The sequence below is a fragment of the Megalobrama amblycephala genome, linkage group LG10 (assembly GCF_018812025.1).
Source record: "Megalobrama amblycephala isolate DHTTF-2021 linkage group LG10, ASM1881202v1, whole genome shotgun sequence".
Classification (NCBI taxonomy): domain Eukaryota; kingdom Metazoa; phylum Chordata; class Actinopteri; order Cypriniformes; family Xenocyprididae; genus Megalobrama; species Megalobrama amblycephala.
Genome location: NC_063053.1, coordinates 35,697,958 through 35,819,672, shown reverse-complemented (window position 1 = coordinate 35,819,672; position 121,715 = coordinate 35,697,958). Strand labels below are relative to the sequence as shown.

Below are 121,715 nucleotides of genomic sequence, written 5' to 3'. Positions count from 1 at the left end.
AGCAATGAAGAGATGAGCAGAAGTTAGTCAGGGTTGTCCAGCCACAGTAAGATCATGGGCAGTTGATCTTAGTAGTTTTTGTTATTTTGTTAAAATGGGAGATTTACTTTACTTTGCTTGTTTAATTTTTGTTTTTTATTTTATTGTTCTTCGTATATACTTTGGAAATGATTTTCAACTTCCCTGTTAAGTTTATTCTTTTTGTTGGAACAAATAAACCCTGCTCGTTTTGCCTACTACCTGTCCAGCTTGTTCTTGGCCACACCACCACACTTGTTTTCATTCATTCCCTCAAGTTGTCTGTTTTAGTGAAGTAATGTAGGAAATGGTGAATTTCAGGCTGCGTCCGAAAACCTAGGTAGCTGTCTTGCTGCCTCGCTGTCTTATAAGAGAATGACTTGTACGGCAGCGTTTGTGCATGAAGGTACCTCACGAAACTGATTTCGGACAGACTTCTGAGGCAGCGTAACAGTTTAATGATCTACAAGCGATATAGTGCGAGCTTTGGTGAGAACTAAACAAATATTTAATTATTACAGTAGTAATTTCTCGATAGAAATGATATCAAAATTGAAATATGTTGGTCAAAATCGTACATTTACACACAAACTGAGCAGCAAACGCAATTTTCAAATGGAATGGAAAGCACAGGATTGTGGGACATCAAAGGCAGCGAAGGATACATCTATGCTTCCTTCAAAAATCGATCTGAGCAAGGTATCTCATGAGACAGGAAGTGAAGCTAACATTGGATTCGGACGTGCCTTGATGCCTTACTACCTTGAAATGTGACCTCAGAAGGCAGCATTTTCCAGTTTTCGGACGCAGCCTCAGAGTGTTGAATTTCTTCTGCTGTGTCCTATTCTTCTGCAGTTCAGAATGGCCCTCTAAGTGCACCCTCTAAGTGCGCCCTCTACTGCACAGGCATGAATTTGCATTTCCTTCAGCATGAGGCTTATTAATTTCACTTTTAGTATGAAACGGCCTTTAGGCTCATCACCTGCGAGAACAGGGTGCTGGTGGAATACCGGTGGTGGAGGCTACAGTAACATGATTCTCCGTGGAACATCAGCAGGGCCAAGAAGGAGCCCAAGCCAGAACAAGCTGCCTGAGTCTTCCCCAAGCCGTCTAGATGCTCCAGTTCCATATGAAAATCTTCCTCCTACAATGTCCGCGCCTGACTTCCTGGTCCCATCTTCTCTGCTGGTGTCATCCTGCTCCTCGGCTCTGCCCCCGCCATTTGCTCCATGTGGCTCTTCTGCTCCTGCCTCAGGCCTCCCGTCTACCAGCTCGACTTGAGGTTGACTACCTGGCTTCACATCAGGCCTCCAGGCCCATGTCTCCACCTCGGCCTGTCAGCCTTTTAGCTCTGCCCTGGCTCTGCGCTCCCTCGACTCCACCATGGTCCGCCTCGACCCTCCACCCCATCGGCTCCACCAGGCTTCTCCTTCCCTCCAGCTTCCCCATCGTCCTCACTCCCTCCATCGTCATCCCAGCCTGCCGAGCCCCCGTCTCCACCTCAGTCCCATGAGCCAGCAGCTCCACCTCAGACTTCCGGGCTGGGTATGTCGCCCTGTTCTGACGATCTCTGTGCCTCGCCAGATACCGCATGCACCCTGGTTCCGCCCCCGTCAGCCAGTCCCCAGGTTCAGCCTAGCCCTTCAGTCAAGGCTTCAGCGTGGTTCCTCCCGCCGTTGGCTCCACCATAGTGCTCGTGTCTTCTGACTCCATCTCGTCCATGTCCGTCACCTGTTCCACACCCACCTCCAAAGCCTCCTCCCTCCTCAGTTGGACACTACACGATGTGAGGACGTGCCTTTTCATCACCTGCCATCACCTGTCAGTGATTATATTCGCCTTGTATTTATACTCCCTGTTTCGTTCAGTTCCTTGTCAGTTCTTATTTCAGTTTATATGGTTTGCATTTTCATACCTGTTCTAATATATCTTCTGAATGTTTTTTAAAGACTTTTGTACTCTTGAACTATCATCATGCATGCTGCAGACTGTCGTTACACAGCCCAGATGAGAAAAAATAACATACAAGTAATGTAACGCATTACATTCCATGCAATTAGTTACTTTTTTTAAAGAGAAACTCATTGCATAGTAATGCATTACTTTTAAAAGTAACTTTCCCCATCACTGGTGACAAGCCTAGAGCCTAATTAGTTTGGCGATGTGCATCACTACTACTGGTAAATAACACATATAAATGGTAGTGTTTAAGATTTTGGTAGTATCATCCACCCCTTAATCAGTTTAACTAAAATGTTAACTCAAAGTCTTGTCATAATATGTAACACAGTTCAAAGAACATAATATTTTTGTCCCCTGTTGTGCAAGCCAAAGGCAACTGTGGGAAGGGGAAAACCATGCAGGCAAAAAAAAAAATATATATATATAATGTTAGTGATTATGTGGATAGATATTACTGCATTTATTGAATTGTAAGGTTGTAAGTGTCTTTGAGGTCCAATTTAGGACTGAACGGTAAAGGCATCAAGGTAGATGACTTCATCCTGAAACAGCAAGCAGCAGTTCATCCTCTGTGCAGTCTGTTATGGAACGCTGAAGAAATGCAGATGTTGATCCATTGAAATGCCACTTTTGTAGGAAGTGTAGGACGTATGGCGGTGACCAGCTATGAGGTCACCAAGGTTCGGACCTCTGTATTTTTCTGAGGTGTTTATTTCCTGCACACTGAGTTCACGCAGGGCATCGGTGTTAATGCTTCTCATATATTTCAATTGTGGTTGTGGGTCTCTCGCAACTGCAAAGGGCACTTTCGCTTTCGCAATCAAAGGAGCAGAAGCAGGGGCAGGGGGCAGGGGGCAGGGGCAGGGGCAGGGGCCACTGCTTCTTTGGGTCTCCTCCATACACCTTCTGCTCGTCTAACCACCATGGGCCATAGGGCCTTTAGCCATGCTTCTCCACGCCTTTGGAATTCTTTCCCAGTCAACATCTGTGATATTCGTTATCTCAATTTAAAGTTAAACTTAAGACTCATTTATTCAGAACAGTTTATCCTACATGATCACTTTTCTGTTATTCTTATAGGTCATGTTTATTGTTGCTTTTCTTATTTATGGTTTATTGGCTGTTATTTACTGTTATTTATTATTTTAATATTGTTCTTGTTGCTGGTGCCTAAAATAAAATGTATTATTATTATTATGAAAGTGATGTGATATGTAAGTAGCTAAATAAAACATTTCATATTTGACAGCTGTTTTAGGATATAAATGTTAAAACTAATAAACTTTTGCCTAATTTCACCATTTTGAATAAAAAATAGGCCTATATAATTCCCATGAATCATGTAGTAAATATCAATGTGAGGGGACAAGAAACAAAGTAATTGCAATTTTTATCATATTAGGCATAAGATTAATAATGAACGTGCACATATTGTGGATGAATTTAATAAACATATTTACTTTGCTTTCCCAAGGGCTGTTTCATAAAACAAGATTAGAAAACAAGCCAGGCTTATTTTACTTAGTCAGACTTGTTGTCAGCGAATTCTGTTTCATAAAACTTAAATTAGTTCAAACTCAGTTACTCTGCCAACTTATGCTGGGAAACTAGCCTGGTCCGGGGCAGGCTAACTGTCAGGCTAAGCTGATATGGAGTTTCTTTTGTGTCTTTTTTACTCAAACAAACATATTGTGTTTGAGAGTAAAACTAATTATTTTGTAATTAAAAAATATATATATTGCAAAAAAAGTCTTCTTAAGGCTCAAAAAGAAAGAAGTTGATAACAGAATTATTTGCAGTGCGTGTAAATCTTTGAAAACCTTTATTTTTCCTTGTGCACTTCGAGAACTTTTCATCCCAAACCCACACATTTTGCTCTCTTTTCTGCTGTCTTTTTTGCGGGTCAAAATATTTTGCTTGCGAGGTGAATAGGTTTGCAAGCTGAAAAGTTTTGCAAGTTGAAAAGTTTTGCGAATTGAAAAGTTTTGTTTGCACGTGAAGCTGTAGCTCAGTGGGCGGTCTCTACCAACCAGGATGAAAGGCATTTTTCTATTGGTCACCCTCGATTGAAGTGACAAGTTGGCCACGCCCACTACGGTTTCCAGCCTCTGCTGCTGCCACCGAGAAGCGAGAATGGCGAGCAACAGGTCGTTTACTGGGTAAGATAACTAATATCATAAACGCAGTGACAAGTGAACTGAATGATTCTCTCTTCTTATGCTGCCGTTGACTAGATTTTATTAACATTAGCCAACACTAGCAGCCAGAGCCACCATTAGTAACGTTTGCCGTGTGGTCGATGTCCAGTGTTGCTAGCTGAGCTGACATTCATAATCACATTTGGATTTTCTCAGCGTAAAGGTTGAGAGGCACTATTTTCGATGTTCGTAGAGTTGGGCCTAGGTTCTGGGGTAAAAATATCCGCTTGTTAACTCGTGACGTAAGGAACGCCGTTTCTGGGTCCAAGCCCCGGCTAGTTTGACTTGAGAATGCCATCTCCGCGGCCGTTTATGAGCGCTATTTATTCATAATAAACATTTATCATTTTAAAGTTACACGTTTAAAATACTTACAGTCTATACAACAGTCTCCATGGTCACACCGTCACAGACATTAATATTTTAACGATTTATAAAAGATGAATCACTGTCTGGCCATCTAGGATTTTGGTATGGAGATAAAGGTTATGATTATAATTTTTTTTTTGTAGTATTACACCACATTATGTCAACCTTTACGCTGAGAAAATCCAAATGTGATTATGAATGTCAGCTCAGCTAGCAACACTGGACATCGACCACACGGCAAACGTTACTAATGGTGGCTCTGGCTGCTAGTGTTGGCTAACGTTAATAAAATCTAGTCAACGGCAGCATAAGAAGAGAGAATCATTCAGTTCACTTGTCACTGCGTTTATGATATTAGTTATCTTACCCAGTAAACGACCTGTTGCTCGCCATTCTCGCTTCTCGGTGGCAGCAGCAGAGGCTGGAAACCGTAGTGGGCGTGGCCAACTTGTCACTTCAATCGAGGGTGACCAATAGAAAAAATGCCTTTCATCCTGGTTGGTAGAGACCGCCCACTGAGCTACAGCTTCACGTGCAAACAAAACTTTTCAATTCGCAAAACTTTTCAACTTGCAAAACTTTTCAGCTTGCAAACCTATTCACCTCGCAAGCAAAATATTTTGACCCGCAAAAAAGACAGCAGAAAAGAGAGCAAATGTGTGGGTTTGGGATGAAAAGTTCTCGAAGTGCACAAGGAAAAATAAAGGTTTTCAAAGATTTACACGCACTGCAAATAATTCTGTTATCAACTTCTTTATTTTTGAGCCTTAAGAAGACTTTTTTTGCAATATATATATTTTTTAATTACAAAATAATTAGTTTTACTCTCAAACACAATATGTTTGTTTGAATAAAAAAGACACAAAAGAAACTCCATAAGCTGAGCTCCTCTAACACTGACCAATAGGAACGCAATGATATTGCAGGTGACTCTCTCACATTCAATTATTTGACTTTAGAAACATATATACATTTATTAACACACACATTTACTAAATAGTGCTAAATAATAATAAAAAAATGGTGTAAGTTTAAGGCATTTTTTTTATTATTATTAAAAAGTAAGTATGATGAACCAAAGCATTTAAAGAGAAGTAATTTCTTAAAAATTAAGTGCTATATAACCCACTGAATCATTCTCAGACTTAATGCTGACAACAATGGAAGCACTTGGGAGAGAACTGTCAGTAAACCTTATTTCTCAGCACAAAAGAGGACAGTGGAACAAGAGGATTACCAAATCATTGTTTTAAGAGTGAAAATATAGCAAAAGTAACACAGAAATTCAAAATCAATAGACCTGTGACAAGGCCCCTGAAACAATCAGGCCTTCATTTTTCAATCTTTCATTAAGTGATGAGTGATGAGTGATTTTTTTTTTTTTTTTTTTTTTTTTGCAAGACAAAAAGCAGGAGAAATACCAAGTGAGTGTCTCAGAGCCAGCAAAAGCTATGAAAAGAGTGACCGAGTAAGATGCAGCCTGCAGAAGTGACATGATGTATGGTTGTTGTCCACACTGGAACTACCCACTGTAGTCAAAGCACAATAAAGTCAGCTAGCCTTTTCCAAGCCTAATCTATACTCTGGTCTTTATTTAAATATATATATATATATATATATATATATATATATATATATATATATATATATATATATATATATATATATATATATATATATATATATATATATATATATATATCACAAAATTAAAAATTAAAATAAATATGCAAAGACTAAATTTTAAGTGGTAAGATGAATCTTAACTCAGTAATTGGCCCAAAGTATATTGATTTACCCTATTACAATAGTCCATTTACAGTTACTATCATGAAAATACACTTACTTGTAGGTTTAAAATTGTACATAAGGCACATTTAATGTCCAACATCAAATATTTTAGCTAAATGTACATTTTAGAATTATTGCGCTTCTATTGTGTCCCGTCTGTTTAGCGCGCATGCGCACAGCGGCGCTCGATCACTGTGAAGTTTAGCAGCAAAATGGAAATATTGCATACTTTCTAAAATTTGAGTGGAGAATAAACTTGTGAAAAGTAAGTTATCATGAGGAAAAACCATGTCTCAAACGCATAAAACTGGGCGTCGGAAGCAAAAAAAATGCGGGTGGGTCCTCCCTCCAATTATATATATATATATATATATATATATATATATATATATATATATATATATATATAGATAGATGTAGATAGTAGATAGATAAAATTGATAAAATGCCAACATCGGTAGTTAGATTTTTTTGAACAGAACAACGAGACACACCTTTACATTAATCGCGTTTTTGCTCCCACTTATTTTCACACCCACTTATTTTCAACATTGATCACAAGTGCATACAAATTTAGTCCCAAAGTGCGCACAACTGGAGAGATAAACCTTTGATTACGTTAGATAGAAAAGAAGCAGGGCCGTACGCATACCGAGGCCATAAAAGTATTATGCTAGGGGGGTTCGGGGGCATTCCCCCGCGAAAATTTTGATTTCCTTGGTTCTATTGCATTTTTAAGACGTCCCAAATTGGTCTGTTTAGTCAACAAATACATACGCGCATGAGGCAGCTTTAATCGCATGTTTGGTAACAGACTTAATTTACCTCGAATAATGCGCTCGAGTTTCTTTAGCGCTTTAGTTGCTATAATGTAATATGCAGCGCGCGCCGGCGTTTGCGCGAGCAATTCTTGAGCACGCTTCGAAATGCTATAGAACGGCTGGTTGGAGTTTTATGGCATAGCCTGACAACATCTCATGACCGCAGACTTTCTAAGCTCCCTTTTCAGCGCTCGTTTGACTTGCGCCTGGCGCTGAGGCGAAGGTGATGCGCGGAGTGTCCCGTTTGTTGTGGTGTAAAGAGATTTCTTTATAAGCTTTTTACTTGTGTTTTAAAAAAATTTTTATTTTTGGTATTTTTTATATCTGTTGGTGGTTTGTGGAGTAGCATATGGGGGGATTATACACTGAATTGAGGAAAAGGTCCACATTGGTCTTAAAAAGTGGGTGGGTCTTGTCCCACCCACTCAATGGTTCCGACGCATAAAATAGCACAAAATGTATGCCATTTCCTATGGTGGATCGATTTGATCCATGATCGACCTCTAGGGCTGCTTAAAAAAGCGTGCACGCGCAATTATCTTGACTAGGTAAACCTGGATCGAATTAGTGGGACTGCGTGAACTTCAATTACCTTTTATGCAGTGGCGTGCAGGTGTTCTGAAATGAGGAGACACTTTTTATTTTTATTTTTTATGAATCAATGTAAATTCATGTGCATTACTCTTAAAGTTGACACATCATCCTTGTTAAATGAACATTACTTTACATTACATCAAAAAAGAAAAAAGAAACCAAAGACAATTCTATTTTGTAATTTTACATTAACAATGTAATGTTCTATTTATCAAAACCAAGTCAATCTCATCAAGTTAGTGTTTTAAGCATTTCTATATTCATTCCAAAATAATAACTAAAGGTAATAATAAGTTAAACAATATATTTTATTTGTGTATTGCGGTTTTTCTTTTTAATTGTCAACCTAGGATATTTTGGATCATCAGTCATGCTCCGTAAACACCGTCTGTCACAGACACGAATTGTATTTTTAATTTCACCAAGCTGATTGCACTAAAAACCCCGCAGTCATCATGTTTTCAGTCCATTTCAAGTTTGATTTTGACATGACACAAAGCGGTGATATCTAACTGGGTGATCTGTTTACTTACTTTTCAATTAGTCTTCCGATTGACGCCATCATTTGCTCATTCAAACTGACGCGCGGAACGCGCACGTCAACAAGAGGCGGGATTTATCGCACAAACCAATCATATCCAATCACAACCAATTACATCCAATCATAGCGCGATGCATGGGCGTCGGAACCATTGTATGTGGGTGGGACAAGACCCACCCACTTTTTAAGACCAATCAGACCCACTCACTTTTACCGTCTCTAATTCAGTCTAATCCCCCCAGGTGATGCTACTCCACAAACCACCAACTGAGCATAAAAAATACCAAAAATAAAAATATTTTTTAAAACATCGCCAAGTAAAACGCTGCGTTTACAAAGAAATGTCTCTTTACGACCACAACAAACGGGACACTTTTCAGACGCGCATTCCACCTTCGCCTCAGCGCCAGGCACAAGTCAAACGAGCGCGGAAAAGGTAGATTCAGTTGAACAACAGTGAACTGCGGTCAGATGAGATGTTGTCAGGCTATATCAGTAAAGCTCCAATCAGCCGTTAGGCTATAGCCTACTGTGCTCGAAGCGTGAACATAAGAATTGCTCACGCAAATGCGCCGGCGCGCGCTGCATATTACTTTATTATAGCTTAACTAAAGCGCAAAAGAAACTACGGGCATGCGCCATCATTATTCTGAGGTAAATTAAGTCATGGAATTACCAAACATGCGATTAAAGCTGCCTCAAAACTGCATGCATGTATGTATTTGTTGACATGGTTTTAAAGCTATTGTTATCCAATTTGTTGGCCTTAAAACGTCTTAAAATGCATATATGTACACCAAGGAAATCAAAATTTTCTCGGTGGAGCATGCCCCCGAACCCCCCTAGCATAATACATTTTGTGACCTCGGTAAATATAAACCCCTGCGTACGGCCCTGCTTCTTTTCTATCGAACGAAATCAAAGGTAATTGTGTATTTCTCCGGTTGTGCGCACTTTGGGACTAAACTTTGTATGCACTAATGTGTGAAAATAAATGGGAGCAAAAACGCGATTGAATGTAAAGGTTTGTGTCTCGTTGTTCTATTAAAAAATAAAATAAATAACTACCGATTGATTGGCATTTTATCTATCTATCTATCTATCTATCTATCTATCTATCTATCTATCTATCTATCTATCTATATATATAAAATTGCATAAAAAAAATTTGGAGGGAGGACCCACCCACATTTTTTTTGCTTCCGACGCCCATGGCGAGATGGATACATTACCTCCTCTCACGTGACTTTCCCACATTCATTCTCAATTACCCCCCACAAAACCCACCGCACGCCGGGGGTCTGATGATTTTATATGGTTTCCTATGAGCAGAAAGGGAGGCATGACTCCATCTTTTACTGTCTATGGACTCCATAGACTGTAAAGCATGACTCCTGCTGTAACTTTACCTGCGGGTGTCGCTGTTGGGCACTGTTCCTGTGACCTGCGCTCTTTTTAATGTCATAATTTGTAATATTTTATATGTAATATGGATTATTTTCTCATCCTATTTTTTTTTTTTTTTTTTTTTTTTTTGAGGAGGCACTGCCTCCCTTGCCTACTCGGAGGAAACGCCCCTGCTTTTATGGAACCGCCCTCTGGTAGCACTCAGTAAATTGACTTAAAAATAATTCACCATATTGATATATATATATATATATATATATATATATATATATATAAAATATATAAACTATAATAGTATCTCAATGATATTAAAAGAACACTGCTAACCATCCCAGCTTATCATCTCAGCTGAGTTTGTGAAATGAAAATATTTGCATTCAATAAGAAAATTATGCTCATAATAATGATCATTTACTTTGCACATCCTTTACTTTACAAAATAATAATGCTCCAGGTGGGAACCAAGAGGCAGGCGTTCTGCACAAATCTGCTGACCTTTCTGTGAGCTAGATGATGTGCATCCAGTACCAGAGAGAGACACAGATAAAAAAAATATATATATATTTCTGCTGGTGTTAAGGGATAATGCATGGTACATATGAATACCAACCTCCAGGATAAATTTATCTGTTCTTGAAAATGAAAAATATTTCTGTGTATTCTAATCTTTAGTGTATCTACATTATTTGAGGGTAGATTTCTCTGTGAACTGGGATTCTTGCACATTTCTATTTGACAACCACTTCTAACTATAAAAATGTATTCATATGTAAATGCATTGAAAGAACAGAATATTAATTTGTGCTTTTAAAGACACTCTCATATGTGATTTCTTTTACATGATGATCCTAATGACTATATCATTTCTATACCAGCATCAATCTAGAAACATAAATGCTTGCAAGATTTGACCTTGGAGTGTCACAGAAGTCATAAATGCATTGACTGATTATCCACCCCCACCCACATGGGAGTGCAGCCTCTGCTTGTTTTAGTTGTATTATCTGGATACCTTTAGTGTGTTTTGGATTGCAGCTTTGTGCACTGGTAGACCCCACAGTATTCCTTCAATGCCATATAACCAAAGCCGCTATATATATATATATATATATATATATATATATATATGTATGACATGCTGTTCCAGGCACAAGTGAGATTCTACTTCTGTCGACTCTTGTTTTAATAGAGCTACAGGTAGTAAAAGTAAAGCATTTTTGCAGTGTAAAATCCAATTTGTAGTCACAGCATACAATTCATAGTGGTGGTGGGCCAATTAAGGACCTGGTACCAATTAGGTAAATATCCATACATTTTAAGTCAAGACAGTTTGAAGTAATTTTATAACTCCATTTTACAACATCTTTTCATTGAATTTCAACACAGCTTTGCAGAAGATAGTGTGAGGCACAAAAATAGATGTATACATGTTCCATATTAAATATTTATGGCATTTGTGTAGTTGGGTACAATGCACAGGGTTAAATAGGTACTTTACTGCTGGCAAAATAGGCTTTTATAAAACATGCGTCACAGCAGCCAGCGCCAGGCCAGCAGTCTCAGATCAGTGTTGGGGTGGAGCCTATAACATTATTATTAGTTGGGTGGGTTTGGGCATTTGCTCGACATGTGATCGTCAGCACAACCCTAACCCTTCCGTTCTGACATGCTGGCCTGGCGCTGCTGTCCGAAGTTTGAAGTTATCTGAGAATTTGATGAATATGAATTTGAAAAAGTTTTCATGTCTGTTGATGGGTGATTTGCAGACAGTTATTCATTGACATTTAGTTTGAGTGAAAAGTTAAAGTGAGACCCTTGGGGTATAATGAGCCCCTTATAATTGAGCCAGAAAACCCACAGGAGCATGCTGTTTGTATAATTTAATTTAATAAATATTATACTAATTTAGTATTTAATAATTCCATTAACTAGATGTGCATTTCAAACATATTCATTAATCGTTGTAACATTCGTAGCCAAATTGCGTGGAATCATTCAATCTGAATTCATATCTTGCATCCCATGAAGAACCTTTAACATCCACGAAACCTTCCATTTCACAAAGGGTTCTTTATATTATATAAAATATTCTTCACAATAAGAAAACAAGTTCTTTTAAGAACTATTAAAATAGAAACACTAAATATGGTGTTTCTGTGGCATCGCAGCAAAAACAACATTTGTTTTTAAGAGTGTATGATTCATAGAATTATAGAGTGCAATTCAGAAGTATTGATTATTCAGTTATTCAACTAATTTGTCAAACTGATTCCACATATAGCATAATTAAGATGCATCTCTTCTAAATTAGAATTTACCTTAACAATATATTGCATGATGCATCTAAAAATCATCTTAGCGGTAAATACACACTTACTTAGACATACTGAATACATAATTACATTAAGTCTAAGATTAATGAAGTATTAAAAAGTGATCATAATATATGTAAAGATATTGATTAATTTGTTGGTAATCTACCAAACGTAACAGTTACAATTGCATTGAAACAGAACTCTATTTGGGCTTCATTTAGTAGGCCTATGTGATATAAACCACCATGCATCATTAAAAGTGATATCCAAATCCAAGAAGCATTGCAATTAAACATGATGAACCTGTCGCAAAGTATGGAATTTCTACAAATCTTTTCTAGTATAGCATAATAAGGATAAGACTGTTTGACTGTGAATGGGTCTAAGACACATATATTATGCGACATACGCCTGACAGCTACACTTGAATAAACATGAGTATCCTCATGAGACATAAAGAAGCATGCTGCAGGTTCTGACTTCAAAACGCTTCTCTGTCTTGGTAACTAATTGGTTATAGGCTGAGAGATCCTCGTTGCGTCACGACGCCATCCAACTCTCGGTTTTACCCCCTTCTCCCTCTCTCTCCCCCTCACTCAGGCGGTGTCAGTCATCCGCGATGCTGGAGAGAGAGCCAGGGTCCGCGCGAAACATGTCCGGGATCACCGTTAGTGAGGCTTGCGATGACTGTTATAACATCAGCGCAGCATCTGAACTCCACGGAAATTTACTCGCATTCTCATGTTGATGAAGACGACGAACTTCTCAAGTACATTTGGAGGGAATATTTGCACCCTAAACAATATGAATGGGTGCTCATAGCTGGATACATCATAGTTTTCCTCGTATCTCTGGTCGGAAACACCTTGGGTAAGTAAGTTTGCAGCGCGCGAGTAACTCAGAAATGTATTTCAGAAGTGCTTTTCAAATGTTTTAGGCTATACTCTCCGACGAGTACCGCTCTACAGGTCTGTCCATCGTGTTGGCTACACTGTTTTGCGCATGGGGTAGGCTACATTGTACGCATTTATCCAAAGAAGGTACACATTTATCAGTTGTTGCTTTCTCTGGGAATCGAACCCATAATCTCGGCGCTGCTAGCGCGTGCTTTACTCTTTACGCTACGGGGTGGCATCTCACAAAATGATCATGAAATATTATAATTTCACTTCTCTGCTTAACAGAGAAGCGGGAAAGCCAGTAAAATTCAGGGCTTTCAAATCATTAATGCATCTAATGAATTTTAAAAATGTAATTAGGCTGCACCTGCTTATTTATTTATGCATTATTTGCTGTTTGTGTCAATTTAAGAATATACATCTACCTTAACAAAATGTTATGGCTTTAGCTTTTTTCTTACTTGACATTTAAAGGTGCCCTAGAATTAAAAATTGAATTTACCTTGGCATAGTTGAATAAGTTCAGTACATGGAAATGACATACAGTGAGTCTCAAACTCCATTGTTTCCTCCTTATATAAATCTCATTTGTTGAAAAGACCTCCGAAGAACAGGCGAACCTCAACATAACACCTGTTACGTAACAGTCGTGATCAATAATATGTACGCCCCCAATATTTGCATATGCCAGCCCATGTTCAAGGCATTAGACAAGGCAGCAGTATTAACGTCTGGATCTGTGCACAGCTGAATCATCAGACTAGGTAAGCAAGCAAGAACAATAGCGAAAAATGGCAGATGGAGCAATAATAACTGACATGATAACATGATATTTTTAGTGATATTTGTAAATTGTCTTTCTAAATGTTTCGTTAGCATGTTGCTAATGTACTGTTAAATGTGGTTAAAGTTACCATCGTTTCTTACTGTATTCACGGAGACAATTTTGAGGGTTATATTAGCTGTGTAAACTTTGTTTATGCTGTTTAAGGCAGTCACGAGCTCAGGGGAGCGGGGAGCACGAGAATTTAAAGGGGCCGCAGCCTGAATCGGTGCATATTTAATGATGCCCCAAAATAGGCAGTTAAAAAAATGAATTAAAAAAAAATAAAATCTATGGGGTATTTTGAGCTGAAACTTCACAGACACATTCAGGGGACACCTTAGACTTATATTACATCTTTTGAAAACACATTCTATGGCACCTTTAATGTTTTTTTGTTGTTGTTGTTTTTATTCATAGACCTCTGGCAAATCAAACCAAGTGCTAATTGCTATTTTACAACAAACTGTGATGGATTTGAATTCTGAATGAAAGACATTATGAATTTAATACTGTGCTTTTAAATGTTTTGTGTCCCACTGAGGACTATTTGAAGTTTTCAAGGAATATGATTATCCCCCAATGATCTGGAATCTGAGATAATTGGTTAACTAATTTTGTCATATTAATCGGAGGTCCTTTGAAATGTTATGTGTCTTAGAATGCTTTAGTCACGTCTTTCATGTGCTATTCTCTTTAAAGGTGCAGTGAGCATTTTTTTCATTGCATCAAACAGAATGAGATTTGGGCAGAGCTATATGTATAAGGCAGGATTTAAAATGACACACTTTACAGGAATATTTTTCACAAAAATGGAAACCATGTCATTATTTACTCACCATCATGTTGCTCGAAACCTTTATGCTGTTATTTTCTTCTGTGGAATATTTCTGAAGAATCTTTATGCTGCTCTTTTGGTTAATTCGTGACCATGTCGTTCAAGTCTCAAAGAAAGACAAGGACAACAAAAGGCACCATCAACATAATCCAAGACTTAATTATAAGTCTTCTGAAACTGCATGATTTCTATGTGTGAGACTAAAAGTCATTGTTTCCCTTTATCAGAGCTCTCAAACAAAATACTGTACATTTATAAAGTCTAATTCCGATACAAAATCTCTTCCAGGAAGTCCTGTTCAAGATGGTAGCAGCAGAAGAACAATTTCACATATTAACACATATACAAAACATACAAGTAAAACAGAAGAAATAGCAAAAGATGAAAGACTTACAGGCCATACCAGCGATATCCATAATACATTTCACCTTAAGTCAAGGATTTTGGAAAACAGCAACATGTTTCCTCTAGGACAGGGTATTCAAAGAGGAAAGGGTTTCTGAGGTAGTGTGTTCTGATGGAGCATAAAAAGAGTTTTACCAAGCTCTAAATGCACCCAGGAGACATTTCAATGAATTGATGTGCTAGATTTAGTACTATAAATGCTGGGATAAAAGGCTGGAGTAATTAGTTTATCTAACAATGCCTTGTTGGCAGTAAATAGTAATGTGAGTTTTCTCCTTTGGTAAAGAGGACCACCCTAGAGAGTCATAAAGAATACAATGTTGAGTGTGTGAGCCGGCACAAAGTGTAATCAGCATGATATGCAGAATCCAATTCACCAGTAGGAATGCAGTTGTAAATGCGTGTAAATCACGTAGCCTAGCACAGATAGTAATGCGCTTTGCAATTTCTGGCCCCAAATGTGTCACTGCCTTCAAATGTGTTGGTTCTCCTGTGTCTTGTGTTCAAATGTCACTGACGTCAAGCTTAATGCAACATCTCTAATGCAGCCAAACTTGATTTGAGAGCTGCAATGGAAGGCAAGCTTTTCAGTAATTACATTTTGTCTGTTTCTCACACAGAGCAATTGTATGACTTTTTTTTTCTCTTTCTTTTCTATTTTTGGAGCTTGACAGATGTGTTCACTATAACTAACTGATGCTGTATTCATATAGCTACATAAAGAAATCAGTCCAAATCTGATAAGGGGTAATTAAATATAACAAATCAAGTAAAATGTATCATCATTTATTGAAAAATTAAACATTTTATCAAAGTTTGATAATTGCTTTAATATTTTAAACAACTGAGAAGAGAAGAGTCAAATTGGATGACTACAGGGACTGTATTGCCAAAAGTATAAAAAAAGATCAGTCAAGAATAGAAAATTATTGAACATATTTAAATCAGGAATGTCAGAATCAGAATGTATAGTTTGTGCATAAAAAAAAATGTTAGTCAAAACCAACACATGTTGAAGTTTTACATTTGATTTGGCATTTATTCTCTTTAGTATGTAATAAGAAGTATTTCACTCCATTCCCTGATCATTTTGATTCAAACGAGTGAAGAACAATTTATACTCACGCGCGTTATGTATTATGTGTGTTATCATCTCTGACAGACAGCATGTTGAAGCTGCTCACGCCACCATTTTCTACCTCTTCTTGGAAAGCGATGACGTAGTCAAAACATCTGGTAGTTTTGTTTTCCAGGAAATGCATGACTTGCTGGATCTCTGCTTCTCATAAATACTGTCGCGTATTGTGCATGTTATTTTTTGACAGTCAATCTTTATTTAAATAGCGCCTTTTACAAGGCAGATTGTGTCACATGATAACATTTGTGAGGGGTGAACTGTTTGATTTTTGGGTAACCATAAAATGCTTAATGTGTAGTTCATTTTACTTATTTTACAGAATGAGGTTTATTTTGTGGCTTAAATTAATTACGTTACTCAGAGACTGGCATGTTTGGCTTGCAAATCCATTGACTCTTGGAAATCGTTTTATTTATTTATTTTTTTACCAGGAAAGGAGTGGTTTTGATGCACAAAGTTTTTTTTTTTTTTTTTTTTTTTTTTTTTTTTAAACCTATGAAAATGCAGACCCTAAATAAATGGTGGTGGTTGAGGAGATTCCCGGAATCCTTTGAGTACCCAGAAAAGCACTATATAAATGTAAGGAATTATTATTAATTATTATTATTAATAGTAAACAAAGTAATTAGTATATAATAGTGAAAAATCACATTTCAAAACTGGTGTTCCATTATTACCTCTTAGCAGATTTTGAATCATATACAGTACTGTGGGAAAAACAGTGTATGGGTTTGGAATGATGTGTGTGTGTGTGTGTGTTCATTAATGAAGGAATTTTCATTGTTTTATTAATAGCTGTTCTTTTACATTACTCTATCCCCATGCCATGTCAATTACATGTGTTATCAATATGGGCACTGTTGGATACACAATATTACAATATCTTTGATACAGCCATTTACACAGGCTATTACTTTGATAAATGCATGTGGAAGGAAGATAATGTCATTTCAGACATATTCAGAGTTATTAAATGAAATTGAAAGTACTACATTATTCAAATGCAATCACAATGAATGGCTTTGTAAGAGAAGATGACTTTAAAAGATATGTACTTGACAGTGCAAAGGGGATTTTCTTTTGAAACTATTTACCTTTACATTCTAAAGTGCTCTACGGTATATAAAAAAAGTTTTCTTAAGGTCAAAAAGGTTTTAATTTAATATGACTGAATCAAAATGAATATGTCAGGCTACACCAATGACAATGACGCATTTATTTATAAATGTGATGCTGGTCCAATCAGAATTTCTTATGCAATAACAGTTTGATTAGATGTGTGAAACAAATTAGAAAGCTGAAGCAGTATTCAGATTTGTGATATCTAGATGTAGTAGCCATCATGTCTTCTGCGCTGGCATAGAAAGCCGACTGTCTTGGTGAGATCCAAATGAATTGATTTTATTCACGTTAAAAATATTATTTACTATACTGAAACAACCTAAATATATTAATTTATACAGACAAATCAAATGTTATGGGTTAAAGGATTGCATTTTTTTCTTCTTCTTTTTTTTTTTTTTTTTACAGTGCATGTAAAATTGGAGTGTCAGCATTTCTTTCGAGTTCTGTGATTGATTCTACTGATAATTCCATTCTAACAAGTATAATAAGCTCTTAGTATAATGACTCTACAGGGGATTGGATTATTGAGTTTTAAACAGTAGTTCATCTCATTCTCTGCCCTCTCTTCGAGGGTTAATTTTATCATCTTATAGCAATTGTGCAATTATGCAATACACTTGCAGGTGGGAGTTCTGTCGCAGAGCTACTGCATAGCTTTGATAAGTGTCAGTGACTTTTTCCTGGAAGTGCAGGGATGTGCTGTGGGGGGTTTTCAAACAACCAGAGCAATGGTGATCATGTGATGAGCAGATGAAACAAGCGTAAAGACAGAAATAGAGCCAGTCCTACTACCACTGTGAGGATGCTCTGAAAATGCCCTATACGTGCGATGACGGTTCCTCTACTCTGCCGCTAAATCAAAGCGTGTTCATGCGCTAACTGAAAATCCCTAAACCTCAAGGGAAAGTCCAGATTTTCCTGGCAAGAGGCTGCACAAAAGCAAGGCCATAACTGTGTCTTGAATATTGGTGGGAGGAGAGAGGAAGTGTTGCACTGGAGTTTTTATTTAAAGGTATCAAAGGGGTCATGAAATGCAGTTTCAGATTTTTATATTATGTTTCTCGAGGTTGGCTAATTAAGTTTTCAAAGTTTTTAGCACCAAAAAAAGTCCAATATTTGTTTAATATATATCACGGCACCTGTTAGTGGGTGGATATATTAGGCAGCAAGTGAACATTTTGTCCTCAAAGTTGATGTTAGAAGCAGGAAAAATGGGTAAGTGTAAGGATTTGAGTGAGTTTGAAAAGGACCAAAATGTGATGCTAGACAACTGGGTCAGAGCATCTCCAAAACTGCAGCTCTTGTGGGGTGTTCCCGGTCTGCAGTGGTCAGTATCTATTAAAAGTGCTCCAAGGAAGGAACAGTGGTGAACCGGTGACAGGGTCATGGGGGGCTGAGACTCATTGATGCACGTGGGGAGCGAAGGCTGGCCCGTGTGGTCCGATCCAACAGACGAGCTACTGTAGCTCAACTGCTCAAGAAGTTAATGCTGGTTCTGATAGAAAGGTGTCAGAATACACAGTACATCAGTTTGTTGTGTATGGAGCTGCATAGCTGCAGACCAGTCAGGGTGCCCATGCTGACCCCTGTCCACCGCTGAAAGAGCCAACAGTGGACACGTGAGCATCAGAACTGGACCACGGAGCAATGGAAGAAGGTGGCCTGGTCTGATGAATCACGTTTTCTTTTACATCACGTGGATGGCCGGGTGCGTATGCGTCTCTTACCTGGGGAACACATGTCACCAGGATGCACTATGGGAAGAAGGCAAGCCGGAGGAGGCAGTGTGATGCTTTGGGCAATGTTCTGCTGGGAAACCTTGGGTCCTGCCATCCATGTGGATGTTACTTTGACACGTACCACCTACCTAAGCATTGTTGCAGACCATGTACACCCTTTTATGGAAACGGAATTCCCTGGTGGCTGTGGCCTCTTTCAGCAGGATAATGTGCCCTGACACAAAGCAAAAACGGTTCAGGAAGGGTTTAAGGAGCACAACAATGAGTTTGAGGTGTTGACTTGTCCCTCTCAAGGGACTTTACCTCAGCAGAGGATGTAATTGGATTCCTGGACTAACCAGTGGACGAATTGCAGCATCTCAAATGTTTGTTTGGAGGTTCTGAAATTTGGAGGTTCTGAAATGCGAGACATTTTTCGACTCATTTATGATAGATGAAAAAAGAGCCACAATTTCTTCCCTGATTGCAGCAACATCCAATTTTATTGCAGATATTTTGTGCCAATTTCCCAGGAAGTGCCGATTTTGTTCTCTTGAACACATGGGATGGAAACGGTGCTTTATTCGCAAATGTTTTATGCGATATTCCAATTTTATGCACAAGTTAAATTTGCAACTTTGTATGGAAGCACAGCTTTGTATGTCTACATCAGACGCAAGCGGCACAATGCGGAAGATGACTGTAGGGACGCAGATGGAATTTAGAAGTCTGATGCGTGCTTTGCCTTGAATAAATCAAGTCATTGTCCATACCATTGGAATAAAGTCGGATATGCCAATCCATTTATTGTCCATTTGGCATTGCAAATAACAAAAATAAAGTAAAGGAAAAATAAAACTTTAAACATAACTTCGATTCATCATTAATAAACAAATATTCTATTTAAACAAACTGTTAAGAGGCACGAGCACAATCCTGCACAATTTGCTGCATGCTCAACACGGCACGGTCAAAAAGTTTGTTTGACCTTCCATTGCGCACCTGTAAAGGCCCCCATATACTTCAAACGAAATCGAAGAACGAACTGATGTGACGTCATTTCGAACAAAATCAGGCCAAAACAAAGTTGATTTTGTGTTCTTTTTGGAAGTTCAAAACGGCTTGCCAAAGCGAACTTTCAGAAAAAGTAAAACACCTTCATGCCACCATTGGTCCGTGATGATAATGTAATAGGAGGTGTGCGCTGAGGCTCCGCCTTCACTCGCGTGGAACGAGTCTCTGACTCATTTGATCTGTTGAGTTAGTTGAGGTATGATCTCCGCGGGTGAAAACATGAACACACTGGATAGCCGTACAAAATGAAGTTGTGCTTCTGATGAAATGAGGCACTTTTACTGTTTTTCGTGTTTTGATACTGTAAAGCAGCTGTAATCAATTGAATAAACATCTATTCTTTATGCTATATAAATAAACAAACGTGACGTGACTGGAGTGCTAATTTACAGAGCTCGTGCTAACATACACACACTGTAAAAAATGACCGTGATTTTAACAGTAAAAGTCTGTAAAAATGCTGCGGTGAAAAACTGTTAATTGGTTTACAGAAGGTTTCCGTACTATATACGGTGAATAACTGTAATAGATCTAACGGTACATTTAATGTAATTTTACGGTAAAATACAGTTAAATTCACAGTTTTTGGAAGTGAAAAATAACAATTCATTTTAAAATTTACAGTGAAAAAACGTAAATTGACATTCCCACAATTCCCTGCGTGACACTTCACATTTGATATATTTTCGTTGAAATAACTCTTTCTTCTTAGTTTTTCTCATTTTTTTCTAATCAGTTATGTACATTAGGGTTTTATGTTAAATCTAATGTTGTTAAATTAATGTTTATTGCATTTTTAAAATTTCATGCATGTTACCATGATGGTGTTTAGTGTGTGTGTGAATGACACTGTGTGCACCTTCTATATGTTAGTATTGTCCTTCTCAGCTTGTGGAAAATCTGCTTGTGATGAACTTTGATTCATCATGTGACTCTTATCACCACTGTGTTTGGTGACTGTCAGTGTATTATAAAGGTGCAAAACAGATATTAGTACTTCATTAGGTTGGTAAATTAACATTATATCGGTTAATGAAATACGTTATTTTACTGTAAATTTAACAGATTTTTTTTTACGTTGCTACTGTATTTTTTACGGTAAAGTTCTGGCAACCACAGCTGCCAGTTTTTTACCGTAAATTTTACTGGGATTTTTTTTACAGTGCATGTTATGATCAGACGCTTTTCTTATGCTTTCTATAAAAAAAAAAAAATGCTTGCTGTTTTCTCATTTTTGTTGTGTTTGTTTTGTTACTGAGAAGAAAGTGTACAGCACATATTTACATATTCATCTAACCGTCGCTCTCAGCAGTGTGGGTGGTGTCAGATGTTCGATTACAGTATATCGCTGGTCACGCATTTCGAACTTCGTTTTACTCCTAAACGAAGAACGAAAAAGACTTCGTTTGAAGTATATCGGGGCCTTAACTCATCAGTGGTTGGCTTAAATGTACTCAAAATACTCACATGCCCTCTAGTGTCACAAACACAAATTACAATGAAATGGCTCCAACAATGACAATAGAACCCATTAAAATCAGTGATGCTGTCTACACTGCAGTGTGATGCTACACGACAAATCCCCGACCGTAAACTGATGCCTCATTCTATTTCTGATGTACTGCATTTGCTTGCGCTACTTCTAAAAAGAAATAGGACAAAATGGTTTTGGAACATTCACTTTGTCACGTCCAGTGTAGACACGGTGAGAATAAAATTAAATTACCTGCATTGCCTCCGAGGATAAAATGCTTGGCACTGCCGTATGTTTCAATAAAAATCATTTAGAAAAACTGGCAGCACGCTGAGAATAATTTACAAAAAAAAGTCAGTTGTGAAATATGAAGAATAACCAAAACTTTATCTTTCAGTCGAACACATTATAATTTGTGACATAATCTACCAATTTTAAATCTGGCCATTTTAGAAGGTAGAAAAGAGTAATTCATATTTTAAAACTGTGGAGTTAGTTTTGAATTTGAAACACACAGTATGTTTTTTATTGTAGAGTAACCTCTTAAATGTGTAAATATCAAGAACATTTTGATTCTCCATTTCAAGACCCCTTTAAATAATTAAATGATTTAAATTAATTTAGGGGAATAAATAATAATAATAATAAACAGTAAAAGAACAAAACATTTTTATAATCAGACTATTTGCAAATAATGTTTATTTTTTTATATCAAAATATGCATGCAAATAAAATGTTGAACAAAATTATTCGGTTATCACGCATTTTCAATTCACAAGGAGACAATATGGCCATTTCTCAGTGTCTATGGTGGTGACAGCCCTGCACTATAGTGCTGTCCATAACACCTGTAAGCTGGGATTCACTGACCGTTGGGAATGTCCCTCGAGGATGCTGGCAGCCAAACCAGGCAATGTGCCAACACTGATATAGCCTGGGGCTTCAGGTCATTATATCACCTCATCATCTACTCTGCCCCCTAGGCTCATTCAACAGCTGTGACTTCATTCATTCTCAGGTTGCTTCACGTGTCCCAATTTTGGAGACAAAACAGTCCATTTTCAAACTGCACAAACCTCTCTGTAGTTTTATGGGTTTCACAAAAGAGACAGTGATAAGAAAAGACCAAATTGTTCTGATAAACAAGAAAAAAGACAACATTTGCCACATATCATAGAGAAGAATGGCTTATTGGGACAGGCTTATTGGCTTATTGGTATTGGGCAATTATTCAGAACTGAGACACAATACAAGCCATTTATAATGAAAGCAGGCAAACAAAAATGTATTTGTCAGTCTGCGCTTTATTGGAAGAAATCTTCAGTTCCGTTATTGTCGAGAACAACCCAGCCATCAGATATGTAAATAGTCTTCTCATATTTCACCCATTACATGTGCTATATAGAGAAGCCGGGGCTAGTTGTCACACGTTTTACTCCAGTGAATATTTCTAAAAGGAAGGTCAATTTCTGTACAATACGTTTAGGTTACAAAAAAGCTTTTGAACATTTATTACACAGAATTACATAATACAAAACAATTTATGAAATAGGGTTAGTATGTAAAAGGTAGCATGAAAAAATGCCAAATAATTATTTTGCCTAAGTAAAATTTGTAGTTAGTTAAAATGTGACAACTTGCCCCAACCGAACATGAAAGATACCATTTTCCTGAAAATACATTCAAACCTTAAAATTAGCTGTGACAAAATGATTAAAATTTTACAGAATTCTCAGAAATTATTCTAAGTGAAGAGACTTTTGAACTGGGTTTGTACACACATTTCTGTAACCTTACTGAGATATAGGCCTTGCAAACATTTCCCAGTTTGACAACCAACACTAGCTTTTCTATTACCTTGTATTATCAATCTTGCATTGTCATTCATAATCATTGCTGTTTTTTTTAATATTTCTGATTCAGTACACATTGTGTTTGTATCTGATATATGCCGTTGACACAGCTAGTATTAAACATGTGACAAAATAGCAGGAGTCTGCATCAAAACATAATAAATGTTATGTTCTGTAATACATAAATGTTTATTTTTGCAGTCCTGATGTCTATTCTGCCCAGTATTTCAGCACTATTTATTGCATCCCTTTTCTGTACTACCTGACAAAAACAATGACCTCTGAATTGTTAATTTAATTAAGTTCCACACTAAATATGCTAAACAAACAATCAACATTAATCAACTGATGTTACATGGCTGCTTATCTGTGTCAAGGCAGTTGGTAATCCGCAGCTATTTCATGTCTTATTCATGAGACACTCAGACCTATATTTTCATGAATTTACTGCACAAATGCTTTCTAAACAAAACAATTTGTGTCATAGCAATCACTCATCATCTGGTAGAATAAAATACAAATCAAGATAGCAGAGATAGTCTTTAGGATATGGGGCCATTTTCAATCAAATCACATTCAGGCATGTGATCATCTAAAGATATATATCAAATTAATAAAGAAATATTTCACTATTGCAATAATACATACTATTGTTCTGTAAAGTTAAAAATGAGTATTTATTAATCATGATAATATATTATAATACAATATATGTTACAATAAACATATTAATATAATTCTTATCATTATTATTAACAACAACAATAATAAATATTTTCATTATTTTTATTTTTTTAATGTTTACTTTACAGAACAACAGTAAAATTACAATACCAACATTTACGGTTGTCTTAATTTGCTTTGCTTTCAAACACTAAACCATTGAGCTTTCATTTTGGCAGAAAACTGCAGGGAAACCTTTTAATTTATCTTTGTGTAACGTGTGGCTTCTAGCATGCAGGACAATGAAGATACAAAGAGTATTCCAAGAATATAAAGTATTTACTAAACTAAACAAAACACACAGGAGATCACAAGAGCAAACATTTGTTACAAAAAAAACACAACAACAACAAAAAAATGTTGGAATGGCTGCCCACTGCTCTGGGTGTGTGTGTCCATGGTTTGCAGTGTGTGTGTTCCCTACTCACTGCTCCTAATGTGTGTGCACTAACTTGGATGGGTTAAATGCAGAGAGTATGGGTTACGATACTTGGCCTTCACATCATGTCACTTAATGTAAGCCCCAATTCCAGAAAAGTTGGGACCTTTTGTAAAATGCAATAAAATCAAGAATCTTTGAATTTGAATTTATTGAAAGAACAGCCCCTTGAGATGAAACATCTCATTTTCAAGGGTGTCCCAAAAAATACCAAACACAATACAAAAAAAAAAAAAAAACACATCTGAAACCAACAACAACAGCAAAAAAAAAAAAAAAAAAAGTCACTTAAACAGATAAGCAGCTCATTCCCCTAATCTTACACATACAGTCTACAGCTGTATTAAACAAACAGGAGCATGTACACAAAACATACATTTTACTGCAAAGATGAAAAACAAAAACATACTTGCACCCTGAAAAACAACAACAAAAATAAATAAGTGAATAAGTAAAGAGAAGAAGGAAGATTGTTTCAGTCAGATGGAGCCTTTTATTGAAATGACCTGCGGCCAATTTCAGTGAAAGTTCTAGGGACAAAGAAAAATGAATACTGTGTATGACACAGAGAATAGGTGGATGTAAATGGAACTAATCTGTGATTTGTTAATTGTCTTGAACCTTTTAACTGACAAAAGTACAAAGAATAAACAATCCCAATGTTTTTGCTGGCCAAATTAATTGTATTTTGTAAATATAATAACATTTTCATGGCTGCAACACACTCCAAGAAAGTTTGGGATAGAGGCTAAATAAAAGTGAAAAGATTGCAGAATATCCAAGTTAAACTGTTTTGAAACAGTCCACAATTAGCAGGTGAATTGGTAATTGGTGGGGACATCGTGTTTAAAATAAGGAGTCATGGCTCACCACTTTGTGCCAAATTCCATAAGAATTGTCAAACAATTCAACAATCACATTTCTCTATGCAAGGCAAGAAACCTCTGTTGAATGTGCATGACCTTCAAGCCCTCAGATGACATTGCATGAGAAACCATCATGCTTCTGTGTTAAAAATAGCCACATGGGCTCGGGAGGACTACGGAAAGTCATTGTAACTTAACACATTCTGCTGCTGCATCAAGAAATGCAACTTGAATCTCTGTTATGCAAGGAATAAACTATACATCTGTTCTATAAAGAGATACTGCAGAGTTCTCTGAGCCTGAGCTCATCTCACATGGTCTAAAAGACAGTGGAAATGTGCTGTGGTTGGATAATTCCAAGTTTTGGCTTGTTTTGGGGAAAAACGAACATTGAGTTCTCAGTCCCAAAGACAAAAGGGACCATCCAGACTTTCATTAATGACAGGTGCAAAATCAAACATCTGTCATGGTATGGGGGTGCATCAATGAAAACGGTATAGGAGACTTGCATATGTGTGAAGGTACCATTGATGTGGAGGTGTATATTGAAATTGTACAGAGGCATACACTGCCATCAAGATGACATCTTGTCTCGGATGCAGAACGATGCCAGGCCTCTTTCTGCACGTGCTACATCAGAGTGGTTTCTAGATACTCTACACCATGCAACGTCAACTGGCGGCCCGCGGGCCAAATCCGGCCGCCAGAGATTTCCATCCGGCCCCCAGAATAATACTGAATTCAGGAATAGCCTTGTAAGAGGAAAAAGTTTAGGGCTGGTCCGAATACCATTTTTTGAGCTTCGAAGCTTCGGTAGAAATGAACATCGACTATTCGAAGCTTCGGAGAGAGGGGCTGAACATATTTTTCTCTCTAATAAAGGCAGGAATCTGTGTCTGTATGTCCGTTTGCATTTTTATTATTTCGAGAACCGTTCATCCAATCGACTTCACAAGGCAGTGCAGTGTCGCATTTGGTGCAATATAGATGGACACGCGAGACGCGACACATTCAGAATTAATAAACTTTTAGTAAACTACAGTCAGAACAGCGCGAGCGGGAAGCGGCGCACCTCATGCAGGCAGGGCTTATGCTCCGAGAACGGACACTGCACTAGTGATATAAAACGCACACACACAGGTCTGTTAAATTAAGCAATACTTTTAAGGTAGTCTAATATTTTTCTGACTAACAAATTGGCACAGTAAGGGTAGATTTAAATAAAGAAAAACGAAATTTAAATAAAGAAAAAACAAAATTTAAATAAAGAAAAAACAAAATTTAAATAAAGAAAAAACAAAATTTAAATAAAGAAAAACGAAATTTAAATAAACAAAAACGAAATTAAGTTAAATTAAAAACAAGATTAATTTAGACTGATAATAACGGGTAAAAAATGCTAATACATTTTGTTTCTATTATTCTATTTTCCACAATGTCAAAGCAACAAAACACAAGCTCAGACATGCACTTCGGTCCATACAAACTCTGCTGTTCTGCGTTCTAGCCAGAGAACACTCCCGTTGCTGGAACACGAGTCGGTTCTATTTCTAGCATGCACACGTTTTCCGCGTGGCTCCACGCAGCTGAGACACTCACGCAGCCAGTGTGTCGCCGGCCTTATTCAAGGGGGAATGAGAACCGTTTCGCGGGGGATCCCAGGTGTGCAAAAAATAAAACAAAAACGAATATTCGAATGTCAAATTTTCAAATCGACCAAATATACCCACCGAACGAATATTCGAATATTCGGGTCCGTTCCATATTTATTTATTTTTAAATCTAACGAAAAAAAAAGCCTTCTGAAAAGTAGCTTGTGCCATAGCCTGCCTTCAGTCAAGAATGACGATAAACGCATTGCTCTCATTGAACATCTTTTATTGTTTCACGTGCTCATTTTTTCACAAATGTCAAAATTTTCCTTGCCTGGGATTTGCGCACAATTGCGTGACAGTGATGGACAGCTTGACACCCTCACAAATATGAAGCCTAAAATATCGCTATCGCCCCCTGGTGGCTTGCTGCAGTACAGGTAATATGTAAAAAATAACATAAATTTGGAATTAGAATTAGTATATCAAATAATAACATATTAGGATACAATTCGAATTTTATTTTATATTACGAGTATCTGGCCCTTACAGTGTCTGCAGAGAAAAATTCTGGCCCTTGGACAAATATAGTTGATGACCCCTGCTCTACACCGTAGAAGGGATGTGCTTCACTGGCTTGCCTGCAGACCAGATCTGTCTCCTATTGAAAATGTATGGCCCATCATGGAAAGGACAATCAGACAACGACGACCACAGACTTATGTGCAGCTGTCTTTTTTCAGGAGAGATTGGGCAAATATTCCACTTGCAAAACTGCAAAAAATAGTATCCTCAATTCTCAAATGATTAAAAAGTGTAATTAAATGGAAAGGTGACAGTGGTAAACATGCCTCTTTGGAATGTGTTGTATCAATCAAAATCTAAATTTGTTTATATTTACAATTAAGTTGGTCAATGAAAATTTTGAAAATCTTTTCTTTGCAGTTTTGTCAGTTAAATAAAGGTTCAAGAGAATGAACAAATCACAGATTCCTGATTTTATTGCATTAACAAAATAGTCCTGATGCAGTTTGCTGAGGCTCCAGTTGATCTTTCATGAAGTTGTCTTGATGAGAGAGTACCAGTTTGAGTCAGAGGAAATTTGATGAATGGAAAGACAAGGCTGCAGCCTGGCACAAACTTAGGGGTCCTTAGAAGACTTCTAGATCATCTTCAGGTTCTCAGAATCAGCAATGGGGAAGTAGGTGAATGGCCTGATTTGTGATCAGTGATCTTTTAAAGGATGAAGATGTCTCTAAGGAGTAGTTCCTTTGGAGGGAAAATTTATGATCCTTTGTCTTCTAGCTGGGTGTTTTGAATATGAAATAGGGTTGGGTATTAAGAGAAGAGACTTATAAGATTCTTAAAATACTAATATGTAACAGAGTTAGCAAAATGTAATGTCAATGAACATAAAGGAAATTAAAATCTCAGTTCATAGATACCACACATGCTATATATGTGGCCTTGGTTAACTACAGTGTGCACTTCTGAGTTTCAATAGAGTTTGAATTAATGCATGCGCAAAACAATGTAAAAGAACATACACCGATTAGGCATAACATTATGACCTCCTTCCTAATATTGTGTTGGTCCCCCTTTTGCTGCCAAAACATCCCTGACCCATCGAGGTGAAGGTGTGCTGTGGTATCTGGCACCAAGATTTTATAAGGAGATCCTTTAAGTCCTGTAAGTTGCGAGGTGGAGCCTCCATGGATCAGACTTGTTTGTTCAGCATATCCCACAGATGCTCGATTGGATTTAGACCTGGGGAAATTTGAACTCAAACTCATTGTTGTGCTCCTTAAACCATTCCTGAACCATTTTTGCTTTGTGGCAGGGTGCATTATCCTGCTGAAAGAGGCCACAAACCACCAGGTAATACCGTTTCCATGAAAGGGTGTACATGGTCTACTACAACGCTTAGGAAGATGGTACTGTACGTGTCAAAGTAACATCCACATGGATGGCGAGACCCAAGGATTCCCAGCAGAACATTGCCTAAAGCATCAAACTGCCTCCGCCGGCTTGCCTTATTCCCATAGTGCATCCTGGTGACATGTGTTCCCAAGGTAAGAGACGCACATGCACCCGGCCATCCACGTGATGTAAAAGAAAACGTGATTCATCAGACCAGGCCACCTTCTTCCATTGCTCCGTGGTCCAGTTCTGATGGTCACGTGTCCACTGTTGGCTCTTTCGGCGGTGGACAGGGGTCAGCATGGGCACCTGACTGGTCTGCAGCTATGCAGCTCCATACGCAACAAACTGTGATGCACTGTGTATTCTGACACCTTTCTATCAGAACCAGCATTAACTTCTTGAGCAGTTTGAGCTACAGTAGCTCGTCTGTTGGATCGGACCACATGAACCAGCCTTCGCTCCCCACGTGCATCAATGAGTTTTGGCCGCCGATGACACTGTCGCCGGTTCACCACTGTTCCTTCCTTGGAGCACTTTTGATAGATACTGACCACTGCAGACCGGGAACACCCCACAAGAGCTGCAGTTTTGGAGATGCTCTGAACCAGTCGTCTAGCATGACAATTTGGCCCTTGTCAAACTCGCTCAAATCCTTATGCTTGTCCATTTTTCCTGCTTCTAACACATCAACTTTGAGGACAAATTATTCACTTGCTGCCTAATATATCCCACCCACTAACAGGTGCCGTGATGAAGAGATAATCAGTGTTGTTCACTTGACCTGTCAGTGCTCATAATGTTATGCCTGATCAGTGTATGATTACATAGGAAAATTGGATACATGATTGTGCAAGTGATTACATCTATTATATGATTTTATATGGAGGGTATAGGATTAGGATGGACTGTTTATAAATGTTACAATTGTTTGTTTAAAAGTGATTTTAGTGTGCAACTCTAAGACTTATCTTTGTTACTATGTTAAACAGAGTCCTGGTGTTAGCTGCATTTGGGATGTTAGTTGCTCTTCATGGGCAGTGCCTTAATCTCAGTCGATACAATTATCTTTCTCTTTGTATTTTTATATCAATATTGTATTGTATAAGATTATCAGATTCAAAACAATGTGATAAACGAGTTCAGTCAAAACTAATCTAAAAGTAATAAAAAAGTAGTGAGAATATATTACTTTAAATGTGTAACGTAATGGATTATGATACTACCTTCAAATTTTACCATGAAATTTGGAATCAGTAATCGACTACAATTTGTCAGTAATCTACGCAGCACTGCTTGTTGGTTGGGATTTTGCATTTCATGCATCAATTTTTAAAGCCACAATTTTTGGAAAACACTGTATTACTCATGGCATCTTTCTTTTCAGTTTGTTTTGCAGTTTGGAAAAACCATCATATGCGCACAGTGACCAACTACTTTATCGTGAACCTGTCCTTCGCAGACATCCTGGTCACAATCACATGTCTTCCTGCAAGTCTAGTGGTGGACATTACAGAAACCTGGTTCTTTGGACAGACCCTGTGCAAGATATTACCTTACTTACAGGTAAGGAAACGGATAACATATTGACTTTAATTAAGTAATTTGGCACTATATATGTTTCTTTTTTCTTTTCATAGGAAGCCCTATGTATCAGAATGAAGTTTCAAAATGTTTTGAAACTTTTGTGAATTATGACACGTTTGATTTTGCAAATCTACAACTTCTGACGCATCAGATTCTACTGCTAGAGGCTGTTTGTGCTTTTTAAGTGATTGCTTTGCTTTGCCGTCAATAAATCATGTAAACAGCTTAAGGTCTTTGAAAAATGTATTTATTTTTTGCTATTTTTTTTAATTGAGATGCACTGCACTAAATGGCATGCTTGTCAACAACATTAGATGGAACTGATGGAGTTCCTGGGGATGAATACATGCTCTTCTGGTCATTTTTAAAGGTATATTGGGAACACATTTTCTTCAACTTCTGTCTTTGAAGGACATAATGGATCGACTATAGTATTTCAGCTGACATACCCTTTACAGTTTGAAAGCTACAAGTACTGTTGTTTCTTCTGTATCCCTGATAGGCATGGTTATCTTCGCTAGTTGGATGACTGAATATTAATGAGAGTTTTGAAGTTATCAAGAATGAAGAAGCAGCTGTGAGCCATGGCTGCGGCTGCTTCAAGTGTTGACAAATGCCTGAATAAAATCAGTTGTTTCCAATCACATTCATGCCTTTTGACCCTCAAAGAGAGACATGTTTGATTGATGCCAGTATAATGTAGGATGTTTGCATCTTTCAAATGCATCCCAGACACTTAAGCTCAAACTTCTTTGAACTGACATTTAGAGTAAAGCCAGGACATCAAAAATAGCTCCACTTGAGCAGGACTAAAGTATGAAGTCTTTATTCTATAGATGTTATGCAGAAACATTCAGACATATGTTGAAGCACTTCAAAGCATATCTGTTGGAATTTGCACAGAAGACACGCATTGAAAATCAAGTGATAATCATGCCATCTGATGTCCTATTGTTTTTAAATAGGGTACTCTTCTTTTAGGAATAAAATTTCTACAATACAATCCACATTTACATTAACTGAAAATATATATAATTGAGTATCAAACCAATCCAGTCTGGGATGCTTCAGCTACATCAGTGCAATTCATGCATGCATTAATTTAGACCTCCTCATTGGTGGTGGTTGTCGCTTCAAAATTTTTCAGCCCAGATACTGCCATGATTATCGCTGATCTTACACGTTTTAGACCAGGGTTTCCCAAAAGGGGGTTCATGAGTCAATGAAAAGTTCATAGTTAGCTGCGTGTTCAGTTTCGGGTTTCCCCCGTGTTCTTTGGTTTCCTGAGTTTCTCTTGTTTGCAATGTTTCTTTGTTTAATTATTATTTTGTCATTAAACATACACCTTGCAATTAGATCCTGCTCTCCCTGCTGAGCTCACTTCACTTTACAGTAACATGTTTACTTTATTTACACATTTGCAGAATTTCCAACATTTTTGTGGACAGAAGTTCATAGCATTTCAGGAGTATTGTGCCAAAATAAAATCTTGAGGATTTAAAATGTTTAAAACTTGAGGGATTGAACGTTTGGAAGTGAAGAATTTAAGACACAAATATTAGTATTGTAACTGTAGTGTAAATAAAATTATCATAAATATAACATATATATATTTTTTATTTTATACTACATATGTAATTTACAACAGTGATATATTTTTGTCTTCAGTATTATAAGAGTTATAACAATAATAATAATAACAACAATTATTAATTAATTAATTAATTATAATTATTCACATTGATTGGGTTCATAACCTTTATCTCAACTAAAAAAGTCCAGCTACAAAAACAAAATAAAACACTTACTAATATTAGTAAAACTGTAATATTAGTGAAGATTATATTTTATCTAATGTATTTACTTACATGTGTGTGTCAGGTGTCTTGTTTATTATCTCATTAGTTCCCTCATTAGTTCCTGTATAAGTGCTTGTTGGTTTGTTCACTCTTTGTCCTGTTACTGTTATGTTTTGGATGTGTTAACCTACCTGTTGAGTTCTTATTAAACCTTTTAAGTTTTTTGGAAACCTGCTTCTCCTGCTTTCTTCTGCCTGTGGTCACATACCGTTACAGATGACAGGACCTAAAACAATGGAATGGGCTGAGCGGCAAAGATCTGATGAAGATCATCTCCTCTTCTTCCTCCAACAGAATGGAAGGCCTCTGGAAGAGTATGTTGAGGAGTTCTTGCTATATTACACCCTGGTAGGCTGGAACACTCATATGCTCAAAGCCTGTTTTTGGGAGGGACTGGATGACGAGCTGTATCAGTTCCTTTCTCTTGGTAAAAGCAGCTCTTCTTTGGTTAAATATATTAATTATGTCCTCTGGCTGAATGGTTCTGATTTTCTTATTGAGGAAATTAATGAGGACATTCCCAAACCTCAAGCCTGAGTTCAAGCCTTCCATGGACCATACCATCAGGGTTTCCACTCCAAAGTCTGTTCCCAAGTCCATCCCAGAGCCTCGTCGCAAGATGGCTGCCATCCCTAAGCCTCGTTGCAAGATGGCCACCACTCCAGAGCTTTGTCTCAAGATGGTCGCCACCACGCCTGAGCCCTCGGTAAAGATGGCCGCCACCAAAGATGAGCCCTCAGCCAAAATGGCCACCATGCCTAATTCCTCTCTAGAGCTAATGGATGACTTATGGCTGATCGACTTCTGGTCAGAACCTTTACCGGTCCCTAACCAGAGTCCAGTGATGGCTCCAGCCCCTGAGTCCACTCCAGTGTCTTCTCCAGCCCCTGAGTCCATAACCAGTGTCTTCTCCAGCCCCTGAGTTTGCTCCAGTGTCTTCACCAGCCCCTGAATCCGCTCCAGTGTCTTCTCCTGCCCCTGAGTTCACTTCTGTGTCTTCCCCAGCCCCTGAATCTGCTCCAGTGTCTTCTCCAGCCCCTGAATCCACTCCAGTATCTTCTCTAGCCCATGAGTTTGCTCCAGTGTCTTCACCAGCTCCTGAATCCGCTCCAGTGTCTTCTCCTGCCCCTGAGTTCTCTTCTGTGTCTTCTCCAGCCCCTGAATCTGCCCCAGTGTGTGCTTCAGCTTGTGACTAGAGTCCAATGATGGCTTCAGCCTGTGACCAGAGTCCAGTGATGGCTTCAGCCCCTGACCAGAGTCTAGTGACCACTCCAGTCCCCGAGTCACCTCCAGACTCCGCTCCAGTCCATGAGTCAGCTCCAGACTCTGCTCCAGTCCCTGAGTCAGCTCCAATCTCTGCTCCAGTCCCTAAGTCAGCTCCAGACTCTGCTCCAGTCCCTGAGTCCACTCCAGCTCATGAGCCCGCTCCAGTCCTTGAACTCAGCCCAGTACATGCTCCTATACCAGAGAGCATTGCAGTGTCCCTAATGGAACTAGCAATTGTGTGTGTTTGGGCCACACATACAACCGCTCCAGCCCCTGATACCTGATACTCCGGCATATACCCGTAGCCAGAGTGCCCGAGCCTGGGGTCCAGGCCGAGGCCACGGAGGCCACACCGTCATGGTGCCCCGAATGTCCTGATGCACCATGGCACCCCGAACTGCCCGATCCGCCATGGGCCCCTGAACTGTCCAATCCGCCATGGGCCCCTGAACTGTCCGATCCACCATGGGCCCCCTGAACTGCCCGATCCACCATGGCCCCCTGAACTGTTCGATCTGCCATGCCCCCCTGAATGGTCGGTACCACCCTGGAGGCATCCTACCTGTATGCACCTGCCCACGACCTCCAGGGGGAAGTAATTTTCACTGTTATTTTGTCTCCCTTTGTTCAGTTTCCCACCTTTAGTTAGTTGCCTTGGTTACTCATTTGATTAGTGTCTTCGTTTCAGGTGTGTCTTGTTATTATCTCATTAATTCCCTCATTAATTCCTGTATAAGTACTCCTTGGTTTGTTCACTCTTTGTCCTGTCACTGTTATGTTTTGGATGTGTTACCTACCTGTTGAGTTCTTATTAAACCTTTTGAGTTTGTTGGAAACCTGCTTCTCCTGCTTTCTTCTGCCTGTGGTCACATACCGTTACACATGTCAGGCAACCACTAACTGATATCAGAGTACTGTGAACATGCAAATGTGTCATTAAATTATTGAAATATTAACTTAAATTCTCTATCAACTAATTATTTCAGGGCTAAATTTTGAGGAAAAAACAATCTTTGGGTCATGCCTGTTCCGCACAACCTTTTTATAAAGCCCCGATATTGTCGCCACAAATTAATAAATTGTTCATGCTTTTTATTAATTTGCTCTGTTTTAGGAAAACCAGAGTCACCATACCTTATTTAAAAAATCCATTGCTAATATTTGCCGATATTAGCCGATATTAGTTCTGTTTAATTTCTATCAAAGATGATGTCATCAAGAAAATGTATGGATAATACATGAGACTAAAAGGATGGAAAGTATGGAAGCCCGTTTCCGCCACTAAAAAAAAAAAAAAAAAAAAAAAAAAAAAACTCCACTAAAAAAAAAAAGCCACTAAAAAAAAAAAAGATGAATTGCGACATTTTATCTCAGAATTCTGACTTTTTAACTCACAATTGCGAGTTTATATCTCACATTTGCGAGTTATAAAGTCAGAATTCTGAGATATAAAGTCGCAATTGCGTGATATAAAGTCAGAATTGCGAGATATAAAGTTGCAATTGCGAGTTATTAAGTCAGAATTCTGAGATATAAAGTCGCAATTGCGTGATAAAAAGTCAGAATTCTGAGATATAAAGTCGCAATTGCGTGATATAAAGTCAGAATTCTGAGATATAAAGTCGCAATTGCGTGATAAAAAGTCAGAATTCTGAGATATAAAGTCGCAATTGCGAGTTATAAAGTCAGAATTCTGAGATATAAAGTCGCAATTGCGTGATAAAAAGTCAGAATTCTGAGATATAAAGTCGCAATTGCGTGATAAAAAGTCAGAATTCTGAGATATAAAGTCGCAATTGCGTGATAAAAAGTCAGAATTCTGAGATATAAAGTCGCAATTGCGTGATAAAAAGTCAGAATTCTGACTTTTTCTCACTACTGTGAAACGTTATTTCTCACAGTTCTTACTTTGCTTGCGTTTCCTTTCATTGCGACTGACCATCAGGATTACTGCTTTGTTATTATTATACATTAAATAAACCATCAGGATTGCTGCTTTGTTATTATTATACATAAAATAGAGGACATCATAAAGGATTATTTTTAGCGCCGATTTACCAATAAAGAAATATTGATTTTACTGGAGGAGACACATAAAGATTAGTCTCCGGACATATGCATTATGCAGGAATATGCATATAGAATGTTTCCACGGTAAACCTTGTACACAGCGTTTCAAGGAGAAAAAACAGCTTTTACTGCCATCTAGTGGGCTTAATACTAAAACAACCAATACCTATCATGTTTCATTAACTTTGCAACTCAAGGGTAGAATCATGCAATTCTGCAAATTACAGTCGAGGTATTTGGGCAATAAAAGTTGTTTTTAACAGAATGGATACACTAATGAATTTTACACAATAATAACAATATAATAATAACGGAGGCGCAATAAATCAGACAAAGCTGAAGTGGCACATTTTATACACCAACAGCTTCAGACTTCACGGCAGCACGGCTATCGTTTGATGCACTGTTACAAACAGAGATACTGACCATCAGTTAATTGCGAGAAAAAAAGTCAGAATTCTGACTTTTTATCACGCAATTGCGACTTTATATCTCAGAATTCTGACTTTTTATCACGCAATTGCGACTTTTTATCTCAGAATTCTGACTTTATATCACGCAATTGCGACTTTACATCTCAGAATTCTGACTTTTTATCACGCAATTGCGACTTTATATCTCAGAATTCTGACTTTATCACGCAATTGCGACTTTATATCTCAGAATTCTGACTTTATAACTCGCAATTGCGACTTTATATCTCGCAATTCTGACTTTATAACTCGCAATTGCGACTTTATATCTCGCAATTCTGACTTTATAACTCGCAATTGCGACTTTATATCTCAGAATTCTGACTTTATATCACGCAATTGCGACTTTACATCTCAGAATTCTGACTTTTTATCACGCAATTGCGACTTTATATCTCAGAATTCTGACTTTATCACGCAATTGCGACTTTATATCTCAGAATTCTGACTTTATAACTCGCAATTGCGACTTTATATCTCGCAATTCTGACTTTATAACTCGCAATTGCGACTTTATATCTCGCAATTCTGACTTTATAACTCGCAATTGCGACTTTATATCTCAGAATTCTGACTTTATCACGCAATTGCGACTTTATATCTCAGAATTCTGACTTTATAACTCGCAATTGCGACTTTATATCTCGCAATTCTGACTTTATAACTCGCAATTGCGACTTTATATCTCGCAATTCTGACTTTATAACTCGCAATTGCGACTTTATATCTCAGAATTCTGACTTTATATCACGCAATTGCGACTTTATATCTCAGAATTCTGACTTTATAACTCGCAATTCTGAGATAAAAAGTAGCAATTAATCTTTTTTTTTTTTTTTTAGTGGCTTTTTTTTTTTTTTTTTTTTTAAGTGGCGTTTTTTTGTTTGTTTTTTTAGTGGCGGAAACGGGCTTCCATAGGAAAGTGATATTGAGGACATAGGAAAAAACTATCCATTAATTACCTAATTAACTAAAATTTCAATTAGTGAAAGGGACATGAAGAAACGATTGCAATATTTCTGGGAAGTTTTGAAGAAAATTCATCCCCATAAGTTCCCGTAATCATGGTATTTTTATAAAATAATATTTTATCTAGTATAACATTATCATATGAACTAGAAAATGACAGTGTACAGCATAGCAGGAATTACTTTTTACATGTTAATATTACTCAGTACTTAAATGTATAATTACACTGTAACAAGGAAACCTTAAAATAATGTGTAACTGGTCTTTGTCTGGTCATAATTCTTGTTTCACACTGTGGTTGTGGGTCTCCATCTCCTGTCTATTGCCTTCTAGACGATCTCTGTGTCAGTATCGGTTCTGACTCTGAGCTGCATTGCCCAGGATCGCTGGTATGCTATCTGCCACCCACTGAAGTTCAAGAGTACTGCCAAAAGGGCCCGCAAGAGTATCATTCTGATCTGGCTGGTTTCCTGTGTGATCATGATTCCACAAGCCATAGTCATGGAATGCAGCAGTCTGCTGCCAGAACTTACCAACAAAACCAGCCTGTTCACCGTGTGTGATGAACAGTGGGCAGGTAAGAGATCTTTTTGCTACTTCAGTTTCCTATCAAGGCACAGTAGGACTATATACCATTTTAGACAGGCCATTTATTTTTGCTGTGGGAGCACAGAGAGATAGTAAGGTTCAATCGAGTATTGACAACAACCTAAAGAACATAGTTTATGGCTGTTTTTTGGCTAAATTGTGTTCTCTTAACAGTGTTCAATTAACCCTCTGGAATTTGAAGCATTTTTAAAGTGCCCCTATCAGGGTTCGAATAGATACCGTAAAATGAAATTGAAGGACTTTCAACGACTTTTCCAGCACTACTTTTTTGGTTTTCAAGGGTTTCTGCATTAACATATTCCTGCTAATATCCACATTTTTAAACAGGAGGTTTAATAATAAAGTTATGAATAGGATTTTTTTTATTATTATATTACATATAAATTTATTAGTAAAAAGGAAACAACTGCACACTCACTGATTTAATATACCAACGTCTCTGTTCGTAGCCTTTGTCAAGGTATAGTTTAACAAGAAAGGAGAATAGTTTACATTGTTTACCAAATTCTGGTAAACTGAGGTGAAATTATATTTATATTATGAGAAAACGAAAGTGTTTTTTGACCTTGCATGCATGTAAACCTGTTGTAAGAGACTCCCAAAACAATATTAGGAACCTTAAAAAAGGTATAATAGGGGCACTTTAACATGCCCTGACATTTGTGCTTATTTCAGTCAACACATTGCTTGGAAGCTGCAGAACCCCTGCTGAATGTTCTGAAACAAACAAACAGCTCAGATTTACACCACTGACCTGAGCGGTGTACATAAATGCTGAGCGCCCGAACGGGGCATAAAATATTAAGCCTCTCCAGTTCCACAGATTGAAAAGTCAGAGAACAGAAAGCCTGAACCACAGAGCATGGTACTGAGGAAGGCACCTTTGAGACATAATCTGACCTAGGATGAAGAATAGCTTTGACTCCAGCAGGATCAAATTCCAAGCATGAGGAAGGACAGGGCCTGCAAATCCCCTACTCTTTTTTAGCAAAGTGTTAGCCAAGAGAAAAATCACCTTTAGAAAAAGAACTTTCTCAGAGGCTGACTCCAGTGGCTCAGAAGGCACCATAGAGAAACTTTCTAGGTCCCAAGATGGAAACCTCAAACGAAGATGTCTCACTCCCAGCAGGATGCGAGATACCAAAGGATGCCTCCCCAGAGATGCACTGTCATTGGGTATGTGGCTAACAGAAATGGCTGTCACATACACTTTAATCGTAGATGGGGTTAACCCAGCAGAACCAGCTGTCTTGCAAGTACTCCATCAGGAGGGCAGTTAACCGGTTCTAAGTGGCACTCTCTGCACCACAAGGAAAAATTGTGGCCACTGCCTGAGACAGAAGATCCTTCTGAATGGGAATCTCCCAAGGAGGGTCGTCCAGTAGAGATATAAGGTCTGAAAACGTCTTGGGTTACGTCTGTAACCCTGGTTCCCTGAATAGGGAACGAGACACTGTGTCGCTTAGCCATACTCCCTGCACGCCTGTGAGTGTCTTGCTTTAGCCAAATTAGAAGCTGCCGTTCTTTGTTCTCAGGAGTGTTTTATAGTTTCCTGGTCCGTGACGTCACCCACTCTGACGTCCCATCACCCTATTGGTTTGATTTCACAAGTTCTTCATGACGCAAACACGCAGAGGCGTTCACAATGCGTTCGACGCAGTGTCTCGTTCCCTATTCAGGGAACCAGGGTTACAGACGTAACCCGAGACGTTCCCTTTCATGGGAACATCGACGCTGCATCGAACACATTGGGAACCCTATCCCAACTATGCCATAGCACCAAGTGCCTGTCTGTTATCTTCGAGACGAGAGCACCGAGGACCCCGGAGTGGAGCCCAAATCAAGGTTATAAAACCTAATGAAGGTATGCTGAGAGGACCACCCAGCCGCATCACATATCTCATTGAGGGAAATCAAAGCCTTTGAGGAAGCCATACCCCTAGTTGAGTGTGCCCGGACAGCCAAAGGTGAAGGCTTTATGAAAGGTGATGACTCATAAGCAAAAGAGATGGCCTCGACCACCCACTTGCTCATTATTCCTGATCCAGATTAGTAAAAGGAGGAGGACAAAAGGCCTGCAGTACACTCGGTCCTGGGATGTTGGTGGGGACCTTGGGTATATAACCAGGTCTAGGATGAAGGAAAGCCCTGAACATACCAGGTGCAAATTCCAAACATGAGGGTGCAACTGAAAGTGCTTGAAGATCTCCAATTCTTTTGAGAGATGAAATTGCCAACAGGAGGACAGTTTTAAGAGAGAGGAATCTCCCAGACACCTCCTCTAATGGTTCAAAGGGAGCCTCAGCTAACCCTTCCAACACAATAGCCAAGTTCCAGGCCAGAGTTTTGTACGCACAGAAGGTCTCAGCCTCTGGGTACCACAGAGAAAGCGTATAAATAGGGGGTCTCTTCCCCCAGAAGAGTCCCCCACCGCAGCATGATAAGTGTAAATAGCCGCTATATAAACCTTCAAGGTAGAAGTGGTAGAAGTTTATACTTGGAGGAATTGCAGCACAAGACTGATAGAAGAGTGGAACAGGTCCAGCTGACGTTGTCTACAGCAAGTAGAAAATAACTTCCATTTATATGCGTATAGCTTTCTTGTGGAAGGAGCTCTGGAGTGGAGTATGGTCTCGACAACCTCAGTTGGGAGACCGGATTCTATGAGCCTTGCCCCCTCGGAGCCCAGGCCCAAAGTTTCCACAACTCCAGGCGGTGGTGAATTATCATGCCACCCGCTTGAGACAGAAGGTCCTGTCTGATGGGGATCTCCATGGGGGAGCCATCTAGAAGAGACACTATGTCTGCAAATCAAACTGGGGTCCGCCAGAACTGCCCCCACATTTTGATGCCCTGGGATAAGAGCTGCTCTCAGGGAGAGGGGCTTCCCCTGGGCCCACAGTAGGATCCGATGGGCTAATCATCTGCACAACTGGCGAGACCTCAGACCCCCCTGATGGTTGATATAAGAGACCACCGACATGTTGTCTGTGCGAACCAACACATGGTGGCCCCTAGGTCTGGGAGGAAGTATTTGAGTGCTCGATATATCGCCATCATTTCCAGCCGATTATGTGCCAGGAAAGTAGATGGTCCTCCCAAAGACCCTGAGCCGAGCAACCACTCATGATCGCCCCCCAGCCTGTGAGGGAAACATCCGTTGTTAGCATTACACGACAACAAGGAGCCCCCAACACAGGTCCCTGGGACAGGAACCAAGGCTTCTTCCACATGAATAAGGCACAAAGGCATTGCCGCGTGACCTTCATCATGAGAAAATGATTTCCCCTCAGAGAAAACCCCTTGGTCCTGAGCCACCACTGTAAGGGTCTCATGTGCAGCAGGCCAAAAGGTATCACGTTGCCATCAAACCCAACAGTCTCTGAAACTGTTTTACAGTGCGTGACCGGCCTAATTTCACCCCATTCATGGCTGAGAGAATGAAATTCACCAGAGCAGGAGACAGACGTGCCTGCATCGTGATGGAATCCCAGACTACCCCTAGATAGTTGGTAGTTTGAGCTGGAAGAAGCACACTTCTTGGCATTAAATCTCAGCCCTAACCTTTTCATGTGAGACAGAACAACATCTCGATGTTGGACTGCCATGTGCTCAAATTGAGCTAAAAATCAACCAATCATTGATATAATTCAACACGAGAATGCCCTGGAGTCTCAGAGGAGCCAGAGCTGCATCCACGCATTTTGTGAAGGTGCGGGGTGAAAGGCAGAAAGGAAGAAACCCTGTATTGATAAGCTTCGCCCCCGAAAGCAAATCTGAGGAAACTTCTGTGCTGAGGATGGATGGATACATGAAAGTACCCTCCAACCCTCTTTGGAACAAAGTACAGGCTGTAAAACCCTGACAGCTTGCTGGGAGGAGAAAACCTTCTATAGCTCCTTTTTGCAAGAGCGCCAGAACTACCTGTTCCAATACCAGAGACTGCAAGGGGTCCACCACCATAGGGAAGTCCCCGTTGAACTGGGGCGGGTGAGACCCGAATTCTGTAACCCTTTTCTATTGTGAGCAGTACCCAGCGCCCTGAAGCAGTGAACCGGCAGGGAACAATCGAATCAAATGTCGACCGGCCCTCCTCAGAGGGTTGGTGGAGACCGCTGCACCCTGAAGCAGAGCGGATACCATGTAGTGTGGTAACGGACCCTCTTCGCAGGGGGCTACCCTCGAATGTCCCACGCCACTGGCGTCAGGACCTCTTCGAAGCCTTCTTGGTGATAATAACTGTCCGCAGATCTGTCTTACCCCACAAAGACTTCAGCTGTGTCACCTGTCCCTGTCCCCATGCTTTCTGCGGGGGAGCACGGGTGGCGACACTTTTTTTTCTTTTTTTTTTGTGGATGAATGGTCAGACCAGTGCCCTGAAACGGCGAACCGGCAGGGAACAACTGAACTGACCGCTCTACGACCCTCCTCTTCTTGGAGGATCACTGGAAACCACTGCACCCTGAAGCACACAAGGTGGCAGGGTTGGCAGACCGGCCTCCTTTCTTTTCTTTTAAATATATAGATATCTATATATTAAATATATATATATATATATATATATATATATATATATATGCGAATATATATCTTACTGAATATTTCAATAAACAAAATAATCATGGCTTTCAAACACAACTGGTTTGTTTTTGATGTTAGAATAATAAATGTGTGATTTTGAAACACGGTATGTGTGTGAGGTGGCGAGTCCTCAGATCGATATCACAATATCCACCTCCTCAGAGCTGGACATGTGAAGTACTGGTGCCTCAACCTGGGGGAAGAAACCGCAGAGCGTGCTTCCACCTGGGAAAATGGCACTGAACCTGGCAGGTAAGGGCAGAGAAAGGGCAGCGCCCGTCTCTAACCCCTCTGCCAGATTCATCTGCGAACCCCATGATCTGAGCTGCCGCTCTGCCTCGGCAGAAGTGGGACCCGACCACGAGGAACACGAGCCGCGGCGCCCTCCTCAAAGAGTGTCCAGCGGGAGTGGAGAGGTTTTATATTAAACTTATCACAATGCTCGCAAACAACCCCCTCGAGGGCTGCTTAGGCATGCTCTGCTCCCATTACAAACAACACAGAGCTTGTGTGTATCCCCACCCGTGAAGTAATGAGGATAGGGAGAAGCACACGGTCTGATGCTGTTTGCTCGCCATCACAGTGTCTTTTATATACATATATATGTGGTGTGACACTGATACTCTTGTTCTCAAACAAAAGAGATCGTTTCTGTATATGTAATTGACAGACAGCACCAAATAAGACACACGATAACACAGAGCGCTTGCTGAAGACACAGAAGCTGGCGTTCTTTGTTCTCAGGAGTGCTTTATAGTTTGCTGGTCCGTCCCGTCACCCTATTGGTTCGATTTCACAAGTGCTTCATGACGCAATCACGCAGAGGCGTTCCCAATGCGTTCGTCACAGCGTCGATGTACCCATGAAATTTTTACAAACAACAATAAATAAGACAAATAACACAAATAGCGCTTCCTGAAGACAAAGAAGCTGATGACATCTAATGCAGGCATCATTTTATAGTCATAATGGCACATCATTTCATGTCATGTGACTGCCGTTGACCAAACGAATTGCCATGATTATACACATGCTTCAGAGACTGGTCACGCGGAAGCGTTAAAGTAGTAGTATTATTAGAATAAAGTCTTGAATATAAAAAGTATGTGGTGTGCAACACAGTGTGACTTGTTCAGTGATTCCAGGTAACAGTCCAATCTAAATCCCCCTTTGAGTCTAATTATTAGTTATACTTTGTATTCATATAGTTTGTGATGAGTTTTGAACATGCTGCGAAACCATCACATCCTCTTTTATGTTTTAGATTTAGTCACATCAGCTCAACATACTGTTATGAATAATGAACGCCTCATACTGGCAGTTGTTTGTGAATTTTTCAGTAACTTTTCAGTAAATTCTCCTTTCAGTTTTATAAACTGAAATCTGTCAAAAGCATAAGCCCAAAGGCACATTTTTTCCTCCCTTTTTCTCCTAGTTTCTGTACCATCTTTAACTGTGTGTTGCTACAGTCAAAATGAATCAGACTGTATGGATTCAAACATTTATAGTGCTGTGCCGCATATTCCCTTAAAAAGATTAAATCTGTCTTCATTGATCGTTGCCTTGCTGAGCAAAAAGACACCATGTCAGATGAAAAGACATCAAAGGCAGAGTGCGGCCCCCTGATGAGAGACGTGGGCCGTCCCCCTGATGAGTTCTCACAATGGCCCCCAATGAGTCAGTTATCCAGCAATGACAGCAGCCTGTATGAGGAGGTGAGGGCCCGTGAGATGAGTATTGGGTCAAACAGTAATCTCCTTTGTGGCAGACAATTTGTTGGATGAGAAAATAACATTAAATCACCCTTTTCCAATATCGAACAAACAGAATCTCACAGCACCAAGTCAGGATGTCATTGCAAGGATCGCTGTTACACAACAAAGGAAATGAGGTATAAATTCAGCTTACTAAATAGATACATTTTAAATGGGAATAGAATTAATAAAGGACAGTTCACTCAAAAATGAAAATTGTGTCATAATTTACTCATCAGATTTTGGTTAATCTTCAAAAGACAAATTAAGATATTTTAAAAGCAGCAGCTTGCTGCTTTGTGATACAATGTAAATATCAACAAAAAGTATTTTAGCGTTAAATGCTGTTTACACTAAGTGAAAATAGTAGGGCTGTCAATCGATTAAAAATTTTAATCTAATTAATTACATACTCTGTGATTAATTAATCTAAATTAATCACATACATAATTTTTGCTGTGAAAGTATTAAATATTTCAATTCAAATGAATCAATGCAAGTTTTTTCCTGGGTCAAAAATGGTCTTCGATGGTGACAGACATGGTCATCCACACAAACAGTAAAAAGTGCCCTACCCACATGATCTGCGAGCCCGATACTGACAATAAAGTACCCGTCACTCTCACTGTAATTCTTTTTTGCCCTCTTTGAAAAAAAAAAAAGTGATTTTATAGCTTTGTAAGAGAAGATTCTTTTTTGCTAAACCTGAAAAGTGTTAAAAAGTAGCATTTAGAAGTTATATTAACTAATAATATAATTTTCTACCATATACAATTGAATGCACCTAGCTATCAACAACTTGCTTTGTTCTGGTTTCACCTCACTCCAGACTAAATGAACTGATTTTATAGGTAGGCCTAATTTACTACACATTGTCATTTAAATAACCTGAAAATATTGTGGATTATTAAGGCTAATTTTACTAACCACTCTTGCTAAATGGGGTAAGCACACTTATGTTCTCATTTCAGAGTTGTTCGAGTAAATGATTCATTATAGACTGTGTGGACAGATCAGTTGTTGTCATGATTCATTAAACTGAATCTGTTCAAATGAGTCATTAGGTCGCGAATTGAACATTAGCGGACGTTGACGCGTTGCGTGCGAATCACGACTGTTATTAGGACATTGTGTATTGTAGTAAACAGTATTCAATAATAACAACATATTCAGTGTATATGATTATATTTATTAAAATCATAAATGGATGTTGCCTTATCCCTAAAGCTCATCCATACACCTACCCATAATCTTACCCAATAAACACTTTATTTTCACTATTAAACACCAGTTTATTTCCACTTTTCAATATTTTCTTAATCTTTATTTAAAACAAATGCCTCTCTGAGCTGATATGTAATGGGAAAAGGGAGAAGAATGAGTTCAGTAAAGCTCTGGTCGGTTGCGTCAAAAGCAAATGCCAACTTTTTACAAGCACACTCATGTGGGGTTTAACTTTTAAGTTAAAGGGATAGTTCACCCAAAAATGAAAATTTGACGTTTATCTGCTTACCCCCAGTGCATCCAAGATGTAGGTGACTTTGTTTCCTCAGTAGAACACAAATTATGATTTTTAACTCCAACCGTCGCCGTCTGTCAGTCAAATAATGCTAGTGGATGGGAACTTCTGCTATAAGAGTAAATAAAACTTGCATAGACAAGTCCAAATTAAACCCTGCGGCTCGTGATGACACATTGATGTCCTAAGACACGAAACGATCGGTTTGTGCGATAAACCGAACAGTATTTATATCATTTTTTAACTCTAATACACCACTATGTCCAACCGCGTGCAGCACTCGTTAGTAAGGTCTGATCGCGCTCTGACAATGGCAGTGATGTCTCGCTCTCATTGAAGTATATGCGCGAGACATCACTGCCGCTGTCAGAGTGCGATCAGACCAAACGAATCGAGTGCTGAACGCAGTTGGACATAGTGGTGTATTGGAGGTAAAAAATGATAAAAATACTGTTCGGTTTCTCGCACAAACCGATCGTTTCATGTCTTAGGACATCAATGTGTCGTCACGAGCCGCAGGGTTTAATTTGGACTTGTCTATGCAAGTTTTATTTACTCTTATAGTAGAAGTTCCCATCCACTAGCATTATTTGACTGACAAACATCAACGGTTGGAGTTAAAAATCATCATTTGTGTTCTACTGAAGAAACAAAGTCACCTACACCTTGGATGCGCTGGGGGTAAGCAGATAAACATCAAATTTTCATTTTTGGATGAACTATCCCTTTAAGTTTAGTGAAAGTCAGAGTGCAGGGAAGTTTTTTTTTTTTTTTTTTTTTAATTAAATAATGTGCGGCTTCTTGCTGTGCTTAATTCATAACATTGAACAATATATATTTTCATATTAATTAAATCACTAGTTAAAACCATTGCATAAACCATTTTGAAATAAACATTTGCCTGATCAAAGATGCCAAATTTGATTTCAGTTCATTGTATATTCCTTAGGACTATAAATATGAGATTAAAGTGAAATCAAAAGTAGATCTCAGATGTCAACATCTGTGCTCTTCTGGGAACTACCAACATTAAAAGTCTCTTAAAAGAGTCTTCTCAATAATTCTCTGACTCTCCAAAGATTTTGATGCTCTGCAACTCTTTTTGGAACTGCTCTCCATAGGCCGTAATGAATCAGATCTGTCAATATGACAACCAAAGCAATTTTGGGCCTCTGTCATGTCATGCTGCTACTGCAGGTCATGGGCTTGGATTTAGCCACAGGTGTTTGAACGAATCGCTGCGCTCAGAGAAGATGTCAATCACAACAAATTCAATCAGATTTGCTAAAGGGACTTCTTGTCATTTCCTGCTAGAATACCACTTTATAACATTCTCCCTAGGGCTGCCAAACATTACTGTGATAAAACCCAACTCTGTTAAATATTATATACCTGAGCTGTCAATCTAAACAGCATGAGGTGCTTTTGAAGAAATTTGTCATTCTCCATAGGATGTTTGATGAAGTGGGAACAGTAATTTGGTGAGAATCACATTGATAAGACTGCCAAGTACACTTAACAGTTACTGCTTTCACAGCACACACAGGAAATGATTGTTTATTTTTAAATTCAGAAAAAACCCATTCTCAGAGATAATCACAGTGTCTCAAGTGTCTAACAGGCTGCTCTGTGACAATAGAGAGATGATTCAATTTTTTGTCCCCATTAAATTACTGTTTGTAATCATATGCTCTCATTTGCTGCTTTTCCTGGAAATGAGAAATGTATTTCTATGAATAATACACTTCTTCTAGCTGTCATTGGTCAAAATTGCTGAAAAAATCCCATATGTTTCATCACTTATTTTTGTGTGCGATTTTGCTGCGGTTTATATATACATTTCAAATTAATAGTGCAAAAGCATGAGCTGGAACCGAGCTTAGTTAGATCTTATGGCTTTGTTTCTTTCTGTAAAAATGATTTGTTGGTTTAACTTAAAGTAGCCTAACCTGGTTGCCTTCAACAAAAAAACTTGAGTTGATAGAAAGGAAGAGATTAATTTATTCAACAGAAACTCAACATATTATGTTATCTGAACAACGTTTGTGAACCTAAGCTGATTTGACAAAAGTTGTGATAAATCATGAAAGTATTTTTTACAGTGCAGTGGCAGACAGCACTCAGTCAACGCACTGATTTAAACTGCGTATCGTAGTGATTGACAGAGGCAGAGAAACAACATGTAGTTGTTTCGTTCTACTAAATAATGAGCCAGCAACCGATTGTGACATTTATAGCCTTGGGGTACAGGGATTTGTAGTTTTTGATGTCACTTTGAATTATAGAAGTGGCAAATTGGTGCTGGCTCTTTCGGCGGTGGACAGGGGTCAGCATGGGCACCCTGACTGGTCTGCAGCAACAAACTGAAGCACTGTGTATTCTGACACCTTTCTATCAGAACCAGAGAAGTGGCAAATTGAAATGGTTTTAATATAGGGTATAGGGCAGAAAAAAATATTGGCAATATAGCAAAATTACACTAATATAAGGTTTGTCTATAGTCTGAATTGACTTCAGCAGTTCAGAATTGATTGTTTCTTTTGGGAGACAATAACTCCATTTATCTGCACTTTTGAAAGCCTCAGGTCCCATTAATGAAATGTCCCTTTATATCAAAGGAATATGATCAAATCTCTTCTGTTCTGACTTGCATTAATGTAATTCATATATTCATATACATGAAACCCAATATGAAGGCCTTTGTAAAGTGAAATGAGTGTGTCTTTTCACATTTTCAAGCAATGAATGAAATAGTTTTAATATAGTATTAAGGAACATTATACTGAAATGAGTAAAAAAAAAAATGAAATCCATTTGAAAAGGATTAAAGGGTTAGTTCACCCAAAAATGAAAATAATGTCATTTATTACTCACCCTCATGTCGTTCCACACCCGTAAGGCCTTTGTTCATCCTCAGAACACAAATTAAGATATTTTTGATTAAATCCGATGGCTCAGTGAGGCCTGCATTCAAAGCAATGGCATTTCCTCTCTCAACATCCATAAAGGTACTAAAAACATATTTAAAACAGTTCATGTGAATTCAGTGTTTCTACCTTAATATTATAAAGTGACGAGAATATTTTTGAATATTCGATTCGTAAGGCTCCGAAGCAGTGTTTTGAAATCGGCCCATCACTATATTTTCGAAAAGTTGGTATTTTGTCAAAAATATTCTTGTCGCTTTATAATATTAACTACTGTACTCACATGAACTGTTTTAAATATGTTTTTAGTACATTAATGGATCTTGAGAGAGAAAATGTCATTGCTGTTAATGCAGGCCTCACTGAGCCATCGGATTTAATCAAAAATATCATAATTTGTGTTCTGAAAATGAATGAAGGTCTTATGGGTGTAGAACGACATGCGAGTGAATAATAAATGACAGAATTTTTATTTTTGGGTGAACAAACCCTTTAATAAGATCCAAGCCTGCTACATTCAATTTGTAGAATGTTCAAGAAAGGGGAATCAATTAAGTTCAAGTTAAGATCATGGATGCTGATTGGTCAATACAGAATTCCTGCTGAGCTAAAAATGCCCATCATGCCTAAAGACTCCCTTCTGCTTTTATTTACTGAATGTCATGTGCAACTGACTGATTCTCTTTTCTGCAGATGAAATCTACCCTAAAGTGTACCACACCTGCTTCTTTATTGTCACCTATTTTGCTCCATTATGTTTGATGGTCCTGGCATACATTCAGATCTGTCATAAACTCTGGTGTCAACAGGTACGTAAGCATTCTTGACTTGTTAACACACCATAGTTAAGCCTAACTGCATTTCAACAGTTTATAAATGACAGTATTTTCCTGTAAATTCTGGCTCTTTTCCAAAGTGTAGTGAGCTGCTTAATGTCCCTGCCTACATGGGCAGCTGCATTCTAAGGTAGCATTGTAACTGAGATGGATCTTTTCTTACTAGGTTTTGGATTTGGTAACAGTATTAACAGTTTGACAAAATGTTAGCACAAAAACATTACCCACACATTGTTCATGAAACTTTTTTTTTCTTTCTGAAACTGAGCCTTTGTCTAATGTTTTTCAAATGTTGCTACTCATTTCAGATGTTCAGAGAACTTTCAAAAGTAACATTTCTATAATGTTTGCAAAATTAAACGTTCCCTTAAAGGTACAATATGTAATAATTTTGTCCGCTAGAAGCCTATTCAAAACAAAGGCGAGGCATGGTAAAGCATGGTACTTGCAAAAAATCAAGAAAATTAGATTTAAACAATGAGACAAAACGTGTTGAGTTATATAACAACAATTCATTTTCTGTCTATAAATATATCAAAACAGTTGTTCGCTTGTCTATTAAAATGTTTAATATATTAAAGCATCTTTGGTGTTTCCATGGTTTCTACAAAATCAAACCGGAAACCGAGGGTAACGCGGGTATGACGCCATTGACAGGCGACTCCTCACACGTCCCGGAGCCTTGGTTAAAATTGCAATTTTCTCACGATTTACAAATAGTTGGAAACATTTGGGATATTGTAAGTAATCAAGTGAACAAAATATATAACACTGGCCTAGTGGTTTTTGGATATTTTACTGCAAAAATATTACATATTGCACCTTTACCACTTGCATAACCAAGAAAAAAAAAAAACTGGTCATTTTGAGTTCAGAAATAACATTATCATAACTTAATTTCAATGCTAGCAAAATATTCTTAGAATGTACACCAGTCAGGCGTAACGTTATGACCACCTTCCTAATATTGTGTTGGTCCCCTTTTGCTGCCAAAACAGCCCTGACCCGTCGAGGCATGGACTCCTCTAGACCCCTGAAGGTGTGCTGTGATATCTGACACCAAGATGTTAGCAGCAGATCCTTTAAGTCCTGTAAGTTGTGAGGTGGAGCCTCCATGGATCGGACTTGTTTGTTCAGCACATCCCGCAAACGCTCGATTGGATTGAGATCTGGGGAATTTGGAGGCCAAGTCAACACCTCAAACTCGTTGTTGTTCTCTTCAAACCATTCCTGAACCATTTTTGCTTTGTGGCAGGAGCATTATCCTGCTGAAAGAGGCCACAGCCACCAGGGAATACCGTTTCCATGAAAGGGTGTATATGGTCTCAACAATGCTTAGGTAGGTGGTACGTGTCAAAGTAACATCCACATGGATGGCAGGACCCAAGGTTTCCCAGCAGAACATTGCCCAAAGCATCACACTGCCTCCACCGGCTTGCCTTCTTCCCATAGTGCATCCTGGTGCCATGTGTTCCCCAGGTAAGCGACGCACACGCACCCGACCATCCATGTGATGTAGAAGAAAACGTGATTCATCAGACCAGGCCACCTTCTTCCATTGCTCCGTGATCCAGTTCTGATGCTCACGTGTCCACTGTTGGCTCTTTCGGCGGTGGACAGGGGTCAGCATGGGCACCCTGACTGGTCTGCAGCTATGCAGCTCCATACGCAACAAACTGTGATGAACTGTGTATTCTGACACCTTTCTATCAAAACCAGCATTAACTTCTTGAGCAGTTTGAGCTACAGTAGCTCGTCTGTTGGATCGGACCACACGGGCCAGCCTTCGCTCCCCACGTGCATCAATGAGTCTCGGCCGTCCATGACCCTGTCACCGGTTCACCACTGTTCCTTCCTTGGACACTTTTGATAGATACTGACCACTGCAGACCGGGAACACCCCCACAAGAGCTGCAGTTTTGGAGATGCTCTGAACCAGTCGTCTAGCCATCACAATCTGGTCCTTGTTAAACTCGCTCAAATCCTTAAACTTGCCCATTTTTCCTGCTTCTAACACATCAACTTTGAGGACAAAATGTTCACTTGCTGCCTAATATATCCACCCACTAACAGGTGCTGTGATGAAGAGATAATCAGTGTTATTCACTTCACCTGTCGGTGATTATAATGTCATGCCTGATCGGTGTATATTTGTTAGCTGGGTTTTTTACTGTAGCATTTTTACAGTTAAATTGACAATTTTTCACAATGTTCACAAATCTTAAGTCTTTTGTATTCAATTTTGTAAACGTGGCAATGCAGACAGAATTGCTGTGCCATGACCCATAACGTACTCTGCTTTATCCCTGAACAGATTCCTGGGACATCATCGGTGCTTCAGAGGAAGTGGAAGTCGCTGCAGTGTTCAGCCCATGCCGTGGGCTCGGGAGAATCGGTGAAGGTGAGAACCAGCACGGTCTCAGCGGAGATCAAGCAGGTGAAAGCCCGGCGGAAGACGGCACGCATGCTGATGGTGGTGCTGTTTGTGTTTGCGCTCTGTTACCTGCCTATCAGTGTTCTCAACATCATGAAGAGGTAAGAAACATGACATGTGCTCAGTGTATGTCTGTCTCTGTGTGGACTCACAACGGCTGTCAAGAACATGTCTGGGTAACAAAGTTAAAAAACAGGAGATTATATTTCGCATTTTTAGGACCATTAAGGTTTTCTTTTGCATTGTGATGTTATTCTAATGCCAATTCATGACTTTTTGAGAGGGTTTATTGTGATTCTCATTATTCTCAACTGTGATCCACATTAGATTTTATTTTTTTTAAAAATGATTTTTATATCAGCATAAATGAAAGGCACACTAACATGAGTTATAAATATCTAAGTTAAAATACTATATAAAATATTTATGGTTTGGGTCACACTTTATATTAGGTGTCTTCACTATGTACTGTACTTACATCAACAAAATAATAATAATGTTATGTACAATGGACTTATTGTTTTGAATTGGAAAACAGTTGTGTTACTATTGAGCTGGATACAGGTAAAGTTAGAACAGATTTGGTGTATGGGTAGATTTAAGGATGGGTTAAGGTGTAAGGGATGGTCAACAGTGTAATTATAGGTGTAATTACAGCTGTAATTACATTTTTTTTTTTTTTTCAAATATTAAGTACAATGAAAAACATCAGTATGTACACAATAAGTGCACTGCATCTAATGATTCATTTAAATGTTCATACATTGTAGTTAAAGACACTTAATATAAAGTGGAGCCATTGTTGGTCATGAAAAGAAAGAAAGAAAGAAAGAAAGAAAGAAAGAAAGAAAGAAAGAAAGAAAGATCCTAAAACTTCATTTTCATTATGCAAATAATTTTTCTTTTTCCTTTTAATTTTGAGGTAAAAGTTGTCCTAGGCATGTTTTTTGAGAATCACTCCTCTATACTAAATGCTGGGTTAAAAACAACCCAAGTTGGGTTGAAAATTGACAAACTCAGCGATTGGGGTGTTTTAACCAGGGGTTGGGTTAAATGTTTGCCCAAACTGCAGGGTAGTTTTATTTAACCCAACTATTGTTTAAAAATTACTATATTGCTTGATTGAAATGAACCCAAAATATGTTGGAAATTAGCATATATTGATGTGTTTAATAAATTAACATTTATTAATATTTTAATGGATAATAATTAAACAATAAACATTTATTAAATTGCTTATTAATAAATGTTCACCTTTTGATTATTATTGTTGCCTCTACTAATTATGTCTGATTTTTAATTTTAACTGCCCAGCACTTTGGGCAAACATTCAGAAAACATTCGGCCATTAAAAAAAAAAAAAAAAAAAAAAAAGCAATATTAATACAAAAATGGGTCTTATGGTAATATAATACATTGTTATGAGTAATGTGAGGCGTTCTTTAAAGGCATGAGACCGACTGCTGAGATTATATCTGTTAATTTTTTGGCCCTTTGTAGTCTGAGTTCTGTTCAAACAAAGAATCTGTAATGAATTCTCATCTCAGAAAATGAATATAGCAGTTTGAGTCTCACTGTCTTTATTTCACCCACTATAAGTATTTGTAACTATATTTTTACATGGAAGAAAGCATAAATTGTGCTTGACTATCACAACCCAAGTGTTTTCTGGGTGTTTACCAGGGCTTTGCTACTGTATGTGGTTGTCAGATGTATGGTGCGATCCAACACGAGTGAGTCAGATAATCAATATAAATAATCTGTTAATTCAAAAATAGAAATTCTCAGGAGAAAACAAATGCAAAACATACCTTAAAGCTGCAGTCTGTAACTTTTTTTTTTTTGGTTAAAAATTATCTCCAAAATAATTTTTTGAGCAAGTACATAAACAGCCACTGTTCAAAACTATCTCCACTGTTCACAACGGTAAGATTGTAATAATGTTTTCTAACAAGATCTCCGGAAAAATTTACCTTATTTTTGCCCGACGTCTGTAAACAGAAAGCAAGGAGTCCCGGCTAGTAGACTATGTATATAGGATGCTGCTGGTACCGGATCATTTATAGCCTTTTCTAAGCTGAAATAATTTGTAATATGGCGGATGTCCAGAAAGATTTCTAACAAGAGTCAAAAGCAAAAGGTACTGGTACAGGGCTTATATACACTAAATTTCTGATGTTGTTAACATTAAAAGTGCGGTAATATAAGTCTAAGTGTCCCCTGAATTCGAGCTCAAAATACCCCATGCCGTTCATTTTTGCCCCTTTAAATCCCGTGCCCACAGCTCGCGCTTGCCTTACGTCACGTCTGTAAACAGAAAGCAAGGAGTCCCGGCTAGTAGACTATGTATATAGGATGCTGCTGGTAGCGGATCATTTATAGCCTTTTCTCACAGCAGCTGAAATAATTAAATGTACTGGCTGCCCTTGTCTAATTTTGATGGCGGATTGATTCACCTTTTCTTCGGATCTTTAAACAAATGAGATTTATATAAGAAGGAGAAAAAGAGTTTGAGACTTACTGTATGTCATTTCCATGACTGAACTCTTGTTATTTAACATCAGATAAATTCAATTTTTCATTGACTTGAACAATTTGAGAACAAAGTATAACAATAATAATAATTTGCATGGTTTGATGTGATATGACCCGTAATCACCATTGGCCATTTATTGTAGCTAATTATTTTTTCTCAGTTGAGTCAGACAAAAGTTCAGACTTACTGTTCAGATGATATTTTCCAGTGAAAATTCTTAGTGGCTACAGAAATTGAAATCTACAGGTAACAACCCACGTAAATATAATAATTACACATATAACTGCAATTGCAGGTTTCAAACAGAGATGGCGACAAAGAGGCAAAACTTACAGACAGCAGCTTTAAACTAAGGCGATAACCAATAGAGTCCAAAACCAAACAGGATGTATACTGTATGTACACAGGGAACCAAGCTAGACACAGGTGGGACTAATCAGTAACCAAGGTAACAAATGAGGAAGCAATAATTAAGGAGACGGAATCTATACTGAAAGAAAACACAATGAAACTAAATGTAAAAACTGACAGTGGTCAAAATAAGACATAGGTCCTTCAAGTGATTGTTCGCTCTTTTTCTCATCTACCAGGTGTCTGACTGCTTAGAAAAGTAATAACACCTCCCCTTAACCAACAAGCCACATGATGTGAGGTATCACTGATCATTCAGTAGCACAAATGGAGCACAATGGCTTATCCAGGGGTTAATGTTAGCAATCACTACTAATTACAGCAGAGGATATTTCCCAGGTGAAAAAAAGGTACACTTCCATAATGTACTTAAAGTGCTCTGTTTCTGCGCATGAATTTTGTACTTAATATACTACAAATTATTCGGTCCCACTTTTATATTAAGTGTCCTTAACTACTATGTACTTGCATCAAAAAAATAAGTACAATGTACTTATTGGGTTCATATTGAATTGCAAAACACTTTTGCTGCTATTGAGGTGGATACAGGTAAAGTTAGGACAGGTTTGGTGGTATGGGTAGGTTTAAGGGTGGGTTAAGGTGTAAGGGAAGGTCAACAGTGTAATTATAAATGTAATTACAGAAATTACAGATGTAATTACATGCATTTTTTTAAATATACTGTAAGTACAATGTAAAAAACATGTAAGTACACAATAAGTGCATTGTATCAAATGACTACTTTAAATGTAAGTACACAGTAGTTAAGGACACATATAAAGTGGGACCAATTGTTCTTTAGTTATTCTTAAGGTAATCTTAAGAACTAAGTGATCTAAGTGTGCTCAGCTTCTTCAGGGGAAAAAAAAAAACAGTATAGAATAATGTACAGTCAGATGGTCATTATAACAAATTATACTACAGGGCTGTTGAATGCTTGAATCTGATTGGTTGACGAACGTTCTAAGGTTTCAAAGTAGTTCCAGGCAGGTCTTGACCGCACTACAGATCTGTATCACTTCAGTTATTTCCAATGGCTTTAGAGATACAACAGCAAAAGAACCAAAACCCACAATGACACAGACCAAGCAAATAAATATAGTAAATAATGGGATAAAAACGTCAAATTATGTCCATGTTTTTGCCACAAAGTTGATGTGTTATTAACTTATTACATATTATTACATGCTCTCTTTCTCCCTCTCTCCCATTTAAATGCACACACACACACACAGTGCGGACAATCACTCGCTCAGAAACATGTTGTCTCTGACACTGCGTTGCGTCGTGGCTGCATTACCACCTCAGGCGTGCAGTATTTTTCTAATAAGTCAGCAGCCGTCGTCAGTTATTTCTTACATAAACCTGGCATGAAGTAGAAGGGTCTTTTCAGGGTAATTTTATTTTGCGATAATGATGATACTGACTGTATGTTGACTGTCCACTATCCCTGCTTAAAAAAAGAAGAAGAAATGAAATATTGAGTCCGCTTGAAATGATTTTAACATGAGAAGAAAGAAGGTGTGAAGTGTGACACATAACCCAATCTCTGCTTTGCATTCTGATCCACCAATACGTGTTTATTTGCAATAATGACATAATGCATCTTGTTTATTTCACAACTACTTTGAGTCAAATTAATTAGTTGAGTTAAATTATATTTTTTTGTGGATACGTTTAAGATGCTTTGCATGTATTAAGCTGAAATGAAGGTTGCAAATAAAATATTATTATTGAAATATTATTTTTTTTAAATCTGCTCCTTGTAAGGTTTGTTAGAGGAGAGTCCCACTGTATTTGAAATAAAGGCTTTATTTATTCAAAATGTTCTGTTTTTGACGGTTACATTGTTATGTGTTTGTCCATCTGTGATCTGCAGAGTATTTGGTGCTTTTAAGAACACCAACAACAGAGAGACTGTCTATGCCTGGTTCACCTTCTCGCACTGGCTTATATACGCCAACAGTGCCGCCAATCCAATTATCTACAATTTCCTCAGTGGTGAGTATTTGCAAAAGAGGCTTTGATATTTGACACCTTTCACTTCTGGTTCTGGAGACTCACCGCATTGCATATTTTGAGTTTCTTCCTTCTCTATACACCAGATTCAAATCATCATCTTGTTTGAAGAGAGCTGCGTGAATTGATCTGTTTGTATCATATAAAAGATATATAGATGACCAGAGTTCAGAACCAATGCACTGCATGTTTTTTCCTCCATCTGCTGGTCACATTAAGGCATTGCATTTCATTCCCTACACTGCCTGCAAACACACACAAGACTTCAAAGCTTTGAAATGCCGTTTGCCCTCCGGAAACATCCTGCACCTTTTCATTCCAAACGAGCAAACTAATTATTTCTTCATTAGCATTGCAATATTCTCTTTGTGCACCGTGGTACAGGTTTGATAACATTGAGTACATCATTACCTGGTCATTTCAAGGACGCTTTTGATATCATTTAGAGCAGTTTGGAGGATTCATTGCACCTACTGAAAATGAATGAATCCATTTTATCCCACCAGTTACATGGGGACCAACATTTTCATTTTGGGGGCAGAATATAAAATTCACTGCCTGAAATAAAGTGCAAAAAAAATTATCTTTATGGTACAACAGCTTATCAGGCAGAACCCTTAGAAGGACATCTTTGTATCTTATCTAGCCCTAAAAGGTGCTTTTTTTGGTACCTTGAAGTAGTAATATGTACCCAGAGGTGTAAAGTACTTGAGTAATTTTACTTGATTACTGTACTTAAGTATTATTTTTGGGTATTTTTACTTTACTTGAGTACATTTAAAAATCAATACTTTTACTTTTACTTGATTACATTTTTTGAGAAAAAAAGAGTACTTTTTACTCCTTACAATTTTATTTACAGTCAAAAAGTACTTATTTTTTGGAGATCACTTCATTCTATTTTCCTTTGCTATTACCAAACCAATTGAATTGCGCTGATGACCAGTTTAATTTAATGGTTATTTATTCAATGAGATTCATTTTCACATTCCATAATGTGAACCACAATGCACAGCACCTTGACCTCAAAGAATATCCACTAACAAGAAGTGACACTCAACAGAACGTTCCATTGCAACACCTGCGCCAGCAGCGGCCTTGCATTTCCGCCATTTTGGGGTGAAGGCGACTTGGCAGTCCACTAGTTTCTATGGCAATATCAGCTGCTTTGTTAAAAAAAAAAAAAACTTTTTCACAAAACCTTTTTGCTCTCAGTCAGTTTGGGTTAAAACTCTTTAAAAGATCTAGTATTAGTATTAGACTTATAAACACTGAATTAATACCGACATATGAAATTAAATTATGACATGCATCAGAAAAATTGGGAATGTTGGACAATAAATATATGAATATAACAGCTTGATTTTGCAGTGTTGTCTAATGTCCATTGAAGTAAAAGTGGGAATAATGCGATAACGGACACAGCAATGCATCATGTATTATAAGATCATTATGTTTGTAGCGTGATCCATTAAAATGTACAATATAGCTTATTTTAATTCAGACCTAGATATTATTACTATTACTCCACTAGGTCTGAAATATATTGTTCGCTGTAAATATGATGATCTTAAATGTATTAATTATTAATTTACTATTAATAAATGTGTAAAGTTGCATAAAATGGAAATACTCAATAAAGTAGGCTAACTACGTTACCTCAGATGGATGAATGGTTGGATTCCACAACTAGTAAAATAAAACATATATAAGACAATACAACATTTACTGTAGGATCATACAATTTACTGGTGACTTAATTTAAAAAACTGTTCTACTGTGCTTCTGATTTGGCAGTGAAATTCGCCGATTTTGGGTGCGTAAGATGTGAAGGATTCAATGCTCCAGTTAGTATTTTCACCCCATAATGGCGGCCGCGCTACCGGAGCGCCATCTAGTGGCTGTTACCTAAAAAGTATCAGAGTGTCACCTCTTGGGTTCTATACTCTTTGTTGACCTGGAAATTATAACAGTCAGTGGAAGAAAATGGAGGAAGTCAAAAATCAGCCACAGAATCAAGAGCACCCATGGCCAACAGTTCATCTGCTTCTTTGAAACAGACAACACATGAAGCCAGCAAATAGTTGGACGGATATCTGGCCTGTGTTTCAGACATCAGTGTTTCAGGCACTGCAGGAGTGATTTTTAGCCCCAAAAGAGCTAGGTTTGACACTCACAATTTTGAAAATCAGCTTCTGCTTAAGTTAAATCCGAGGTTTTGCAACTTTGAGTAGCATGTTGCATACTGGCATTAGGTAGTAGTCTTATAGTTTGATAATTAAATACAATTAAACACAAACAGTTCTAAAGGAGGATAAAACCTTGTATGTGGTTCATTCACTTCATGTTTTTAGAGATTAAAAGCTTAAACAAGAATCTCTAGTTTTCATTCTTGCTGTTACTTTTACTTTTTTAATACTCAAGTACAATTTTAATGTAGTACTTTTTTACTTTTACTCAAGTATGATTCTGGCCAGATACTTTTACTTTTAATTGAGTAAAATTTTCACTCAGTACTTGTACTTTCACTTGAGTAACATTTTTGAGTACTTTTTACACCTCTGTATGTACCCTTAAGGTACTACGATGAACCTTTTAGGAGTATATAAGCTTCAAAGATGAGTACTCCTCCAGTGACAAGCTGTTGTACCCCTAAAGGTACAATTTTTGCACATTTCTTCTAAGAGTACATAAAGTACTCCCATTTTTACATGGGTGATGTAAATACAAGACTAGAGGTATTTCAGTTTGCCTTTCTGAAAGATGATGTATGCGGTAAAGCATAAAAGGAAACCACTAAAATCAAAATCTACACACAAGTAATAAGAGTCATATAAGCATGCACACAGGAACACCTGTCACTTTTTTAATGATAATTTCCAGGTTTCATTTAAAACTACACATACACCCATATCTCCTCCATGGACAAACAAGAGAAAGGAAATTGAGAAAATGGTGGATGACAAAAGCTAAAATTGGATTAGGAGATTATGCTTTATGGCAGGGATTAACAAAATGTCAGCTCAAACTTCAATATTTTTTTGAAAAGGCATTTAGTTTCATTGAGCTGTCCACAAAGTAAAATGCATGCGCTCAATTATCTGTGAAAAAAGAAAAGAAAAGTGAGCTTTAATGGATTATTGAAATGCTTAAGTTTATTTTGGTAAGGTTCCTATTAGTTAATGCATTAACTAACATTAACAATGAGCAATACATTTGTTAATAGTATTTATCAATCTTTGTTAAAGGGTTAGTTTCACTAAAAAATTAAAATTACCCCATGATTTACTCAGCCTCAAGCCAGGTGTATATGACTATCTTCTTTCAGACTAACACAACTGGAGATACATTTAAAAACATCCTTAGTCCTCCAAGGTTTATAATGGTTGTGAATGGCTGCCCAAATTTTGAAGACAAAAAAATGCATCCATACATAAAAAATAAAAAAAAAAAAAATGAATCCATACGACTTCAGGGGCGTCGTACGTTGAATGCATATGGATGTTGTGCCAAGAGGCTTGTTATTTTACTTTATAAAGTTTTAAATAAGGACATCTGTCTTACACAAACGCATCGATTCACTTCAGAAGGCCTTTATTAACCCCCTGGAGTCGTATGGATTCATTTTTTTTATTTTTATGGATGGATGCATTTTTTTTCATCTTCAAAATTCAACTCAACTTCATTCACAACCATTATAAACCTTGGAGGATATAAGGATATTTTTAAATATATCTCCGATTGTGTTCATCTAAAAGAAGTCGTAGTCACCTAGGATGGCTTGAGGGTGAGTAAATCATGGAATAATTTTCATTTTTGGATGAACTAAGGGGCTATATGTAGAATTCAGGAATCCCTTGTTATTAGCAACACCGGTGGCTGTTAAGTGAACTACAGTGAACTTGTTAGTTCAAGGCATAGACTGTAACAAAAGGGAACTATGTTAATAAATTGAACCATATTTGAATTTATCCTCGCAGGTAAATTTCGAGAGGAGTTCAAAGCAGCTTTCATCTGTCATTGCTCCGGTGGAGATGACATACACAAGGAGAGAGTCAGAGCGAGAACCAGCACAGATAGCCGCAAATCCCTGTCTACCCAAGTAACCAATTTTGACAACATCTCCAGGATATCTGACCAGGCTGTGTAGCTCCGTTGTGGGAAGGGTTTGCTGGGTAAATCCTACGCGTGCCACTTCACCAGTCATGAACGCTGACTAGAAGAACACAGACGTGCCGTATGTATCGACCTGCCAGACTTATAGATGGAAGGATTGAATGGATCTATTAGCCACAGTGAATTACCCACACTTCTTGAAAATGACATTGTGTCTAGTGTAAGAGCACATGAACCTTCAGTGGAATTGAAATTTTTACCCTGCAAGGCAAGAGGTTATTTCTCTGCTATTTCACAGCTCGGCTGGGTACGCAGCAACAGGTGATGTACCCCATAATCCCCGGAGATGATGTGCATGAAAATAATGTCATGTCTTTGAAACACAATGCTACTGTGAGACTGCATTCAACTCAAGATTGAAAGGAAATGATGATAGAAGGGAAGGTTTTTTTTGTTTGTTTGTTTGTTTGTTTTTTAAAGGTGATATGTGTCATTTTTTTCAGTGTTAAAATATTTTTCCAATCTTATGTAGAGACAATGGTAAGCAAGCAATTTGTGGGTTACATTCTCTGAAAACACTCTAGCTTCCCAGAAACATTGCTCTGTTTGTTTGAGCATCTAACCAGCTGACAGTCATGTGAATTTTGGATGGTGCTATTTGTTTGAGATGCGTTCAGGTAGCCTGTTTGAAAACAAACATTATCTTTGCATGCATAAACTGCTTCAAGTACTTTTGAACAAAATTGATATTGTATATTTATTTATTTATTTATTGTTTCATGTTTAAACAATGTACAATTTGACATTTTGTATTGTTTCTCTAAGAATACCGTTTTGTCATCTTTTCAGGAAAAGCTTGCTTGGTAACACTTTACAATAAGGTTTCATTTGTTAACATTAGTTAACTATATTGGTTAACATGAACTAACAATGAACAGTACATCTATAGCATGATGTAATATCAGTCTCTGGTGTGTCCAGAATGTGTCTGTGAAGATTCAGCTCAAAATCCCCCACAGATCATTTATTATAGCTTGTCAAATTTGCCCTCTATTTGGGTGTGAGCAAAAACACGCCGTTTTTGTGTGTGTCCCTTTAAATGCAAATGAGCTGCTGCTCCCGCCCCCCTTCCAGAAGAGGGCGGAGCTTTAACAGCTCAACAACAACAAAGCTGGAGAATCTCACGCAGCCAAAATGAGGATTGTCAGTAACGGTGTTCAGCCTTACATTGTTCAAACCGGAGTCGACACTGATGGAGAGACTCAGGAAGAAGTTACAACTTTTAGAATGAAACTGGACGTTTCTGAATGGTTAGTGGATAAATTTATGTAGTTGCTGTGGAGTTGATTCAACTCATCCACTAGCATGTGCCGTCATGTTCATCTTTTGTGCAAATCCAGCGTTGAATTGACCCTCGTTTGTGAAGCAGTCCGGTGTAAAATGACATTTCTGTTAAACACAACTTCTGTGCTAGCATAAAGTAATAGAGAGCATGGAGCCTAAGGTAAAGCACATGGAAAGTGGAGCTGCTTGAACCGAAGAATACTTGTATTTTCTTCGTCTGCAGCTTTGCCTCAGTCAGTTGGTATCGCTCCCTCGTTCAGGAACATTTTTGAAGCAAATCCTGCTTTGTACTACTGTCCAAGGTTGAGAAAGCACTCCGGCTTGAAGTGATTAGCGCACACATGCAGGTTTTTTGCTTACTGTTTCTGGGGAATTTCCACTAAAAATAAAATAAATCCACTGCTCTCTTGTCTCCTCTGAGGCTGGGACTCTAAATGGTGTTCTGTACTCGGCTTAGAACTGGTTAGATCTGGTATTGTCATCGTCGCTTGCGAAAACAAAATGGCGGTGCCATTTTATAATATTATAATAATGCTGCGTTCCAGACGAGGTAACTTGGACGTGGGAATATCCTCAAATTAAATGTCCCACTTCAGACCTCAGTGAGTTACAGTCATCACGTCACGTTCACATGTTGACCACATGATGTCGCCATAACACAATGAGAGCATATTGTGTTTTTGAGGCAATTATGGCAAAAACAGAATAAAAATAGCATATGAAAAGCAAAAACGTATCATTACATAAACTTAATGTCTAATGTTAAAGTTTGTTTTTACGTTTATGCTCATTGGAAGCGGACTTGCCGACATCTTGGTAGTGACGTCAAATGATGCGTCTCGCTAAGGTCAGGGTTGATCGATGTACGCACTCCGAATGTTCGACTTTGAGTGGCGTTCCAGACATTATTTCCTAGAAGGAGGTGGGAAAAATCTATCTATATATATATATATATATATATATATATATATATATATATATATATATATATATATATATATAGCTAATTGATAGTTAATTTTAGCTAATGCATTAACTAATGAGACCTTATTGTAAAGTGTTAATGTTTACCCAGTCGGGTACTCAAAAAAAAAAAAAAAAAAAAAAAAAAGTTTACTTTAGTGTGAATTTCACAAGTTAAGTGTTTACAGATAAGTCTGTTTTATTTCCAAACATAGGCATCTCTGTTGTGTGTTGTTTTAGAACATTTATTTCTAATGGGGTTGTTTTGACGTTTTGCACAATCCAGCAGTAATTATTTGCTCTGAGTGTTTGCTTGTTGGGTCAGGAAGCCTGGAGCGCTGACTGCTTATTTGACTATTATTAGTGTGATGATTGCAGAGTAATAAAGGAGAACAATGGCACAATAACGCATCTTTGTTCAAGTGTGATAGACGCCAGGAGCACGAACAGGTGAACAGCATGGCAGAGAACTACTTATGATGTTGCTATCTCTCAGGTGCTTGCTTTGAGATCTTGTGTTATTTATTAAAAGTGTGTACCTGCTGCTACATATGCACCATTTGTTATAAGTAATTTAAGTAAATATATTGAGTGTGTTAATGTGTTTGAAATTATGTTTGTAGAGATGGATTCCAGTTTTACTTAAAAGATACACAAAGCCATTCATCATTATCTTTTTTTTTAGCATATATGTGAATGATCTCACACATGCCGACTTTTAAACGGTCACAGAAAAATGTACTTTTGTCTATGTGGGTGCAATCCAAAAATAAAGAAATAAACACTAGCAACACCAGTAATTGTGCATGATTTGCCAGCAACCAGCACTAACTAGCATGGAAATATTTGATGGTTTGAGTTGGTCTTTTCAAGGTTTTCTTGTGGAAGTTTTGTGGAACTTTTTTCAAAATTAATGCTAATTATGCTAGTTAGCATTGCTTAAATGGGAAATGAGCATGTTCTGATGTTCTTACAGACATTTATTAGGCTAACTCAAGCGTATACTTTGAAAATAACAGTGGTACAAAAAAAAAAAAAAAAAAGGCGATTACATGTGTTTTAAAGTTGACCTACCAATTTCACGTAGTTTTTCATGTTTTCGTTAGGCTTTCGCGTTCACAACGAGTCTTTCCGCCTGTCTCACGATGGTCCAGCCGGTCTGCCAGAGCCGCTGCGGGAGGAAAGTGCTAGTTAGTGCGGCTTAGGGGAAATGAGCACCCGCTCCGGTGTTCTTACACTTATTTATTAACTAAAACGTATGCAAATAACATTATTTTTTAAAACAAGTAAGGCGACTACATGTGTTTTAAAGTATACTGACCAATTTAAGGCTAGCCTACTCTTAGGACTCACGACTTGCGAGAGGAAAAGGGGAGAAAATGACCACTCAGATATTTTTACTGAAACATATTAATTAAAACATAACTTTATAGCTTGCAAATAACATCAGAATAAACATATATATATATATATATATATATATATATATATATATATATATATATATAATATATATATATATAAAAAGAAAAGTTAACATACCATACTCTTAGATTTTTTTGTGATTTTAGTTTGTGTTATTTAAGATAGCATTGCCGTATCAATTCAAGCCCGAGTCTGACGATGAAACGTCTGAAGTATTCAATCAACCAGAAACTGATTCACAATCACGACTGGAGTAGGATATTTTTCTATGGTAAGTTTGTGTTATTTATAAGATGTGATATACTTTATAAGGAAACTGTATCAGAATGCCAAGCGAAGCTGAAAACCTCTAACATACGATAAACATTTAGGCCAGATGTGTACAGACTTTTTCATCATAACTATTAGTAAAAAATGGCTAACGTTATATCATTGTTTGGCATTACAATGAGTGTTTACTGTTTACAGAGAGAATACTTCAACTAGTTAGTGCGGACTAGCATCCTAACATCCTATTACAACACAGATAGAGCTCCACTCTACTGTAATAATAAAAACGCAGTTATGTAATGTAAGCCAATCGAGCCTACAGCTATGTTGTAAACTCACACGTTAGCCGAGCACAAATGTGAATAGCTGATAATGCATTACACTTTGTAAACAATCCTCGATCATTACTCCAAGTAATAAGACAGACAAGCTGCGTTAATCGACACATTTTTAGACGATATTGGACCCACAACTGAATATCAGAACTACAGAAACGTGAGTTAGCCGGTTAGCAGGAGACATACAAAACTGAATTTTGAACAATCACTAGAAAATATAAACACCAGTTAACGAGTTTGTTTGCCCATATAATCTTTAGGGTATTAGGATAGCTAATTTGGCTTGCTGTCCACTGAGGAGGGGCTCGATGAAGCAGCTTCAACTCGAGCTCTGCTACACCCCCCCAGTGAATAAATATAGGATATGATTACATAGGGCAAGGTACCTGAGATGAAGGTGGAGTTTGGGGAGGTGGAGGGATGCTGAAACAGCTGAGACTGAAGAGAGGTAAGCAGCTGCTTATATACTCTGGCTGTTGATTGGAAGATTAGATGGGCTCGCTCCTCCCTAAATTACGTTTAGGAACTTCAATTATTAATCATTCTTACAGTTTGAGATTCAGAGGAGCAAGCTGGTCCAAATGAACTGGGCATTGATCCATATTTTAAGACCAAGCGTTTTGTGAATCCTGCGTTAAACTCACTGAGGTTTGAGTAGCAGTCGTCAGTAAAATGACGGGAACACAACAGAAGATTGAACTGCTGTATTGCTGAAATAATGAATTTTCCCTGGCGTCTGCATGCGCAATAAGTGGGCGGGCAATATGCTAATGTTTCACTGTGACGTCACAACGAAACGGCTTTGGATTCGTTTTACAAATGACTTGTTTAATTGACTCAGAGTCGACTCTTACTTTTGAGAGACAATAACTTTATATACGGTGCACTTTCAGATTTAAAACTTTGCAGGATGATTTCATTCACTTAGAGCTGTGTTACACACTACATGAAAGGTCATTTTCAAGAATCCATAATAGAAGCACTTTAAAACAAATGTCTGTTCCTCAGACAAAAGAGTATTTTTTGCTTTTTTGCTTTTTTACTATATTTTTGTCAGTAGCACTCATTTTTAACTTTCTAATAACTGCCTAAAATCAAACAGAGAACCAATGGCATTTATACAAATAAAATGGGTACAGAATAGCTCATGATTTTTCTTGTTTTTAAGTCATTTTGGATTTAAGTGTATGCTAAATCAATACATATAAATGTAGTGAAAGTAGCCAGTAGAAAGAAGCTTTAGGGTCAGTTTACATGACACAGTTTACTAAAAAATTGAAAACTTTTTATGCATTTTGGCCCTTTATTTACACTACAACGACATTTCGGAGGCCTGAAAATGCAGTCTTTTTAAAATGGGTTTCAAAGTGCAAGTTTTTGAAAACAATATAATTATTGTTTTTGTGTAAACCAGAAAAATGTGAATTTGTGAAAAAGGTGACGTCATGTGCATGCATATTACGTGTTCAGTTTATAGGTTCGTAGCATTTCTTTACAAAGTGACATCGCCAACTACTGGCCTGGCAGCAGAATAGTTTTTTTTGTTTTGTTTTTTTGCAGATCTGTGTGAACTGGGATCATTTTGACAATGTTCTCATCTGTATGTGTAAAACAAAGGAAAAACTTTCAGTTTTTAGTACATTGTTGTCGTGTAAACGTACCCTTACAGAAAGCAGCAAGATAAAGTAGTTGGCTTAATTCTGATTCTAAACCGCTGGCAGAAAAAGCTGAACAGTGAACTCTGTTGCAAGTTTCAACATTACCCTGCTGCTTAAGCGCTCCTGGGTAACAGCTTTACTATTTACACTATTGCCCAACACTACAACAGCAAAAATTCAGGACTTTTGACCTTTTGGGCTTGACTGATGCTGAAACTAAGATTAGTGGTGTTTGTTTAGTTTTAGATATATATAACCCTAACAATTCAATATGTCTTTAATATGAGCCACTGACTGAAGAACCGACCCTCATTACCTCATTACAGCGGCAGTGCAGGTGAGTGACATTCAACACAGAGCGTCGCACCTGAGGGATTATTCATTATCACCATGACGTCATGCCGGGGTGAATAGAGCGCGCTGAAGCGGAGCTGTTCACTCGCGCAGGTGCTTAACACTGATACTCCAACACCATCATACACATGAAGGCCATGAAAGCTGCTTTCCTCATTGGTGAGTAGAGGATCTATTTTAAGGATTAGTAAGCTTTTGACAGTTCAGGGCTTCATTGATCTTGTAAGTTCTTCTGATGGAGTTATTGAAATTGATTTCTCATGTGCTTGTGCCTGAACATTTGCCAAGTGTTTCTTTATCTTGCACTTGGAGTGAAACAGGGGCTAAAATCTGTTCTCGCATGAGGTGTAAGTGCATTACAATTTATTTTTAAAAAGAAAGTTGAGGATATGATGAAAAATTGTGACACCTAAAAAAAAGTCAGATTCCCTTTCTTCTACATTCTAAAAAATATATACAAATATCAAACCAAAAATTGTTCAGACATTTTTGATATTTTTGATATATTTTTACTAGTGGGTGCAGGACACTATAGTTCATTTATGTAAGTGAGGATAGCTCTTTATTGGAGTACATTTTTACATGAAAATACTATTTCAGTCTTTCTACTTCAAAATTTCATGTTTAATTCAGTGTGTTACTTGTGGTTTGTTTGTAATTATGTATGAAATTTACAAGCAAGTTTTGAAGTGAAAATTGTTTCCCAAGTCCTGTACCATTTTGTTTTTTTCAGTGCACCAAAGATAAAGAACATTTTTAAATTGTAATGGATGATAAGGATCATGAGGTTTTGTATTGCTGTCATTTAAGCAAATGGGATGCATCAAATACTGCAAAATCATGTCACATTTTCACTCAGTTTGTATACCTTACAATAGAACAAATATTTTCAAGGAAGCATTTTTACAAGAGTTTTGGTGCCTCCATGTAGAACAGGTAGATTGTCATTTCTCATTGCATTAAGAAAGAGCCAGTTATGAAAGTTATTTTCTGTTCCAGCGTCTCATCTGCTGTACCAGCTAGTTTGCATTGACACATCAAGAACTCCAGACTGCACTTCACACATGGATGCTTGTGTTTCTCCACGCATCTGCAGAAGTGAACAGGCTGTCCTCAGAGATATCTGTAATTATAAAGGTACAGGATTCTTATTAAAGCAAACAGAATGTCATCCATAATGCAACCAATGACTTTGTTTAATGTGACAGGAGCGGGGTTGGCTGGTGGCATGGGGTTAATAACTGGGTGCTGTCACAAAAACCGACAAAACCTGAATGTTTGCTCTCTTGATTCATGCTCGTTGATTTTGTCAAGGCATTAAAAATTAAAGCTTTTGAGGTGAGTGGGGGAGGCTGGCTCACTGGTAGAGTATAAGAATAATTCAATTATATATAGCACATTTGAACATCACTTCTGCATACGCAACTAAAATTAAAAGTAAAACCATTCTTGAAATAAAATAAATGTTAAAAAAATGAAAATAAAATATTAAACACTTTTTTTGTTCACACAATTTTTTATTAGTTCAACTACTTGCCAAAGCAACATTTTCTCATTTTAATATAGTTTAACTGGATGTACTTAAAGACTAAAAACTGAAATAAAAATCAATAAAAAATACATAGACATATTTTAAAAAACTCCTAAAAATTATAAAAACACAAACTAAAATTAAAACGGAAAACAAACATTTATAAAACCTATAATAGTATCTCAATGATACTAAAATTACACTGACACACAGACATACTGTACATGCTATACAGGATTATTAACCACTATAAATCTATTATGTTGTCATTTCAACTGAGTTTGGTTATTCTGAGATATTCAAAAAGAGAAATTAATAAGACTTTATGATAAGGTCCTATTTATTAACATTAGTTAATGCATTTGTTAACATGTCATGAACTAACTATGAGAAATGTTTTTACACCATTTATTAACCTTTGTTAATGTCAAACCCTGTCTCCTCTGTCTTGTGAAACATCCCATCACTGCGATGGCAGAAACTGGATTAAAGCGCAATAGCCTTGAGCAAACCGCATGACTCAAACTGTGGCCGTATGTGCAGCGAGGGAAGAAAAGAGCGCTAGCTTGAGGGGACGCTGAAGTTGTTTGTTGACTGTGCTTGAGTGTGTGGCCTCAGGGAAGCAAAGGGGATAACAATATATGAGATCATCAGTCCATATTCACATATGATATTGACTGTCATGTTGATACATTTGACCATAATAATAGTTTCGAAAAACCATTGACCACTTTAGAAATCATAGACTTTATAAACAATCAATATTTCAGCAAATACAATAGCTATTAAAAATTCATGAACGCATTGAATGATGCAGATGAATGGAGTTCACCCGTTAAGAGTTCGCTCATGTCAAAGCTGTCATGTTGAAAGTTCTTCTAGTAAAGGCTGCTTTGCTCTCCTTTGTCTCATTTCTTCTCTGTGGAAAGATGGAAGCTGCCACCCGACTGACGCAAAGGTCTGTAATGCCACACTTCAGATGATGCTAAGCCGCTCACCTGCGTTGGGAAAGTGTGTGTGTTCTGAGCCGGATCCATGCGGCAATCTACAACAGCTGTTCTCTCAGTGCCAGCGTCGCTTGGGTATACCGTAACACATACTTTAAATATTGCAATATAAATAATGAAAACATGAAACATCTGTGGCATGCTGTTGATTACCACAGCCAACAATTTTCACTCAATTCCCTCAGTAAAAACAATTAAAATTGTCATGTACAGTAATGCACTTGTCTAAAACAATGTATATTTAACATGCAATGCCAAGTCAGTTTTATGTAGTGACTTTTACATTGTTTCAAAGCAGCTGTTATGTGTACATGTGTATATGAAGGCACAAGGACGAAGGAGAATACGTGGAGTAGAATTTAATCAAAGGAACAGACAGGAACTCAATATACACAAACATCAACGCATAAACGAGAACAGACAAGGAATGAAAGAGAACACAAGGTATATACAGACACGTGACAAACAAAGGGAACTTAACAAGGCACAGGTGAATGAAATGACTAGTTAAACAGAATGTGGTAAACTAGGTCAAACTAAGGAAAACAGTGGACATGTAACAGATCGTCCAACTGGGGAGGGTGGGTTCTGGAGGAGGGTGAGGAGAAGGGGGCGACAAAACAAAATAAAGTCCAAAGAATTAGTCCATGGGGGAGTGGAGGGTGGGAGGAGCCAAGGGAAAGCCAGGAGCAGGAGGAGCCAGATGTTACCCCAGAAGCCAGCCAGGATGAGGCCCCAGGGTGGAGTCGCAGGTGGGAGGAGCCATGGTGGAGTCAACTTGGTGGCAGACGACACCCTGGGGACGACCAACGGAGATGCAGCTGGAGATGGAGACCCAGATGGAACTGAAGAGCCGAGGAGCCCATGCGCAGCCGATGGTCCTGGAGACCAAGGAGGAGCCATGGTGACGACTGTCAGAGGATGAGGCGGACATCCAGAGGACAGAGGCTGGAGGTGGAGCTGGAGGGAAGGCGGAGCCAGACGGAGCCTTGGTCAACGACTGACCAAGGCGGAGCCGGAGAGATGAGGGAGCCCGGAAAAGCCGTATGGCTGATGGTGTCCGGTGGAACCGAGGGAGGGAGGAGCCAGGGTGGAACCAAAGCGTTGACGGGCCGTGGTGGAGCAGGGGGCACAGAGGCTGGAAGTGGAGACAGGGGATCCTCTGAGTGAGATGGAGCTGGTGGCCTGAAGACGCTAGACATCTCTACCTGGCATGTTGTAAGATGTAGAGCGGCTGAAGGTCAGTAGCGATGGTGGGGCTGAGGAACTGGCTGAAGAAATGGGTGAAAGAGGAGGCGAGAGAGGGAGGCTGGGTGGGCATACAGGGAATTCAGGAGACGTAGGAGATACAGAGAATGCTGGAGAGTCAGGAGAAACTGGAGAAAAATAGCCCTCAGGAGACTCAGGGAACACCTTAGAATCAAGGGAATGGGAAATCACCTCTCCAAAAAAGTCAATTAAGTCAGCCTCAAAAATATCTTTCAGTTCCTCAGAATATTTGCCAGGGGTCATCTCAACTACAGCGGTGGTGTTGTGGGCGGAGCTTTCCTCCCAGCCCTCGAGCTCCACAAGCACTCCCTAAGCGTCGCACAATGTTACCGGCTCGCACACCTGGTCAGAACCTTGCTGTGAGGCGGGCTCCGGGGGCAATGGTACCCTCTGACCTTGTCCTCGGTCTGGCTCATCCATCGCAGCAGGCTGGCCTCCTCGGTCTGCGGTGGGCACGTGAAGCATCTCCGTTGCGACGTTCATTGGTGGTGGCTGACTGGCCTCTGGCAGAAGACTGGGGCTGGTGGCGAAGTCATCCTCCGCGGGGCTGACGGTGAAAGGTGAGTTGTTAACCACCAGCACCCACTCCATGAATGCGGCAAAATCCTTCTGAGGACCGCTCCCTGGGAGGTGTGGCCGGGACCACTCGCTTAGGCTGGAGAAGTAAAACAAGTAGAGCGAGCAGTCGGGAAAGTGTGTAAGGCACGCCAACTCCAAAAAATCCCTGGTGTGTAATTCCAGGGAACAGTCCCTCTGCTCCAGGCATAGAAGGGCTACTGCAGGGTCCATAGTGACGGAGGAGGGGAAAAAAACAACACCGCAAAACCTGTTTTGGTCCGTTCTACTGTTACGTGTACGTGTGTATATGAAGGCACAAGGACGAAGGAGAATACGTGGAGTAGAATTTGATCAAAGGAACAGACAGGAACTCAATATACACATCAAACATCAACACATAAACGAGAACGGAGAAGGAATGAAGGAGAACACAAGGTATATATACACGTGACAAACAAAGGGAACTTAACAAGGTAATTAACGGGGCACAGGTGAATGAAATGACTAATTAAACAGAATGGGGAAAACTAGGTCAAACTAAGGAAAACAACAGTGGACATGTAACAGCAGCTTTGCAGAAAATAAAAAAAAAACACCTTAATATCTTATTGTCCACTTTGAGCAGTTATGCATGTGCATCCATTGTAAGTGCATTACTGTAAACATGATTTTTGCTTGTTTTTACTAATTGAGGGTTGAGTTGTTGTCTGTGGTAATTGACAGCATACCAGGAGTTTTGGGTAGGACTGTTTGTTCATTCTGTGAATCACACATACGCATGTTTGAGAAATTAATGTAAGATCAAATGTAGGACAATTTCTATGCAACATTTTATAAACCCCGTTGAAAATCCACTTGACCTTTAAGGGATTTTGAAGAATCTGCTTTCAGCTCTTCTCCATACAAATTAGAGTGACTATGGCTGTCAAGCCCCCAAAAGGACACAAAATAAATTAAAAAAAAAAAAAAAAAAAAAAAAGAAGGAATCATGAAAGTGTCATAAAAGTAGTCACTATGACTTGTGCACTATTCCAGATAACAAAAAAAAAAAAACTTATAAGAACATTCCCATTAAGTTTTCAAAAAGTTATTTCTGTTCAAATGTTTTTAAATATTCAAAATGTCCAGTTTTTTTTTTAATGTGTTAAAGGGATGTTTTCCCCAAAAATGAAAATTCTGTCATCAGTTACTCACCCTCAAGTTGTTCCAGACCTGTATGAATTTCTTTCTTCAGCTGAACACAAAACAAGATATTTTGAAGAATGTTGTAACCAAACAGGCCCCAATGACTTCCATAGTATGAAAAAAAAAAAAAATAATAATAAAAAACTATTGAGGTCAATGGGTCCCATCAATTAAGAATATTTCTTCTTGGTTACGAGAACGTTAGAAGAACATTCCATTCTATCATTTTGAAAACATTCCGAGAATGTTCCCTGTTAAGCCGGGGACACACCTAACGATCTGCTGAAACATTCTAAGACTGAACTAAACACACATACCGATTGTTTCCTTCGACTGGAGCCGATTTATATACTCACACATGGAATTTGAACACCGACTGTAATCGCAGACTGAACGCAACTGGCTCTGACTGGACACGTTTGAGCGCGATCAGTCATAAGTATCAATTTACATTCATAATTGGCCTTACAATCGTTAAGTGTGTGCGCGGCTTAAGCTGATTAATCTAATGATTAAATGACCTTCTGAGAATAAAAGTTTTCTCCTCAGATTTAGTTAAACCGTTATACATAATATTCCAAACATTTGGTTTTAAGAACATTTTCTATTCTATTTCTATTCATTTTCTATAACATCAGGTCACACTTTAATTTAGGGTCAAATTCTCAGTTTTATCTAACCATTAATTACAACTTTTGCTTATTAATAGTTAGTAAGGTAGTTGTTAATTTCAGGTGAACTCAGTATTATTTCAAATAGGGCCTACACTGTTTAGAAGTTAGTTGGGCCGATAACAACAACAAACGTGTAACCAATCAGCATTAGGGGGCGTATGACGGTCGAGGAGAGAGAACGAGCAAGAGGGAGATTTGAAAATAAGAAAAAAAAAAACTGAACGAGAGATGGAACACAATACAAAAGAGCTCAAAAGAATATCACTGGAATGAAGGTTTATGACTGGGCAAGCGCTTTAGGACTCGCGTTTATATTAGAAAAGCTTTCCAGCGCTGGAGAGAGCTAAGAGGGAAGGACTGAAAACAGACGTGGAGGCTGCTTTGATCCCGCTACTCAAGTAAGTAACACTGGGTTTGATTGTCTGGAGCTGCTGTGCTGTTTGCGACTAACAACAAACTCTTGTTTGTATTTACTCTTGTGTACTGTACATTCATTTTTTGTGCTTCCTCGTCGTTCGTTCATCATCTGCGCTTTATTTTTCGTGAAGCATTTTGTTGTGCGTCAGCTGTGATAAACTGACATCCACTAGCATTGCATCTGTAACAGCGGCCAGATAGTGAGAGTTCTGCTGTTAAGCGTTTGTGTTTAGCATCATTGGTAGTGCGTTCGCCTCGCATGTCAGCAGCGATTGGGAGGTTAGGATTGGAGAGTGAGTTTTGGAGTTGGAGCAATGAAGAGAGGGGTGGGTTTGTTTGGGTTGATTTCAAATATCAACAGTGTTCAACAACGAATTTGAGAAATCGCATACAGCACCTTTAAGTTTAGATATTAGCTAATAAGCAACTAGTAATAGTGAGAATAAGGCAGTAATATGTGCTAATATGAGCCAATTTCATAGTAATATGCATGCTAATAAGCAACTAGTTATAGTAAGAACTGGATCCTAAACTAAAGTGTGTTTAGTGAACTAAACATTCATCAAAGAGGACTAATATCATATGGATTTTCCATGAACATTATTGTTACACTGTTTTCTGCTAACATTACAAGAACATTCAGCAAATATTAATAACATCATAAGGACATTCCTAGAACATTGTTCTAAAATGTTTCATCTGAAAATTATGAGAACATACATCAAGTACAAATAATATCATAAGGATGTTCCAAGAACATCATTCTAAGTACATTTCCTCTAAAATTATAAGAACATATATCATATGTTATAACACTGTTCCAGAAACATTATTTTAAGAATGTTTTGTCCTAAAAAACTATGGGAATGTTAGCTGGGATATTCCAAGTTTCTATTCCAAGGAACTCAAAATTGACCTGGTGTTGATGCGTCGCTGGATCATTCTGAATTCAAAAGAATTCTGAGCTTTGGCAAAAGGAAAGATTATCAGTGAATAGGGACTTACATACAGGCTTGGGATGGCATGAGAGCGAGTAAATGCTGACAAAATTCTCTTTTTTTTGTGTCTATTTTAACTATTCCTTTAATGTTTTCCAGCTAAAAAAAACAAGCAACTTGAGGCAGAATGGAAAGTCAGTGGTAAGATCTTAGTCTGTACATAGAGCACCAAAGCCTTTTATAAAATGATAACTGCATGCATGCTGTGATCCCCTCATTGGACACTTTCATTCCCTCAATACAGTACACCACACAAGCAAATCCTGTCTTGAAGAGACAGTGGCTTGTCTTGGGGAAGAAGCTTGTAACAGACGGATGGTGCCATTTGTCCAGGAGTGCAATGCATACCAATGCAACCCCAGCCAGTGCAGTCAGGCAATGAGGCAGTTCTACTCAGCTCTTCCTCACAACGTGGCTGAGAGACTGGTGTTCTGTGACTGTGACGGAGAAGACCACGAATGCCAGGAGATGAAGGCTTCCTTACACTCTGGATCCTGTGTGAGCGACCAGTCGCAGACACCCTGGACTGCCTGGAGGCGCTGGACAGCTGCTCTGAGGATTCATTGTGCAGGTTAGCCCTGAACATTGATGCCAAAGCATTAACAACATGATTTACTCTAGGAATGTTAGTAAAACAACATTTCTATCAACCAATTATAGCGCTTCTCCCCAAACTAATTTTTATTAGTTGACAAGTCACATTTTGGGATGCCCGGTTATTTCGATAGTCCACTTTAAACATTCTACTAACTATAAGTAACTTTGCAACTACATGTCAACTAGCAGCCATTAGAGTATTAGTAGACTGTCTGTTTAATATCTGCTAACACTTTATTTTGATGCTCCCGACAGACATTCTGACTATAAGTAACTTTGCAAGTACATGTCATCTTATTCCATTAACCCAAACCTAACAGTGTACTAATACTCTTACGAGAGTTAGTTGACATGTAGTTTCAAAGTTACTTATAGTTAGTAGAATGTCTAAAAAAGAAAGAAAGAAAGAAAGAAAGAAAGAAAGAAAGAAAGAAAGAAAGAAAGAAAGAAAGAAAGAAAGAAAGAAATTTCTCACCAATCCAAGTTCACATAAGAGGTGAGTATTTTGCGGTATTCCAATAGTTGTAGAGTAGAAATTCAACATGAAGTGTTCCAAACCATAACAAGGCACCAGTTCAGGCAAGAAGGAAATCATCAACAACAGTGTATAACACAAATTCAAATCATAGACCAGATGAAGTGTCCTTAATGATTGATGAATGAGGCCAAAAGAGAACCCTTATGAGTACCCAAATATGCAAAACACATAACAAAATATACAATTCATAATCATAACAAATATAGGATTACAAAATATATACAGTTGCTTGAATAAGTATGGGAAGCACTTGCAGAATCTGTGAAAATGTGAATTATTTTAACAAAATAAGAGAGATCATACAAAATACATGTCTGTTTGTTTTGTTGTTGTTTTACAGTACAGTACTGTATTAACTGTATTTTTGTATTTAGTACCCAGGGTAAGATATTTTACATAAAATATGTTTACATAAAGTCCACAAGACAAAACAATAGCTGAATTTATTAAAATAACCCCGTTCAAAAGTTTGTGAACCCTTGATTCTTAATACTGTGTGTGGTTACTTGGATGTACCACGACTGTGTTTTTTTTTTTTTTTTTTTTTTTTTTTTTGTGATGGTTTTTCATGAGTCCCTTGTTTGTCCTGAGCAGTTAAACTGCCCAATATTCCTCCAGGTCATCGCTTCACCTCCATTCATAAATCCTCTCCCTTGGCCTCATGGGATAGTAAAGTGTCCATCGTATGCATAGTTCAGAATCTCAACACAAGTAGTAGGTCATCCAGGGGCTTTTCGCCCACTCTTTTACAAGTACTGTGAATTCTTGCTCTTCCTCATCTACTTAAGCATCTTAGGAAGTTTCCTTTAGCACTATCAGCTTTGGATTTCATTGCTGCATTGGAACAATATCTATTGTGAAAAAGATTAAATTGAATTGAGTAAGTCACTCAGAAAAGTATTGTAAAGTAAAATGATTCTCCACACACAGTAGAGTCCAATGTGGCCACTGGCCAGTAAGTGTGAGATGAAAAGAGTGCAGAAATCAAAAGACACTTATCTCTATTGCCAGATTCATGCTGCTTGCAATGTCTTAAATTGTTGCAAAAATGCCCTGTTCCATTCATCTTTGATTGATTCATGTCATATTAGTATAAATCATGTTTCCTTGCTGAAAAGACCAACATGAATTTACATTCTGGCCTAGGATTGAAACATACAAAATGTAGGCAAAACGTGACCATGAAGGTTGAATCCTAAACAAAACCCTTACGGGTGGGTGAGCAAATCATGCAAAAACCTACAAAGGAGATGGTACAAGTTCATACAGACCTGCCTCAAATTTCCCAAATTGTGAAATACTCACAGATTAAGAGTGTGTTGGTGTAGATGTGCTGTATAGCCAGATGATAAAGCTGGTTGACAAGCATGGTGTTTCCGGTTGACTGGAGAACTTTTAGGTAAGTTACACTCATGGTTGATGCCGCTGATTAAAACCAACTCTTTTTTCATTCACAGGCAGTTATTTAACAGGTACCTATCCAAATGTTACGTGGCAGAGGACTCTGCATATGATTTGATGAGTGACTGGCTAAATCTTCTAAACCCTGACAACTTTCTTGGGGAAGACCTCCAATGCAGGGTGGCTTTTGTGGAAACTATGGGTTCAGTACTTCATCACCCCTGTACCTGTGATGGATTACATCATCATGACCAATATAAGTGCAATGAGCTGAAACAGATTTTCCAAGACAAGTCCCTCTTCAGTAAGTACTTTCAGAGGTCATTGACTTGTTTAACTGTATTCTATTGCTGGCATAGTCTCATTGTGATTGATGTATTCTGATTTGACCACTCAAATCATAGAGCTCTCAAGAACCAAAGGAAATTTCCGACATGGAGAATTCCATGAATCAAACATTGGGCGACAACCAACCAATACACCAAGTGCTGATCTGAAGCGGTTAGGTGGTGAAACTGTCCGACATGGCCAATCCGATGATTCAAGCAATGGGCAACAACAAACCAATGAATCAAGGGTTAAGCAGCAGTGGCTGAGTGGTGAGTTGAGTGGGGTTTGCCTTAAACGTGCACTTTTCCTTTTACATTACATTATTGTTGATGTAAATAAACATATTGTTTTTGTTTACCAGATCAACTGTTGTACCTACTGATCTATATCTCTGCATTAATGGTGGTGGTGTTGTTCATTGTCAGCCTTGTTTTGCTCAGACTGAGGTAAGTTGTCATTGGTTTAATGCATTATAATGCACACCAACTAATGTAGAGAAGAATTCTTTACCCAATCTTCACTTAATTATATAAGAATTACGGTCACACTTTAGATTAGGTCCAATTCTCACTCTTAAAGGATTAGTTCACTTTCAAATGAAAATTAGCCCAAGCTTTAGTCACCCTCAAGCCATCCTAGGTGTGTATGACTTTCTAATTTCTGATGAACACAATCGAAGAAATATTAATAAATATCCATCCAAGCTTTATAATGGCCGTAATGTGCTACCAAACGAGTATGAGCTGAAGGAAGTGTCTCCATCCACATCTATCCGTCATAAACAGCAGCTCCGGAGGGTTAATAAGGGCTTCTGAAGCGAAAAAAAAAAAAAAAAAAAAAAAATCCATATTTAACAGGTTATGAAGTAAAATATGTAGCTTCCGCCAGACCACCTTATTCAAATTATGGAAAAAACGGAACTGGCGTTGCGTCAGTTGTGGATGTGGATGGAGACACTTTCTTCAGCTCATACTCTTTGGTAGCACATCACTGCCATTATAAAGCTCGGATGTGTCGGGATATTTGTTAATATTTCTCTGTTTGTCAACGTCAGAAACTACGTCAGAAACAATCTAATAGAAAGTCATATACACCTAGGATGGCTTGAGGGTGAGTAAAGCTTGCCGTAATTTTCATTTGAAAGTGAACTGATCCTTTAACAAACTATTAACTACAACTTTTGCTTCAATAAACTCCTAATTACTGCTTATTAATAGTTAGTTAGGTAGTTGTTAAGTTTAGGTATTGGGATAAAGGGATATAGAATAAGGTCATGCAGAATAAGGCATTAATATGTGCTTTATAAGTACTAATAAACAGCCAATATCCTAGTAATATGCATGCTAATAAGCAACTAGTTAGCGAGAATTGGACCCTAAACTAAAGTGTTACCACAATTACTAATGATTGTTTTTGCCTTTCGTTTAAGGAGAATACACCGAGCTGCTGATAAACCAACTTTTGAGGCCCATCAGTCAAAATCTCTAATGTTGTCTTCTGTTATTATTTGAGTAGTTTGATAAAATTCTGGTTATATTCCTGATACTTTGCACATTGTAGTTATATATTTATATTTCACTGTGAATTGTAATGAAAAAAGAGGGGCAGAACATGATTTTACCTACAGGGAATTGATAGGATTGTGAAAAGTGGAAGATTCCCTTTTTGGGAACTGTGATTGTGATGGAGACTGATGGTCGAGTTAACCAGAGAGAGCATCCCAAAGGTGACATTTCTTTTTCAACATTTGCAATTATAGCCGTAACCTTTATTACATTAAAGGGGTTAAAACATGAAAACAATTATTTTCTTGACATATAATTTATTTGACATATAAGAGATCATTGCACACACACACACACGCAAATATATTGTAATTTTCATACCTGAAACAATTCTCCTCACTGCAAAAGAAACCATGCCAATAAACCAATAAATGTGTTGGGCTTTGTGTAGTTCAGTATTGCACAATATTGTTCAATATAGCTATTTTTTTGTAGTGTGCTACTCTGGTTCTGTTTCAGGGCATAAACTATAAATAAAGTGTTAATGAGCAACATTCAGAGTCTCTGATCTCAGTTCACTCATTTAACTTTATTGAGTTATGGAAGATGAATAGCCAGCATGAAGAAAGCCTCTGATAAGAGGTCATGTATGTTCTTGTCTTCTTCGGCCCATCTGATATTCATCAGGGAACATCAGTCTGTCCTGTCTCCATTCCTGCCGACACTCGACACCTCCATCCAGATGTTTTTAAGTCTAATGATGTGTTTCCTGAACCCCAGTGTCAGGACCACACTAAATCACCATTAGGAACTTCACCACAGACATTAATGAGACGTTTCACCAAAGTCTGTGTCTTACCCCTCATGGTTAAACTTTTATCACAGAGGCTTTAACAATGTTGAAGATGAACATGCTTTTTCATAAACTCACTTATATTGATGTATATTTAACAATATGTCGATTGCATATTATTATACATTAGTATTTTATTACAAAAAATTTAATTAACATTTTACGTCAAGCTTGTATGCGTTATAAAAATTCTCGATAATACTATCTTTAGGGTGTTTTATGTAGTAGCTAATTAGCATGCATATTACTAGAATATTGGCTATTTATTAGTACTAATGCCTTATTCTGCATGATCTTATTCTGCATTCTTAATCCTACCCAATACCTAAACTTAACAACTACATTACTAACTATTAATAAGCAGTAAATTGGGAGTTTATTGAGGCAAAAGTCATAATTAATAGTTTATATGTGTTCCCTATACTAAAGTGTTACCAAATTTTCTTATAATATACTGTAATGAATCATATTTTTCATAATAGAGTATTAATCTTAATGGTTAATCTTAGAGTATCTATTCATGGTTGCACCTTATGCAATATAACATATAACATAAGGTATAGCCAAAAATAACAATGGTATTCATGAGAACAAAAATACATTGTGATGCATATCTTTTGAAAAGCAGTATGCAGGCAGCAAGTAAACTCGTACCTTTCTACATTATATCGTTGTAACTCCGTGTGCCTAAAACTAAATTGCACCAAAGTATTGTAAACGCTTGAAAAAAATCAGCCACACTTGGGCAGAAAATTAAGAAGAGGACAGGTGTGAAACAAAAAAGACAGCGAGAACAGCAAGAACGCAGAACGCAGAAGAAAATAAATGAAATGTACACATCATTTTGCTATGTCAATCTAATAGTGCATTTTCTATAATAGGGTTGGCCCTGCTTTCACTTGTTAAATCACCTGGGATTGAGTTGGTACAGTGTGCTGTAATAAACAGCTGCGTCCATCTGTTTGCTTTCACTCATATACACTTGAGATTGAAAAGGGCTGAATATCTATTACCTTCTCAAATATAGGCAATATACATGCAAACAGAGTGCTGGTTTAACACTCGCCCAAAACAATTAGAGCACTCGATAAACATGGCATGGAGAGAAGGGTAAATTATAGACCACGACACATCAAGTCAAACATGTTTACATCCCACCTGTATTTAAACTAGATCTAAAGAAATACAGAGATGGAAGCTGTCAGTCAAAAGTAGGTTGTTTTATTCATCAAATTATCTAACATAATACACATGCAACCTTTGCAAATAGCTTCCAAACATGTCCAATTTAGACAACTATAATAAGGCAGGTTAAAAAAGATATTGGTAAAGATATGTGATGTTAGTACAAAGACAGCAAAAAAAAAGGACATTGTCATAGATATTGAATCAGACATTGTTAATGCTCAAATGATTTGCCTTACATTTATAAAATGGCTTTTATAGTTCCAGCTCGCAGTATTCGAAGTGCAGATATACACACACCTATGGCTGCACATACTACATTAATGCGATTTAAAGCAGCATATGCAATCAAGCTACTTGATGGAAGAATTTATTATTTTGGTTAAACCTACAGATTGAATACTAGTGTCTTTTATCATATTTCTGTAGATGTTTTTCTAATACTGTGAACATGACAGTTTATGATGCACACTCTTACTGCTTTCGACCTGCAGTGACCTCTCTCTCTCTGCAGTATAATTGTATTGAGCAGGATATGAATCAGTGAAGGAAAAAATTAATTACTCTCACATGTAGGGGGTAATAAATGGAGGACATTTTCTTGGCTATCTACTTGTAGTATTTTCTTTTTGACAGAAAAGGCATAGGCTAGATGTTATAGATGGTATAGATGGTATTAAGTCTGAAACCACTTGTGAAATGTATTAATTTTTATTACAATTTAGTTTGAGTGAAATATGGAACTGAAAAATTCACATAAATGGCAGTATCCCTGCTAACAAAAATGTATTTGTATGAATATATTTGTATAAATGTTTTGCTAATGTTTCCATTAAGTTATGAAATGTTATTTTCTGAATATATCCTGAATGTTCAAAATGTCCAGTTTTTGTAAATGTTTAAAAAACATTTTTTTTTTCTTGGTTTTGTGAACATTAAGGGAACATTCCATTTTATAATAAAAAATAATAATAAAAAACTTTATGGGAAAGTTACTTTTGAATGTTCACTGAAGGATCTAAATGAAGTAGTAATAACATTAATGTTATAGATGAAAGTCTAACTAAAATGTTTAAAAAAAAAAAAAAAAAAAAATCCATGAGCCATGTATAAATAACAATTTGTACAAACATGATTGAAGACCAGATAACTTTGGACGAACATTCTATTAACGTTGCTGGAAGAACGTTTGTTTATAACTCTGAGAGAACCTATACAGAATGTCAGTTCTGAGAACATTCTCTCATCTTTAATAACATAAATAGAGCAGAATCTTAAATATTTGTTCTGCATTTCATATTGTGTTAATGTTTTTTAAAATGTTTGTTGTTGTTTATTAGAATGAAAAGGCTAGAGGTTTTTGGCAGCTTGGCTGACCTTCGAGTTAGTTGTTCGATTTAAGGCTCGGCAGATGAATTCTCCTGCTTCCATCACTTTCAACAGGTCCACCCCCTGCATCAGAAACACAAACAACTCAACTGAGCTGCACCAATCACAATAGTCACCAGGGGGCGCAATAGCAAAAGAAACTCGAAGTTAGAGGTTAGTGTTGCTGAGATGTTATCTGTGCGAGGATTAAAAAGAGGAGGTAGTTAAAGGGTGTGGATGAAAAAAAAGAAAAAAAAATGTGTGAGAAACTGTAGAACATAATTACTGCCACCAGAATATCAGGTATATCAGGACTGTTATCCACAATTTTACCAAATAATGCCCTCCAGACACACTCTCACACACCCATGTAAATGTTGTGTATATACTATGACAAAACCAATTTTCCACATTTTGTTCAATTGTTCTTGAGACAGCAGGGAAAACTGAGTAATGGAAAAACTGGGAGTGTAGTCAAAGTGTATGAATAAACATATAGTGTGGCCTCAGAAAGTGTTTGGACACAAAATCCAAACATAAAAATGTGAGCAGGTCTTTGCGTGATGTAACAAAATATCAGACCAGAATTGGCATTTATTTTAAATAGCAAAATTTCTCACGGGAAGTTAATCAGGATTGAAACGATGCGATAGACATGCTGCCCAAAATGATGCCAAAAAGTAACAGGACACTTTCTGATTGTAGAAATGTGTAGAACTTCATAAATGTGCTGAACTCCACCTGTGGTTTCTCTGCTTGCACACACCCACTGACTTCATATATCTGCCTAACTCATGCATCCACAAAAAAATAAATAAAAATCACCATCGCAAAAATAGTTCAGAAAAGCGAAGTTGAGAAAAGCTTTTTGACCACCACTTGTTTGATTCTAGTTTGATGCCAGCACTTTATTCAATATTCTGCATCTAATGACATTTGTGTACTTCACCACTGGTAAAATTGGCTTTCAATAAAAAAAAAAAATTGAAATTGAAATCGGTGCTACTTGAATAGATAAAACAGAGAAAAAGGCTGTTGTCTTCCCTTTTGCCAAATAGGTAGGAAAACTTCAACACCCATAATGCACTGGGCATGTTGTCATCCAAGGCAACGCCCACCGGTCTGCTATGGAGATATGCTTACCAGAGTCAAATACTGATGTGCTTTAGTAGGAAATACTTCTTAGCAAACTTTTAGTGATAATGGTGTCGACTTGTATTGTTCCCGTCTGGAAGAATTCATAGAGTAAACGTTTAGTGGAGTGAGTTACTTTCCGTTTCAGTGAAGTGTCCAGCACGTTCAGGCAGTGGATAAAGGCTGCAATGTATCACAAATATGGAGAGAACGGCGGAACAGACTATCTGAAAAACCTCTGTGTTTGTAGTCAATTTCAAACTGGATGACCACGAACACAGTTTTATATGGAAGCTTGTTTCTGCCACTAACTAAAAAGTAAAAAGGTAATTGTTACTTTTTATCTCGCAATTCTGACTTGTTTTCTCAGAATTGTGTGATATAAACTTGCAATTGCAAGAAAAAAGTCAGAATTGTGAGATAAAAAGTCGCAATTACCTTTTTTTTTTTTGTTTTTTTTTTAGTTAGTGGCAGAAACAAGCTTCTGATTTTTTTCACGCAATTGCGATATTATATCTTGCAATTCTGACTTTTTTTCTCGCAATTGTGAGTTCATATCACACAATCCTGACTTTTTTCACACAAATATCTCTAAATAAAAAGCGCAATTATTATTTTTTTTAGTTTTAGACCAAACGGGTTGACTGAAAGAAACTGTCATTCCATCAGTTCCGCTGAAGCGAAACACCATCGCTTACAGGTAAGAAAGCTGTTGCCATAGTGTTTCATTTTTACCATAATGCTGTTTGAGGGGTAGACATATTATGATACAAATTTTAGAGATAAACCTACACTTACAATAACTGTTCTGTTAATAACAGCTCTGTCGAACTGACTGTCCGTGGCGGGGTTACAAACATGCAGAAGTATAATCTGTAGTTTTCACAAAAGCCCTGGAGCTGTCCAGTCTGCCAATTTCACAACCCAGATAACATGGAGAAAAAGGAAACATTGTTCATTTACATATACCAGGCTACCGACATTCTAATAATACAAAGCGGGTTGAAAATTGGCAATGTTACAATTTAAGTGTCCGAAAGTGCTGTTGTATATTAACGTAACATTCTTGATGATTAATATAGAAAACCGAGACTTACGGTTTCAATTCCAAGACCGTGTAGCATATATAAAACATCCTCTGTAGAAACATTGCCAGACGCTCCCTTGGCATACGGGCATCCTCCGAGGCCTGCGACCGAGGAGTCGACCACAGAAACCCCCATCTGCCAAACACAAATGAAGGCCGGTTAAAACCAACCTATGAAACCTAAGGGTTGTAAAACCTGAGAACAATAGTGTCCATTATCTCAAGGTATTTACGTTACTCTGTTTCCTGGAGATTGGCATATATAGAACATCTGGTACATTATGGAGCACCTGTACCTTCTGTTGGACTGCATTTTTCTTGGAAGTCCCATTTAACCAGGAATTACTTGAGCCGGATACGATGCTATGGTAATTCTACCCTGAGTATTAATCACATATTAAAGAAAACATGAGGGTAAATGAAGAGATTTATTTTAATGTAATAAATATGTTCTTTCAAGGTCAAATGTGAGCACAAAATGGGAAATAACAATCGTAAATGACCTCCCTTTTCCAAAACCAGATTTGCTAATGTGAAAGATACTTGGTTTTGGCAAACGGGAGAAGCGTTTGAACCCAAGGCGACGTAATAATTCAATGTTAATCACGCAGAGGCACTATGGTTTAACCTCAAGTACAATGCCTCAGTCTTCAGTGGTCCTGAATAAATACAGCTCACACATATGAAAAAATAATCACCTGTAAATGCACCTACTGTCTCCGTGAACTTGCACTGCAGCACAATGTTCATAATCAGAGTAATTGTGGATTTTCAACGGGGTGTGGAAAAAAAGGCTTTTTTCTACAGTGGACCACAAGTGTCTGGCCTCCATATGAGAATTAATGATGCGTTCTGGGCCAGATTTGCACGTCTGCGCTTTTGTCGGAGCGCTAAACCAAACACCCAGAAGATGTTGCTAAGCAAAGGATTACACATAAGCCTACTACTAACTCCAATGAACTTCAATGAACTCTTTTAAGCTGCTGATATGATTCCCCCAGTTTATGAAACATGAAGAACCAAACTGGACTCAGATCACATTTGGGTTCAGTCCATTGTCTTTTGCGCTTTAACCGTAGTTGCTTTTATTAGTTCTACCTCTATTACATTAAATATTTGAGTACAATTAGGATTGTTTCATTTTTGGTTTAATGCAATTACAAACTAAGAAGTCTGGATATGTTAAAATACATACTGTATACACAGTAATATTTGTCAGGTGATAGGGATGTTTTCTGAGTGCTATCTTATATTGAACAATAAAAAATAACTAGATGAAAAAAGTTTGTCAAGACAAACTTTAAGTTGGCTTGAAAAAGCTGGTCCAGAAAGTTTGAAGCAATTTGAACAGTTTTCAGTTTGAAAGTTTTCAGTTTTAGTTTAGTAGTTTAGATAGATAGATAGATAGATAGATAGATAGATAGATAGATAGATAGATAGATAGATAGATAGATAGATAGATAGATAGATAGATAGATAGATAGATAGATAGATAGATAGATAGATAGATAGATAGATAGAGGTCAGGGTAATCAAGGTGGTTGCTAGGGTTTTGCTATGTGGTTGCTAAGGTACTTGGGGTGGTTACTAAGGTGTTGCTATGCGGTTGCTAAGGTATTCGGGGTGGTTCCTAGGGTGTTGCTATACAGTTGCTAGGGTACTCGGGGGTTTGCTAAGGTGTTGCTATGAGGTTGCTAGGGTACTCTGGGTGTTTGCTAAGGTGTTGCTATGAGGTTGCTAGGGTACTCAGGGTGGTTTCTAGGGTGCTGCTATGCGGTTGCTAAGGTATTCTGGGTGGTTGCTAGGGTGTTGCTATGCGGTTGCTAAGGTATTCTGGGTGGTTGCTAGGGTGTTGCTATGCAGTTGCTAGGGTACTCGGACTGGTTTCTAGGATGTTGCCAGGGTGATTTGTGTGGTTGCCATGGTGTTCTGGGTGGTTGCTATGTGGTTGCTATGTGGTTGCTAGGTTATTCTGGGTGGTTGCTATGAGATAGATAGATAGATAGATAGATAGATAGATAGATAGATAGATAGATAGATAGATAGATAGATAGATAGATAGATAGATAGATAGATAGATAGATAGATAGATAGATAGATAGATAGATAGATAGATAGATAGATAGATAGATAGATAGATAGAGTTTTGAGTTTGAATGAGTTTCAATGGATTAGAAATAGATTCGAAATAGTACATAGAATGTCAGCTTTATTGAGTCTAATGGGCTTCCGTAGTTTAAATTTGAATTTTGACAGTTTGAGTTTGAAAGTCTTGGCTCATTTGAACATTCCGTCAATAAAAGTCAATGGGATTTTTCCGATCTTTAATAGTCATTTTTAGGAAAGTTGGATCAGTTAGAAAATATATAGCACACTAAGTCAGAACAGTCTGAAGATCTGACCCAAGTTTGGAGTTTGCAGAGTTAAAGCTCTAGGAGGAGTTTTAGTCTCAGAAGAAAATAGCATAACAGTAAGTTGGCTTTTTCAAGCCAACTTAATAAGCACCAGCACGTCTCTGTGTTCAATTAAACATATATAATATACATATACATATTGTGAAAATGTATATATTTGAAAATAAACACACTACACTTTGATATGACAATATTTATATTTAGAGCAGGGATGGGCAACTTGGGGCTTGGAGAGCTTAGTTTAGTTCCAGCCCTGATAAATACTCATCTGCCTGTAGCTTTTTAGTAATCCTGCAAGACTTTGATTACCTCTTCAGGTGATTAGAATTGGAGCTAAACTTGCAGAATAATGGCCATCCATGACTGAAGTTGCCCATCCTAAACTAATTATGTCATTATTATTTCTCTTAGTTTCGTTCACACAACACTGAGATAAAAAGCTGTAATTAGTGCTGAATATGTCGACCTTTCTGTATGAATATCTTCATAGAAAGAAAATAAGGTGATCTCTGCGTACCATCATTACCTTGTGTAATTTCATTGTATAATAACCTGTAACAGCCACAATTATTTGGAATCAAAAACATATCTGAATATCCTTTTAGATTCTGGTTCTTAACAAACTGTAAAACCGAACAGTGAAATTAATTAAATGAAATGAGTTTGTTTCACTCAAATAATAATGAAAGTTCATTGTACTTAATAGAAAAAAGTTGCGTGAACTCAAAATTTGTCTGTATAAATTAATGTTGAAATTAAGTGTTATTTTGTGTGTTTTTGCACAAGATTAACATAGCGAGACATAAGTTAGTGGATGGGCTGCTACTGTATGTTGTTTGATTATATACATGCAAATATATAATGACAGTCTCTTATAATAGTATGTGTTATTTGTTGTCTAAAATGTGTGATGTTTATGTAACTGAACTATATGTAATTAACATTATGATGAGTTGGGCGAGGCTGAGAACTGTGGGAGCGAAGGGATGTCGGTGACGTTAATGTGAGACATCTGTGCACCACACTGGCCTTGCTCTATTTCACGGCTCTCGGCTCCGCCCCACTTGACACAAAAAATTTAAGTTCTACTAACTTAAAAAATGAGTTATTTTACTTAAATGTTTTGAGTATTCTGAACTTACTGAGTTTTACAGTGCTCCTGTTCTGTCATCATTGCTTTGTACCAATGTTAATTTCTGCTTAGTCTTATGGAACTTTATTAATTTGAGTTTGATGAACTTAAACCATATAAGGCAATCGGATTCCTCAAACCAATTCAGTAGCTATATAGACTTAGTTAGAATTGTTACCTGAATTCAAACTGAATGAGTGGAATAAACTTAAAAGCTGTGTTTACTCTAATGATTGACTAAACAATACAATATAAGTGAATTTAACTTAAAGTATATGAGTTTATATTACTCATACTTGTTGGTTTTAAAACTTGGTTTAAGGCAATCGGTTTCCTTGAATGGTTTGAGTTACTGTAACTTATCGTGTTTTACAGTGTGCCTACATTTTAGTAAAATTTTAAAACTACATTAAATTTAGTGCAGATTCCACCTGAAATAAACACTAGTGGCAGTAAAACTTATATTTATTTTTGGTAACACTTTATTTTACAGTGTCTTGTTACATGTTCTTACTATAGTAATGACATATAAATGCCTAATTACATGCAACTAACTCTAATCCTAACCATCCTAACCCTATAGTAAGTATATTTTGTTAATTGCTATTACTAAGTACTTAAATGTATAATTACACTGTAACCCAGACATCTTAAAATAAAGCGCAAACTTCTTTTTACACAAATTATGATTGCAGGGCTTGATTATCAATTAATAAAGACTTATTTTCACACAGCTTTTTGCACAATACTCTGTTATACTTTTATCTTATGCATTATTTGTAAACTAATCCATTTTGACATTTGTATCACATAACCAGCTCCATATGTATGACATTTCTAACATATAAAAACATTATTTCTGAATATTCTCTGAACATTGAAACATCCAGTTCATTTGAAATATTATCATTTTGCAAACATTATCAGAACTTAACTTTTGAATGTTCTCTGAAACAAATAGCAAAGTTAAAAAAAATAAATAAAATTTTTACATCCAACTAAAATGTTTCAGAAAAAATGTTCCATGAACAATGTATAATATGGATAATGTTTCCGTGCTTATGTTTTGAGAACATTATTAAAGACCAGATGATGCGTGATGGGCCAGTTTTGCACGTCTGCTCACCAGACATTTCATTTCTGAACTGCCGTGTGACACACAACAATCAATATAGTGAAAAGATGCCACATTCACATTCATATGTTTTGAATAAAACTGAAAGAGCTTTTAGCGCCACTCTCTGGACAATTCACTTAAAAAAATGTTGTAAAACATGCTAGAAGCAACATAATATCATTTTGCAGAAATGTTTCCACAGGCACGTTTTTCTAATGAGCCTGAGTTGGGAAATAAAGTTAACCTGAATCACTTTGTGTTTACAATGCATGTTTTAAAATGAAATCAAGCAAAACATGGACCTGCTTCAACCTCTTTGTTATCGCCATTGACAAAAATACAATAAAAGTATGACAGGCCAAAATAAAAGCTAGCGTATGGCTTCAGAAGATTTGGAACACAGTGCACAAGTCATATGGATATTTTAGGACATAGCGATGGCATTCTTCAAAAATTCACCTTTCGTGTTCCAAGGATGAAAAAAAAAAAAAAAAAAAAATTGAAACAACATGATGGTGAATTAATGACAGAATTGAGATTTTGGGCTGAACTACCTCTTTAAATCAGTAGACAGTGTATTCCCTGCAGGAGCTCCGACTAGCTATTGGCAGGTGTGGAAAACGAGTGTGTGATGTATATGGAAGAGTCTGGGTACCCAGAAGAACTTCTGAAACCTACAAATTAGAAAGCCAAGCATCTATCTGCCAGCCCCTCTCTTTCTTTTTAGAAGCATTGCAGATTAAGGTATTACAATGTTTTCCATATGTCGTCTTGACTGTCATGAGAATATTAAAGACGTTTTCCAGCTTCCCAGGCAAAGCCAGATGTCGGGAGGGGGGAAATGGGGATGGAATCCAACAGAGCGGTGAAATTAACGCTCCTATCCTGCTTTTGACCTCGATATAGCATCAGTGAATATCAATAAGAAGTTGTATTCTAGTCCACGCAGACCTTTGGGGCATGGCGAGCTGACCAAGAAAATAATAAAAGCTGCTTTCCTGTGCTGAACAATGCTCCCTAATTGCTAGCTTTTCTCAGCAACAAGGCCCTATTTCATAGCTGGGCCGTCTGAGTCGCTTGTAATTGTTGTTTTTGTTGGCGAGAGGAAAGGGACCCATGCCGCTTTGCACTGTACTTCAGATTTCCAGACATGGGCTTTTGACTTTTTGTGTCAGGGCAAGATATTCTGCAGGGCAGACGCTTTGTTGCGTAAACACGGAGTGGTAATTTGCTACGTCGCCAGTCCTTTCTGCATCCACCCGCTGTGCGAAGGCAGACCAACACGTACAGGGACTCGCTCCAGATTTGCTGAATCTGAATACTGTGCAAGGACATGATGTTCAGCAAACAGCGGTCAGGAACTCCAAATCGGAGCCGTCCGATTAGTTTAGCTTGGCTTAAAATCCAGATGTGGCGTTAAAATCACAGCTCGAGTAGCTTTCGTGTTGGAGCTCCCACAAAGACCTGCGTAAGGTTGTGGCGTACTTGCAGCCGTGGGAGGAAAGCTTGTGAACTAAAGAAGACGAGGAATTTTGGAGGAAGCCAGGCACGAACAATGGCCACCTCAGTTGGCGCGTTCTTGCGAGTATGAATGGGAAGTCTGAAAGGCACAATGCAGAATGGTCTGTTTTCTGTGAAGCGGAGTTAACTCTGACATTTCCACAAGAGATTACGTTTGTGGGAAACCCAGCGTGCCGACAGCTTTCCGATTTGAGACAGAGCTTCCATGTAATAAATAAATAAAGCTGTCTCTATGAAACCAAGACACAGCTTTTCCCTGGTAACATATTTCTGAGTGATCTGTAGAAAGACAAAATAGAAAATAAATGACTTATTTTAAAGTAAAGATGGAAATTATATTTCATAGGGCCCTACAGCATGAATGCCCTCTATGGTTTGGGATCACAGTCTCAATGCCAAGGTAAAGAACTTACCACCTGAATATATGTGACTCATGTAAACACCTCTATATCGAGTGGATACGCTGGCATGGGTGTGGATGACAATAGTTTCTTTGTACGACATGCTTGTGCATGAGTTTGCATATATTCATATACAGTAGTGGCCAACAGTGATGTCCAGAGGGGATATTTGATTTTAATGACCCTACAAGTTCAATTAAACCATCAAAATATGAGGAAAATATGTTATATGTTTTTAAAATATTTTGGGGTTCAGTATGAGGGAATAACAAATATATTTTACTATGCAAACAAGAAAATGCATAAAAAATAAACAAAAATTTTTTTTTAATAATATTGGAATAAAGGGTGAAGATCCCAGCTTTGGACATAACTTTTGGCCACTACTGTAGGTGAGCCCAATTCAATCCACTGGGACTGAATAAAATGCATAAAAATTATTCAGAAGAATTCAAATAAATTCTGTTATATGAATTTTATGATCTAAAATCTACTACTACTGTATGTCTATAAAATAAAAACTTTCTGAAAATATAGCATAGTCAAGGCAATTTTGTTATAAACTCTAGTGCATTGCTTCAAAGTAGCTTTAGAGAAAAAATATTGCTGTGATAATGTCTTAAAGGTTTCATAACTAAAATATCTTTAGATTTGTTCATTTTGTTTTGAATTGTTCATAGAAACGTGGTCTCTAACTGACCAATCCATTATTGGCCTGACATGACCTTGCACTAGGGAGAGTTGACCTGCCCTCAGGCCTGTGGGGAAAGAACCAACATTTCAAATTCTTACGAATGACCTCTTCTCTGACCTCCTGTTATGGGACACAAGCTCCACAAACTTTTTTTTTCATTGTGAAATAGTTTTTATGATAAAAACATTTCCTTCAAAATTCGTATTACCAGACTTAATTAAATTCTCATTGCTGTAATGCATCACGTTAAAGGCGTCATAACATGAGAAATCAAATTTACCTTGATTTTTTGACATATAAGAGGTCTTTGTACCATTAAAACATCCTGCAAGTTTCAGAGCTTAAAACGTCCACGCTGATGCAGTATACAGATGTGCGTTCAGTTTCTGAAGTCATTATAATCACTGACGCTGTCTACACTGATGCAGTATACAGATGTGCGTTCGGTTTCTGAAGTCATTATAATCACTGACGCTGTCTACGCTGATACAGTATACAGATGTGCGTTCAGTTTCTGAAGTCATTATAATCACTGACGCTGTCTACGCTGATACAGTATACAGATGTGCGTTCAGTTTCTGAAGTCATTATAATCACTGACGCTGTCTACGCTGATACAGTGTACAGATGTGCGTTCGGTTTCTGAAGTCATTATAATCACTGACGCTGTCTACGCTGATACAGTATACAGATGTGTGTTCAGTTTATAATCACTGACGCTGTCTACACTGATACAGTATACAGATGTGCGTTCAGTTTCTGAAGTCATTATAATCACTGACGCTGTCTACGCTGATACAGTGTACAGATGTGCGTTCGGTTTCTGAAGTCATTATAATCACTGACGCTGTCTACGCTGATACAGTATACAGATGTGCGTTCGGTTTCTGAAGTCATAATCACTGACGCTGTCTACGCTGATACAGTATACAGATGTGCGTTCGGTTTCTGAAGTCATTATAATCACTGACGCTGTCTACGCTGATACGGTATACAGATGTGCGTTCGGTTTCTGAAGTCATTATAATCACTGACGCTGTCTACGCTGATACGGTATACAGATGTGCGTTCAGTTTCTGAAGTCATTATAATCACTGACGCTGTCTACGCTGATACAGTATACAGATGTGCGTTCGGTTTCTGAAGTCATTATGATCACTGACGCTGTCTACGCTGATACGGTATACAGATGTGCGTTCAGTTTCTGAAGTCATTATAATCACTGACACTGTCTACGCTGATACAGTATACAGATGTGCGTTCGGTTTCTGAAGTCATAATGACTGACGCTGTCTACGCTGATACGGTATACAGATGTGCGTTCGGTTTCTGAAACCATTATGATGACTGACGCTGTCTACGCTGATACTGTATACAGATGTGCGTTCAGTTTCTGAAGCCATTTTAATCACTGACGTTGACTACGCTGATGTAGTATACAGATGTACGTTTGGTTTCTGAAGTCATTATAATCACTGACACTGTCTACACTGATACAGTATACAGATGTGCGTTCGGTTTCTGAGGTCATTATAATCACTGACCCTGTCTACGCTGATACAGTATACAGATGTGCGTTCGGTTTCTGACGTCATTATAATCACTGACGCTGATTACGCTGATACAGAATACAGATGTGCGTTCGGTTTCTGAAACCATTATAATCACTGACGCTGTCTACGCTGATACAGTATACAGATGTGTGTTCAGTTTCTGAAATCATTATAATCACTGACACCGTCTACGCTGATACAGTATACAGATGTGCGTTCGGTTTCTGAAACCATTATAATCACTGACACCGTCTACGCTGATACAGTATACAGATGTGCGTTCGGTTTCTGAAACCATTATAATCACTGACACCGTCTACGCTGATACAGTATACAGATGTGCGTTCGGTTTCTGAAGCCATTATAATCACTGACACCGTCTACGCTGATACAGTATACAGATGTGCGTTCAGTTTCTGAAACCATTATAATCACTGACACTGTCTACGCTGATACAGTATACAGATGTGAGTTCGGTTTCTGAAACCATTATAATCACTGACGCCGTCTACGCTGATACAGTATACAGATGTGAGTTCGGTTTCTGAAACCATTATAATCACTGACGCCGTCTACGCTGATACAGTATACAGATGTGCGTTCGGTTTCTGAAGTCATTATAATCACTGATGCTGTCTACATTGATAGAGTATACAGATGTGTGTTCAGTTTCTGAAACCATTATAATCACTGACACTGTCTACGCTGATACAGTATACAGATGTGAGTTCGGTTTCTGAAACCATTATAATCACTGACGCCGTCTACGCTGATACAGTATACAGATGTGTGTTCGGTTTCTGAAGTCATTATAATCACTGATGCTGTCTACATTGATAGAGTATACAGATGTGTGTTCAGTTTCTGAAACCATTATAATCACTGACACTGTCTACGCTGATACAGTATACAGATGTGAGTTCGGTTTCTGAAACCATTATAATCACTGACGCCGTCTACGCTGATACAGTATACAGATGTGAGTTCGGTTTCTGAAACCATTATAATCACTGACGCCGTCTACGCTGATACACTATACAGATGTGCGTTCGGTTTCTGAAGTCATAATCACTGACGCTGTCTACGCTGATACAGTATACAGATGTGCGTTCGGTTTCTGAAACCATTATAATGACTGACGCTGTCTACGCTGATACAGTATACAGATGTGCGTTCGGTTTCTGAAACCATTATGATGACTGACGCTGTCTACGCTGATACAGTATACAGATGTGCGTTCAGTTTCTGAAGCCATTATAATCACTGACGTTGACTACGCTGATGCAGTATACAGATGTGCGTTCAGTTTCTGAAGTCATTATAATCACTGACGCTGTCTACGCTGATAAAGTATACAGATGTGTGTTCAGTTTCTGAAGTCATAATCACTGACACTGTCTACGCTGATACAGTATACAGATGTGCATTCGGTTTCTGAAGTCATTATAATCACTGACACTGTCTACGCTGATACAGTATACAGATGTGCGTTCAGTTTCTGAAGTCATTATAATCACTGACACTGTCTACGCTGATACAGTATGCAGATGTGCGTTCGGTTTCTGAAACCATTATAATCACTGACGCTGTCTACACTGATACAGTATACAGATTTGTGTTCAGTTTCTGAAACCATTATAATCACTGACACTGTCTAAGCTGATACAGTATACAGATGTGTGTTCAGTTTCTGAAGTCATTATAATCACTGACACTGTCTACGCTGATACAGTATACAGATGTGCGTTCGGTTTCTGAAACCATTATAATTACTGACGCTGTCTAAGCTGATACAGTATACAGATGTGTGTTCAGTTTCTGAAGTCATTATAATCACTGACACTGTCTACGCTGATACAGTATGCAGATGTGCGTTCGGTTTCTGAAACCATTATAATCACTGACGCTGTCTACACTGATACAGTATACAGATTTGTGTTCAGTTTCTGAAACCATTATAATCACTGACACTGTCTAAGCTGATACAGTATACAGATGTGTGTTCAGTTTCTGAAGTCATTATAATCACTGACACTGTCTACGCTGATACAGTATACAGATGTGCGTTCGGTTTCTGAAACCATTATAATTACTGACGCTGTCTAAGCTGATACAGTATACAGATGTGTGTTCAGTTTCTGAAACCATTATAATCACTGACACTGTCTAAGCTGATACAGTATACAGATGTGCGTTCGGTTTCTGAAACCATTATAATCACTGACGCCGTCTACGCTGATACAGTATACAGATGTGCGTTCGGTTTCTGAAACCATTATAATGACTGACGCCGTCTACGCTGATACAGTATACAGATGTGCGTTCGGTTTCTGAAGCCATTATAATCACTGATGCTGTCTAGATTGATACAGTATACAGATGTGCGTTCGCTTTCTGAAGCCATTATAATCACTGATGCTGTCTACGCTGATACAATTTTTGTATAAAGTGCTATTTAAATAAACGTCTTTCACTGAAGTGCTGAACAGAGCTGCTGCAAACATATCCACATCACTATGATCAGATGCTTTCTCTCTGCTGTCATTTTTGTTGTGTGTTTATTTTGTTATTGAGAGGAAAGCGTGCAGTACATACTACATATTCTATCGAAACCTCTCTCAGCAGCGTGTATGGCGTCGGGATGTTAAGTGAGTTCTCAGATTCAATGCGTTTCCCGAGTATTAGATTTCATGGCCTATTTTGCAAACAACATGACTCTTGTCCATCTCCTTGTGGTTTCTCTATAGTTGAAGCCAAAATGACTCCACTCTGTACACTGCGGCAGGAGCCGGAATAATTCTATCGTCTTGTGAGCTGGGTTTGCTAATGCTAACACCAGTGATGCACACGTTTTGTGCTTCTCTGTGTTAGTTTACGTTCTGAGATAACACTGACATCTAGCGACTAGCAGTTGGGATTAAACCAAATCTTGGATGTAGGCTAAATAAATAAATAAATAAATATTGATACAGTGTTTTTGAGAATCGATACAGTATCGCCAAACATAATATTGTGATATTGACGTGCATCGATATTTGCTAACACCCCTATAAAGACACAGGGATACATTCACGACCTGGTTGGTCAGATTTTATGACGTATTGCCTATTTCGAGACGCAGCAAACTCATGACTATGACGAGAAAAAACAATATGCGTAAGGATTCTGTCCTTTTTAGGGTCTCATCTTCCTGTTTTTGGTTCATTTACATGTCTTTGGTCCGTGCTGCGTTCATATATCATTCGAACCACACCAGAGTTCGTTTGGAAGCGGACCGAGACCCATCTTTTCAGCAGTCTCGGTTCGCTTGTTTGGTGCGCACAAGACATCTACATGACAATATTCAGTTACAGTTAAAGCGCTACCTGCGGGCAACGGGAAATGATGTTTCATACTGTGATTAACTCCTCAGAGAGATTTAACCAGATCAACATCATATGTGGTCAGTCTAATCTTAAGGCCTTAGCGATGTTAAATTGCAAAGATCTTGAGTTTGCGTTGAACTACATGTCCGTGACGGCCTGACAAAATTTGATGTTTCGCCATAAAAGAGGAAGCTTTTGTAAGTCAGGCATACGATGTCAGATCTGTCCCAAACTTCACGTTTGATAAGAGTCTTGGCCTGAAGACATCTACATGCCAATATTCAGTTAGTCATAGCGCCACCTGCTGGCAACAGGAAATGACATGCTTTACACTGTAATTCACATTTAAATATGCCATGAAGTATCAAACATGCTAGAAACACGTTAAATCATGCAACACTTTGCTAAGTGCTAATATATGCGATTGACACCACAAAACAGGAAGTCGTTGTACCTAACGCATACAATGTCCAATCTGCCCCAAACCTTAAATGTTTGAGAAGACTCCTGCCCTGAGTACATCTACAGCTATAGTTATAGCGCCACCCACTGGCAACAGGAAGTTACGTGTTTAACACTGTGATGCACTACTAGTAACATAATAAAATATGCAATTGAGTGCTAAACATGCTAGAAACATTCTAAAATATGCTAGCAACACTTAGTTGAGTGCTAAAGCATGCTATTATCATCATAAAATAGGAAGTTGTTGCCTACACAAGCACACAATGTCCAATCTGCCTCAAACTTCACATGTTTGATAAGTGTCCTGGCCTGAAGATATCTACATGCCAAAATGATCATAATAATCATAGCACCACCAGCTGGTAGCAGTAAGTGTGGCAAATACAAACAACTTACATTGTCCTCCTATATTTATATATTTAAATGCATTTTGCCCACCGTGCGCTGTTTTCCTAAAGCAACCAGGTGGCGGTGGCATGGGTGTGAGGGCCCTTTCATTGCTGCTTGCAGCTTTAATAAAAGTTATATTTTTAGTTAGTAAATTAAAGATATAACAAATACAACATTTACTTACAATTCAAATAATATATTATTACATCTTTGCATTACAGTATCATTTCTTGAAGAGATCAGATGTCATAGTATAACCTGGATCTTCAATGCTACAAATACAATCGCAGCTAATCAAACAACTTAATAAATACAAAATTTCACACACAATTATACATATATTAAATGTAGCGTTATTTGTATTTTAAATATTTTTTGTCCATACAAACAAATGTGTGTGTCACTTACGGTATCATATACTAAATGAGCCAGTCTTTGTAAAACTGCACCTCTCACAAAAACATTGTGTCTCAAAAGACACATCGTGATTTTATTTCTCATATCTTTTGTTTTGGTGCGAGGAACAGTCTAGATATGTGAGAAAATCCCTTTAGGCATCCTAGTTCTGATAGAATTTTCTGATGAAAAATTGTTCAATGAATATAAAGTTAGAGGACACACAAGTTGCAACAGATGTTTTTTTTATTAGACAGTTTGAATTGATTTGAATGGCTCAGTTCGCTTACACCAGCAAGAGACACATTATTGGATTATATGTTGAATCTGTTAAATGTTTCAGTTCTACTTTGACCATTTCTTATGTTGCAGCTGCTACCAGTCAGTTGGCGAATGGTGTTTGGCGAGTATTAATTTTGGACGCTACTACTAGATGTTGTTCCCGGAATGACTGTGTGAAGACCTGGTGCATTTTCCAATCTGTGGAGTTATGCTTCATTTACTCCAGGCTTGATGAAAAAAGGCTGGCTTTCACCCTGATGTATGTCTACAGTTGCCTTTTTGAGATATTTCTGGAGGAAATCAAAGAAATCATTTTAACATGGAAGAGGGCTGAAGCATCCTTCCGTGATTAAGTGTCATGATCTCTTTCATATTAGGTTAAAGGAGGGGGAAAGTTTTTTTGTTTGTTTCCCAGCCTCAACCGCAGGACCTCTGGGACGGCTCAAAGTTTGTGTGCTGACCTTCCACACTTCAGATCATGGCTGCATAAACACAAGTCAATGCTTCATGCTCAGGTCAGCCACTTCCTGAGAGAACAGGCACCCTACCAGTTCAGATATATGTGCGTCTCCACAGGAGTCAAAGCTGTGAAGAGTTTGTCAAACCCTCCCCTGTGTTTTCATGCATGTTTTGGCAGTAATGGGAGCTGTGCTAATCACTCATCAAAGTCTATTACAAAGATCTCCTAGTGACATTGAGCCTCAAAAAAACCCATGCAAACAGTAAACGGTATTGAATTTCATTATATAATGTGATGACCTAGGGAAATTGTATTGAGTTCTATGTAATTTTTAACTTTGTCTCTGATGTTTCTCATGAAATAGACAACTGAGACAATTGTATAGACATCAAAGAAGAATTTGATGAAAAAATCCAAGACTGATATGTCCTCATGGCAGAATAAAGCAAAAGACTAAAAGCCATTTTTTTTTCTTCTTAAATTTGTTATGAGAACATTTTTTTTCTAAAATTCCCATTAAGTTATGAAAATGTAATTTCTGAATGTTCTCTAAACAATCTTTTAAAAAATTATTTTTTTTTCTTGATTAAACATTAAGGGAAAATTAAATTTTATCACTTTGCAAACTTTGAGAAAGTTACTTTTGAATGTTCAAAACATTCTGAACATTCCAAAAACAAATAGTAACATTTAAACATCCAACTAAAATGTTTCAGAAAAAATCTTTCCATGAACAGTAATAAAATATAAATAATGTTTTTATGCTAATGCGTTGAGAACATTATTAAAGACCAGTAAACTTTGAACTAACATCCTATGAACATTACTGGAATAATGTTTGTTTATAACTTGCCAGAACATGGGAAAAACAGTGGCAACATCTCCAACCAGCGCAACATAAAATAAAAATGACTGAGTGCACCTTTAACATCATATGATCATAACTGAACCCTGATCATTTTCACGGATGGTATGTTCCAGTGCCTAATGATTTATTTAGATTTAGGACCACCACTTCCTCATAAATTACAGATTCCCCAAGATTTCAACTTGATTTATGATAGGAATAGATATATCATGGAAGGAACACTAGTTCTGGCTTTGACCATCAGTGAAACTGTCAGACTGACGCAAGTACGGCACAAATCTGCCTATCTGGAACTTTCTGGGCTCACAGTGATCTAACCAGAACAGGAGAACTTCACTGCAGTTCATATCAAGTTTTTTTTTTTTTCTCAAAACCCGATAAATAACCAGACCAAACCTATCTGAGCTACTATCTGAGGGAGTTCATTTTTTCACCCTCAATAAGTCTCTGAGAAAAGCCATACAAAGAGACTATAACGTCTTTATCATGAACAAAGGCTGGGGTGATTCTGAGCTGACAGGGTTAGCGAAATTCATTTCTGGCTCAGCTGGTGGCGGAGACGACTGGCAAACCCTAATGAAAAACTATGATAAAATCTTTCATTTCCACCAAGTTGTGCTAGGGGGTCAGTGGAGGAGGACAAATGACAGGACATTATTATTTGCTCTCGGGGTGTCTGTGATATGTCAGTTCAATGCTGATTCACCTTCTGGAATTTGAGCCTGTTTCTGTCTCCTCTCATTGTTGTCAGAGTTACTTAACTTAATGTTACAACGGCTAAAGCGGCCTACACAATTGTACCCCTGTTGGAATATTGAACAAGTTGAAATTTCCATTAGCAATTACTGTTAATTGTTTGTAAAATAAATACATAAAGGTTTGGCAAATGAGGGCTTAAAGACCAGTGAGAGAAGATTGTAGATTCCCAGACAAAGATTATCCTAGTCAATTAGCCTGAAATCTCTATAATACTGTACAAAAATCATTTTATCAAGCTACTTTTTCCAACAAGTTTTATTATTAACCTGTGTGCTCATTAAAATGTGGCGTTAAAACAGTGATGTAGCATTTTAATATTTTACATTAGAAGTAAATATACAAAAATGTATACAATATGCAAAAAACAAAAAACAAAAAAAACAATTAGGCATGGTGTTATTATTATTATTATCATTATCATTATCATTATCATTATCATTATCATTATCATTATAATGTTTAAAATACTTGCTGCTGTCGGCGCCAATACCCTAGTGGTTAGTGCGCCGACACATGGCGCAAATGCGTTCACGGCGACCCGAGTTTGATTCCTGTCTCAAGGTCCTTTGCCGATCCTGCCCCCCTCTCTCTGCCCAATGCTTTCCTGTCTGCTCTCTACTGTCCTATCTGAATAAAGGCACAAAAAGAACATTTGATCAAACGTGCTGCGTAACACCAGAATGAACCTCATTGGTTCTTGCAGAAGCTCAAACATGCTGCGTAACACCAGAATGAACCTCATTGGTTCTTGCAGAAGCTCAAACGTGCTGCGTAACATGAGAATGAACCTCATTGGTTCTTGCTGAAGCTCAAATGTGCTGCATAAAACAAGAATGAACCTCATTGGTTCTTGCAGAAGCTCAAACGTGATGCGTAACATGAGAATGAACCTCATTGGTTCTTGCTGAAGCTCAAATGTGCTGCGTAACACCAGATTGAACCTCATTGGTTCTTGCGGAACCTAAAACGTGCTGCTTAACACGAGAATGAACCTCATTGGTTCTTGCAGAAGCTCAAACATGCTGCGTAACACGAGAATGAACCTCATTGGTTCTTGCTGAAGCTCAAATGTGCTGCGTAACACCAGAATGAACCTCATTGGTTCTTGCGGAACCTAAAACGTGCTGCTTAACACGAGAATGAACCTCATTGGTTCTTGCAGAAGCTCAAACATGCTGCGTAACACGAGAATGAACCTCATTGGTTCTTGCTGAAGCTCAAACGTGCTGCATAAAACAAGAATGAACCTCATTGGTTCCTGCTGAAGCTCAAACGTGCTGCGTAACACGAGAATGAACCTCATTGGTTCTTGCTGAAGCTCAAACGTACTGCGTAACACGAGAATGAACCTCATTGGTTCTTGCTGAAGCTCAAATGTGCTGCATAAAACAAGAATGAACCTCATTGGTTCCTGCTGAAGCTCAAACGTGCTGCGTAACACGAGAATGAACCTCATTGGTTCTTGCTGAAGCTCAAATGTGCTGCGTAACACAAGAATGAACCTCATTGGTTCTTGCTGAAGCTCAAACGTGCTGCATAAAACAAGAATGAACCTCATTGGTTCCTGCTGAAGCTCAAACATGCTGCGTAACACCAGAATGAACCTCATTGGTTCTTGCTGAAGCTCAAACGTACTGCGTAACACGAGAATGAACCTCATTGGTTCTTGCTGAAGCTCAAATGTGCTGCATAAAACAAGAATGAACCTCATTGGTTCCTGCTGAAGCTCAAACGTGCTGCGTAACACGAGAATGAACCTCATTGGTTCTTGCTGAAGCTCAAATGTGCTGCGTAACACCTGAAGGAACCTCATTGGTTCTTGCTGAAGCTCAAATGTGCTGCGTAACACAAGAATGAACCTCATTGGTTCTTGCTGAAGCTCAAATGTGCTGCATAAAACAAGAATGAACCTCACTGGTTCTTCCAGAAACTCAAACGTGCTGCGTAACTTTACAGATGAGTTTTAGGAACTTTATTGTACTTCACACAAAATATGAAGCGTACGTTTTCAGTCTAGAAAATCACTGTAAGAGCTTAATAAAACACTGCAAGTGTGCATTAAAATATTATCCATAAACTCTCTCTTTTCTTTGCATCATCATCACCAACATTCATCGAAGAACACAGAAACACTCATTACAACTAACAGTAAACAAATATATAAAGACCTTATGCCTTTCGGGTGGTGCTTAATAAACTTTATACCTGTAAATAAACTCAGATGAACTGTAATAAAGTGCCCTCACCTTCATTACTGCCATATCTAGGATCACTCTGGAGGCTGTAAGCTGGATTACGAACAGTTTTTACTTGTATATCCTTCAATAGCACATTTTTAGCACAGTCTCTGTTTTGTAGTGTCTCTTTGTATTGATATTCGTTCACAAAGCAGTCCGGTGTGAAATGATTTGCACAGACATACACGAATTTCTACAAAACTGAGGGAGAATTTTCTGGAAAACTAAGTTAATCCACCTCGTTTTCAGCAGCTCAGATTTAGGGAGTAAATGAAGAGAGCTATGTGGATTAATCCATCCAGCTACAGAACACCTAAAACGCTTGGGAGACATTCTCGTCAGTGCAGCAATGGCGGACTGTGTAAACTCACTGTGAACGCGCTCAGGGCGGTTCTATGTTCAAACTTAAGTGTCAGTCAACACTGTGGGCGGGGCCTGTGGCTTTTGTGACGTCACACTGCCAGGGATCCGGAAACGGCTTGTTCTGAGACACTGCTTATGATTTATGTGGATTAAAAAAAAGGAGTGGGTGGATTTTTATCACTATAGGGTGGTTGTGTTCACACACTGCCAACACACATTTATGTCCAAACACCATGCAAAAGTGAATTTTGCATAATAGGTCCCCTTTAAAGTAGATGACAAGCTACATCCATAACTGCATGTAACATTAGGTAAAAAGTTTACTTTAAATAAAAAAATTTAAAAAGAACGTTAGTTTGAATTCCGTTATACAAACTCTATTCCTCCTCTACTACAAATCGTTAAAAACAGACAGAGAGTTAAAGATGATGAAGTTAATCAAGCGTGTGTTTCAGAATATTTCAGTGCAATGTGAACTTTCCACATTGTTTTCAGTTGGTGGGGTATCTTCGCTTATTTTCATGTCTTTTGAAAACGGACCCCCTGTCAGGTCACACAATTCACAGAAAAAAAAAGTCAATGAAATTTATGGCCATTTCTGTGGTGCATCGACCGCAGTTAGGGTTACACCGTTACAGCTGGAAAGAGACGGATAAACAGACAGACAGGGCTAAAAAGGGGTGGGAGCCGAGGATGGAATATACTAGAGCATGGGGTTTTCCTTTTCCCCAGTCTCCCTCTGTTTAGTAGCGAGTGATGAAAGGATAATTTTCCCCTTGCCCTTTAAGCGCAGCATTGTCACAGAGTTCAACGGCCCTAGCGACAGATGAGTTTGAGCCCCCGAGGGCCCCGCTATAGCCTCCATCTCGTGGGCTTTGTCAAGGGCCAAGCCACTGTCATATGAAACAGACATCTAATAGGTAAGCCTTTGTGTCCAGCCCTTCACATCTGCTGACCCGCCCAGCCCCCAAAGAGCACTGGCGTTCTGCGAGGGAAGAAAAACTGAGAAAGAGTTCACAAAGGGCCCTGGAGAGCTGATAAAGCCATGCCAGTGTTATTTCTGAATTGCGACCGCGCTCTGTGGTTTAAGCTTCGTGAAAATTAAACCACAGGAAGGCATTGTTTCGTAAAAGCGTATAGTCGACACATTCAAATACGCCTGGCAGTGTTGTGTAAGCATATTTTGGGTGGTATCTGTTGTTGTTGTTCTGTGCTTTTTAGGTGAAAGTACAAAAAAATAGTGTTTAATCGCTAATACTCCAGGGGGGTTTGGAGGGTGTTTCAGTAGCTTTTGTTGTGCTCCCTGGAGCGCTGTGTGTGTATGTGAGGTGAGGTGAGGTGGTGAGAGACTGTGAACTTGTGGTTCATGTTTCTTTATTACTTCCCAACTAACAGGGAACATTATCAGAACTGTGGCTGACATTCTGGCAAGGTTCTCTCAAAGTTATGAACAAACGTTCTTCCAGTAATATTAATAGAATGTTTAGTCAGAGTTATCTTTAATAATGTTATCAAAATGTTAGCACTTATTTATACTTTCTTCATAGAAATATTTTTTTTTTCCCCAGACACATTAGTTTTATTTGTTTCAAAATGTTCAGAGAACATTCAAAAGTAACGTTTCCAAGCTGTTTGCCAAATTGTAAAATGGAATGTTCGAATAACCAATAAAACAAAAACAAAAAATTTAAAATATTTTATAAAACAGATAGCTCCGGCCCTCGATTCTGATTGGTTGAGCAGCGTTCGAAGCCGTTGTAAAATACCCGAAAACATACAGCTTACCACATTACATAAGTATCGCTGCGCCACTGAGTGTGTATGTTTCTGCGTCTGTCTTAGCAACCACTCTTAGCAACGTAAACTTATGTTTGTTCTCAATTGATTTTGTTCATTGAAGCTTACTGCATTATGTAGAAGAGTAGTGTGAGAGAGATATCGAGTGACCGAGTGTAATTACCTGCATTCAGATATAGCATTTTCCTTCATGTCAGTCCTATGTCCATAAACATTGGTTTGAATATCCGCTGCGATCTTGCCCATTTAACACTTAATTGGTTTTCCTGTGCCATGCTGACACTGACAGCGCTAGTCAAAGCATTTGTCATTTGCGTCTTGTTTCGTGTTCACAACAAGTTTCAATATAAAAGTCTTTGCAACTTGCTCATAAAGACAATATTTGCTGCCATCTAATGGCGTAATAATGTAACTTCTGTTGCTATTCATTCATTTTGCAGTATAGCTAGTAAGCCAACAGTTTTCGTTTATGTAATTTTGGCTTAGCCTATAGTTTTGAGGGACATTTTGTAGGCTATTTAATTTAGCCTATTTTTCTCTTTGATATTTAGCCTATTATTCTTTGTGACATTTTTTAGGGTGTTGACAGCATCATAGACAAATAACAAATACAAATCTTGTATATGCAACACTTTATCTTTGTTATCACTCTCTTTCTTTAGGGGAAGTTTAAACGCGAGATTCTGGAAGCGATCTTTAGCAGGACCAGTCGGGTCGGGTCGGGAAGAAAATCACTATATGCGGATAGCGGGTGAACACAGAGTGAATTTTAGGTGGGAGCGGGTGCGTGCGGAATATAACCATTGCGGGAGCGGGACGAAAAAAACAGTCCAGCGCAGACCTCTATCACAGACTTTTTTTCCAGCGGAAGGAAGGCTTTTAATGATTTTACTTTAGGAAAGTTGTATTGATACATATTTTTTGTCTTTAATTTGTATTGTGTGGTAACTGTTTTATAAAAGCAACAAGTGAATTTATAACAGCTAAGGGGCGTTGTTAGGCACGACACGGAGTACCTAAAATCCCCCTTAGCTGTTATAAATTCACTGTAAACCATGGCTTCTTGGGGCTTATTGCTTTATTAAAAACTGGATGTTTTGAACACGTTCAGAGAACATTCAGAAATAACATTTTTATAATTTAAGGGGAACATTAGAACTTTGTTAGCTGGGAAGATCCAAATGCATGCCTTGACATTTCTTTTGTATTTGAGGCAGAATTTATACTCTCTGTCATAAAGAGTTAAACAGTTGTGATTACGCAAGTACACAAAGTCAGATGTGAATGTTTTACCAATGCACTGCCATTCACATACTTCTTTTGTGATCCTTACATTTTTGTGGTACTGACAAATTCAGAACTCAGGGGGCAACAGAGTTACCTTCAAATGCCTGTGCTATTAAACTGTATGTTTTATTAGGTAAGAAGTCGTAGCGCCTTGTGGCAACATTTATATTGCAATGTGTAGTTGTTGTTGCATTATAAAGTGTAGTCTTCACTGTAGTCAAGCTGACCATAGAAGAAAACAATTCATGCTCTTTTCTTCTATATTGCCCATGGCATGTTGAGAATGTGATGTTTGATTGTGTTGCATTATGAATTGTGTTCAAAAATGCAACAATGGGTGAGCAGGATAGCAGGATATGTATGCATTCAAAGTCTGAAAGGACCTGATGCAGTTATCTCTGCACATATGCTGTTTTATTGTGATAGGTGACTCTATAGATGACTTTTTTTTTTTTTACAATATCCCCTTCTCCCAAAACCCTTGTGCATGTATGAACAAGATACCTCATGACTCTGGCCACAGTAATGGCCCTCACCTGCAGAGCAATGAGAATGTTGGGCAGCGCTTGACCGTAAGTGTCATGGCAGTGCACCGCCAGTGCGCTGACGGGCACCTCTGTCAACACATCGCTCAGCATCTTGGCCATGGAACCCGCAGTGCCTACGCCAATGGTGTCCCCCAGGGATACCTCATAACAGCCCAGCTCAAACAACCGCTTTGCCACCTGGGCCGGAACAGAGGAAAGCCATGAAAAAACACTATCCCCTCTGGAAATATAAACAAGATGAAGGCGTGCACACAGAGAGCTCATTCTGAGCGTTAGAAAAGCACTGCCGGGTTTCAGCGTCATGCAGGTTTTTAGCAAACATCGTAATAAGGGCCTTGTGGGACTATGAAAATTGTGGGAAGAAGAAATATGCAGAGAACTCAACACCCAGTGAGATTTATCGCATACTGGAAGGCCCATTTAATTTAGCTTCGGGCTGTTATACATTCGGACTGAACGATGCTATGTCAATACCTTTGTGACTTGTGACGGTTTTACTTGTCCTTCATACGGACAGCCGAGAGCACAGGAAACATACCTGGAAAGAAGAGAAAGAATAGTGAGAGGTGAGGTTGTAGGATGTATAGCTTTGTGCTTTGACAGTACCAACAGTCATGCAACATTGGTGAAATAACGCCAAGTGCTGTTTAACTCTGCAACCACAAGTTGAGCAGTCCACAGCGGCCAGAACTGCTCTTACAGCGGATTACATCTATCACGGAATACAACAAAATGTTCAGCAGCAGGCTAAACATATGGTTGGTGTCAAACGGTTGTGACAAATAGTACCAATAGTGTTGACAGTGGCAATGAGAAATGGTGCTAGAGAGCAACATACAAGCTATATGTGCTTTCCATATGTGAAGGAAACATGTTCTGTTAGAAGCAGTGAACAAACACGTGAAAAGTTGAAAATGTTTCTCTTGGGCTTGTGGTCGTCAGACGATACTTCTGTGTGCTACCAGAATTTCCGCAGAGTCTCTTCTTGAACATTAGGCGTTGAGTCACATTTGCCAGAATGAGTTCGTCAGACTGAAGTGACTGCTCTCTGTCATTTTTGTTTTTAACTCCATAAAAAGCAAAGACTAAAAAATCTGGACACATCTGGACTTGTACTTGTAACTGATACAAAGCACCACACTGCATGCACATCTGGAACTTGAATTATTTACTCATTAATTCTGGAATAATTTCATGCTGCTCTGGTGCCCCATCTCAAAACCTCAAAGGAGAACAGTCCAAAAATATAAGTACAACAATAAAAGAAACCGCTGACCTTTTGGTTAAACCAAAGATCAGTCTTGGAACTTGCTTATATAACCAGTGGCTCCTGAAAACGTCAGTACTGCAGTCTAAGGGCCGGTTCACACAGAACGCGTTTTTGCTGTTAAAAATGCAAGACGCAGGTCAGTGGAATGGAAAAAAGTGAAAGGTCTGACGCTGCAAAAGACGCGAGATGCGAGTGCAACGGTTAAATATGTCCGTCTCTCATGTGTTTACATTTAAAAAAAACAATGGAAAAGTAGCGCAGCGGAATAAAAAAATGCATTCTGTGTGAACGGCCCCTAAATTATCTTACACAGTGGTATTATGTTGGCAGCTCAGGCATATCCTTTTTCATTATTATTATTATTATTATTATTATTATTATTCCATTTCTTCTTCTTCCCCTCTGGTTGTCTATGGCAGCCCATAGAACCGCTTGCGGGGAGGTTATGAAATTTGGCACACTGAGAGAGGAAAGTTCCAACATTAACCACAGCAAAATTGGAGTCTCTATCTCAATCCCTCTAGCGTTCACTCACTTTTATGCTAATAACTTTTGAACCGTAAGGGCTAGAAACGAAATTCTCTGATTCCTTAGTTCGTGACAATTCGACTGCAATAAATATTATTAAAATAAATATTGTGGGAAAAAACTACTTTTTCGAGCTTGTCCTATATGGTTTATCCGATTTTCATCAAAATTGGCTCACATCTTCTTTAGACCATGCTGGCAAAAAGTTATTAAAAGTTTTTTGATAACTCCAACCTTTCTCAAAAATTTTTTGAAGGAATTTTATGTAGAGCTTGCACAAATAGATGTATCTGCACAACGCTTTATTGCATTTGGACCAAACTTGGAACATGTCCTCACAAGCATGATCTGAGTGCAGCATTTCAGCATAGTGCCACCTAGTGGTCTGGAGATATGAAAAATTGCTATTTTTGCTTATAACTTCTGCCCAAAAATCATAAAAGTTAATCTAATGATATCTAATTCCAATGATTTCCAGTATTCCTGTGTTAGCCAATTTGGGCATTAGCCATTTTGAATTTTGAAGAAAAATGCTGTATTTTACAAACGCATGAACATATTACATAACTTGGTATGGGTCATCGGCACAATGCCCTGAAAGAGTCTGAGAAGTTGCAGTTGGTCTGACGCTCCCAGCCATGGTTGCATCACTTATTGTACCTTCTTTGTGATTGTCCCCTTAATTGCCCTATATATATATATATATATATATATATATATATATATATATATATATATATATAATCTGTATTTTAGCTTAATTTATGAAGCATTCAGTACAGGTGACCCTACGGAGTACAATAGTGGTAGTTAATATACAGAATCTGCTCTGAAAGAAATCTGCAGATAACTTTATTTCTACAAAAACTGAATGTCTGCAATGTACTTTGTGGGTTCTGGATACTTTGACACTCCACATCCCACCCCCCTTTTGTTTCACAACTTCGCCTGCCCATCCAGTCTTAATAGTTAATGGTAAATGGATTTGGCTTGCTGTCCTCGAAAGAGGCTCGAACCCAAGGCTCGGTTCGAGCTCCAAGCTCAATCCCCAGTAACGGTACTACACAGAGGGAGAATGAGAGAAATACAGGAGGAGATGGGGACGTGGAGGGATCCACGTCGCTGGAATGATTGCTGCTTATATTGCCTAATTGAAAGGACTGAATGATTTGGCTTCTCCCGAAACTATGTTTGGAACTTAATTTAAACACATTCCAGTCAACCTGGAACATTACCTTATGAATGCTGACCTGATTTCCTTTCAATATTAGTGTCAAAGCACATAATGAGCACTGGCCTAAATACTTAGAAGGAAGCTGGTGTCCATGAAACACACCCTCGCACTGGTATGCCTTCCTGTTTGGCTGCAGAGATGACCTGCTCAAACCTCTGCAAACTCTCCTCTATGGAGCAGTTGATGTTCTTCCTGCTAAAAGTCTCTGAGGCGGAACCAAACACTGCCACTTCAGTAGCTCCTGCTGCAACCTTTAACAGGAAACATTTAATCAAGTTTGTGCTTATAGATGTTGGCTTGTGAGTACAACTTGCTTGATTAGCAAGGAAAGCAATTAACAGAAATGGGCTAAACATTTACAAATACATGGTATGATATGCAAAGGTTGCTCACTTGTGTAAGGTAAAGGGGCAGTGGATGCGTAGGCAGAGCGCATGCATAAATAAAGTGGTTTATTATACACGAAAAACATCATTGACCTGGCATGGACGGTAAATTGGAAATGTCACTTGTAAATAAATGTAAATGATGCAAATATTTACTTACAGCTGCCTGGAAGCCCTGAATATTGGGAGTCAGGACAGGGTATCTTACTTCAGGAGACCTTTTAATCCCTTTCAACACTGCACTGTGGTCTGCCATCTGAAAAACAAACCAACAAGAATTTATACTCAAACTTTATCCCACAAATGTAGTTTTTGAACATTAATACCAAACCCAGTGCTTTTGTGCAGATAGAAAAGCCAAAGGGTATATGTCAACACGCTCCTGAAGATTACAGTTGCCCCTTATTACCTGAGCTACCCACTTTGAAGACACAAAGCTAGTGGCTTCGATCGCAGGCAGCCCGGTCTGAGAGAGCATGTCAATCAGCTGGATTTTGACTTCTGTCGGCACTATTTCCTGCAGAAACACAATGACGCAAAAGCTTTAGGTTTCTATGAACGCATCCAGAGAGAGTGCACATCTGTGAGCCACAACAGCACCATGCTATTGAGATGAATAATTTATTTGCCACTATTCACTGAATGAATAGTTTTCCTGTGAATATATACAATAAGACAGTACCTACTAAATTCAAACCAGGCTCAATGGAAAAACATGCCTGTCGCAACATTTCTACAAAATTATATTTCATAGCTTCTTGCCCATTCACAACACTTTCAAAGTGAAATGTCCAGCGAGTGATGACATGAGCATGTTTATAAGTGCACATACAAATATATATTTTTTATGTCAGTTGTTGTACCATTCACAGCAGTTTAGAAATGAAATGTTAATGCTTTATCGCATTTAAAAATAACAGACAACCTACATTAAACCCTGCACTAAACATAAACGATAGCAAACATGAGATTAAAACATATTTGCTGAAGCAACAATGCCAACAAAGCTCTTTTATGGTGTTTCATGAGATTCGCACCCGAGTGATCCCGAAACCTGTACCAGTGGAGCTGCCGAGCAAGTTTACCATGGTAGAAAATGTGATACAAATGTCAAAAGCTGTTTATGGTAGAAGTGTTTTGAAGTTATAAAACAGTAATGTGCAACGTGGGAACGTGCAAAAATAAGTCATTGAAAATGTAAAGGAATAAAAGTTGTTGGTGTTTTACTGTCACAAGTCTTCATTTCAGCTGAATACGGCAGTGTATTGTGTGTAAGCCTGTGATGGCTAAATCATTATGTGTCCAAATAAAACATGTAATTGATGAACTGTCATGTTTCCTGTATGTTTTGTGCTCACCAATGTCTTCATTGAAAAATGTGAAGCATATGTGGTTTTCTGGATATCACAACCACTCAATATATTTATGCCTTTAGGTTTGTTATGTTGCAATTTTTTATTTAATTTCAAAAGAGAATGCTAATGATACACATATTAAACCACATGCTTCAAGCCGTTTAGAATTGTGAAATCTCTACCTTCTCATTTTGAAGCCCATCTCTTGGTCCGACCTCCACAATTTTGACATGAAGTGGAAGCTTAGGCAGTTCAGAACACTGTAAATTGAAAAACAATGAGGAAGGAAGGAGCATATAACAATTTCACAGAGCTGTACGGAAAATCTGAGAGGTGGATTGACACATCCTCTGTGCAGCGCTTCCTGTCAAATGGTGCGTACAACTTCATGTTTTGAATCTGGTCTTCAAATCCTTGCCAGGTCATTTATGACATAATGTGCATTGGAAACAAGCATTTCCTCTCTTACAATTGTAAAACCAAAGCTTAACCTTTGAATTCGGGGAGTAGCATTTCCAAGGGCCAATGCAGCGTTTATAGAAGATTTGAATGGCTGTAAAATCTCAGCCTCTTGATACTAAAAAACGCTGGCTTTGAGGAACCGCACATAACCTGCATACGTTTCTTTAGAGCTGAGTTTGATTTAAATGTGCTGTCATGGAGGGAGGAAATGGATGTGTGAAAGGAACGATAACAAACTTCTTTTTAAGAAGTTTCTGACAGTGTGCACTGGGTAGACAAAGGAGAACCGGTGCGGTTTGTCCCGTTATCACCCCAGGCCTGCAGTTAGGACGGCCTATTAAATTCACTTATAAATCAAACTCGCTCTCTTTTAACTCACCGCTCAAGCCAGAAATACAGGCTCCGCTAGAAATGGATCAAGCATTTCATTCTTATCAGTGAAATAAATTAGACCAAGACACTTTAGCTGTCTTTGTATGTTTAAAACATTTCTGTTCTGCAATTTCAAGTGGAACTTTTAAGCCTAAACTGGGAGAGAAGCTTAATTTAAGAAAAAAATAAATAAATAAATAAATAAATAAAATCTGAAAAAAGTGAAATGACCATGTCATTTTTATATTGGTCTAATCAAAAATCATGGTTTCTGGTTTAAACCTGTTTTGTTCAGTTTTTATAAAAGTATATAACACTCCTTATATGGGCCATTCTACAGAATTGTTTCTAATAGTCAGAGTTGGAAATGTCTTTTTCAACAAATTTTGTATGTATGAAAATTGTATAATATCCAAGGTACACATTTCTAGAAATCGTGCAGTTAATTCTCGTTTTGTATTTTCAGAAAGTTTTGGAAAATTTTTCCTTTCCTCAAATTTGTCACTATCAAAACACAATGATGAATAATTTAATAAGAAGGGTTATATTGATTTTGTTTACATCTACCTTGTACATTTATTTTACAAAACGTTTTCACAGGTAAATCAATAACAATTGCAATTGCAACAATATTTCAAGTGTACATTATTTTATTTTTTTATTTTTTTTTAAAATCCAATCTTTCTTTGTAAAAGGCATAAAGTTTATCATATTGATTTCAAAGTAAAGGATTCATTAGTTTGAATAAACATTGAACCAAACACTATAATAACATCTTAGTTGATCATTCAATATACTTGATTTTTGACAAAACATCCCATGTTTCGGTCGTGACAGTAATGTGTTGGTAGTGACCACAAAACATTACAGGATTTTAACTCTCATACTAAAACACTTACTAAAACATATTAAAATACTAATGATTTGCATAACTGTACTAAAATTTTGTTTATTTCCCTAAATAAATGTGTAACGGGTCGGCAGACTCTGGGAGATCCATTTGCAGCTTTATTAAATGTTCGTGGTCGTACAGGCAGGGGTCAGATATCAGCAAGAGCAGTGTCAGAGGCAAGACGTAATCAGTGTCAAAACCGGGCAAATAATCAGGGTAGGCGGCAGACAGTAATCGTAGGTATAAGGCAGTCCAAGGTCATGCGCGGGAAACAATACACAGAAATAAACGCTCAGAAATGTTAGCCGGGCAAAACAAGACTTTGCGAAGCATTGTGGGGCATGAAGGCCTTTTATAGTCCGGGGAATTGGGAACAGGTGTGAGTGTAATCAGTCCAGGTACAGGTCGTGGGAAATGTAGTCCATGAACAGTTAATACTCGGGTGAGGGTGCCCTCAGGCGGTGATCGGAGGGAGCCACAGAGGCCGAGTTTGTGACAAAATGATTATATGTTCCCTTTTGTCACTACCAAAACAATGATGTCACTACCGAAATAGTCACGACTGAAAAATGTGGTGAATTTTCGGTTGTGACAATTTTAGATACTTTTTAGCTCAAAGATGCTAATCAGCACATGGTTAGATAACACAGTTCTGAACAGTTTTACACACATAAAAACTAAATTTAATGGAATAACACCCAAAAAAGTTTGCTTAATTGCAGAAAAAGGGTATTTGGTAGTGACATTCCTTAAAGTTACACAGAGATTTTCAGACATTTGAACACATTTAACTCAAAATGTTGTTACCTATCTACTATGAAAGAGAGGCTATGAAAGGGAGGGACACAGGAATATTTCCTGATCAAAAATGTAAAAGTTTGGATTAAAGCCTCAGCCAATGGACTAAAACATTTTCGGTAGTGACATGAAAATGCGGGACATTTATTTTTTACACAAAGAGTCATGATTTAAAAATAGAAATATAAAATAAATATTTTTTAACTTCATTTAAAAAAAAATAAAAAATATATATTTAAAAACAACAGTGGAAAAAAATTGCAAAAAAAAAAAATGTTCAATATAATTTTCACAAATTTAGGGGTTAGTGTTCGGGACAGCCAATTGAAAGTTCCCAGTAAATGATGATTTTATATATATTAATCTTACTGATATTTTAAATATAATTGTTGTCATGTAATGGTATGTTTAGTAAGTCGCATGACAAGGGAGAATTCCAAAACACAGTATTTAATATATCCACAGGAAGGTAACACAGGCAAATCCACACACAAACATAAACGTTATACATCCACGAGATCGGACAAAGAACTGAAAGACACAGGGAGAATATATACCAGAACAAATGAGGAGCGATTAACATGGCACAGGTGAATGACATTACTAATTAGACAAACTGGGGAAAAACTAGGTCACCAGGACTTAACCAAAAACACACAAGACAGAGGATACATGTGACAGTGTGTCCTCGTGCTGTATAAATGGAACAACTGAGGAGGGAGGACGGGGACTCTGGAGGAAGGCGAGGAGCAGAGGAAGGGAAAAACAAAAACAAGTCCAAAAAATTAGTCCGTGGGGGAGTGGAGGGCGGGAGGAGCCAGAGGACAACCAGGAGCAGAAGGGGCCTGATGATGACCCAGGCCACAGTCAGCATGATGTTCCTTGGTGGTGGCGCAGGAGGGAAAAGCTATGGTGGGGGCTTGGTCGATCGAACCAGGGGTGCTTTCTCCTGCAACGCTGCCAGCTGCAGTAGAAAACCAGACGGAGCTGAAGAGACACGGAGCCTGGGTGACAAAGAATGTCCGGAAGGCCAAGGTGGAGCTGACGGCTCATGGGACCATGACAGAGATGGGGATCCGGAAGACCACAGCAGAGCCAGTGCGACCAAGGATAACGGAGGAGCCGGAGGGAAGGCAGAGCCCAGTGGAGCCGGAGGGATGGAAGGCAGAGGTGCAACCGGCATCCAGAAATCCCGAGGTGGAACCCGGTGTGATGCCTCACTAAGACACAGCCGGTGGGATGAGGAAGCCTGGTCGAGCGGGTGGGATGACAGGCCACTCTATAGCTGAGGGTGCATTGAGCCATGGTGGAGCCGATGGGTCAAAGGGCCAAGGTGGAGTCTGGGGCTCTGTGACTGGAGGCGGAGACAGTGGATCCTCATGCCAAGGTGATGCTGGGGACTGAAAGCCCCACGGCGAATCCGCAGTACTGCATGGAGACAGCTGAGGATGAGATGAGGGGCAGACAGGAACCAGAGGAGTAGTAGCTGAAGAAATATGCTGGTTAAATAGAGGAGGTGGGAGAGGGAGGATGGGCAGGTAATCCGAAGACACAGATGGCACTAGAGTCATGTGGAGCACAGGAGATACAGGGGGTGCTGGTGATACTTGGAGCACAGGAGATACAGGGGTGAAAGACATAGGGGTGTCTGCAGAAATAGCCTCTGTAAACCAGTCTATTAAATCCTCCTCTAAATAACCTAATAGGTTCCCAGGATCCATATTATACTCACACGTAGCGGCGGGTGCGTGTGAGTATAATAAGGATAACAAACTCCCTCAGGGACATAATACTGGGCTCAGGCTCCGGGGTGAAACACGGCTCAGCAGGGCTCACTGGCACTTTCTCCGCGGCAGGCACAGGCTCCGTGTCTGTGGTGGAATCAGACTTCAGCTCCGTCTGGCTGGGTGTAAGCTGACTGGGCACTGGGTTAGGTGGAGGGGTGCTGATAGGCTCTACTGGGCAGATAGTGAATGCCGAGTTGTTGTTTATCAGCACCCACTCCACACATGAGGCGAAATCTTCACGAGGACTGCTCCTTGGAGTCACACACCATGGATTTTTTGAGTTGCACACCAACTCCAAAAAATCCATGGTGTGTGACTCCAGGGAGCGGTCCTTCTGCTCCAGGCAAAGCAGGGCAACAGCAGGTATGTCCATGGTTACTAAAATAAATAAACAAAAGAAAACGCCGCAAAATTAATTGTGTTGGTCAGATCTTCTGTCATGTAATGGTATGTTTAGTAAGTCACATGACAAGGGAGAATTCCAAAACACAGTATTTAATATATACACAGGAAGGCAATTCCACACACAAACATAAACGTTATACATCCACGAGATCGGACAAAGAACTGAAAGACACAGGGAGAATATATAATAGAACAAATGAGGAGCGATTAACATGGCACAGGTGAATGACATTACTAATTAGACAAACTGGGGAAAAACTACGTCACCAGGACTTAACCAAAAACACACAAGACAGAGGATACATGTGACAGTGTGTCCTCGTGCTGTATAAATGGAACAACTGAGGAGGGAGGGTGGGGACTGTGGAGGAAGGCGAGGAGCAGAGGAAGGGAAAAACAAAAACAAGTCCAAAAAATTAGTCCATGGCGGAGTGGAGGGTGGGAGGAGCCAGAGGACAACCAGGAGCAGAAGGGGCCTGATGATGACCCAGGCCACAGTCAGCATGATGTTCCTTGGTGGCGGCGCAGGAGGGAAAAGCCATTGTGGAGGCTTGGTCGATCAAACCAGGGGTGCTTTCTCCTGCAACGCTGCCAGCTGCGGTAGAAAACCAGACAGAGCTGAAGAGACACGGAGCCTGGGTGACACAGAATTTCCGGAAGGCCAAGGTGGAGCTGACGGCTTATGGGACCATGACAGAGATGGGGATCCGGAAGACCACAGCAGAGCCAGTGCGACCAAGGATAACGGAGGAGCCGGAGCGAAGGCAGAGCCCAGTGGAGCCGGAGGGATGGAAGGCAGAGGTGCAACCGGCATCCAGAAATCCCGAGGTGGAACCCGGTGTGATGCCTCACTAAGACACAGCCGGTGGGATGAGGAAGCCTGGTTGAGTGGGTGGGATGACAGGCCACTGTATAGCTGAGGGTGCATTGAGCCATGGTGGAGCCGATGGGTCAAAGGGCCAAGGTGGAGTCTGGGGCTCTGTGACTGGAGGCGGAGACAGTGGATCCTCATGCCAAGGTGATGCTGGGGACTGGAAGCCCCACGGCGAATCCGCAGTACTGCACGGAGACAGCTGAGGATGAGATGAGGGGCAAACAGGAACCAGAGGAGTAGTAGCTGAAGAAATATGCTGGTTAGAGGAGGTGGGAGAGGGAGGATGGGCAGGCAATCCGAAGACACAGATGGCACTAGAGTCATGTGGAGCACAGGAGATACAGGGGGTGCTGGTGATACTTGGAGCACAGGAGATACAGGGGTGAAAGACATAGGGGTGTCTGCAGAAATAGCCTCTGTAGACCAGTCTATTAAATCCTCCTCTAAATAACCTAATAGGTTCCCAGGATCCATATTATACTCACACGCAGCGGCGGGTGCGTGTGAGTATAATAAGGATAACAAACTCCCTCAGGGACATAATATTGGGCTCAGGCTCCGGGGTGAAACACGGCTCAGCAGGGCTCATTGGCACTTTCTCCGCGGCAGGCACAGGCTCCGTGTCTGTGGTGGAATCAGACTTTAGCTCCGTCTGGCTGGGTGTAAGCTGACTGGGTGCTGGGTTAGGTGGAGGGGTGCTTATAGGCTCTACTGGGCCGATAGTGAATGCCGAGTTGTTGTTTATCAGCACCCACTCCACACATGAGGCGAAGTCTTCACGAGGACTGCTCCTTGGAGTCACACACCATGGATTTTTTGAGTTGCACACCAACTCCAAAAAATCCATGGTGTGTGACTCCAGGGAGCGGTCCTTCTGCTCCAGGCAAAGCAGGGCAACAGCAGGTATGTCCATGGTTACGAAAATAAATAGACAAAAGAAAACTCCGCAAAATTAATTGTGTTGGTCAGATCTTCTGTCACGTAATGGTATGTTTAGTAAGTCACATGACAAGGGAGAATTCCAAAACACAGTATTTAATATATACACAGGAAGGTAACACAGGCAAATCCACACACAAACATAAACGCTATATATACTAGAACAAATGAGATTAACTGTGCACAGGTGAATGACATTACTAATTAGACAGACTGGAAAAACTAGGTCACCAGGACTGAACCAAAAATACACAATACAGAGGATACATTGTGGGATTCAATCGATAATAAAAGGATCTTAGTAAACATCTAAGATTTGAATATTTAAATGCTTTTTAAATGTGTTTTTTTGGTTGTGGGACAGAAGTTTGCACCAATTCTGTAGAATGGCCCATATAAAATAAAATGAAAAGAAACTATTTTGTTTAAATAGTGAAAGTGAAAATACTCATGACACCAGTGTTGATGGCAGAACACATACTGCCTAGCGTTACTGACTACACATATTATTTTTGTTTACTTGTTTATTTATTTATTATTTTGGTAACACTTTAGAATACTGTTCCATCTTTAATGAATGCAATAATGCAATATTAACATTCTAGAAACTGCTCTTAACAAAAAACTGTTTAACTAATTAGACTGTAATAGTGCTCAGATGAATATGGTAGTTCACTATTAGCTCATCAAATTTTCATACCTCCCAGAGGACTACTAAGAACAGACTCGTAATTAATGTGAATAATGCATAATGTAGAATTAATTCTAAAGTGAAGTTAATGGTAACCCATTAGTAATGACTGAAGTATTACCAAATCCTTCAGAAGGAATTACTGTTTATTTGATGTTCACTTTAGAATACTGTTCCAAATGGCCAGTAAGTAGAATGATATAGAAACACTTGAGTCAGTACTATCCAAAGCCTTATAAAAACCCAAAAATTTTGATTTAGAATTCTGTTCCAATTCATTAAAATTAAAGGATTTGGTAATACTTCAGTCATTACTAATAGGTTACCATGATCTTTACTTTAGAATTAATTATATATTATGCATTATTAACATTAATTATGAACCTGTATATAGTAGTTCTTAGTAGTCCTCTGGGAGGAATGAAAATAATAATAGTTACTGATTAGCTAACAGTGAACTACCACATTCAACTGAGACCTATTATTTACTAATTCATTCATCAGAGTTTCTTATTAGTTAATAGTAGTTACTAGAATGTCAATATTGCGTTACTCAACTGTTCATTAATGAAGGATCAGTATTCTAAAGTGTCTCCATTATTTTTTGTTAGTACATATAACAGAAAATATGATGCATATTAAAAAAACATTCTAAGAGAAGTCTTTATTTATAGTAAGCACACTAAATCAATCATTAATTAACAAATTGATTTTAGTTTTATTCTAAGTGAAAATTCTACTTTCATATTATAGCTAATTTAGCTTTTGTTTATGGTGAAATTAAGTTGTAAATAGTGTAATGTACATCCGATTAATGTAATTCTCTAAAAGCTCAACTAATCAAGTACTCAAAACTGATTTTGGATATGGACATAACTGAAACTGTAGTTCTCAGCATTCATAAGACTTAATTTAGTAAAAAATTTGAAATTAAGTATACTTACGTGTTTTTTGAGCAAGATGAGAAAAGGGGGATACTTTATAATGTTTAATGTTCAATTATGTTGATTTAGAACAATTTAATTCAAGTGCAGCTTTTTTACTATTTAAAAGTGTGGACTTGGCACATAGCATTCTAACACAGTCTGTGCTATTGCTTGTAAACAGTTTGTTGAATAGTCAGCTAATTGAATTAATGAAATTCTGCTTGGGGACCTTATCAAATCACTTTGAGATAAATAAATAATTCATTTGATGATGTTGAAGTTAAATTAACAAATTATGTTATTATAATTTAAATCATGTAAATCCAACACACTTTTTTTCACTGTATGGCCTTTATAATAGATCATTTTTTTACTTAGTATGACTGTAAATTTTAGTCTTTGGGAAATTAAATAATTTTAATTAACATTGAATCAAAATGTAAGGTTTGAACAAATCTATAAATATAACTTGAGGAAAAAAAAAAAAAAAAAAAAAAAAAAAAAAAAAAATATATATATATATATATATATATATATATATATATATATATATATATATATATATATATATATTATCCAAATCATCATTTTTTCAGTGTTTCAATCCCAGCCCAGATGAACCCTGTAAATGACTGACTTCTATATAAAGACCTGCCAGTTTGCCATAGCTGTCAAATCTCATTTACAATTGTGTTTTTAAATGCATAACTTTTCAAGTGGGAAACATGGCCATTTGGCATAAATAACGTTACTATTGTTGAAAAGCCCAATATTGTAATTAAACACAAGTACAAAGAAGATTTGAGAGCTCCGGTGGAGGTGAAAAGTGAATTACATATTAAATGTCAGTCCTAAATGATGCATATAATGTGTAAGGACAGTTGGATACTCTGTCTAACACCTCTGTGTTTCACGAGGGTGAGATTATTTTCATTGTGGGGTAGCTACTTCTTTACGCCACTGCATTGCTATATTTCCATGTATAAATCTTGCACATGCAAAAACAGACCCCCACCTTCTCTTCCCACAGGAGCCGTGGCAACCGAGGATAATCCCGCAAGAAAGTCTCATAGCTCAGGCAGTGCTTGACCGCAGTAGAAACGTTACCCATCTGGCTAGCGCGATCTGCTAGCCCAGCGTTGTTCCCGGATGACACCTGTAGTGATCAGAGCGCATACGCGCTTCTTCACACTGTTTCGCGAGCAGTAAAGAGAGCCGGAGGAGCCCGACAGCATCGCTTCAAAGGGCACGGAATGACTCAGCTGTTACCATGGTAGCAGCATCCCTGCCTGTGCGCAGTGATGTAGGGAGGGGGAGGGAAGACTGAAGGCGTTAGACAGCATTTTGTTAGCTTTAGACTGACAGCTCCATGTGAAGTACGAGACCCGCTGGGATTCTCGGCTCTACAATAAGACTAACCACAAGCTGCTTATTTTACTGCCCTTGGCTCCCCTCCCCAGCGGAAATCTACAGCTTCGGGGAAATACGCTGCCTTGATTGATCTCCTGTGACTGAGGCAGCTCATGCTTTTCAATGGCCGGCCGTGGCACTCTTGCCAATGTCAACTGTGCTCTGTTATAAAATCTCTCTGTAAAGCCGGGCCGCAATTTACTTGTGAAAGAGCCATTCTTCCTGGCCCAGGTGCTTACAATAGAGAGGTTTAAGGAAGCTCTTGTGCTGAACTCTTCCTCAATAAGAAGCTGGTGTGCCGTGAGATGGTCTGGCCTCTCTCTCATGGGGGGAAATGCAACTGGCGAAACCCGGGGCTGCATTTATTAGGTATCAGCATTTCTTGAATGGCAGAGGCTGATAAATCTTAAGGTGACTTGAAGTAAAAAGAATAACAAAACATATTTGAGGTTCCAACATTTTTTGGCCATGAATTTTTC

At 38.3% G+C, this 121,715-nt stretch overlaps 3 protein-coding genes across 4 annotated transcripts; 2 read left to right on the top strand and 1 right to left on the bottom strand.

Moving 5' to 3' along the window:
* Positions 1-12,073: 12,073 nt before the first annotated feature.
* On the top strand, positions 12,074-61,843 carry hcrtr2 (hypocretin (orexin) receptor 2). The gene is given in 8 exon segments (XM_048205911.1): positions 12,074-12,713; positions 12,715-12,886; positions 30,291-30,469; positions 37,461-37,704; positions 49,211-49,326; positions 51,668-51,888; positions 56,614-56,735; positions 60,734-61,843. Coding segments are annotated over 8 exon segments (1,302 nt in total). The 5' UTR covers positions 12,074-12,635; the 3' UTR covers positions 60,904-61,843.
* A 2,943-nt stretch (positions 61,844-64,786) lies between these two features.
* gfral (GDNF family receptor alpha like) lies at positions 64,787-79,667 on the top strand. Its single transcript, XM_048205910.1, is given in 11 exon segments — positions 64,787-64,872; positions 67,194-67,380; positions 68,221-68,358; positions 69,682-69,834; positions 74,960-75,001; positions 75,105-75,383; positions 75,386-75,431; positions 77,453-77,700; positions 77,801-77,995; positions 78,088-78,172; positions 79,156-79,667. Coding segments are annotated over 10 exon segments (1,299 nt in total). The 5' UTR covers positions 64,787-64,872; positions 67,194-67,349; the 3' UTR covers positions 79,238-79,667.
* An 820-nt stretch (positions 79,668-80,487) lies between these two features.
* Positions 80,488-121,384, bottom strand: hmgcll1 (3-hydroxymethyl-3-methylglutaryl-CoA lyase-like 1). 2 transcript variants are annotated; one of them, XM_048205908.1, is made up of 9 exons: positions 120,842-121,381; positions 111,863-111,940; positions 110,735-110,842; positions 110,486-110,581; positions 110,042-110,190; positions 107,382-107,445; positions 106,896-107,084; positions 84,869-84,994; positions 80,489-82,721 (listed from the first exon to the last, which is right to left on the bottom strand). In XM_048205908.1, exons 1-9 carry the CDS (start codon positions 120,935-120,937, stop codon positions 82,620-82,622), a joined length of 1,008 nt encoding a protein of 335 aa, XP_048061865.1. In that variant the 5' UTR covers positions 120,938-121,381; the 3' UTR covers positions 80,489-82,619. The 2 variants fall into 2 exon arrangements, with proteins under 2 accessions (XP_048061866.1, XP_048061865.1); XM_048205909.1 differs by lacking the exon at positions 106,896-107,084 and having other exon boundaries at positions 80,488-82,721; positions 120,842-121,384.
* Positions 121,385-121,715: the final 331 nt, after the last annotated feature.

What these genes read in the sequence shown, in the direction of transcription:
- hmgcll1 (XM_048205908.1), bottom strand. Translation starts at nt 120,937, where the DNA reads ATGGGTAACGTTTCTACTGCGGTCAAGCACTGCCTGAGCTATGAGACT. An exon ending in TTCAGGGCTTCCAGGCAGCT is followed by an intron (nt 110,191 to 110,485) that starts GTAAGTAAATAT and finishes TTCCTGTTAAAG; the next exon opens with GTTGCAGCAGGAGCTACTGA. An exon ending in ACATTCTCATTGCTCTGCAG is followed by an intron (nt 84,995 to 106,895) that starts GTGAGGGCCATT and finishes TGTGTTTGGCAG; the next exon opens with ATGGGGGTTTCTGTGGTCGA.